Source organism: Ornithorhynchus anatinus, chromosome 6 (genome assembly GCF_004115215.2).
Source record: "Ornithorhynchus anatinus isolate Pmale09 chromosome 6, mOrnAna1.pri.v4, whole genome shotgun sequence".
Lineage (NCBI taxonomy): Eukaryota > Metazoa > Chordata > Mammalia > Monotremata > Ornithorhynchidae > Ornithorhynchus > Ornithorhynchus anatinus.
The window spans coordinates 36,586,980-36,731,158 of record NC_041733.1 but is presented as its reverse complement, the minus strand read 5'-3'; the positions used below and the strand labels follow the sequence as shown (position 1 = coordinate 36,731,158).

At 40.9% G+C, this 144,179-nt stretch overlaps 1 protein-coding gene across 3 annotated transcripts; it reads right to left on the bottom strand.

The window, feature by feature from the left end:
- Window positions 1-53,264: 53,264 nt before the first annotated feature.
- On the bottom strand, window positions 53,265-138,313 carry STAG2 (stromal antigen 2). 3 transcript variants are annotated; one of them, XM_029067251.2, is made up of 33 exons: window positions 138,149-138,312; window positions 135,366-135,444; window positions 124,894-125,058; window positions 121,488-121,584; window positions 114,449-114,525; window positions 109,264-109,468; window positions 103,838-103,989; window positions 102,019-102,092; window positions 101,557-101,680; window positions 100,258-100,356; window positions 100,074-100,153; window positions 98,711-98,818; window positions 96,217-96,328; window positions 94,139-94,256; window positions 93,723-93,826; window positions 93,195-93,287; window positions 92,957-93,046; window positions 92,267-92,470; window positions 89,223-89,293; window positions 88,237-88,324; window positions 88,074-88,154; window positions 80,954-81,046; window positions 79,053-79,227; window positions 77,318-77,457; window positions 76,526-76,627; window positions 75,830-75,978; window positions 74,981-75,109; window positions 71,999-72,204; window positions 67,987-68,176; window positions 67,790-67,903; window positions 63,108-63,234; window positions 57,974-58,051; window positions 53,265-55,428 (listed from the first exon to the last, which is right to left on the bottom strand). In XM_029067251.2, the coding sequence occupies exons 1-33, from the start codon at window positions 138,190-138,192 to the stop codon at window positions 55,405-55,407; spliced, it is 3,792 nt and encodes a 1,263-aa protein (XP_028923084.1). In that variant the 5' UTR covers window positions 138,193-138,312; the 3' UTR covers window positions 53,265-55,404. The 3 variants fall into 3 exon arrangements, with proteins under 3 accessions (XP_028923084.1, XP_028923085.1, XP_028923086.1); XM_029067252.2 differs by lacking the exon at window positions 67,790-67,903 and having other exon boundaries at window positions 138,149-138,313; XM_029067253.2 differs by lacking the exons at window positions 109,264-109,468; window positions 114,449-114,525; window positions 121,488-121,584; ... (1 more) ...; window positions 135,366-135,444; window positions 138,149-138,312 and adding an exon at window positions 104,095-104,115.
- Window positions 138,314-144,179: the final 5,866 nt, after the last annotated feature.

Below are 144,179 nucleotides of genomic sequence, written 5' to 3'. Positions count from 1 at the left end.
GATCCTTCTGGCTCCCAGGCTGGTATTCTGTTCACTAGACCATGCTGCTTCTAATGCTACTTCTGGCTATTGTTTTCAGGTAAAAGAGGGGTGGGCCTACCCTGACTCAAACAGGAAATCTCGGCCCATGGCTGGGACCTTTGGATCACTGTCAATCACAGTATTATGGCAAGACTAATTCCTATCAGCAACACAAATAGGTTCAAAAAAAACTTTGGACAGCTTTCATCTGGTAAGGAGGGAAAAAAATTCGTCCAAAATGTCAACTCATTCAATCATATTGAGTGCTTAAGGAGGGCAGAGGACTGTACTAAGTGCTTGGGAGAGTACAGTATAATAGACACATTCCCTGCCCACAACAAGTTTACAGCCTAAAGAAAACTCGGCAGTCCCTGCTACGTTCTACATTTTCGAAAAGCACTCAGAGATATTCTCCCCCCTGCGACCAATCACCCTTGGTATCTGGAAATAGAAGTACAAGTTACTTCATTAAAAGCACTCACCCATAAGTGGATACATTTACATATTAAGCGTGCAAAGGAGACACTGATCCTTCTATTTCATGCACAGGTGTGACCATTACTCAGATTCAGAATGCTCATTGAATACTCTAGGCACTATAGAGTACTCTAAATATCCTAGATTAGCTCGGGTGACAAGAATGGGTCTCCATTTACTATTCCCTGGTGCTATAGAGTCCTCAACTCCCTAATCCAGGTGCTCATGTAGCATTAACAAACTCCAAGTATGATATTTTTAATTTCTCCCACATTTTACACCGTGAATGACATACTATATTTTGAAAATATTGTGCTACCTTAAGTGGTTCTCTTTGTTTTCTTCATTCATTTCAAACCACCCCTGACCACCCGGTGCCAAAATGTCACTTTCTTAAGAGAAGCAGTGTGGTTCAGTGGAAAGAGCACGGGTTTTGGAGTCAGAGGTCATGGGTTCAAATCCTGGCTCTGACACTTGTCAGCTGTGTGACTGTGGCCAAGTCACTTAACTTCTCTGTGCCTCAGTTACCTCCTCTGTAAAATGGGGATGAAGACTGTGAGCCCCACATGGGACAACCTGATTCCCCTGTGTCTACCCCAGCACTTAGAACAGTGCTCTGCAAATAGTAAGTGCTTAACAAATAACATCATTATTATTATTTTGACCCCATCTGAGACTTACAGCTGATTTACTGTGTTAATATTAACCTCAAAGGATTCAACTTGTTCGTAACATTTTATTCAGCAGGTGTTCTGGGAGTGGCAGGGTGCGCTGCCAATCCCAACTTTTTTTTCCTCCACAAACCCTTTCTCGATGGAAGAAAAATCGAATGTTCAGTGTGAAATAGAGACTGGTTGACATTTACTGAGGATTCCATAGACCCTAAGTTCCTCCTGTAGACTGTAAACTTCTGTGGGCAGGAGGCGTGTCTATCATCACAGCTGTATTGTAACTTCCCAAGGCACAGTACGGTGCTCTGCAAACAGGAGGTGCTCAATAAATACTATTGAGGTGCTGGACGGTGCTCAGAACGAATGTGATCCTGCCTTATCCAGACTTCATCCTGCTGCCTGGATCATTTACTACAAAAACATTCGGTCTATGTCTCCCCACTCCTCAAGAATCTTCAGTGGTAGCCCATCCATCTCTGCATCAAACTCCTTACTATCAGTTCAAAAGCACCCAATTACTTGGGCCCCTCCTCCCTCACCGAACTACTCTCCTCCTACAATCCAGGCCTCACACTTGGCTCCGGTAATGCCAGCCTACTGACTGTACCTCAATCTCGTCTATCTCGGCTGCTGACCTTTCGCCCACTTCCTGCTTTTGGCCTGGAAACCCCCCTACACAACCTTCAGATCCGCCAATCACTCTCCCCAACTTCAAAGCCTTGTTGAAGGCTCTAAAATACACTCCACACATCAGGACCTTGGATTGTCCTAACCGACTGTATAAGAAAGCAACCATCAATATGTTTCAGAGCGTATTCCGAATCTTACACTGGAGAGGAGTGGGGGGAGGGGGAGGATATAATCACCCAACCAATGAATGGTATTCACTGAGCACTTTTCATTCATTCATTCAATAGTATTTATTGAGCGCTTACTATGTGCAGAGCACTGTACTAAGCGCTTGGGATGAACAAGTCGGCAACAGATAGAGACAGTCCCTGCCGTTTGACGGGCTTACAGTCTAATCGGGGGAGACGGACAGACAAGAACAATGGCACTAAACAGCGTCAAGGGGAAGAACATCTCGTAAAAACAATGGCAACTAAATAGAATCAAGGCGATGTACAATTCATTAACAAAATAAATAGGGTAATGAAAATATATACAGTTGAGCGGACGAGTACAGTGCTGTGGGGATGGGAAGGGAGAGGTGGAGGAGCAGAGGGAAAAGGGGAAAATGAGGCTTTAGCTGCGGAGAGGTAAAGGGGGGATGGCAGAGGGAGTAGAGGGGGAAGAGGAGCTCAGTCTGGGAAGGCCTCTTGGAGGAGGTGATTTTTAAGTAAGGTTTTGAAGAGGGAAAGAGAATCAGTTTGGCGGAGGTGAGGAGGGAGGGCGTTCCAGGACCGCGGGAGGACGTGACCCAGGGGTCGACGGCGGGATAGGCGAGACCGAGGGACGGCGAGGAGGTGGGCGGCAGAGGAGCGGAGCGTGCGGGGTGGGCGGTAGAAAGAGAGAAGGGAGGAGAGGTAGGAAGGGGCAAGGTGATGGAGAGCCTTGAAGCCTAGAGTGAGGAGTTTTTGTTTGGAGCGGAGGTCGATAGGCAACCACTGGAGTTGTTTAAGAAGGGGAGTGACATGCCCAGATCGTTTCTGCGGGAAGATGAGCCGGGCAGCGGAGTGAAGAATAGACCGGAGCGGGGCGAGAGAGGAGGAAGGGAGGTCAGAGAGAAGGCTGACACGGTAGTCTAGCCGGGATATAACGAGAGCCCGTAATAGTAAGGTAGCCGTTTGGGTGGAGAGGAAAGGGCGGATCTTGGCGATATTGTAGAGGTGAAACCGGCAGGTCTTGGTAACGGATAGGATGTGTGGGGTGAACGAGAGGGACGAGTCAAGGATGACACCGAGATTGCGGGCCTGCGGGACGGGAAGGATGGTCGTGCCATCCACGGTGATGGAGAAGTCTGGGAGTGGACCGGGCTTGGGAGGGAAGATGAGGAGTTCAGTCTCGCTCATGTTGAGTTTTAGGTGGCGGGCCGACATCCAGGTGGAGACGTCCCAGAGGCAGGAGGAGATGCGAGCCTGAAGGGAGGGGGAGAGGACAGGGGCGGAGATGTAGATCTGCGTGTCATCTGCGTAGAGATGGTAGTCAAAGCCGTGAGAGCGGATGAGTTCACCGAGGGAGTGAGTGTAAATGGAGAACAGAAGAGGGCCAAGAACTGACCCTTGAGGAACTCCAACAGTTAAAGGATGGGAGGGGGAGGAGGCTCCGGCGTAGGAGACCGAGAATGATCGGCCAGAGAGGTAAGAGGAGAACCAGGAGAGGACAGAGTCCGTGAAGCCAAGGTGAGATAAGGTATGGAGGAGGAGGGGATGGTCGACAGTGTCAAAGGCAGCAGAGAGGTCAAGGAGGATCAGAATGGAGTAGGAGCCATTGGATTTGGCAAGAAGGAGGTCATGGGTGACCTTAGAGAGAGCAGTCTCGGTAGAGTGGAGGGGACGGAAGCCAGATTGGAGGGGGTCTAGGAGAGAATGGGAGTTAAGGAATTCTAGGCATCGATTGTAGACGACTCGTTCTAAGATTTTGGAAAGGAAGGGTAGTAGGGAGATAGGACGATAACTGGAGGGGGAAGTGGGGTCAAGAGCGGGTTTTTTTAGGATGGGGGAGACATGGGCATGTTTGAAGGCAGAGGGGAAGGAGCCCTTGGAGACTGAGTGGTTAAAAATAGAAGTTAAGGAAGGGAGGAGGGCAGGGGCGATGGTTTTAAGAAGGTGAGAGGCAATGGGGTCCGAGGCGCAGGTGGAGGGGGTGGCACTTGCGAGGAGTGCAGATCACTGTACTAAACGCTTAGGAGAGTTCAATACAATATAGATATGAGCCCTGCCCACAAGGAGTTTACAATCTACAGGAGTAGACAGACATGAAAATAAGTGAGAGATAGGGGAAACAATAGACAGAATATTTACGCAAGTGCCACGAGGCTCAGGTAAGCCAGTGGAGAGGCCAAAGGCTGAAGGACAGACTATTTTAGGAAGTAATACAGAACCAAGGAAAGATTTGTGTGTGGTTACTGGATTCGATTTTACACTCTTCTGACCTTGTATTATTGTATCCTTGTTATTGGCTATACCCTTGTTAAATTCTGATTTGTTTACGATTTTACTAATTTCAACTACCTTTTTTTAAGAGAAGCAGCTTGGCCTAGTGGAAAGAGTACAGGCCTGGGAGTCAGAGGATCTGGGTTCTAATCCTGGTACGATGTACCTCCTGTGTGACTTTGGGCCTGTGACTTCATTTTGCCTCATATGCAAAATCGGAGATTCAGTATCTGTTCTACTTAAAATGTGAGGCCTATGTGGAATCTGGTTATCATGTATCTATCCAAGTGCTTAGTACAGTGCTTGGTGCATAGTAAGCACTTTACAAATACCCATTAATCATTAATTAGCATTACTGCTCTTAAGAGTCCAAAAAATGCATCTTTCCCTCCAGAATGGAAGCTTATTGGGCATGGAACCTGTTTACCAACTCTGTTGTATTGTACTCTCCCAAGTGCTTAGTACAGTGCTCTGCACACAATAATTGCTCAGTAAATACCAGTTATTGACTGACTGATCGACTTTCCAATGTAAAGGGAAATGTAGGTGTTGAATTCTGATCCCTCATACCCATATTGGGATCACACTATTTAGGGAGAGATTAGGATTCAGAAAAATTGTCCAAGTACTGATTTGACAACGCCAATAAAGCTGGGGTGGAGAGGGGGCGATAACTAAGTCACAAGAGGGTGGAAGTGTTTGAGTCATCTTGGGGCTCTAAATGGGGACCACTCCTGCAGGAATGAAGAAGGTGAGGGAATCAAGATTCCCATCAACTCCACTGGTTGGGATGAAGGGAAAGTGCCCAACTAAGCCAGGCAGTAGCAAATCTCGGCACAAGATCAATGGATCTTTTGTGGGTTTGGGTGCTCCTTTAGCCACACAACCCCTGGGATCGCAGTGGAAAGAGCATGGGCTTTGGAGTCAGGGCTCATGAGTTCGAATCCCAGCTCTGCCACTTGTCAGCTGTGTGACTGTGGGCAAGTCACTACACTTCTCTGTGCCTCAGTTCCCTCATCTGTAAAATGGGGATGAAGACTGTGAGCCCCACGTGAGACAACCTGCTTCCCCTGTCTTTACCCCAGCGCTTAGAACAGTGCTCTGCACATAGTAAGCGCTTAACAAATACCAACATTATTATTATTATTATGTCCAACCACATCTCATGGCCGAGGAAATAGGCAACTCTAGCCCTTAAATCCTCCAACGGGGCTGAGGGAGTACTGCCATAATGCTATCATGGGAGAATATGAGCTTGTTCATAGGCCAACAAGGGGGTGAGGTCAAGAGCACTTTACTTAGATTGCAACTAAGCTGACTGACTGTGAGCTCCATGTGGGAGGGGCCTGGGTCCAACCTGATTGCCTTGTGCTTACCCTAGCACTTAGAACAGTGCTTCACAGACTAATGCTTAACAAATATAATAAGAATGATAACAACAACAATAATTGGATGTAACTGCACTAGTGGAAGAGTACATGGATTTCTGGTCTTTTTTTTTTTTTAATGGTATTTATTAACCGCTTTCTACATGCCAGGCCCTGAATTAAGTGCGGGGGTAGACACAAGCTAATCAGGTTGGACACAGTCCATGTCTCACATGGGGCTCACACACTTAATCCCCATTTTTACAGATGAGGTAACTGAGGCACAGAGAACTTGTGACATACTCAAAGTCACTCAGCAGGCAAGTGGTGGAGTCAGGATTAGAACCCAGGTCCTTCTGACTCGCAGACCAGTCCTCCATTAGGCTTCACTGCTTCTTAATTCAAAGAGTGGGATTGGAGGGGGTGGGAAAGAGTTGGACAGTGGGGAGGGAAGGAGAGGGGATCTGAGGTTTTATTTGAAGTTCCTTTTTTTCAATATATATAAACCAACTGGGCCATCCTGGCTCCCATAAATATGCAAAATAAATTGTTCATTTAAAAATCCCATTGTTGAAATGTGCTCAATAGGGGCTGATCACCTGTGTCATCTCCCTTCTTTGCATAAGAAACCACATTTCCAAGATAAGAATCTTCTCATTTAGCAGGCATGAGCTCATTCCTTTTCCTGTGTACTTCAGTTTGGTTTCTTTCAATCAACACCCTACACAATGACAATCTAATCCTCTTGAAACTTTAGCCCCTTTTCCCAGATAACGAGAAGTAGTAGGCCTTCTCAAAACTCCTACATGTGTTGTGATCATTTCCCATCAACTGGCATTGAAAGAAAGACAAAGAAAGGAGGAGAAATGTCCGCATCCTTCCCATCTTCTACAAGCATCAAACTGAACGTGCTTAAAGAAATCCCGAGTGTCCTTTGGGAGAAGAGTGCATTTTCCAGAGGCCATGAGCTGAAACCCACTTGGAAAGTTTTGAGTGAGCGCGTCATCCAGAGAGAGACGCGCAAACTGCCAACCACACCGCTTCAGTCACTGCAGAAATTCACATATGGGACAAAAAGTCTTTCAGCAAGCTGCATCCTGTCTTTGACTTCAGTTAGGATCTGCCCTTACCATTCACCACAAAACTGTAGCAGACAGAACCTATGAACAACAAAGCCAACGAAAAGGCAGCCGAGCAATGTTTCATAAAAAACATTGCTAGTTGACACTTTAATTCAAGAATAGAAAATGTCATTAATTTGTGGAAAAAAAATAAAGAATGGTCACTGTCCATGAAAGGTTGCAGTCAAACATATGGTGGGAAAGCAGTTAGTTTGCCTTGGGGTGGGTACAAACTCTTAATTTGGATTAAGAGGAGGAAACATGCAAATTTAACAATGGAGGTGGAGACAAGAACACAATCTAATTTTCAATCTACAGTTAACTTGGTTACAGTTTCCTTTTGCTTCCCCTCTTCACCATATCTAATCATTAGGGAAACAGTGAGGCCTTGTACAAAGGGCCCAGGCTTCAGAGTTAGGGCAATTGGATACTAATCCTGGCTTCTCCACTTGCCTCTTGAGTGCAAGCCACTTAACTCCTCGGGGCCTCAGTTTCCTCATCTGTAAAATGGGGATTCAATACCTGTTGGCCCTGCCCCTGAGATTCTGAGCTCCATGGTGGACAGGAACTGCATCTGAACTGAATACCCTGTATCTACACAGTGTTTAGTACTTTGCTTGGCATACAATACTTAAATACCACAATTATTAATCACACTTATTGAGTGGAGATCACTTTAGTAAACTCTTGGGGGAGTACAATAATAATAATTATGGTATTTGTTAAGCACTTACTATGTGCCAAGCACTGTTCTAAGCAAACTAATGAGGTTGTCCCACGTGGGCTCACAGTCTCAATCCCCATTTTACCGATGTGGTAACTGAGGCACAGAGAAATTAAGTACAGTGGAATTGGCAGACATGTTCCCTTAAAATTATCATCAATCAGTGGTATTTATCAATTGCTTACTATGTGCACAGCACTGTACTGAGTGTTTGGAAGAGTACCACGCAGCAGAGTTGGCAGTCACATTCCCGGCCCATAACAATAGCATATCTACTGCAAACCCAAATGTGCTATTCAGATTCTGGACAGCAACAAAGAGGTTGCAATCCTGCCTTCAAGGAGTTTACAATCTCCAAAAAAGTGATAATAAAAATAATGAGGCTCACATATGCAAAGGGCAGGTTGCCTCTGCTACCAAAAGGAAGTGATTTAATATGACAACTACTCCGGTAATGTGAATGGGGTCACTGAAAATGTTTCCTAGTTCTGCAAGAAATGAAATCACATCACCTACTACTGTCCCATTACTTTCGCCGAGAAATTTGTGTGCTTGAATAAAGAGCACACAGCCAGATTTTGTCCAACTCTGTGAGTGTGTTTTAGAAGACCAATGTTTCATAAATAATTCCTTCCATACTACCACGTTAATCCAAGCACTTGTCCTATCACGCTTTGATTACTCTATTAGCCTCCTTGCTGAGCTCCCTGACTCCTGTCTCTCTCCACTCCAGTCCATACTTCACTCCGCTTCCTGAAAAATGTTCAGGCCACCTTTCCCCACTCATCAGCAGTTAGAACAGTGCTTGGCTTAGTAAGCACTTAAATACCACCTTCATCATCATCAAGAACCTCCAGTTTTGCCCAACCTTCTCCACAATGAACAGAAACTCCTTACGATCAGCTTTAGGGAAGTCAGTTACCTTGCACCCTCCTCCCTCACCTCACTACTCTCCTTCTACAACTCAGCCCGCACACTCCGCTCCTCTAACTCCAAGCTTCTCAATTTCCCTCAGTCTCAACAATCTCACCGCCAACCTCTTCCCCACATCCTGCCTCTGGCCTGGAATGCCCCCCCTCCTCATATCCAACAATGACTCTCCCCTCCTTCAATGCCTTACTGAAAGCACAACTCCAAGAGGCCTTTCCTGACTAAGCCTTCCTTTCCTTTTCTCCCTCTCCCATCTGTGTCACCTTAATTTGTTCCTTTTAATCATCCTCCCTCCCACTCTCAAGCATATACATCCATAGCTGTAATTTTATTTATATTAATGCGCATCTCCCCCTCTACACTGTAAGCTCATTGTGGGAAGGGAATGTGTCTGTTATACTGTTACATTGTACTCTCCCAAGTGCTTAGTACAGTGCTCTACAGTGATCTTAGTAAATGCTCAGTAAATACGATTGACAGACACAGGTAAGGAAATGGAGGGTGGGCTGGTAACTGGTGAAGATTTTTGCAGATAGAAAGCCTGTCTGGGCCTGAATAATTCTCCCTTCCCTTTTGCAAAGCTGGTTTCCAAATTTCTGGAGAGCAGGGACTGTGTCTAATATAAAACATCCCAGTGATCACAAGGTTGTCCTGCTCCCAATTAATTTCCAAAAGACATGTCTTAAAGTGTGATTATTTTCAATATGAGATACAAAGGTACAGATGAATCTTCTGTTTCTCTGATGGCATTTTGGGTAAGTTAATACCCTATCTTGTAGGCCCACAGTCTTCAGAGAACTAAAAGAGAGCCATGAATATGGCTAGCTGTTCTTAGTTCAAAAAAATTAGAGTTTTTTACTTTCATTTGGCTATAACTTCACCTGCTATATTTCAGCAAATTTTCACAGTAATGGGGCAAAACTTGGAAACAATGAGCCCAAACCATAGATTATTCAGAGCCGAGCCTCTGGTTTGTTTCGGGGTTGTGTTTTTAATTACATTTGTTAAGCCATTACTAGGGTTCAGATACCTAAGTTCTGAGATAGATACAACCTGATCAGGTGGGACACAGTTCATGTTCCACACAGGGCTCAGTTTTTATCCCCACTTCACAGATGAGGTAACCGAGGCCCAAAGAAGTGAAGTGACTTGTTCTACGTCACACAGCAGACAAGTGGATTAGAACCCGGGTCCTTCTGATTCTCAGATCCACCCCTTAACCACTAAGCCATGCCTCTTCTCAGGCAGTCAGAACATTTGTTACTGCATTCAACTTGTAAGCAAATTGAATTCATTCCCAAATATAATAATCAACATTGTGCACATAACACAATTGCTGGTAAGCAGGAATTTAGCTGGATCAAAGACATTTGTATATAATGACACTTGTTAAGCACTTACTGTGTGCTAGGCACCATTCTAAGCACTGGGGTAGATACAAGTTAATCAGTTGGACACAGTCCCTTGTCCCACATGGACCTCACAAATCTTAATCCCCTTTTAACAGTTGAGGTAACTGAGGGAAGAGAAATGAAGTGTTTTGCCCAAGGTCACACAGCGGGCAAGCAGTAGAGCTAGACTGTATGCAGAAGACTAAACTCAGGACTTAGAACAGTGCTTAGCACATAGTAATCGCTTAACACATGCCATCATTATTAAACTAAGCATTTGCAGGAGGACAATACAACAGAGTTGATAGACACATTCCCTGCCCACAGGTAGATGTGGAACTTTAACATCACTGCAACTCGGACAACCAATACATAAAATGACTGACCATTGCACTGCAGTAATAGTCTGCTATTCATTAAATTGATTTTCTGCAAACACCATGTACATTAAATACATATTTAATTAAATATTTAAATAAATAAAGCTTCAGATAAAAGGATGCTTTTAGGGGGTTCCAAATTGTATTTGGCTTAACACCTTCCCCTTAAAAAGCTTTTATCATCATGAGTTGATCGATGAGGTCAGAGCAAAATTTGTTTTGGGGAAGCACACAGGGCACCTCAAACTGACATTTTCCCTCCCTTCCCTGGCCTGCTCTCTGGTGGAAGGGCTAGTGAGCAACCAGTGATCCTAAGACAGACAAGGCAGGAGGGAGGAGGAGAAGAGCAAGATCATCATCCGATGCTAACTCTTCGCCACCCTCGGGTATTTATTATTTTATGCATTTATTTCTTTACATTAATGTCTGTTTCCTCCTCTAGACCATAAGCTCGTTGTGGGCAGGGAATGTCTGCTTATTGTTCTATTGTTCTCTCTCAACTGCTTAGTGCAGTGCTTTACACACAGTAAGCACTCAGTAAATACAATTGAATGAATGAATGCAACAGTGGACTTTAGTCTATCCTGGCAAAATGTCTTCATTTCTGACAGAAGAGCCTCACTCTGCCCTGGAGAAATAGCAGCCAAGTCCCATTCTGCCCTTGATCTAGTACAAGCAAGCTTTCTTCGCCAACCCTCAAGGCCCGCTTTAGGCCAGAGCAGCAGCAAGTTCAGGGTGGTAGCCGGGTTGAGTGCCACTGGATTGGTGGTCCTCAGGCTTGCCCACCCCTGGGGAGATTGAGCCTGAGCTGTGAAATAGCCTCAAGTCTGGCCGCAGTTAGGAGGCTTAAGAAGAAGCTCTTGACCATGGGCTTTAAGACACTTCATCAGCCCTTCCCCTCCTTCCTAAACTCAGTCTGGCACTGCTACTTAGCCCACACACTGCTCTCCCCCTCCAGCCTATTCACTGCACCTTCAGCTCGCCCGTCTCCCTGACAACCCCTCCACCATGTCTTCCTTTTGGCCTGGACCTCCCTCCCTTTCCTAGTCTACACACCACCAAGCTCTCTGCCTTCAGAGCACTATTTCAATCACATCTCCTCCAAGAAGCCCTCCCTGATTGAGCCCTCCTCTGGGCCCGTGCTCTTTCCATCAGGCCACGCTGGTTACTGAAGACCTACAGGGGACAGAGCACTGTATTACATGCTTGGGAGAGTACATCTGAATTGGTGGATGTGATCCTTGGCTTTGAAGAGCTTTGAGAGGTAGCCATTGGATGGTAGCTACATTAGAGAAGTGGAAGGTCTCTCAAACCCACACCCAAGTAGGAGGATTGAGAACAAGTTATTCTCTTCAGATCCCTGCGGGCTACAGTGCAGCCATCTCATTTCACAACCACACTTAGTAGTCAAGGGTTCGAATCCCAGCTCTGCCACTTGTCAGCTGTGTGACTGTGGGCAAGTCACTTCACTTCTCTATCCCCATTTTACAGATGAGGTAATTGAGGCACAAAGACTGTGAGTCTCACGTGGACAACCTGATTACCCTCTATCTACCCCAGCGCTTAGAACAGTGCTGTGCACATAGTAAGCGCTTAACAAATACCAAGATTATTATGTTATTATTACTATTAGTGTTTCACCTATTCCCTGGTGTCCCTGAGCAAACAATAGCATTTACTGAGCACTTACCGTGCACAGAGCACTGTATTACATGCTTTGGAAAGTACCTCACGACTGGATCTGGCCCCTAATCCTGACTCAGCCACTTGTCTGCTGTGTGACCTTTGGAAGGTCACTGAAATTCTCTGTGCCTCAGTTACCTCATATATAAAATGGGCTTTAAGACTGAGAGCCCCATGTGGGACAGAGATTGAGTTGTACCTGATTATCTAGTGTCTACCCCAGCACTTGTAAAATACCTGGCACATAGTAAGCAATTAAATACCATAAAAAAACCCAAAAGGATTAAAAAACGGAGTTGAGAGACATTCCCTGCCCACAAGGAGCTTACATTCTAGATGAGGAGACTGGCAATATAAATACCTTGCAGATATTTACGTAAGTGCTGCGGGGCTGTGGGTGAAAACACGGCACAAAACCAAGTATGAGGGTGACCCAGAAGGGAGTGGGAGAAGAGGAAATGAGTACTTAGAGAAGGCCTCTTGGAGGAGACGTGCTTTTAATAAGGGTTTGAAGGTGGGGAGAGTGATCTATCGGAATGAAGGGCAAAGGAGTCCCAGGCCAGAAGAAGGATGAGGACCAGGGAGTCGGTGGGGAAATAGATGAGAATAGAGGTACAGTAGGTAGGGTGAATCATAGGAACATGAAATAATAATTCTGGTATTTGTTAAGTGAATTAAGTTAAGTTGAGTACCTCAGGTTGGATGCACAGTCTCAATCCCCCTTTTACAGATGCAGTAACTGAGGCCCAGAGAAGGTAAGTGACTTGCCCAAGGTCACACAGCAGGGGCCAGAAAGCCAGGTTGAAACGCCTGCAGAGCCCTAGCAGGGAGGCCTGAGGAATTTGACCCAAAAGATGGAAGAGTCAAAGGAAAACACAAGAAAGACAACTTTCACCTTGTTCTTCTAATATTATTAAATCAGCCTCCTTGCTGACTTCCCTACCTCCTGTCCCTCCCCAATCTAGTCCATACTTCACTCTGGGGACCAGATCATTTTTCTACAAAAACACTCAGTCTGTCTCCCCACTGCTCAATAACTTCCAGTGGTTGCCCATCCACCTTTGCATCAAACAGAAACTCCTTACCATTGTCTTTAAAGCACTCAATCACCTTGTCCCCTCCTACCTCATCCAGCTACTCTCCTACTACAACCCAGTCCGCACACTTTGCTCCTCTAAAGCCAACCCATACCTAATGCCCATGCCACACTTTGCTCCTATAATGCCAATCAGTGTACCTCGAACTTGTCTATCTTGTCACCCAACCTCTCTCCTACGAACTGCCTCTGGCCTGGAATGCCTTCCTCCTCATGTCCTGAAGACAACAATTCCCCCCACCTTCAAAGTCTCATTAAAGGCACATCTCCTCCAAGAAGTCTTTTCTAAGTTCTTATTTCCTCTTCTCCCACTGCCTTCTTGTCATTGTAAGTGGCTCCTTTTCTTCACCAAACCCCCAGGTACTTATGTGCATATCTGTAGTTTGTTTATATTAATGACCTTCTCCCCCTCTAGTTTCTAAATTCACTGTGGGCAGGGAATGTGTCTGTTATAGTGTTACAACATACTCTCCCAAGCGCTTGGTACAGTGCTTTGCACCAAGTAATCGCTCAATAAATACGACTCACTGGTACTTTCTCAGTGCTGCGGCAAACCATCCAAGCTATGGAGGGAGAAGTTAAGCACAAGTATATTCCTGCAGGCTTTTTCTCCCCAACTTTGAAGTCGCTCCCTTCAGATCACAAAGGTGCTTAGAGATTCCCTCTCTGAGGACCCAAGAGGAAGATCTGAAGCTTAACTGGCGATTCAAATGGCCCCTCCGTGGGATGAACAAGTTACTGCACCTCCCCCTAAGCCCTAAACTTATCACCAGGGCCTGGCTTGGGCACTCAGGAAATTCTGCCTCATTAAGGCCTCTTAGAGCGTCTCCAAAATACATCAACATCATGTGAAAACTTCCTGGCCCCTATGGGCAAAGTGACCGACTCCAGGAATGAGACTTCTATCCCAAATTAAAAAAATCAAAATTCAGAACAAAAAAGATAAATTGTTCAAGTTTTGCTTGGGTCGGCAAGGAGCTGGAGTGAAGGGGGAAAATCCCTTGAGCTCAGAGCCCTTTTCTAGGTCTTTGGTCTGGAGCAACACTTTCCACTATATACACACACACTCTCCTCCCGCTGATAGACGGCTGCTCCCATGCAGACACCTGCCAGAGAAGCAGCTGTCACTTTTAATTCCCTTAAAAGCCATTTCCCAATTAGAAAAGGAAATGAAACCATTTATTGGTATCTGTGGAGCGGTTGTACGGAAAACACATTTATAGGCCCACATTTGGCCTATAAACAGAGGCAGGCTGTTCTCCCTCCCAAAAATATACATTCTAATAATCATCTTCCTTTGAAGAAATACCATTCGCAAACAATGCTAGCACTATCTATATGGCCCTCATTTCCTGCCCATCCCCATCGCTAGATTTTATGATCATTAATAAGGGTAAATATCCTTATCCACAATATTCAGAATCCTGACGGTCCCCAGGCATCCCATTGGCAATCGAAATCATCTACACCCAAGCTACGATAGTCCCACAGAAATCTCCTCTTCTCATTTTTTTCTCCTCCACTCCTCTTTCCAGGGAAGGATAGCTGAGTTGGGAATGGCAAGAGAGAGCTCTGTGGCCCTGAGGTCTGACTCAAGGTCTAGGAAAGCAAATGGAAGAGAAGAAAGCCAACATCTTTCTGCCGCGCTCCCCATCATTACCCCGTACCCAGGACCCGATGCCATGAGGGCCAGGCAGAGAACCAAGGGCGAGGAAAAAGTGACAGTCCTGGAATGGAAAAGTTGGCATCTCTGCTCAGTTCCTGTTATCCACTGTGGCCATTATTCAAGATTTCTGCTTTTCCTCCTCTTCTCTTATCCTCAGTGGCAGACACACGTATACACGAAAGCAACGTGGATTTCAAGTAGCAAACTGAACTCTTGCCACCCTCACAGAACTGCCACCCCAGAAACTAGAGTTTTGTTTTTGTTTGTTTTAAATGTTATTTGTTAAAAGCTTACTATGTGCCAGGCACTGTCCTAAGCACTGGGGCAGATGCAAGGTATTCAGTTTGGACATGATCCATGTCCCATAAGGAGCTCACAGTTTTCATCCCCATTTAAAAAAAAAAACAGATGAGGGAACTGAGGCCCAGAGAAGTAAAGTAACTTGCCCAAGGTCACTCATCAGAGAAGTGGCAGAGCCCAGCCTAGAACCCAGGTAGAAGACAGGCACCTTGAACTTCAGATTGTAAGCTCATTGTGGACAGGGAGTTTATCTGTTTATTCTTGCATCGTGTTCTCCCAAGTGCTTAGTACAGTGCTCTGCACACAATAAACACACAAATACAATTGAATCAATGACAGCCTATAGGTGATGCTGGTGGAGCCGAATGTGGCACCCGTGTTGAGTCCAGTCTCGGGACCGTAGAGAAGGTTGGACAACACTACAGCTTTGTAGACCTTTAGTTGGGTCTGGAGCCTGATATTGGCTTGGACGGGCCCACACCTCTAAATTGCAAGCCAAATAGCATTAGTAAACATGATCCCTGCCCTCAAGGAGAAGCAGAGTGGCCTACTGGAGAGAGCACAGGCCAGGGAATCAGAAGGACCTGGTTTCTAATCCAGGCTCTGCTGCTTGACCGCTGCATGGCCTTGGACAAGTTACTCAGCTTCTGCATGCCTCAGTGACCTCATCTGTAAAATGAGGATGAAGACTGTGAGCCCCACCTAGGACATGGATTATTCCAACCTGATTAGTATTATTATTAAGGTCTGTCGAGTCATTTCTGATTCATAACTCCATGGATATAATTTCTCCAAAACATCCTGTCCTCTGCCATAATCCACAACCTTTCTAATGGTTCTTCCATTATCACTGTTATGGTCTCTATCCATCTAACTGTCATTCTGCCTCTTCCATGTTTTCCCTGGACTTTTCCTAGCATTAGTGTCTTCTCCAGATAATTAGTCCTCCTGATTTTGTGTCCAAGATATACTAATCTGAGTTATTTGATCTTCCAAAGACCACTTTGGTTTAATTTGTTCCAAAATCAATTTGTTTGTTTTTCAGGCAGTCCATGGTATTTGCAAAAGCCTTCTCCAACACCACATTTCAAAAGAATCAGTTTTCTTTCTATCCTGTTTTTTTTCCACTGACCAGCTTTTTGATCCATACCCTGTCACTGGAAACACCATAGAGTTGACTATTTGTATATTTGTGGCAATTGTTTAGCTTGATTAGCTTGCATCTAACCCAGCGCTAGTACAGTGCCTGGCACATAGTAAGTTTTTAATACATACTATTAAAAAAAAAGATTCTACAACTTGATGGGGCAGAGACAGGGCTGCCAAAGCTAAACTACTGGAGGGTGGAGCCATAGTTGTACCAGACTGGGATGGACCAGTTGAAAATTTGATTGTCCCATATGAAACCTGCTGACTGGTCACCCAGAAAAAGGCCATTATGTCAAGGAAAGTGTCTCCCCTCAGTGCCGGGCACCAACTGCCACTCTGGATGACTCCTGGATCAATAAGGATGTACACAATATCATGGCCAAAATCACTAAGTGTTCAGTATCAATCCCAGCATCACTCTGCTCTTTTGTATTCTCCCAAGCACTTAGTACAGTGCACTGCACGCAGTAAGTGCTCAATAAATATGATTATTTGAAGTGGTGGAGCCAGGTTTAGACCTCAGGTCCTCTGAGTCCCAGACCCATGCTCCCTCCACTAGGCCAGGCTGCTTCTCCTGGGATCTTGGGAAAAGAAACTCAATTCAAGTCATTTATGGCTCATTGTTTCAAATCAAACCCCTCCAGGACTCAAAGCATTTCAGCCACACACCTGAAAATGCTCTACAATCCCAGAAAGTTACATGCTGGCACCGCATGGGGCCTCCAGGGTAGCTTACTTGCTGATCCCCGGCTTACAGAACACTGCTGCAGAAGCAAGGCACCAAACTTCTGAGAGGGCAGGCTGGAGAAGAATGGAAGCAAAAACAAAAGCTGGCAAATACAGGCTAAACTTCTTCAGCCTGGCTCCGCTCCAAACGCCACATCACTTGCAGGGAACACCAAAGCAGTGCCAACTAAGCCCCAAGCATACCAATCCCAAAAGGAGCCAAGAAATGGGATGGAGATGATGACAGCTCTGCAGTTAACCCATCAGTGGTATTTTTTCAGGACTTACTATGTGCAGAGCACTGAACTAAGCTCTTGGGAGAGTACAAGAAAATTAGCAGGCACATTCTCTGCCCATAACATACTTAAGTCTAGAAGGGGAGACAAACATTACTATGAATAAATAATTTATGGTATACATTTCACAAATACGTACCTAAGTATTGCGGGGTCAGGGCAAATATCAAATGTCCAAAGGTCACAGGTCCAATCGCACAGACAAAGCAGAAGGGAGAGTGAGATGGGGAAAAGAGGGCTTAATCAGGGAAGGCTGTTAAGGATTCATCCCCAACTCACTCTTACCTGTGCTATTTATTGATGGAAGGAGTTCCTCTCTCCCAGCCTCCCCCCAACTGAAGCTTCAGATTCACTGGAGAATCTGAGCAATAACAAAATGGAGAGAGAGAGAGAGAGAGAGAACCAGTGCCCAGTATTTGTAACACAACTATGTGAAATTCTTCTGACATTTTTTTAAAAATTGTATTTGTTAAGCATTTACTGTGTGCCAGGCACTGTTCTAAACACTGGGGTAGATACAAGTTAATTGGGTTGGACACAGTCCCTGTTCCACATGGGGCTCACAGTCAGTCCCCATTTTACAAATGAGGTAACTGAGGTACAGAGAAGTGAAGTGACTTCCCCAAGGTCACATGGCAGACAAGTGGCAGAGCCAGCATTAGAACTCAGGTCCTTCAGAGCCCCATACTCTATCCACTAGACGGTGCTGTTTCTCACCTGCTGCGGCACAGCACTGTCCTAAGCACTAGGGAGAGCGCAATACAACTGAGTTGGAAGATACGTTCCCTGCCCACAACAAGCTTACCATCTACAGTTGAGAAGCAGCGTGGCTTAGTGGAAAAAGCACAGGCTTAGAAGTCAGAGGTCATGAGTTCTAATCCCACCTCTGCCACTTGTCAGCTATGTGACTTTGGGCAAGTCAGTTAACTTCTCTGTGCCTCAGTTACCTCATCTGGAAAATGGGAGTGAAGACTGTGAGCTCCGCATGAGCTGATTACATTGTATCTATCCCAGTGCTTAGAACAGTGCTTGGCACTTTATTAAGCACTTAACAAATACCTTTATTATTATTATTATTATAGGATGTAGGATGGAGCACCAGCCTCAGGCACCTTACAGCAGCCAACTCACAGCTTCTCTAAGGATACTCATAAGAAATGTTCAAGAGCAGCCAAGGGCCTGCATTCCCGGTCAAATGGCTAAGAGCCTCTGGTCACCCGTTTGGCCCCTAAATAGTGCAAGTCCGACAGCCATTTCAAGGTTGGTGCTCCTGCACACCTCAGCTATGCCCTCCCTGGACCAGGGAAACATTCTCTTCCCCACTGGTTTCCAACAACCTCATGTTTCATCTCCAGATGGGAAAATCCACTCTCCTAAAAGCCAACCCGTGGCCTGGCGGCAGGAATTCAGACTAGGGAGTTAGAGATAAGGTTCTAATTCTGGCTCTGCCATCTTCCTGCTGTGTGACCTTGGGCAAGTTACACAACTTCTCCGCGCCTCAGTCCCTCATCTGCCCAAGTGGGGATTCCATATCCCTTCTCCCTCCTTCTTAAACGGCAAGTCCTGTGTGGCTGATTATCTTGGATCTATCTCAATGCTTAGTATAGCGTTTGGCACTTAAATGCCACAATTATTATTATTAAACAACTCTCTGTACCCCAATCTATCCTGCTGCCAAGCCCTTGCTTGAGACTCCTTCCCCCCTCATATCCAACAGACTACCACCTTCAGAGCCTTATTAAAATCCCATCTCATCAATTCCCCAGTTGTTGTTGAATTGCACTTTCCAAGTGTTTAGTACAGTGCTCTGCACACAGTAAGCGCTAAATAAGATTGAATCATTGAAACTCCTCCAAGAGGTCTTACCCAACTCAACCCTCATTTCCCCTTCCTCTCTGCATCGCCTCCGCACTTTGTTCTTAACTCCAAAGCACTTTGATACTCAGCCCAACCCCATAGCATTGATGTACATATCCACAATCTATTATTTCCCCTATCTATAACTTATTTTACCATCTGTTTTCCCCTGCAGGGATCACATCTCTCCACTTTCCCAAGTGCTTAGGACAGTGCTCCTAAAGGAGCTCAGTAAATACCATTGATTGATTGTCAAATTCATCAGTTACAGCCTGAATCATGCTATTTAACCATCCATGTAGGCCAACCCATCTCAGGATGGCACTTGGAGAGTTTCCAGTACTCTACCAGTCTCGGCTACAGAAGAGAGAGTCAGAGACATATCCATTCCATTCCTAGCTTGGGCAGTAGCTAGCGAGTGGAAGGCAATCCGCTACAGGTCAAAACTCACCTCTGCTGGGAAGCAGCAGCAGCAGCATGGCAGAGGTCGAGGGTGGAGACTCAAGTTTACCAGGCTGAAGAAAGCAATGGTTAACAATTTGCGTATTTTTACCCAGAAAACTCTCTGGATACACTACCACAACGATGGCAGATGGCGAGTGGAGTGTTCTGGGAGAGATGTGTCCACAGAGTCCCTTTGGGTCGGAGGCAACTCAACAGCATAAGACAAGACAAGATGTAGGGTAGGCTGGTAACTTGGGGAAGAGTGTGGGCTGAGAAAAAAAGCCCAAGAATGTGGGAGAGTTCGGTTATGACTCTTAACTTCTGTCAGGGCTACGTCTTTTACCTTCTGTAGGATTTTCCCAAGCATTTCTCTCTGCCTCAGTTACCTCATCTGTAAAATGGGGATTGAGACTGTGAGCCCCACATGGGACAGGGACTTTTATCATTATTATTATGCCACACAGCACTTTGCACACAACACACAGCATTCAGTAAATGCAGTGGATTATGGTTTGGGAGGGTAATTAACTGCAAAGCTGAAAGTTATTATTACTAATATTTGTAAAGCGCTTACCATATGGAAGAGACCGTGTAAAGCATTGAAATAAGGACATGAAAAAATCAAAAGTAGAGCAGCATGTGGGAGAGTTTGGGGAGCAGTGATCTAAGGCCATTTCAGCTCTCCTACCCCCCCGCCTCGCCTGCCTCTCCCTTTATCTGGGTATTTCTATAACACACAATATATAAATTAGTCCACACGCTCTCTCGGTAAGCCATAAAGGGTGTGTGGTTAGTCAAATTCGGGAAACAGAAGAATAAAAGCTGCAGTAAAATCCTAACTGTGACATTAATTGTGGAGAATAAGATATTCACCCTCAAGGACAAGACAACACAGTAATCTATGGACCCAGATGTGTAGCTCAACTTTTTTCTGGGAAAGGTGGCTCGTGGAATTTTCCAACAGAACCCTGTCTTTGACATGTTTACACATTAAAATGAATAACAAGTGCCTAGGAAGGAACGTTATTCCCCCTGCAACTTTATTCTTACCATAATCCAGTATTAGCATATGGCATTGTCTCCACCCAAGAGGACACCCATAGTCTCAATAAAACAACGGACCACAAGGGCTCCTCCCCGCCTCCAATTTACTCAATCTTTTCCAGCTCAAAAAGAGATGAGAATAGTAGTGTCTGTTGACGTTCATTCTTCCCGTGGCTTGCATTAGGCAGAAATGCTTTCTGCCCTGCTCCCCATTAAAGTTTGAGAGCAGAGACCACATTACCTGCTCCTGTTGGACTCCCTGAGGAGCTCAGGACAGCGCCTGGGACTCAGTAAATAGCGCTGATTGCTACAGCTGATATGCGGGTGGGGGCACAGACAACACTTGCCTCAGGCAGGCACTTCTTGCCAAGCGTCGGGGACTTAAGGGGCATACAGTTATCAGTGCCCACTCACCTACCCAGACTGGGTGCTTCCTATTACCACCTCTGTCCCTTAAGTTTGAAGTTATTGCAGGGAGAGGTTCAGGAAGAAATGTACACGCAGGCAAATGGGGTGGGAGCCAAGTACAACTTTCCCATCTGCCATCGTGGCTGCCTCCACGACCTGGCAACCATCTGGGCATCAAAATCCATCTCCCCGGCCAATTATAATTGCTCCCATTCGGCCTACAATGGACCAAAGGAAAAACAGGAAGCCCTTGGGATTTTCTGAGCCTCACAGTCCCAGCCCCAGGTACCGGTAAGGGGTAAGTGAGTTGCGAAGAAAGGCGTCTCTGGGGCAATCAGTGGAATTTACTGAATGCTTACTGTGCTCAGAGCCCTGTACTAATCTCTTGGAAAAAGTGTAATATGATAGAGGTGGTAGACATGACTCTTGTCCACGAGGAGTTTACAATCTCGAGGGGCAGAGAAATCTGAAAAGAAGTTTCAGATAGGGGAAATGGCAGGGCATAACGATATTTTCCAAGTGCTAGGGGCTGAAGGTAGATTGAATATCAACTGCTTAAAGGATCCAAGTGTGTAGGTGACCCAAAAGGGAATGAAAGGGAAATGAGTCATGGCACTGGCCTAGTGGATAGAGCACGGACCTGGGAGTCAGAGGACATGGGTTCAAATTTCAGCACTGCCAAATGCTTGCTTAGTGACCTTGGATAAGTCACTTAACTTCCCTGGGCCTCAGCTCTCCTGCTGTTCCCCCTAGACTGTGAAGCCCAGACGGAAGAGGTTCTGTGTCCAAGCTAATTCACATATCTATCTCAGTGCTTAGAACAGTGTTTGACACATAGTAAGCACCTAACCAATATTATTAAAAAAAATCATTAGGCATTTAACCAATATCATTAAAAAAAATCATCATTAAGCTTAGTTGGGGAAAGCTTCTTGGGGAAGATATGATTTTAGGATGGCTTTAAAAGTGGAGAGAGCAGTGATTAAAACAATGGCTGCTTTTCCACACTTCCCAGCCAATCATATCTTTGAGCACACATTTTGTGCAGAGCATTGTCCTAAGCACTTGGGAAAGTACTGTACAACAGAGTTGGTAGACATGCCTACAGTGAGTTTACAGCCATGTTAGAGGTTCTAATGGGAGTTTGCTTCCTCAAGGCGTTTAGGTCCTGCTGACAATCATCAAATTGCCAAGTGCCTTACATACCGGACCATGAACTCCATGCGGGAAAGGGAGCCAGAGCTTAGTACAGTGCTTACAATATAGTAAGCATGTAATGAATATGACCATTATAATATTAAGTTGGCAATCTGGGGGTTGGAATTTATCTCCCCAGGCAACATAATAGCTCTCACTCAGGCTCAGCATCCTTTCCCCTTCTCAGTTGCAACCATGGTGCTCAAGTTGACATTTGCCATCCGCCCGCTGCTGTAAAAACACTTCAGAACTCCGGGGAAAAGGAAAGATGGAATTTGGTATGCCTAATATTTTGGGAGAGTTTGGCAACAAGGTGAATCTTCTCCTGGGGTGGAAAACAACAAAAACAATAATATTTGCTATGCACTTACTATGTGCCATGCACTGTACTAAAATAACCTGGTCAGTCACTGTCTCTATTCCACATAGGGCTTATAGTCCAGGAAGGAGGGCACATAGATATGGCATAGTGGATAGAGCACAGGCCTGGGGGTCAGAAGGTCATGGGTTCAAATCCCAGCTCCACCACTTGTCTGTTGTGTGACCCTAGGCAAGTCACTTCACTGGGCCTCAGTTTCTTCATCTGTAAAATGGGTATTGAAACTTGAGCCCCACATGGGACAGGGACTGTGTCCAAACCAATTTGCTTGTATCTACCTCAACACTTAATACAGTGCCTGGCACATAGTAAGCACTTAAATACCATTATTATTAGTATTATTATTATTAAAAGGATGAGGGAACTAAGGCACAGTCAAGTTTCACAACAATAATAATAATGATAATAATGGTACTTGTTAAGTACTTACTTTGTACCAAGTACTGCTCTTAGTGATGGGGATATTTACAAGTTAATCAGATTGGACACAGTCTCTGTCCCATATGGGGCTCACAGTCTAAGTAGGAAAGAGAATAAGTATAGAATCCTCATTGCACAGCAGAGATAACAGGCACAGGACCAGTCCAAGGTCACACAGCGGACAAATCAAAGAGCCAGAATTAGAACCCGGGTCCTCTGACTCCCAGATCTATGCTTTTTCCACTGCCTCACTACTTCCAACATGGAAGATTTGGCTCAACCTTCTTACTCCTGGAGGCTGATTTAGTTATGAGAGGGTGGTCTGAAGGACCAGAGAAAGGAAGTAGAAATTAAAGAAATCAGGTCATATGCAAAAAATTTAAATAAAAAACATGAAAGACAACCTTACCACACTGATATTGCTGATGCTTACTGACCTCAGATGAATCGCTACTTGGGGCAAGCACAGGAAGGAAGACTGGGAAGGGGTAAACTAAGTTCACAGGGAGAGAAGGACATTTGAAGCCTAGGCTATGGGATTCACAATTTGTTCCACATTCAAACCGACCTGAAAGTCTTTTTGTCAGCAGTGTTCGAGATTCCTTTTTTCTTCTCTTCTAGAGGACTTGAAGAGCATCTTGATAGGCATCCCAGATTCAGCAGTTATAAGAAACCAAACCCAGAGTCTGAGTGGCCTTAAAGCAGTTCCAGCCTCAAATCAAGCAAACATTAATCCCCCCCAAGTCTGTCAATTATAGCCCAGCCTCTGCATCCAAATGCTTGGGCAGTGTGGGTTTGGGAATTTCTACACATGTAGCTTTCAACTGATCAACAATGGTATTTACTGAGCAGTTACTGTGAGCAGAAGACTGCAATAAGTGCTTGGTAGAGTACAATACAGAGTTGGTAGATACGTTCCCTGCTCACAACAAGCTTACAGTCTAGAAGGGGAGACAGACATTAATATAAATGTGATATGACAAATTCCCCAAGGCAGGCGTATGTCAAATCTAAGTGTTTTACCAGTTTGGCTGGTGGAAAGAGCACAGGCTTTCGTGTTAGAGAACTTGAGTTCTAATTCTTCGAGAACTTGGGTTCTAATTCTAGCTCTAATATTTGTCTGCTGTGTGACTTTAGAAAAGTCACTTCAATTATCTTTGCCTCAAAGAGATGTAAAAAATCTGTACAGCGGGATGAAATCCTACACTTTCCTATTTAGACTGTGAGCCACATGTGGGACATTGACTGTGTTCTGTCTATCTTGTATCTACCCCAGCACTTAGTAAAGTGATGGGAGCCCAAGAAGCAGTGTGGCCTAGTGGGTAGATCATGGGCCTGAGAGTCAGAAGGACCTGGGTTCTAATCCCAGATCCACCATGTGTCTGCTGTGTGACCTTGAGCAAGTCATTTAACTTCTCTAGGCCTCAGTTCCCTCATCTGTAAAATGGGGATTCAGAGTGTGAACCCCATGTGGGGTAGGAACTGTGTCCAACCCAATTCACTTGCATCAACCCCAAGCTTGGCACATAGTGAGTGCTTAAGTAGCATAATTATTATCCATGCATAGTAAGCACTACTCGTAAACTATTTTTTAAGAAACTACACTAGACTCTAAGATCTTAGTGGGTAGGAAAGGGCTTTGCCAACTCTGTTGTCTTGTACTCTCCTGAGCACTTATTGACCATAATAAGTGCTTTATAAATATCACTGATTAACCAACAGCCTGTTTCCCTAATCTTCCCCAACAAAAAGTTATGCTTCTTCAACTTCAAGTCATAAACCATAACCTTCCCGATGAGTGTCAGCCCTCTCTGCTCTGCACTTGGCACTCATCCCCCTTTCCTTCCTGACAATTTACCCTTCCCCATCTGGATGACAGAAGCCTAGAGCCAGAGAAGCAGCGTGGCTCAGTGAAAAGATCCTGGGCTTGGGAGTCAGAGGTCATGAGTTCTAATCCTAGCTCTGACGCGTGTCAGCTTTGTGACCTTGGGCAAGTCACTTAACTTCTCTGGGCCTCAGTTCCCTCATCTGTAAAATGGGGATAAAGACTGTGAGCCTCACGTGGGACACCCTGATTACCCTGTATCTACCCCAGCGCTTAGAACAGTGCTCTGCACATAGTAAGCGCTTAATACCAACTTTTTTTTCCTTTTTTTTTTTTTAGAGCACCCCAGAAAGTCAGCTCAGTTTGGCCTCAGGGCACCCTCTCGTCCTGGCTTCCAACTGGCTGGCCATTGTGTCTCCAGCTCTATCCCACTTCCTTCTCTGGGGGGCAAGTAGTTTGGCACCAACCCCTCCTTCATTCACGGCTCACTGCTATGTCCACCCTCCAAAACCTTCCCCAGCCCACCCGTTGAAGATGCCAAAATACATTGTATCTTCTTACATTTTGCAAATTGGAACATTAGAGTAAAAGTTAGAACCACAATTCTGCCACATCGAGGTCCAACCAAAAGTTGAGGAGCCTTTGAAAGAGCTTCTTTACTAAAGCGCATGTATCTTCACCTAACCTGACACATTTCATCTTGTCATAATTTACAAGAATTGCCTTTTGCCTCAAGACTCTGTCCTTTATCTGCATTAGGAAAGTTTTTCAAATGATAGAGACATTTTTAAGATGCTACTTTGAAACATCCTTGGCTCCAATAATTTTGTTATATACCAAAGAGTGAGAGATTGCTAGACATTGTCTTAGTGGCAATAGTATCAAAGGCTTATGGTGTGCAGAGCAGTGAACTAGAAACAGGTAAAAAATAACTACTACTACTAATAATAATATTTGTTAAGCACTTACTATGTGCCAGGGACTGCACTAAGCACTGGAGTGGATACAAGTAAATCAGGTTGGACACAGTCCCTATCCTGCATTGGGGCTCACAGTCTTAATCCCCATTTCACCAATAAAGGAAACAGGCACAGAGAAGTTAAGTGACTTGCCCAAGGCCACAAAAGCAGACAAGAGGCAGAGCCAAGATTAGAACCCTTGACGTTCTGACTCCCAGGCCCCTGTTTCTCCACTACGCAGTGCAATGACAATAGGACATGATCTGGCCCTCCAGTGGCTCACATCTAAGCAAGACTCTTAATTTCCCTGGACCTCAGTTTACTTCATCTGTGAAACAGGGATTAAATCCTCCTCCCTCTGCTACACTATTAGAGATATGGATTGTGCCCAACCTGATTATCTTCAATTTACCCCAGGTCTTAGAACAGAGCTTGACACATGGTAAACATTTAAGCACTTAGAGAAACAGCATGGCTTAGTGGAAAAAGCAAGGGTTTGGGAGTTAGAGGACCTGGGTTCTGATCCCAGCTCTGCCACGTGCCTGCTGTGTGACCTTAGCCAAGCTATTTGGCTTCTCTGTGCCTCAGTTACCTCACCTGGTAAAATGGGGATTAAGACTGTGAGCCGCACACAAGATAACCTGATTACCTTCTATCTACCCCAGGGTTTAGAACAGTCCTTAGCACATACTAAGTGCTTAACAAATACCATCATTACTATTATCAGCATTTAATAAATACCATTAAAAAAAGATTAAGGTAGATGTAGTATGAAAGGTCAAATGATATCCCCTCTCCTATTGCCTCTTGATTTACCAGACCTTCCACTACCCACAGATTATTAAAGGGCTCCCCCACCCAAAAGACTAGCAAATCCCTAAACCCGCCCACTCCAGACCCCAAGAGAAGCCTGCTCTTCTAGGCTGTAAACTCCTGTGGGCAGGGAACATGCCTACTAAATCTGCTTTATCGTAGTCTTCCGAGAGCTTAGTCCAGTGCTCTGCACATAGTAAGCACTCAATAAATATCATTAATTGATTAACCCCCCCCCCCCACAAAAAAACCACCACCACCCCTGACTGTTAAAACCATACCACATGGATCAGGATGAAGCAAATAGTAAGAGAAGAATTACAGTGAAAATGAATTATAGTAGTTTCAGCCAATCAAGACCAACTTTCTTCATTATTCAATAATGATTCTCTCCCCACCCCCCCAAAAAAAACAAGCAATGCATCCATTAGTTAAGGTACTATCCTGGGACTTTAAAACCAACCAAATCACAGGTTAAGAATGATAATGTTAACAGTTGTGGCTCCATCATCCAAAATGATTGCATCTCTGGTAGGTCTTGGGTATAATAGAAAAAACATCATTGCAATAAAACATTTCCAGAGCTTTGCCTGTTTTATAAACAAACATGTTGGCAAGATCTATTTAGCAGCAGGAAGCTTTTATGAAACAGCAGCCTTGTTCTCCATTAACATTCCTGTTTAATCGTTATTGCAGCTCTTGTTTCCTTTAAAAACTGCTAGGTGGCAATGGGGGATTTTTGTTTGTTTGGATTTTGCAAAATAAAACTTTTTCTTTCAGGATTTAAAACTGAAACAAGTACATTAGGTTGGGGATGGTACTGCTTTTGTTTGCTTTGTTTTAACAAAAAAAAAAACTTAGTAAATTAGAGTGCAGATCATAATGGGAAGCGGTATGACAGTGGATAGAGAATGGACTTGGGAGACTGAGGTCATGGGTTCTACTTCCAGCTCTGCCACTTGTCAGCTGTGTGACTTTGAGCAAATCATTTAACTTCTCTGTGCCTCAGTTTCTTCCTCTGTAAAATGCGATTAAGACTGGGAGCCCCACGTGGGACTACCTGACCACCTTGTATCTACCCCAGTACTTAGAACAGTGCTTGACACATAGTTTAAGTGCTTAATACTATTATTATCAATAAATTCATTCAATAGTATTTATTGAGCGCTTACTATGTGCAGAGCACTGTACTACACACTTGGAATGTACAAATCGGCAACAGATAGAGACGGTCCCTGCACACACTGACGGGCGTAAATTGTTGCAGGCATGGGGGAGAGGGAGAAGAGGGTGAGAACAAGAGAAAGTGTACAAGCTTGGAAGAACAGACCCCCTTCAGGCTTGGAAAAAAAAAAAATCACACTACTGGCAGGGTAAGATTTTATCGGGGTGCTCGAGTGGGGCTGGCAAATCCCTGTCTGACAATCTCTTCCTCATCAGTCTATCAGAGAGAATGCCTTTAGCCGCACTGTTGCAGTTGTAACCCACTTAACAGGGACTGTTTTCATCTCTGTCTTGGAGAGCTTCTGTTAAAGCAACCCCATTTCTAATTGCTGGACAGCAGGCTGATCTGTTTTCTTCTGGAGTCTCCCATCTATCCTCTGCAATTCCCCCATCATATCTCAATTCTCAGCACTGCAGGTAACTGAAGAATATCTGTTTTGGTGACTTCCCACCCAGCAAACTTCTGCTGTGATAGACAGTCCTCCTATGCTGAGGATCCAATGATGCTTGAGGACCTCATCCCTTAATTACTGCATGTAGGTAGCACTGAGAGTGTGGCCTAGTGCAAAGAGCCCAAGCCTGAGAGTCAGAGGACCTGGGTGCTAATCTCAGCTCCATCCTTGGCTGTGACACCCTGGACAAGTCACTTCACTTCTCTGTCCCCCAGTTCCCTCATCTGCAAAATGAGGATTCAGTACTTAGTCTGGGCTCTGTACTTAAAATGAGAGTTCCATCTGGAACCTGCTTATCTTCTATCAGCTGTGTGACTTGGGGCAAGTCACTTAACTTCTCTGTGCCTTAGTTCCCTCATCTGTTAAATGGGGATTAACTGTGAGCCCCACATGGGACAACCTGATTACCTTGTGTCTACCCCAGTGCTTACAACAGTGCCTGGCACAAAGTAAGCACTTGACTAATACCATCATCATTATCATTATTACCTACCTCAGCCCCTAGCACAGTGTTTGGTACACAGTAAATGCTTAATCAAATTTATTGAGCACTTACCGTGTGCCGAGCAGTGTAGCAGCATGACTCAGTGGAAAGAGCCTGGGCTTTGGAGTCCGAGGTCATGGGTTCGACTCCCAGCTCTGCCACTTGTCAGCTATGTGACTGTGGGCAAGTCACAACTTCTCTGTGCCTCAGTTACCTCATCTGTAAAATGGGGATTAACTGTGAGCCTCACGTGGGACAACCTGATTACCCTCTATCTACCCCAGCGCTTAGAACAGTGCTCTGCACATAGTAAGCGCTTAACAAATCCCAACATTATCATTATTATTATTAGTAAGTGCTAGGGAGAGTACAATATAAGTTGCATTGCTGTTCTTATTAACATATACTACTACTATTACTTTTCTACTTTCTTCTCTCACTTGACCCAGCCACCCTCTGCATTCCTCTCAAGCCAACCTCCTCAGTGGGTCTCCCGCCTCTGACCTCTTGCTCACATTCTCAAATTCCTTACCACTTCAAAGGTTACATAGCACTGCCCATTTTCAAAGCCCTTCTGAAATCACCTCTCTTTCAGAAGGGCTTCCCCAATTCACCTCTAATCTCCCCAGTTTATTACACCTGCCGGTTCAGTGCTTCCATCCCACCTAAGGACTCAAGTTCAACACACCTCCTGATCCCCACCACCAAGAAGCTCCTCCTCTAGACCATAAGCCCATTGTGGGCAGGGAATGTGTGTTTATTATATTGAACTCTTCCAAATATTTAGTACAGTGCTCTGCACACAGTAAGCACCCAATAAATACAATTGAATAAGTGAATATGCACATCTTCTATACTCCATAAGTAAGTTCCGTAAGACCATCACTATAGCTTCATTGTCTGTGGTTGCTATAGATGAAAAAAAAATGAGTACTGTTTTCTTAGGCTGGGGAATGATTTTTAGTCTATCTGCAATACTGGACTTAGTTCCTCAAAGGTGCCTAATTAACCTTTGGGCCCTGAAGAATCTGACTTGTATTCTTGAATCATTCCAGGTAGTCATTTAGCGATTAAGAGGGATGCCTTCTTGAGGGCATGAAGATAGGAATTCAGGGTGAGGCCCCAGAACATCTATGATTCATGAGCTAATTTTAAGAACACAGCCTCTTCTCTGCCTTCACCCCCCTCTAAAAGGAAAATATGTTTTAAATTTCCTTTGCTACAGTACATCAATCAATGTTCACCAAAAAAACCCTCCCCACATCTAGTTATGCTTCTTGTTTCCTGTTCCCTTTTGAATGAAGTGTTTCCTGGGTCAGACTTTCCCAAGCCAGTGTGCCTGCAGTTTAACTACACTCTGGGACCACAGTGTGAAAAAATCTAGAACCCTGTAATGATTTGGATTTGAATGAAATAACCTCCATCCATTAGATGTCACAGAGTACCTTTTCAAATAGAAGAGAATCAAGGTAATAATTAAGCCTTTCATTAATAAGCCTGAAAAACTGCAAAAAGCAATATGAGATCCTTCCACTTGCTAATCCCCCAGTGCCCTGACTGAATATCCACTCCAGGAAAGAAACCCCTGTCATCCAAATCAAACTCTGACCTATGGCAAAACCTAAGCGTTTTGGAGGAATGAGAAATGATTAAGAGGAAGAGCTGCCTTTACTTCACCTGCATCAGACCAGGGCCAAGAAGTATCCACTTTGATACTCACCCTCATCCCATGTTACTTATATAAATACCTTCTATACCTTCAAAATACCCTCAATACCTTATTTCCCCTACCAGTAATCTTTCATGCCTGTCTCCCATTGTATACTTTATATTCCTTGAGGACAGGGATCATGCCTACCAATCGATTGTATTTTATTGAACATTTACTATGTGAAGAACGTACTAAGTGCTTGGGGGAGTACAGTTTAACGATATAACAGAGTTGGTAAACACATTGCCTGCTCAGAACAAGCTTAGAGTATGGGGGTCGGGGGGACACACAGACATTGATACCAGCGCAAGGTACAGTGTCCAGTACTTAGTACAGTGCTTGACACATGGAAGCACTTAAATCCTAAATTATTATAAATTATGGGCATGTACAAAAGTGCTGTGGGTCTGAGGGAGGGGTGAATAAAGGGAGCAAATCAGGATGGTGCAGAAGGGAGAGGGAGAAGAATGTGTCTACAAACTCTGTCGTACTGTTCTTTCCTAAGTGTTTAGTACAATGCTTTGCACATAGCACTCAAATGTCACTGATTGATTGTTTTGGGCCCCTAATGGACATTCACTCCAAGATTCACAGTCCCAGGAGGCTCAGTGAAGGACATCGAAGCTTCCTTTGAAGTCAGTATGATGCACTTAGCCCCTTTCCAAGAGATTCAGCTACTGATCCCATCTGAAGCTACTTGGGAGCAGCCCTCAAGTGGAACACTGGAGGTGCCTGGTAGCCCCTCAAGCAGCTACAGTCTAAACTCCAATTCTTTGTTCCCTCCCAAGAGGAAGTGGAGCTCTTGGCAAAAGTCTGAGACATTCCCTATGACCCCTCCTACCTTCTCCCTCTCTATTCACTCATTCTATTTATTAAGTGCTTACTGTGTGCAGAGCACTGTACTAAGAGCTGGAAAATACCATTCAGAAATAGAGACAATCCCTGACCACAACAGACTTACATTCTAGAAGGGGAGAGACAGACATCGAAACAAGTAAACAAGCATCAGTATAAATAGAATTGTAGTAGTAGCTATATATACACACTTCAAAACAAAGAGGCATTAATATAAATAGAATTTTAGATAGGTACATATATACACAAAAGTGCTGTGGGGCAGGGATTAGGGGTAGAGCAAAGGGAGTGAGTGGGAGAGATAAGGAGCAGAGGGGGAGCTAAGGAAAAGGGAGGCTTGGTCCGGCAAGGCCTCCTGAAGGAGGTGAGCCTTCAGGAGGGCTTTTTGGGGTGGGGGGGAGGGGTTGGGGGAGGGTGGGAAGAAGGATTGTTTGGCAGATATGAGGAAGGAGGGCATTCCAGGACAGAGGTAGGACATGGGCCAGGGGTAGACAGCGGGACAGGCTGAGAACAAGGCACAGTGAGGAGGTTACTCTAGACTTTTAGCTCACTGTGGATAAGGAACGTGTCTACCAACTCTGCTATACTGTGCTCTCCCACGCGCTTAGTGCAGTGCTCTTCAGCCCATAGTAAGCACTCAAATTCCACTGATTGGGTGACCATTCATGCGGTTTTATACTGGGCCATCTGATTAGCAGCTGGCCTGTCCCCCATTCCAGGACCAATATCAATCAGTGGTATTTATTGAACACTTATCCTGTATAATCATTGTAGTAAGCTGTTGGGAGAGTACAAATCAGGAAAATAGACTATTCCTGCCCTCGAGAGGCTTACCATCTTGCAGGAGACCTTACCAGACACTTTTAAATCAGGTGCAATTACTTATGAGCCCATTGTCCTCCTCCCATGGCCCCCCATTACCTACTTCCATGGATGATGATGCAGAACCACAGAAGGAAGATTCTGCAGGTCTACTGCCACTGACATGAATTCACCCACTCTGCCCAAGAGGCTACAGGGAAGCTCAAAAGAGACCCGAGGCCTTTCCCAGCCTGGGGAACCATTCTAAAATAATCCTGCTCAAGGTCTCATTGTAAATGCAATAGGAGCTGTTTCACAGAATGGCAGGTGAAGCAAACATAAGAAGCAGCATGGCCTATTGGAAAGAATATGGGTCTGGGAGGCAGATTCTGGTCCGGGCTTTGCCATTTGTCACCTGTGTGACCTTGGACAAGTCACTTCACTTCTCTGAGCCTCAGTTCCTTTATCTGGAATATGGGGATTGAGACCATGAGCCCCACGTGGGACAGGGACAGTATAATAATGATGATGGTATTTGTTAAGTGCCAATCACTGTTGTAAGTGCTGGGATAGATACAAGGTAATCAGGTTGTCCCATGTGGGGCTCACAGTCAATCCCTATTTTACAGATGAGGTAACAGGCACAGAGAAGCTAAGTGACTTGCCCCAAGTCACACAGCTGACAAGTGGCAGAGCCAGGATTAGAACCTACTATCTCTGACTTCCAAGCCCGTGCTCTATCCACTAAACCACACGGCTTCTCTCTCTGTATCCAACCCAATTTCCTGGTATTAACCCCTAAACTTAGTACAGTGCTTGGCATATAGTAAGCACTAAATACCTTAATTATTACTACCATTATTCATTTTTCCATGTCTCAGTTCCCTCATCTGCAAAACAGGGATACCTGTTCTCCTTCCTACTTAGACTGTGATCCTCATGTAGGACCTGATTTTCTTGTATCCCAGAGCTTAGTACAGTGCTTGGAACATAGCACTTAAATACCACAATTATTTTTTAAATTATCGTAACCACTATCTCATCACCATCCAAGTAGGTAAAATAGACCCTCTTACCTCTTACTACGAGGGGGAGGAGGACAAGGACACTTGGTAGGGATAGGATATATTTGTAAGGGAGAATATCCGTTGCCCATAGCCCACTTCCTAATCCCTATAGTTGCCTCCAATTCAATCAGAGATATTGATTAAGCCCTTCTCTGTTCAGAACACCATCCTAAGCATCTGGGAGAGTACAACATGACAGAATTGGCAGAGCCGATCGCTGCTCTCAAGAAGTTTACAAGTCCCCAGGGAGGTTGTGATGTGAAGAGAAAGCAGTGGGCAGGAACGGGAAGGGAGCCAACGCAAGTAAGGGAGATGGCATGTGCCAAAAACACAGGGGTGAAAGTCCCTCTACCTAAACTAGGTTCTTCCTCTAATCTGATCAATCCTCTAAATTCTAACCCCACTCTACCTCCCTGTCCTCCTCCATCCCACCCCCTTGTCCCCAACCCCACTCCACCCCACGCACCACAAAAAAACTCACAGTCTTAACATTAAAACACTGCTCAGTATGCCGCCTGACCTCTCCTTGGCTTTTACCTCTGAAGGATCATCCTTCAGGGAACAAGAGCTTCTCTGGCCAGAACAGGATCCAAGAGAGTTAATCATGAGGAACTGGTATAAACACTAAAGAAACTGGGTTGTTAAATGCTCATTTGAGTTACTGAGGAAGGCAAGGGCATCTTTAATGGATCTATTTAAAAATACGATAACAGTATTTGTTAATAATAATAATAATTGTGGCACTTAAATGCTTACTATATGCCAACCACTGCTCTAAGTGCTGGGTCATTAGAACACAATCAGATCAGACAGTTCCTGACCCGCATGGGGCTCACCATCTTAGAGGGAGAGAGAACAGGTGTATAATTCCCTCATAGTACAGATGAAGTAACTGAGGCCCAGAAACGTTAGGTGACTCATCCAAGGTCACTTAGCAGGCAAGTGGCAGTGTCAGAATTATAACCCAGATCCTCCAACTCCCAAGCCACTTTCCATTAGGCTCTACTGCTTCTCTGCACGGTAGAGTCTCATGTGTCTCAGATGACTTAGGTGTGAGCCTGCCTCCTGGCTAGGACCTTCCATTCCATGAGAAAAAGCTGGATATATTTATCATGAAGAAAATGAGCAGAACTTCCCAAGTGACACAAGGAGGGGTCAAACTGTACTAATGGATCTCTTCTGATGTTCCATTTCTCTGCTAAACCATCAATTAAGTTTTCCTCCTGTAGAGAATGCCCGCCCACACACTCCCTTTCCTCAAAACCATTCATACACAAAAAAAATTCTGAAAAGCACTTTAGAGAATCATTTCAAAAAATCAAATCTCTCATCAGCAACAATCATATCAATTTTTGGCAGCAAACAGTCCTTCATAAACATGGGTATATTTTGCATGAAATTTTAGGGAAAAAAATTTAAGTTTTTAAAGTAATTTCTAGTTATGCTAAAAACATATCCCCATCTTTGTTTTTAAGCATCTAAATATCTATTCTTGGGAATCCATCATTTGTAATTTTTTCCTCAAACAATTCTAGCAAGTAATATTTAAAATTTACTGTCAAATTACTCTTGAAGACCCTTATGTCCAATCTTTCATTTTGATGTTTCATTTAAAAGATGTTTCTTTTAACTAGCAGCACGTTTTCCACAGTCCATTTGTACACTGGACCCCCGCCCCCGTGTGCAAAATGGATGTCACCATCTTGGTCAGGCTTCGGGTACTCTGTTGGCTGGAAGTCAGAAGGACCTGGGTTCTAATCCCAGCTCCACTACTAATCTGCTATGTGGGCTTGGGCATATGTCACCACTTCTCTGTGCCTCAGTTACCTCTTCTGAAAAATGGGGATTGAGACCATGAGCCCCACGTGGGACAAGGACTACATCCAACCTGATTTGCTTGTATCCACCCCAGCGCTTAGTACAGTGCCTGGAACAAAGTAAGTGATTAAGAAATACCCAGTTGCTATCATTATTTGAATACTTGGCATATGTGAACAGCTGCAACTGGACTTGCTGAGATAGGGGTGGAGGTAATGGAATCAGACCTTGTGACCAGAGCTGGGGGAGATAGAGGTGAATTTGTTATGAGCAGGGAACGTGTCTTAATTCTGTACCATTGTACTCTCCCAAGCACTTAGTACAGAGCACTGTACATAATAAGCACTCAATATGATTGATTGTTAATGACCACCTTCTATCCCAGAACAACTCCTGGGGATTTCTCTCCCTTTCCCTGGTCTCTGGTCCTTGCCTTGGTCAGTAACAGAGCCTCTACCCAAATGGCTGAATTGTACAGAGGCTTCAAGTAAGGCCCCAAGGAAAGCAGTAAGGTAGTCAGTCTATCTTATTTGAGAGCTTTCAGTATGCAGAGCACTGTTCTAAGCACTTGGGAGAGTACAATAATGGGCACATACCCTGCCCAGTGAACTTCTGTTAGTGGACATAACAAAAGAGGACGAGATTAAATGGATGAGAAACAGCCTGGCCCAGAATTCAGAAGGATCTGGACTCTAAACCCAGCTGCACCACTTCTCTGCTGTGTGAGCCAAGGCAAGTCACTTCAGTTTTCTGGGCCTTAGTTCCTCATCTGTACAATGGGCAGTGAGCCTCTGAGCACCATGAGGGACAGTGACTATGTCCAACCTGATTAGCTTGTATCTACCCCAGCACTTTGTACAGTGTCTAGCGCATATTAAGTGCTTAATAGCAAAAATAGAAAAAAGATACTGTGAGGGGCCAAGAAATGGACTGATTTTAATGCTTCCTTACCTCCTATGCCTGTAGCTTTTACCAATGAATTAATGGTATTTACTGAGAGCTTACTATGTGCAGAACACTAAATGCTTATCCTCTAGAAGTCCAAAGTACTTAAAAACATGCCCATTTTGAAGTCTAGTTCAGGCTCATAACATCCATATTGGGTGCGGCTCTTGTCCTTATTTTCCAGATGTGTCCCCAAAAGCCCAGCCCCGTTAAGGGGTTTGCCCAAGAACACACAGCAGCGGCAAAACTCTAAGTTCAGAAACTGGCTATGCTGATTCCCCATCAAGAGATTTAGCCATTAAACCCTGCAAAGAGAAACAGAGCCAAGACACCGTTAAGGCCCCGAGATAAAAGGACTCCAGCTCCTTGAAATAAAAGGTACAGTATCAATCCAAGGCAGGCCTTCGGCTTTTTGTTTGGTGTGCAAGCAAATTCCTTTTGGGCCTAGACAGTAGAGGAGGCCTCTAATCTTTGGGGTTAATTTCATTTTGTTTCTCTTTTTCACTTCAGGTCTCCTGGCATTTCTTTATCTCCAGGGTGGACCTCTTTCCACAGAGACCCAGCTTTTGTTCTGCAGAATGGTTTGGTTTAGCCTAGATTTTGTTGCTGTCAAAACAGCCAACTGCAGTGAGTAGTGCAGTGTGCCAGACGTGGGGATTCTTTTTTTCCCCGGTTCAAGCCCAAAGAACATTTGCACAGCCTGCAGCACCGTCCCCAGGTGTCTAATGGTTCTGACCTGTGACCAGTTGAGCTGGCACTCTCTGGTGTCACAGGGCAGCCTTCCAAGAGTCCCCCCTGGGGCTCTTCCTTGCAACTGGCAGATGTGAACAGCTGCTGCTGGGGCCACTAGGACGGGAGGAATGGACTCGGGCCATGTGATCTGGCCTCGGGGAGAGTGAGAGGTAAGTAATAGTGCCTGGAGATTTCCTTCCCTCTTTACACTGGACTGTGGTCCACGCTTGGGTGAACTAAAGAGACTTTGCCCACCTGAACTGGTGATTAGACCCGTCCCCTTCGTTCTGTGATCTCAGCTTAATTCTTTTCATCCAGGTGGCTGCCGATAACTAATTCATTAACCATCCCCATCTGCAACCCCAAATGGCTTTATGCCACCAAAATAATCGCCCCCTCTCGCCCGTCGGAATATTAAAACAGCTTCCTCTCTCAGTTCTTCAAGCGGTGCTACACTGCCCCCTTGGGTGACAAATCTCCTCGGATTTCGAAGGGAGAAGTTCCACATAAGCAGTGTGTTCATTGCGGAGGGACGCGGTAGATCACACTGAGTGACACACACAACCAGGGAGGGAACGCTGGCGGATGTTTTGTCTCTCAAATGCACCAGGGTAAAAAAAAAAAAAAATGAAGAAAAGAAAACCACTTTTTTTTATTTGCACCGTTATCACACTTCTGCTTGAAGAAGAATATGTGATGAAATCATAACAGTGCATTGTTGTCCAGGCTTGTTTCATACAGGAAGAGTGATTGGAATACACGGGTTATCTTTAAGCCGTGCCGCAAATGGGAAACTCAGATATGGGGTGACATTTCCAACAGGAAGTCTTGGGGGAAAGTGATTGACGGGAAAAGCCATGTAGTGGGAAGAGGAAAAGAAAAACCTTATTTCTAATGATAGCCTCATGGGGGTAAAGGTTGGAGATAAAGCCTGGGCTGGAAGTAGAATATTTTGTACCTGCAAGGTCATGTGGCCTTGGTAGGCTGAATCAAATAGATCCCCTAATTCTTTAGCTTCTCAGGTTGGGGACGGGGGGTGGTGCAGGCAATACTCTGATGATAATAACAATAATAATAATTGTGGTGCTTGTTAAGCATGCATTATGTGCCAGGCATTTACTACTAAGCGTTGTGGTGAATAAAAGATAATTAAGATGGACACAGTCCCTGTCCCATATATGAGTCTCAGAGTCTGAGGGAAAGAGAACAGTTGATTTTACAGATAAGGAAACCAAAGCACAGAGAAGCTAAGTGACTTATCCACGGTCCCACTGCAGGCAAATGGCAGAGCAGGAATTAGAACGCAGGACCTCTAACCCCCAGGCCCAGGTTCTCTCTCCAAAAGGTCACGCTGCTGTCTGGGTCCATGGGTTCAGTGGTTCTCAAAAGTCCATTCCCCCAGGAAAGAGCCTAGGCCTGAGAGTCAGAGGTCCTGAGTTATTTTCCCAGCTCTGCCAGATACCTGCTGTGTGACCCTAGGCAAGTCACAACTTTTCAGTGCCTCAGTTATCTCATCTGTAATGAGGATTAAGATTGTGAGTTTCCTGTGCCACAGGGACTGTGTCCAATCTGATTACCTTCTATCACCCCAGCGCTTAGAACAGTGCTTGGCATAATCTAAGTGCTTAATAAGTATTGTTATTATTATTGTTAAATAGCTGATGCTTCACAGGAGTTCTCAAAGGGATGGAAAGCTTTGGAAACTGTTCACATGAAGAGAATGTGTGGCCCTGAGACTTGTGAACTTGACAGAAAATATAAATTCCTGCAGGACTCCAGATAACTTTCCAGGATTCACCCATGCAAACTATACTGGATTACCAGTCCGATTACAGGACAATTGGTAGTAAAATAACCAAGCCATTCAGTCCCAAGGCCAGGAAGAACCCAATCATAGACACATACACACACACACACAGCACCATGGCCCTGGCTCCCCACTAAAGACTCTAAAGTCTGTGTGCTTTCCCTCTGTGGCCATTAAGGTAAAGCAAGGATGGAAATTCTGTGGTCACAGATAAAAAGGACCTACTCCAGAGTCTTCCAGAATTCCCAAGGAAATTAAATATCCCAATGGTCTGAGATCCCCAGTTACATCCTCTGCTAAAATGAATTTATCACTGAATGAGGCTTCGCTTCTAAGGCAAAGGCGCCATCTTCTGGCCGGGTGGAGTCCTTCCCTCCAGTTGTTGTGTTTTATTTATTTTTTTATGGTATTTGTGTGTGCCAGGCACCTTTAAGCTCTGAGATAGATACAAGCTCATCAGGTTGGAAACAGTCCATGTCCCACATGGGGCCCACAGTCTTAATCCCCCTTTGTCAGGAGGTAACTGAGGCCCCAGAGAAGTGAAGTGACTTCCCTAAGATCACACAGTAGACAAGTTAATAATAATAATAATAATGTTGGTATTTGTTAAGCGCTTACTATGTGCCGAGCACTGTTCTAAGCGCTGGGGTAGACATAGGGGAATCAGGTTGTCCCACGTGGGGCTCACAGTCTTAATCCCCATTTTACAGATGAGGGAACTGAGGCACAGAGAAGTTAAGTGACTTGCCCACAGTCACAGAGTCAGAACCAGAACCCAGGTATTTGTTCTAAACAGTAGGCCACACTGCTTCTTGTTTTCTTAACTAGATGCCTAGACAGAGCAGCCCCATAGCAAAATGAAAATTCATGGCATCCCAAAGTCCTAACAGAGGGAGATACTGTTTCTACTGGTCCAAAACTGAGACTCCCAGTGAGAATTCCAGAAACAGACAAGCCAGCTATTTGGTCAGGACTACTTCTGAGATGTACATGAAATGCTAACAGTTACAGCAGGCTTCACATTTGAGAGTTTTCAAAGTGGCCCTGCAATGAGAGGACACTTTGTAATCGATTAATTTTAAGTGGTAGGTGACAGTAGTATGAACTTCATCAGTATTTGGGAGCTGTTAGTTAGATGGTCCTTCACAAAGTCCACAATATTCACCTTCAAAAACCTTTAGAAAAGCAGTGGGGCCTAGTGGATAGAGCAATGGCCTGGGAATCAGAAGGACCTGGGTTCTAATCCAGCCTCCACTCATCTGCTGTGCCCTTGGGCAAGTCACTTCACTGGCCCTCAGTTACCTCATCTGTAAAAAAAAAAAATGGGGATTAAGACTGTGAGCCCCATTTGGGACATGGACTTTGTCCAACCTGATTATCTTCTATCTACCCCAGTGCTTAGAACAGTGCGTGGCACATAGTTAGTCCTTAACAAATACCATTTAAAACAAAAACAACAACAACAACAAAACCCAACAAACCTGAAAAAGCCAGAAGAGGCCCAAAGCTGCTATCCTTCTTCCCACAATTTACATGCAAAGGAGGCCAAATCATGTGATCAATGAGCACCATTTGGTGAGATTGCCGCGATAGGGTAAGAAAAGCCAGGTGGATGTGGTTTAACTCATTTCTAGGCTGTTTTTTTTTTTTAAAAAAAAAACAGCTTAGAATTTAAACCTCTGAAAACATGTTGAAGAGAGAAAAGATCAGTTGAGCTAGGACACTCAGAAACTGTGGTTTTTAACTGTAACTTATATGAAAAGCAACACATTGGTTTCCTGGAACTCTCACAGTAGGTTACAAAAGGCAATTCCATGAGTAATGGACTAAAACTAAAGCAAAAACTGACCCTATGGTGCTGGACCAAGTCCACGACCCATCAACAACAACTTTCTCTTCTCCTATTCCCTTCTATGTCACCCTTGCATTTGGATTTTCACCCTTTCTTCACCCTACCCTCTGCCCCACAACACTTACATATGTACCTGTAATTTATTATGTCTGTCTCCCCCTCTAGACTGTAAGCTCATTGTGGTCATGAATTTGTCCACCAACTCTGTTGCATTGTACTCCCCCAAGTGCTTAGTACAGTGCTCTGCACAAAGTGCTCAATAAATACAATTGATTTATGTAGTTTAGTTGTCCATCATATTCCACTAGCCTGTAAGCTCCCACAGGGCAGGGAACATGTTCATTCATTCAATCATGTAATAAGGTTGGTATTTGTTAAGCGCTTACTATGTGCAGACCACTGTTCTAAGCGCTGGGGTAGACACAGGGGAATCAGGCTGTCCCACGTGGGGCTCACAGTCTTAATCCCCATTTTACAGATGAGGTAACTGAGGCACAGAGAAGTAAAGTGACTTGCCCACAGTCACACAGCTAAGTGGCAGAGCTGGGATTCGAACTCATGACCTCTGACTCCAAAGCCCGTGCTCTTTCCACTGATCCATGCTGCTTCTCCAATAATAATAATGTTGGTATTTGTTAAGCGCTTACTATGTGCAGAGCACCATTCTAAGGGCTGGGGTAGGCACAGGGTAATCAGGTTGTCCCACGTGAGGCTCACAGTCATAATTCCCATTTTACAGATGAGGGAACTGGGGCACAGAGAAGTTAAGTGACTTGCCCACAGTCACACAGCTGCCAAGTGGCAGAGTTGGGATTCAAACCCATGACCTCTGACTCCCAAGCCTGTACTCTTTCCACTGAGCTACGCTGCTTCGCTGCTAAGTCATATTTATTGAGCGCTTACTTTGTGATGATGATGATGGCATTTAAGTGCTTACTATGTGCCAAGCACTGTTTTAAGCACTGGGATAGATACAAGGTAATTGGATTGTCCCACATGGGGCTCGCATTCTTAATCCCCATTTTATAGATGAGGGAACTGAAGCACGGGAAAGTTAAAGTGACTTGCCCAAAGTCACACAGCTGATACACAGCAGAGCTGGGATTAGACCCCACACCCAACTCCCAAGCCCCGACCCCTTCCACTAAGCCATGCTGCCTCACTGTACTAAGTGCTTGGGGGAGTGCAACATGACAGACAAATTCTCTGCCACGATGAGCTTGCAGTCTATAGGGTGAGACAGACATTAATATAAATTATAAATATGTACATTTCTATCAAACTCTACTGTATTGGACTCTCCCAAGCACTTACAATGCTCTCCATACAGCAAGTGTTCAATAAATGACATTGAGCCACCACCGGGCAGAAAAGACCCCCCTCAACCAACAAATTGGGCTGACGTGGTGTTCTTGTGCCCCACAATTCATCTTTTCAGTTGTATTTATTGAGCGTTTACTGTGTGCAAAGCATTATAGTAAGCACTTGAGAGAGTACAGTCACATTCCCTGCCCACAATGAGCTCACAGTCCATCCTGGCACTTGTTCAGAGAGCACACACTCAAGAACGAACAAAAATAAAGAACACTAGAGAAAGTTGCCTATTCCCAAGTATAAAAAGCATTTTATGTTTAAAACACTTAAATACTGTAATTTGTTAGCCCCTGGCCCCCCCCAATAATTTTTTTCCCCCAAAAGGAGTCAGGGTCTCCATTCTTTCTCTTAGAAGACCTAACCCAACACCTTCTCAACACCAGCTTTTCCCAGGCATGTTTGCCAAGTGTACTGATTGCATTTTTCTTGTTTCATTTTAAAAGATCTTACTTTCAAAACATCTTGATATTCATAATGCAAACTGTGTTTAAGAACGTACTATGTGCCAAACACTGTACTAATCACTGGGGTAGATACAAGATAATTAGATCCCTCATGGGGTTCACAGGCTAAACAGAAGGAGAACAGGTCCAGAATTCCTATTTTGCAAGTGAGGGAACTGAGGCCCAGAGAAGTGAGGTGACTTGCCCAAGGTCACACAAGCAGACAAGTGGCAAAGCCGGGATTAGAACCCAGGTCCTCTAACTTCAAGACCTATGCTTTTTCCATTAGGCTATGCTGCTGATCATCAAAAACTTTCCAGAACACTTATTTCAACCCTGTACTTCTCAGGATCATTTTTTTAAGTCATGAAAAGTATTCTCCTGGTCATCCATCTTCTTACAAACTTATCATCCTACAGACTGCTCACTCGCTTCCAAGAGTCATTAAATTAACAGTGTAAATGCTGTCATTATCTGGTGTAATATAAATGGAAATTATTTCCCCCCCCCAAAAAATGCGAACATATTGTGCACAAGCTAATATTCTACAGCTAACCTTACTTCAACCTTCCTGTAACTTCCAAATGGGAACATTCAAATTGACAACAACCACAACTTCATCTCCCACGCCGCTCTCTCTAGAAGAGGCTGTACCTTCTTCCACCCTCCCTGCCTAATGGGAAAAGGAGGAAAAGTTGTCCTACTTCTGCTGTAAAACACCCCCACCTTCTCTTCCCTCCTAATAATGATTGTGTTATTTGTTAGCACCTACGTGCCAATCACTGAACTAAGCACTTATGAGTGAGATACAAAATCGGTGGATCAGAGAGTCTCTGTCCCATGTGGGGCTCACAAGCTAAGGGGGAGGGAGAATGGATATTTCATCCCCATTTTACAGATGAGGAAACTGAACTTACCCAAAGTTGCCCAACAAAAACACTGATTCACAGGCCAGTGTTCTTCCCCTTAGGCCATTCCACTTCTTTCAATCCCTAATGATCTATCTTCACCATCCTCTGCAACTACTAGTGGCTGTTACCTACTGCCGGCCTTCCTCCTCTCACCTCTGCCAACTTTTTTGCCTTCCTACCCTCACTCCATTCTATTCCATTCCTAGGAGATTTGAATCACAGTGTTGATGCTGTTCTCTTACCTCCTGGCACCACCCACTTCCTCTTCCTGCTGAATTCTGGCAACCACCTGCTTCAAATCATGAAGTAACGTGGCTTAGTTGATAGAGTACGAGCCTAGGAGTCAGAAGCACCTGGGTTCTAATCCCAGCTCTGCCACTCATTTGCTGTGTGACCTTGGGTAAAGTCCTTTCACTTCTCTGTGCCTCAGTTATCCCATCTGTAAAATAGAATTAAGACTGTGGCCCCCATGTAGGAGCCCCATGTGGGACAGGGATAATATTCAACCGGATTTGCTTTTATCCACCCCAGAACTTAGTACAGTGTCCGACACAGGGTATGTGCCTAACAAATACCACAGGTATGTAGGACATGGACTGTGTCCAACTCGATTAGCTTGTCATTTAGTACTTACTTGGTATTTCTTAAATACCATAAAAAAACCCACTTCAGCCACACACCTGTGCAGACACACACAAGATCACATCACCGCACCATCTACAACCTACAGTCTTTCAACCCGCCCCCTCAACCACATCCCCTCCTCGGCAAACTCGGTCTTCACCCTCTTCCATGACCTCTGTACCTTGGACCCAGTTCCCATACCCCAGGTTACCATGTTTCTCCCCAATCATATTTATTGAGCACTTACTGGGGGCACAGCCCTGTACTAAGCACTTGGGGAAGAGAACAGAGTTGATAGACACAATCCCTGCCCATAAGGAGATTTTAATCTACAGGGGGATTTACAGTCTACCAGTCTCCTTGGCTCCATAGCCCAACTTCCTTGAGGAAAAGGTGCAGGCCTTCACTCTCTTTTCGGTTCCTCTGTTGCTGGCCTTCATGGCCCTGGCCACAGCAGGAGGAAATCCAAGCACAGGCCTAGATTAAAAGTTCACTCAGCTCTCTCTTCCACATTTCTATTCTTCCTTCATCAAATCCCAGGACAACAACTCCCTTCAACTCTTTCAAACTTTAAAACTTCCTCCTCAAGTCCCCAGGGCCCCCTACCTTTTCCTAAATCCTGATGACTTTGTCAACTACTCTGAAGACAAAAATGAAACCATATGTTGAAAACTTCTCAAGTCTTCATCTTTTCCTCACCATTTTACTAGCTCTTCTCTCTCCTATTTCTCTAGAATTTCCCATTTACTCCCTAAATGCACCTGCTTGAACTCCACAACACTTGCCCTCCCCCCTTATTTTCTACAGGGTCCATTCCCTAGCATACTCCTGAAACCTCAGCAATTCCAAGCTGCTTTCACTGATGAGTTCCCAGCATCCCATCCTATAAACTCATTTACCGTCTTGATAACATGTATACTTCATGATAACCATTAGAACTTAGAAATTTGCTCATTGTACATTTACTTTCACTACTCTTTTGGTAAATAGATGTCTGTCTCCCCCATTAGAGTTAAGCAGGGAACATGACATATGCTTTGTATTCCTTAAGTGTTTACCAAAGAACATGATATCCAGTGGGTGTACAGTGTAACTGTTTTCGCTGCTAATGATTTTAAAGGATAAGCCATTTCTTGTGACACTGCTGACTGTACTCCAGTGCCTCATCACTGGCCAGGTTCTTAGTTAAGAGAACTCAAATCAGTGGCCTTATAGTTGGCAATTTCCCCATCTGTAATTTCATTCAGTAGTACTTAGAGAAGCAGCATGGCTCAGTGGCAAGAGCCCAGGCTTGGGAGTCAGAGGTCATGGGTTCGAATCCCTCCTCTGCCACTTGTCAGCTGTGTGACTTTGGGCAACTCACTTCACTTCTCTGGGCCTCAGTTCCCTCATCTGTAAAATGGGGATGAAGACTGTGAGCCTCACGTGGGACAACCTGATTACCCTGTATCTATCCCAGTGCTTAGAAGCGCTTAACAAATACTAACATTATTTATTATTACTATGAGAAGCAGCGTGGCTCAGTGTAAAGAGCCGGGCTTGGGAGTCTGAGGTCATGGGTTCAAATCCCAGCTCTGCCACTTGTCAGCTGTGAGACTGTGGGCAAGGTACTTTAGTTCTCTGTGCCTCAGTGACCTCATCTGTAAAATGGGGATGAAGACTGTGAGCCTCAAGTGGGACAACCTGATTACCCTGTATCTACCCCAGTGCTTATAACAGTGCTCAGCACATAGTAAGTGCATAACAAATACCAACAAATACCAACATTAATTAAATCATTAGTACTTATAGAGTGCTTAGTGTGTGCAGAGCACTGTACTAAGCACTTGGCAAAGTACAGTACAACAATAAACTGACATTCCCTGCCCACAATGAGTTTGTTTTCATGTCTATCTCCCCTTGTAATAATAATATTCATAATAATAACAACAATGGTATTTGTTAAGCACTTACTATGTGCCAGGCACTAAGTGCTGAGGTAGTTACAACATAATCAGGTTGGACACAGTCCCTATCCCACATGGGGCTCACAGTCTTAATTCTCATTTTACAGATGAGGTAACTCAGGCCCAGACAAATGAAGTGATTGCACTCTGCAATGGGGCAAGAGATCAAAGTTCATACTGCTGCCTGTTTTTCAGTATTACTAAGGAGGGTGATTCCAATCTCCTTAGATCATCTGAATAATTCATTCTTTTAATAGTATTTATTAAGAGCTTACTGTATGCAAAGAACCAAACTAATGCTGGGGGAAAAAAAATACATCAATAAGAATTAGACATAATACCTGGCCCCTAAGGAGCTAAAAATCTATGAATAATGGGGCAGGAGGGGAGAAAATATTGGCAATAGATAAGTAAAGATGAAACAAAGACAAAAACAAAGGAAAAGGAAAATGATCTTGGGTCTTAGAAGGGTAAATGGACACCAAGTTGATCAAGTGAAATAGAGTCCACCTGTTTCTTATTTATGAACCCGTCTTGCAGGTGAATGCAAGGATATCAGATTGTTAGACTTTGGTCCTTTCAAAATGACACCACAGTTCAGACTGTAAGCTCGTTATGGGCATGGACTGTGTCTGCTAATTCTGTTGTATTGTACTCTCCCAAGGAATTAGCATAGTGCTCTGCACTTAGTGAGCATTCAATAAAATATGAGTGATTCAGCAGCACAGCATTGTAACGGATTCACAAGGCCTTCTGTGAAAGCAAAAGAATTAATGCTCAATTAAGAATAAATTCCTGCTTATTGCAGGGCCCAGTCAAATTAAACATGATGTAATATGTTCCAGGTGGGCAGGAATCCCATCTACTCACTCTATTGTACTGACCTTTCCCAAGCATTTAGTACAGTGCCCTGCCAATAGTAAGTCCTCAATACCACTAATTATGCAAGAATTCAGATTTCATATTGTACTCCTCATAAAGCTCCATGCCCACTACAGGTGCTCAGTAAACCTATTAATTGCTCTTTACTCAGTAAGTGCTCAATAATTACTAAGGATCGGTTATGAGATGCAATTCTTTTCCTATTAACCAGATCTATCTTTTTTTGACCTACTCTAAGCTTGTTCAAGTCTTGTTCAATGCCATTCATGCTTTTGTACTTGGCTTACCTTTTGGTTCAAGTAAAATCATTTTATATCTTTACTTATACAAAGAGAGAATCACTTGATCTTGTGTTCTGAACACACCCAAGTTCACCATAGGCAGGGAATCTGTCTACGGATTCCGTTATATTCTACCCTCCCAAGCACTCAGTGCCAATAGTCTGCATACACTAAGCACTCCATTCAATCATATTTATTAATAATAATGTTGGTATTTGTTAAGCGCTTACTATGTGCAGAGCACTGTTCTAAGTGCTGGGGTAGATACAGGGTAATCAGGTTGTCCCACGTGAGGCTCACAGTTAATCCCCATTTTACAGATGAGGTAACTGAGGCACAGAGAAGTTAAGTGACTTGCCCACAGTCACACATCTGACAAGTGGCAGAGCCAGGATTCAAACCCATGACCTCTGACTCCCAGGCCTGGGCTCTTTCCACTGAGCCACGCTGATTTATTGAGCACTTACTATGTGCAGAGCACTGTACTAAGCGCTTATACAATTGATATTGAAACCATACAACTCAGGCAAGAGTTGGGATCCAGAAAACCGTCTCAGGGAGAGTTACTCTGGCTCGGTGTAGAGCAGGACCTGATAGGTCATGATTAAGTCATGGGTCATTGGTGGCCATTTACCAGAGTAATCAGGGACACTCTAACTGGGAAAAGAGGAGGTTCGGGACCTCAGGATTACCATCAACTCCAAATGTTTAGGCAGAGGGAAATTACTGAAATGTTACAACCCTTGGCATGACCCAGGAGGACCAGACTCCTTGACTACAGGCACCACTACCAAAAATCATCTTGTATAAATCTTTGAGTCACCAGCAACAGATAAATGCACAGAAACAAGTATGCACTGGGCTTCTGACCCAGAATTTTAACTGACTGCAAGAGCCAGGAACCAGGCAAAACATTGTTAAGCCATCAATGTGGGCATCTTTCATGAATGTATAGGAGCATTTATGGTTTCAAGCAGAAGGAAGATGACAAAAGGGATACAAGTAGGAGAGGAATAAGCATAATATTCACTAGGGAATTTTCTTCAAAGACTTATGTACAGTGGTCAGTATTCAGTTTACCACACTGCAGAGCAACAACAAAACCCAAAATTTCCTAAAAACCCAAACAAGTAAATCTAGCAAATGTGTGAACAGTCTCATATGCCATTAAAAAGCATAAATGGAAAAATAACGGGGACACAGAGTCAGTTAACGAGGCAGTAATATGATAGTCACAAACTAGGTCAGCAGCAATGGGACACTATGATAGATTAACATGAGCAATGATGTCAGGGGCAGATAGCAATTAGGTTAGATAATGTGTGGAAAGAGAAGATGGGCCAGCTCCAGATAAAAATATGGAAGGTACTAGAATTTAATTATGAACCTTAAATTACATTAATAAAATCCTGGTGAAGATGCTTTAGACAAAAATCAACAAATTTATTGTCTAACCCTGTTACCTGCACTTTCACCAGACTATAAGTTGGGCTAACATACTCTATGAGAAAAATTATACATCTAATTTCACCATATTACCAATAAATCAGAAGTAACTTCATAAAACATCTCTTTAATATTGCTTAACTAAATTATCTATTTGCATTACTTGACTATCTTCCTAAACACCTCTTGCCCATCAAGTATCAGCACGATTTTCTCACATCTACCATTCAAGTAATAGCCTTGAATAATGAGCCTTCTCTTTCCTAGACATACTTATTTGTAATGATTTCTAAGCTTTTCTATCCTTACTTCTATCACTTAAGAGATTTAAATAAATTCCTCGACACTACTGAGTCCTGGAGAAAGTGATAGTGCAGATAGGGAAATGAAGCAAGATCCCAGAAAAAGGAATTTTCATTCCAAGTTATGGCAACAGTTTTTCAAATTAATTATTTTTCTATTTTTCTTCATGCACAAAAGAAATTCTGATGCTCTTAATTCACAACACTGCAGAAAAACATATGCAACTCAAATTTACAAATTGGAGAAAACCAAAAGCTAGGGCAGAGTGTGTGTACATGTATAAAGTATATCCACAATAATGCTTCTGATGTAAAGCTGGTTTATATAAATGTGGGTGTGGATATATTAGAATAATGCTTCTGATGTAAAGCTGGTTTATATAAATGTGGGTCTAGCTGCTTTGAATATGAATGTCCTAGACATCTATAATGATCAATTACTCACATGCAAAACTCCTGTTAAGTATTTCATTTTCCAGGTTACCTTAATACAATTCAGGATGAAAAAAACACAGAAGAGTCAGTTTTGGAACATGTATCCACCCAACCCCCAGAGACTCCAGTTGTTAACAGAAGGACATAAACTAGGCTAAACCCAAGCATTTCAGTTGTCAAATATATGCCTTATATTTAAATACCCAAGCCACAAAGTTATTCTGAATTCATATACTACACTTTCCACTTCACCCTTTTGTCTGCAGCCTTCAAATTATTAACTTTATATTGTTAGCTTTTCTGAAATATAAAAAACTAAATACAAGATTCCTACCTATAATCAAGCTCCATGCCCTCAGAATCACCTGGGACTTTTCTTTATACATGCATCGATTTCCCCTTCCATTGAAAAGTTAAACAAGGGTTTGATATTCTGTCAGTAGATACTCTAACAATCAACTAATTAACTGTAAATATGGGTCAATACATTTCCCCAACAGACCTCAATTCAGTTTGCCACTACTCCCTTTCTAGAGATAAAAGTTAACATGAAATTTGCAAATCACAAATGAATGTGGGGAGCAAATTTGGCAACACTTAAAGCTGCAGCTAAATCCTCACAAGTTTGAGAAATTTCAGAGCAAAAACCTGAACAGACCAGTTCCTGAGAATGACTCCTCTTCCTCCTCGATCCTCTTAGAAATGGCTTATCTCCCTTGGGAGCAAGATAGTTAAAACTTACATACAGGTGAACCTTATTAGAGAGAAGGCCAGGAAGAGACAGGTGGGATAAATTAAACACAAACACCCAGCCAGAAGTCACGAGTTGGTGGGTGGAAAATCAGAAAGTATGTGTCCTTGGAAATCAAATGTATTTTAATTTCAAAGGAGCTACAAATATGGCTCAAGAGATTCACTCGAATCCCCTTTGTTAGCAAGCCAAAAGCTCTTCCTTTGTAACTCTTGAGGGTGCCTTCTAGTTAATATATTTTTCATGACTTTACATAATTTCAACGTATCTGGGGGAAAGGGAAGTTAATCAACATGTCTGATACTCCTAGCCTAAACTAGATGAGTGCCAAATAAACGTGAGCAACCGTTATGTAAACTGGCATGATTCGAAAGGGCCAAGATCATAAGGTAATTTGGCTGCATCTAAAACAATAAACTCTGTGCAGGTCTGGATTTTAATTACTTGAAAACATGAAAATGCAAATTTGTCATTGCCCCTTGATACATCATCAGAATGACACTATGGAAAGTGAGGAATAATGTTCATATACTTGACCTAAAACTTGAAAAGGACCATCTATGTGGAAAAAAACCACCTATTTACTATGTAAACATGGGTTCTCAATGACTATCTCTCAGGTTTACATTTCACAACAAATAATGAGATCAATAGTGGAGGAATTGGGGGCTGGGGGGAGGCAGGCATTGGAAACACTAGTTAATAAATGCAAAACAGTTAATTAACCTGTATGCTATTGCATGTAGATGTCCCAAGAATTAGAGAAATCTCTGAAAAGTTTGTAAATGTATTTACTTTAAATCCAAATTAAAAGTTTTTCTTTTGTGTGGGCAATACGAAGGTATTTATATGTATACGTATTTCATACTGCCATTTTTTCTTTGTATGGATTCATTAAAATATAGTATGTATTTTTACCTCATATTGGGTAGTAAATGTCTAAGGTAAAGACTTTGTAAATACTCCCCCCAACCCCCCTGCCACCAGACACCAAATAATCAACTTTGAACTTATGGCTAACAAATTTAAAGCTTGGTCATTACAAAAGAATAATGAAAAATGTAAACAAGTAAAATTTAATTAAGAATGGGTAAATTAGTGCCAATTTATCAGTTAATGTCTGTTTTTCAGGTCATGAAATGATGGGCTCCATGTTGAGATTTTTGCTATGTGTTTTTTGCAGGGAGACCTCATAACTATTCAATTAGGGTTCTATGTTTGTGCAGAGCTAATCTAAATGGCATGTGGAGGCAATTTTACAGAATTCAAATTGCTTGTTCATTGCTGTTTGGCCTTAATACCAATTATTTTTGTCACAAATCATAACATTAGGGATTTTATATGTTAGGTTAAACTGGTTCTGACAGGGAATTCTCTTCCATGAGTGCGTCTTGCAAATGCCACCTGTTTGATCACTGTTGCTTGGGCTATTCCTGGTGGCTCATTTTTCCCCCCTCGATTTTCCACCAGCAGGCCACATTCTGTATATATCTTTATCACCCTATTTATTTTGTTTAATGAGATGTACATCACCCTGATTCTATTTGCCATTGTTTTTATGAGATGTTCTTCCCCTTGACTCTATTTATTGTCATTGTTCTTGTCTGCCTGTCTCCCCCAATTAGTCTGTAAGCCCTTCAAACGACAGGGACTGTATCTGTTGCCGACTTGTACATTCCAAGCGCTTAGTACAGTGCTCTGCACATAGTAAGCGCTCAATAAATACTATTGAATGAATGAATGAACATTCTGGAGATTGCTCTGAGCACAGGCCTGGGAGGCTGGGGACCTGAGTTCTAATCCCAGCTCAGCCACTTGTTTGCTGTGTGGACCTTGGGCAAGTCACTTGACTTCTCTGTGCTTCAGTTACCTAATCTGCATAGTGAAGGTTCAATACTTATTCTTCCCAGACTGTGAATCCCACCTGGGACCTGTTTATCCTGTATCTATCCTCAGCACTTAGTATAGTGCTTGGCACACAGTAAGCACTTAAATAACACTATTCTTATTTTATTATTAGTAGTAGTCTCATTATCTCACACCCAAGGCACACCTGTAAGGAATAGAGCCGAGGGTGCAAAAACAGAAAAAGCTATCAAATAGAATGATGGGCAAATATCAGATTTCTCAAGGAGAGCTAGGTCTTGTTAGCTACAGTGCCACAAATATTGATTAATTCTATAGACCACAGGAAAGAGTATGGGTCTGGGAGTTGGGGCACCTGGGCCCTAGTCCCAAATTTTCCACTAGCCTGCTCTGTGACCTCAGGCATTTCACAGAACTTCTCTGTGCCTCAATTCCCTCATCTGTACAATGGGAATAAGATGCCTTCTCTCCATCCCTCTGGAATTGTGAGTCCCATGTAGGATAGATGCTGCTTCATCCGATTATAGTGTATCAACCCCAGCACTTGCGTGGTGTTTGATAGTGTTTAATGTCATAATGGTGATATTCTGCCTGCAGGGCATCATCTGTTATCCGATATTAGAAACACCTCTCACAGATTCAAGTGAAAAACAGAATTTTCTTAGGGATAATTCCTTTCAAAAATTTTACCTAGCAGGCTGCACAGGGACCCACAGAAAATTTTGCTATATAGAGAATGTTATAGAGAGGTTTCATGGTATTTTGACTCTCTAGATATGAAACTGACAAAGAAAGATCAACTGTTAAGCTATTCACTCCCCATCTTGGGACACGCACTTAATGATATTCTCCAGTAGCTAATGCCCCTTCAAAAGAACGCTTCGCTTCTGGGAAGGGGTCATTTTTGGCAGGGTAGTGCCTGAAGTGTTTGATATACATAAATATAAATCAATAGTAGTCATTTCTATTACTAATAACCATTACTAACAGAAATAATACATTATCTTACTAATGCAACCAAATGGCCAATCATTTCCTTTATTAATGTATAATCCATAACCGCTTAATTTCCTACCTCATAAAAATATACAAAACTTTTGCAAAAAAATTAACTGAGACTAGTGAGCACCAAGTGGCTTAAGGCACCCTAAGATAACTAGCCTTTGGGTAGCCTGGGCAGTTTCTCAGAAGGAAATGCCAAGCCAAGGGCAACCAGGCTTCCAGTCCCTCAACTATCACCTGCCCTGTTCACAGCATCTGTTCTCCCGATGGAAGCTTAGTGAGCACATCCAGAAGGTACCCTAAAATAATTCTGACAGAGCAAGATGGAAATGCTGTAAAAACCATGTGAGAAACTTTTTTTAATTGAGGGATGTGTTGTGGAGGGTGCTCTACCCCCCCCCCCCCTACACACACACACACACTCTCCCGCCACCCCCCTTCTGAAAGTTCACCCTGAACCAGAGGGGTGTGTTGTGGCAGCAACGAAGTAGTTTTGTGATCAATAACTAGACTGTGGGCCACTGACAACAAAAAAGGTTTCCTGTCATGTGCAGGTTGCGTACTACCGATTTCATTTTCAGCATCCCTCCAAATTGGAATATGAAAGCCCGAAAAATCGCTAGTGGATTCATGAGACATAAGGTGTTAGTCAGTGTCAGTCATTTATGTTGTAGATTCTTGGAAGCTGATTACTGAATATTTTAAAGGGCACAAGAACCTCAAACATGACATATATTAGGAGCTATTCTTTGGAAAGACACTTACACTTTTATCCCAAGTTAGAAAGCAGTTAAAACAATCATGATTGCATAGCTTTTCTATTTTAAATTATTAACCCAATTAGTGCTTTATTCACATTAAAAAACTTGTACAATTTATTACAAATATAAAACAGTGCAGTTTTCCATACATTATCCCAACTCTGAGACAAACACTTAAAAGACATGGTAAAAGATTTAATTTCTATAAACATAACATTTGCATCAGGATCAACCTCATCTTAGCTGCCCCCCCCTTCTGATTCCAAAAGATCAAACATACAACATACTGTAGGTTTATTTTTATTCAAAAAGTTACTGTCTCAAGACATAAATACAAATCAGAAAACAGTACAATTAGGACAATAGAATGTGGAGGACAACAGGTTAAGGTAAATATATAAAACATTTTTAGCTGGTTGAAAACAAAGCTGTAAGAACTGCTTTCACAAAGAAATACTCCTTCAAGAGTGAGAAAAATCAACTTAAGTTTAAAATCATATATACAGTCCTCTCAGCAGTTCTATTAAATGCAGTGGTGTGAAAAAAAAAATATAGGCAGTACTTTCAGACATGAAGAATATTTGCTTATGGAAAATGAGTTAGGCAGATCGGGATTTATGTTATCGTTACCCCACGACTTAGTAAAATAATTATATTTTATCATGATCCTTTAGATTATCTAAGGTTTTTGGCTACCACAGCCCAATGTTTAATTTCTGAATCTAAACACAGGAAGCCTGTTTGTATTCGCCCACTTGGGGATGTCCTTGTATTGCGAGCATATTAAGGCATGGAATGATTAAAATAATATACCTCAAGAACTGAGAGACAACTGGCAAAAAAATATACATACGTAATATAAGTTAATATTTCCTTTAAAATGATGTCTAGCTGCCTAAGCCTTGCAAAATGAGTTGATGTCAAAATGGCAGATGGCCACTTTCTGTTTTAGACTGATTTGTGAAAGGACACAAAATGGAGTTTAAAGCTTAGCTTTCAAAGAATATTATGGGTTGTTTATGGACTTCTATTATCCCATCTAATTTACATACAGAGGAAATGTACTGTAACCTGTTAGAAGTATCTTTAACCTGAAGACTGCTTGCAAAGACAGATAGATAAAACAATATAAAATACAAATTTAAAAATCATTTTAAAGCATGAACATTCATGCTTTTCTATTTTTAAACATTGTTAAACTTTCAATATATTTCTGAAACCTCATAATTTTAAGTTGGAATTTAAAAGTAAGAAAAAACTAAACAAACTGCGCAATTATAAAATCAGCACCAATTTATATATATATATAATTTTATTTAAAATTTAGATCCCTATTCCCACACTCTAATAAGCTGTATAATTTTTGTTTAGAATTTTTCTGCAAACATACTACAATAAGCTTCTTTTATTTGGAGACAAAATACAGTGGCACTACTGGAAGGAATTTCACAACATTACATTTTTTCTTAAAGGACAAGCAAACTTTCAGGGTTGATAATGGGCAAGCATGTTTGAGATTTGTTACCTTCTGGGAGTTCAGTGTGTTTCTGGTTATTTCTGAGAAGGCATAGAGAAGTTTTTTTTGGATTTTAAAAATATCTTAAAATACATTTTAGATGAAAAAATTGTAAAAGTTCTGCTCGTAAGTTTACGTTTCTCCATGATTTCGGTATTAAAACAAAGATCCTTTTGATTGCAGTTTTAAGCATTTACGATTTAAAACGCCCAAACTCTTCTGTTCTACAACTCCAAGGTGGGAAAAATCAATCCATCTTGTCATTTCAGTTCATGGATGTAAACAGAAATCCAGCAGAGGTCATGATTATTTAGTACACCCAGTATATGTGGTGGAGAACAACTCCAATCTGTACCAGGTATCTCTCAGATTACTGTTAGATTCGAAAAGGAGGGAATACTTCTCATGATTCGGAAATAAGCTGATAGCACATAAATAAAATATTTTCTTTCCAACAAAAACTGTAGCTTATCCTCAATTTGTTTACTTGTCCTTTACTTTTCTTTATTTCAGGCAAACAAAACTGCCCCTCAACGCACTTGATCTTGGTAAGCATGTCATATTCTCCTTAGAGAAAAATCTGTACAGAATTTCACTGTATCTACCACAACTTATTGAAAAATCTCTTCTTCCATTTAGAAAATGACTTCACCACAGATTTAATCGCCGAACTGGTATTAAAACATGGACACCCCAAGAACCTAAAGAAAGGAAAAGAAAGAAACCAATTAAGAGAGTAGAGTGGTTGATGAAAAATATATCTGTTCGATCCATTTTAAACAGAAGGGAAAACCAGGAGAGAATATCTTTCTGAACGACACCCTTTTAGAGAAATAACATACCAACTGATGGTCAACAATTCTCCTGAAATGCAGATATTGTGTTGCACAAGAGCCTTACATTAGGAACAAGCTCCTTGACCGATGTCACATGCATGACAGTTTAACGATGTGCACTATGGGCAGAGAGCTAATTCCAATCAGTAAAACAATCACTGGCATTGACTGAGAGTTTACAGTGTGCAGAGCACTGAACTGAGCAATCGGGAGGGTAGGATACAAAAGAATCAGTAACAGATATGATCCCCTGCCCTCGAGGAGTTTATAACCTAGAGTTTTATGCAAACTACGTAATGAAACTAGCCGGTAAGACAGAACTGACTGACTTGAGTCCCCCACCTCTCAACACAAATTGCGGATAAAATTAAAATGATTTCAAGGCCATGTGATGTTAATTACCTTTCATACATAACTGAGAGGACAGCTGAAAACAGGCTGCCAAACAAAAGACGTACACTCTTGACAGAATTCCTAATTATGAGTACCAACTGATTTGTGGAATTACACTCTTAATGTGGTTACAATCCAAATGTATATAAAAATATGCATAGACCAAATGCCCAAGAGCAACTCAGACAGACCTAAAAAGGGGGATCACCACTGTAAAACTGCAATTTTCAATTTGTAACATTAAAGTAAGATCATCTTTTTAGGGCTTTTCCATCTTTCCCATAATAATAGGGAAATCACAAACAATACCCAAAGTTTGGTGGGAAATTTTGAAAAACTGCCCAAGAATTCTAACTTTAGGATGCAATTAGGCTGGGGTTTTAAGTTATTACCACATCACCTCTTATAAGAAAAAAAGTTAAATAGCTTAGGGAGCCCAAAGGAAATGTAGAGTCTACTTTCAAAAGTCAACAACCAATATCCTAAAATGTCAGAACAAAACCGACAAGAGCAGCATTTCCTCCTTTGTCTTCACTTCTTAAACCAAGTCCATTTCAACGTGTCAGTGGACAGCTACTAGTACCTAATACAATAATTGATAATCAAAGAATGAGTTTCAGTTGAAACTAGCTATATCCAATTTTTCGGTCCAATTTAAGAAGGAATGGCGAAACAGGAGAACTCTGGCTCTTAATGAGTACCACAGCTAGGAGAAATAGAAATGCTTGACAAATTTTAGGCATTAAATATCTTGACAAAATATGTGCTAAATTTGGCAAATGAATCGCTATTTGAAAACAAGCTTAATTTTAACCTTGTTTAATTCAAGCACATTTACAACTAATTTGGTCTCATGAATTTATTTTAGCCCTGACTACATTTTAAAGGATGCAGGCCAACTAACATGATCCTGCTGCCATCAAGTGGTAGATCTAATAAATTGCACATAGAAGTGAATTTTACAAGTGCCTGTTTGAAGTACTACCACTTAATAATAAAAACTGCCTCGATGGGCTACGCCACAAAAGTAAAAAATTTTAAAAAAAAAGACTAGGACTGACTGACTTTATGAACCTAAACTGATCACAGACTGTTTTAATTTTCTAAGAAAAACAGTGACCTGTTTTATATACTCCCTATAAAACTAAGTAACCCAAAATTGTAAAGCCTGTGTGAGACTAGTGTAAATCCCACACTAGCCTCCAAAATTACTCATCCAGAGAATGCAGGAAAATAAGACCCCAGATTTTTAATGATGCCTAAGTACTTATTACGTGCCAGGAACAGTACTATGTGCTTGATTTATTGCTAAATTCCTGAAAAACATTTTTATTGACTGTTTGAATATCCCTAAACCCTGAAACGGGTGACCTAAAAATAATTTTTTAGAATTATAATTAAGGAACCCACCAACAAAATTTGAAGAACTAGTGCTTCACAAATAAAAAAAAATGCATATATTATCTTATGATGTACCCAAGTACCCCATTAATGTGGAGGGTTTAAATTTTGCAAAGCCCATGTTGAGGAAAAACCTCAGTGAAGTGTTCACACCCTGCTCCGCCCTGCCCAAGTGTATAGAACCGTTTCCTAACTTTGCCGTTGATTCCTAAGCAAAAAGCAGAGTGAACATAACCGTTCTGATGGAACTGCACATAGGACGTGTGCAGAATCGATAAAACTCAAAGGGGGTAGAAAAGTATTAAATAACTTTTAATTTGGGGGCCTGGAGCTCCAGAGCTGAGTTTCAACAGTCATTACCAAGACATAATGGTTGTTTTCAAGGATTGAGAATAACACGGAAAAGGAGAAAATGGAAAAACCTAAAAGGCCATCTTTCTCATTTTCCAAATTAAACTTCCCCAACCTGCAATCATGGGTTAAAACAAATTAGATATGAAACATAACTTCAGGAGAGCTTTTTTTAATCTAACTTCACACATCTTTTTAGAAGTTAGATTTAAGCTTTACAATAGTTTTGGTTTTTGCAATTCAGATGTACTTAAATGAAACCTACGGATTCATCCATAATTGAAGCAGGATCAAAGAAATCAGGCTTCAGTTCTGTCCTCTCTCTTCTGTTCTTTGACGGTGGCTAAGAAAACAAAGCATTTAAGTTAACTTTCATAAACTCTCACAAAGAGTGTGACTGAAAATTGTAAATTCTTATTTATGAATTCCAAAGGACTTTAAAAATCTAAATTTCTTTCAAGAAAACAAGAGACATTCCCACAAAAACTTATCATTTCACGTGTCCAATTTTGATGAAGTAATTTCCAAAAGTAAGGGGCAATAAATCAAATAAATATCTGCACACTGCTAAATTGACTGATACCCTATTTTAGAACGTCACCAACGATCATTCATTTGCTCTAACTTCGCATTGCAACAATCTGATTTGAAAACCCAAGGACTCAATTCAATTTTTGAAATAGTGTTTCTAAATCGAGATTCTCATTCTCCTTCAAGGAACTACTTTGAAAAGCAGTTTCCTCAAAAACTGCATTCACTGGTACGGACTGTGTGGAGAGTGGCCTAGTGGAAAGAGGACAGGCCTGGGAGTCATAAGGCCTGGGTTCTAATCCCAGTGCAGCTACTTAGCTGTTGCGTGACCTTTAGTAAGCCACTTAACTTCTCCGTGCTTCAGTTTCTTCATCTGAAATAGGAGGATGAAATACCTGTTCTCTCTCCTACCTAGCCTGTGAGCCCCGTGTTAGACAGGAACCTGGCACATATTTAGAGTTTAACAGATACCCATAATAATCATTATTATTACTGAGGAGAGGCTTACAGTTCAATAGGGAGAGAAGTGGACAAAAACTGTCCACGATATGACAAGTAAATGAATAAGAGCATAATTGCCGATTAGCAAATTAATAATTGAATAATAGGATAAAGATGGGAAAGGCTGAAGGATAAACTGGATGGAATGGCATGACAAGGAAGGAAAGAAGGAAAATGAAGGGGAGATGAGAAAAAAGCAGAGGGGGGAAATGAAGAGGAGGGAAGGTAGAGAAAGAAAAAGAAAGGAATAAGAGAAAAAGGAAAGAAAAGGAAATACCGGTGAAGGAAAGTGAGGGAAGACTGAAATGATAAAAGCAGCGAAACACAAAAAAAGATAAAAACAAGAACTACGGTACATAATGGGAAAAGTGTCAAAAGAGCAATGTGGCTTAGTGGAAAGAGCCCAGGACTGGAAGTCAGAGGACCTGGCTTCTAATTCCAGCTCTGCAACTTTGGGCAAGCCACTTTATTTCACACCAGCAGGTCAGAGTCCAAAAGCAGCAACAACCTTTGAAACATTCAAGTACACGTAACTAGATTCCTCTATGTTGCTATTGCTGCTATTTCCGCACCTCACCCAAACCCAGTCACCACTTTGGCAGAAACCACCTACTACTGTTGGAAGGGAACGGCAGTGGTAGTGTAATCTGGACAAGTACCGACAATGCAAAACTGCAGCTTTCCCTGGGTGAAGAACTGACAATCATAACAGACACAGTGCAGACCTGAGCAGGGTGACTCTCGCTGTGGGCAGGCAACGTGTCTGTTTATTGTTACACTGTACTCGCCCAAGCACTTAGTACAGTGCTCTGCAAACAGTAAAGCCCTCAATAAATACAACTGAATGACGTCATGCAGGGACAGCACCTAACAGGTTCCTGGAATCCTGGGCCAGCCGAAAGGAGGCGGGAAAGGCCAAGTGTACACCCTCCTGGTTTTCATGATAACGGACTCGCTACAGTAATCTCAATCTTCATATCCCCTAGGTGGTTCTATTATCGGCTTCTATTACTTATTTTAAAAGAGTGAAACTTTGGGTGAATTCCACGGAAAACATGCTATAGTTAAAAAAAAAAAGGTGCTTTTTCAAAAATGGTATTTGTTACATGCTTGCCATGTGCCAGGCACTGTACTGAGGGCTGGGGTAGACTGAGGGCTGGGGTAGACATGAGCAAATCACGGGCTCATAGTCTTAATCCCCATTTTCAAGGTGAATTAACAGGCACAGAGAAATTAAGTGACTTGCCCAAATTCACACAGCAGGCACGGGGTGGAGCCAAGATTAGAACCCAGGTCCTTCTGATTACCAGGCCCATGTACTATCCACTAGTCCATTCTGCTTCCCATCTTTTACCAGGATTTGTGTGATTCCTAAATTTTCTCTTGAGGAGATTTCTGACCTGAATTGCGTGCACTGAAAAACCTCTCCAAATTATGCCAGGGAAGTATCCTGCACAATATATTTGTAGAATCAATTAATCAGCAGCAGCAGATTTCATGCCTCCCGGGAGCAGAGGACTGTGATAAGGGCTTGAGACAGTATAAAAGAATTACTGGGCATGATCACTTCTCTCATGGAATTTAAAATCTAGTAGGGGAGATGCACACTATAGGGAAGCAACTTGGCCTAGTGGATATAGCACAGGCCTAGAAGTCAGAAGACTTGGGTTCCAATCCAGCTCTGTCACTGGTCTGTGTGCCCTTGGGCAAGTCACTTCACTTCTCTGTGCCTCAGTTACCTCATCTATAAAATGAGGAATTAAGACTGTGAGCCCTATGTGGGACAGGGACAGTGTCCAACCTGATTAACCTGTATCTTCCCCAGCGCTCAGTACAGTGCCTGGCACATAGGAAGTGCTTAACAAATACCAAAACAAAGAAACAAAAACAAAAGCACAAAAAGAAATTACAGGTAGGAGAAAGTGATAAAGAGTATGAAGCATAAATGCTCTGGGGGAGTGTGAGTATCCAAGTATTCAAGGGCTTGAGGTTGAAATGCTGAAGTGGCACTTGCAGGGGGATACAGAGTTGGGGAGATGAGAGGTTGATTGGGGAAGACCTCCTGGAGGAGATGTAATACCAGAAGGACTTTGAAAATGAGGGGAACAGTGAAGGGGAAGGGAAAGTGTGAGGAAAAGACTGGTGGAGAGAGAGATAAGAAGGAGGCACAATGAGGAAGTTGGTTTGAGAGTTGTTTCTCTTACCACAGCTGGGGTGTGGTAAGAGAAGAGAGAGGATAAAGCAGGGATGAGAGCACAGTAGTTTCAGTTTTATGCCAAGAGGGAAAACTGGAGGTTTCTGCGAATCTATCACTGGTATTTAGTGAGCACTTACTATGTTCAGAGCACTGTACTAAATGCTTGGGAATGTACAATTCAACAGAAATTAGTGGTTACGTTTCCTGCCCACAACGAGCTAGGGAGATGTAAAACAGAATGTTTTAGAAAAATGATCCAAGCAGCAGACTGCAGTAATTAGATAAGGTTATGATCAGTCCCTGGGCCAGGCTTGTGGCAGTGTGGTTGGAAAGGAAGGGGTGGATTCTGAAACGTGCAGGTGGAAGATCCGGCAGCATTTGGCAACAGACTGAATAGGGGGATTGAAAGAAACAGAGGAGTTTGACCGATAATGACAAGGCGAGGAGCAGTGTGGCTTAGTGGAAAGAACCCAGGCCTACAAGTCAGACGACCTGGGCTCTAATCCCAGCTCTGAAACTTTGGCCAAATCACTTAACTTCTCTGTAACTCAGTTCCCTCATCGGCAAAATGAGGGTTCAATATCCATGCTCCCTCCTATTTAGACTGTGAGCCCCATATGGGACCTGATTATCTTTTAACTTCCCCAGTGCTTAGGACAATGCTTGCTCCATACTTTTTACCAAATGCCACAGTTATTATAATGCCATGGGTAGGGGCTTAAGGGCCTGGGAGGATGGTAGCATTGTCAATCCTTGAAGGGAAAATTTAGTGGAGGAGAGGATTTGGGGAGACTTGAGAAGCAGTGTAGTCTAGTGGTTAGAGCACGGGTCTGGGTGTCAGAAGGACCTGAGTTCTAATCCCAGCTCTGCCACTTGTATACTGGGTGACCATGGACAAGTCGCTTCACTTCTCTGTGCCTGAGCTACTTCATCTGCAAAATCGGGATTAAGACTGTGAGTCTCATGTGGGATCTGGACTCTGTCTGACCTGATCAACTTGTATTTACCCCAGCGCTTAGCACAGTGCCTGGCACACAATAAATGCTTAACAAATGCCATTAAAGAAAAAAATAAACAAAAGATGAGGAATTCTGTTTTGGACATCCATGAAGAGATATCTTGGGGGCAAAAGGATATGCAAGAGAACAGGAGGCAAGAGGTCGGGACGAATGAAAGAGATCTGTGAGTCATCGAAGAGGTGGTAGTTGAACCAACAGGAGTAGCAATAGTATTTATCAAGCCCTTACTATGTGCACAGTACTGTGTCAAGCACTTGGAAAGAATACACAGGCTCCCTGTCCCTCAGTAGGGGCTCACAGATGACCCATCCCAAAGGTGGTGAGTGTAGATAGACTGAGGAAAGGGGCCCAGGACTGAACTTTGAAGACCACTCCAGTTAGGATATGGGAGGCAGAGGAAGAGTCAGTGTAAAAAAACTGGAAGGTTCAGGTCATAGGGACAGGAGAACCAGAGAGTGCCTTGTGAGTAAAAACAAGGTGGAATCGTGTTTGTAGGAAAAGGGAGTGGTCCACAGCCTTGCAGGCAGCCAAGAGCTATAGGGGGGATTAGGACAGAGAAGCCACTAGAATTGGCAAGGAGTGTCATTGATGGAGTTGCACAGAGTGATGTTAGTGGAAGAAAGCGGGGATAAATCAAGGGTCAAAAGGAGAGTTGGGAGGAGGAGAAGCAAAGGCAACAGGCATATAAAGCCTATTCAAAGAGTGTGAACAGGAATGACAGGCAAGGGACAGAGCGAAAGTTGATGGGCTCCAAGGAAGGCTTTTGTAGGCTGGGGGAAACAAAGTGTTTGAAGGCAGAAGGTAAGGAACCACCAAAGTATAAGCCATTGAAGACAATGAGGGAGGGAAAGGAGTAGGCACAAAACTTTTTATAAGGTGAAGAGGGACCAGGTAAGAAGGGTAAGAAGGAGGACTAGATTTTTTTTTTGAAAGCTAGAGGGGTTCTCCTTTTGAGAGACTCCTGGGAAGGAGGAAAGAGGAGAAGGGATTCCGTTCCGTATCAATCGCCACTAAGAGAAGAAATAAAACTGCAATTCTAAGGTTGCTGCTGTGTCACCACTTGTAATTTGACTCAAAACTACCTGATTTCCTCAGCTGTTAGGGGAAAGAAATGTTAGCTTTAATTTTAAAGAGAGTACTGAATTTCTTACTAAATCTATGTCCATGGTGTCAAAATCCATCCCTTCGTTAAGGTCTTCAATCCGCCCTTCGGAGGACATCATCACATCTTCCACAATCGGCTCCTCATCATCTTCCATTAGGCTTGTACCACGCCGACTGATGAAAGAAAAAAGTGAACAACAGCGAGATATGAGTCATATCATGTTAAAGGTTTAAGAAGTACCTACAAAAATATCTCGATACCAATTTCTCCTGGAAACAGAGCCAAGGGAGAATGAGGAATTTCAATTCTGGGATTCAAAAATCCAATTATCCCACAACCAAACGAGCACCTTTGGTTCATCTGGTTTGACCGCAGGAAACAACTTCAGGTTTATTCAAGATCATTTTAATACCTCAGATTCAAGTGTCACTAGATATTGTGGCTGGCTTTTTCAACAATACCATGAATAGATCGGGGGACTCAGTAATAACTAAATGCACTCTCTGGCTCAAGTGAATCAGAAAACTGAAGAGCATGGATAAACAAAAAAATCCTTTTCATAGAAAAGACCAGTGGCTTATCTTGTTTTGTTCTGTTGTCTGTCTCCCCCTTCTAGACTGTGAGCCCGTTGTGGGGTAGGGATTGTCTCTATTTGTTGCCGAATTGTACTGTCCAAGCGCTTAGTACAGTGCTCTGCACAAAGTAAGCGCTCAATAAATACAACTGAAAAAATGAATGAATGCATGAATGAATGAATGAATGAATGATGGGCTTGGGAGAGACGAAGAATCCACTGATTGGATGGCCTGCCCAAACTCAGAGGTTTCTGGCCTTCACTGTACAGCTCCAATTGAAGTCGGGGAGGACTTCCAGTGCACAAGTGCACTGAATAAGCAGAGTGGTTTCTGGTCTTCAATTAAACAAAGGTAAACAGCTTTAACATTTCAGGTTCATCGCTGCCCCTGCTGCTCTGGTGGCATATCAGATGTGAAAACCCCCTAGCCATTGTTCTGACGGTAAAAGCAAAGGCCAGAAACCTCTGGTCTGTGCACCTCAACCTCCCACAGAAAAAGGAAGGACATAGGCTTTCAGCCAGATGGATGACAGGCTGCAGGTTAGTCGAGAATACCCTGTACTTCCTTCGCATTAATGAAAATTAGAATGAAAAAGTGGATTCAGCGAGCTAATAAAACATATTTTCTATTCACTCAAGTACACAACCCTCCCTCTCCCCTTCATAAAAATCATTGGCACAAAAAGAAGAACTTCAAAAGATTCCCTGGTAGGAGAGGCAAAAAAGTTTTTAAAACCACATAAACAAGTAATAGCAATGACATTTTCTGAGCATGTGAGTGCAATACACTGTACTAATCACTTGGGAAATAAAACAGAAGCACAAGACAGTTTCCCTGTCCAGAAGGACTTTACATGTTTCTATGACTGAGATTCTATGTGCGGAGCTGAAATAAGATTGGTTACTTTACTAATCAAAAACCACATTCGATTAGCTACCCTGCCATGCCTTGTGTGCAGTTTTTGGCTCAAATGCGTAATATTTTCTCTCAATGCTTCTCTGGCTCTTGTTTGCAACTTTTCCAGCCATTAGCCTTGACTTTTTGACTCGTCACAGATGAGAATGTGAACGTATAGTCCACAGTAATACAGAACCTCATTGCATGACTTGCAAAGAAAACAGGATAGAAGAATTATGGAATCTTCTTCCCACAATATGGGTCTGTTCTGTATAACACAATCCACAAATTGGTGCAAGTAGAATCAGGGTAGGAAGAAATTGTGCGTACACTATAAGTCAAGATGTAATACTGCAACTTTATAGTATTTACTACAATAAAATGACAATGAATGGCAAACAGAGAAGCAGAGGGTAGAGCATGGGCCTCGGGGTCAGAACGTCCTAACTTCTAATCCTGGCTTGGCCACTTGTCTGCTGTGACACCTTGGGCAAGGCACTAACTTCTCTGTGCCTCAGTTACCTCATCTGTAAAGTGGCTATTAAGACTGTGAATCCCACGTGGGATATGGACTGTGCCCAAACTGATTAGCTTGTATTCACCCCAGCACTTAGTATACTGCCTGGCACATAGTAAGTACTTAACAAATGCTAGATGGAAAAAATGAAAACAAAACAAAACAACAAAAAAATTACTGTAATTCATTATGCAGGAGGTGGGCAAAGTACAGGAATTGATCAAAACTTGTCCATTAGAGTGGTGTCTTTCAAGCATCTAACTCCTAACCTTTGAATTCCTTTGAATCATATGAATTTGCCCAAGGTAAAAATCAACTGATTGGATCTACTGAGCACTTACTATGGGCAGAGCATAATACTAAGCGCTTGGGAGAGTATGATAAGACAGAATTAGCAGACTTCATCAATCAGAAGTATTTATCGATTACTCTGTGCACTGCGCTCCTCACTTGGGAAAGTAAAAAGGAACAGAAATGATCCTGACTGTCAAGAGCTTACAAACTAAGGGGGAAAAAGACACGAAAATAAATTACAGGTAGGAGGAAGGAATAGGGTTGAACAATATGTGCATAAGCACAAAAGGGGAGGCCTTAGTATACAAGTGTGATGTGGGTGTGTTCAAGTAACAGTTGAAGGGGGAATAGGTGGTAGAGTTGAGAGGTTTATCAGAGGACTACTGAAGAGGATGGGATGAGCAACGGTCTGCCAGATGCCAAAGGGAGGGAATTCCAGGCATAATGGGGAAGGTGTGAACAAGCTCAGCAGCCAGAAACAGAAACAGTGAAGCACAGTAAACAGGTTGGCATGAAAGGAATGAAGTGAGATCCAAGATGAGAGATGAATGAGGATGAGGAATAGTAGAGGGGAGAGAGCTGACAGCATGAGTTAAAGCCAAAATGGTCAAGAGTTTGTACTTGAAGTAGAGTGGAATGGGCAGCCATTGGAGGGTTTTGAGGAGTAGGGAAACATGGAGCACAATGTTATAAGAAAATGATCTAGGAAACAGTGTGAAGTAAAGGCCAGAGAGGCTTGACACTGGATGCACGGAAGTCTATGATAAAAACTAGCGCAGCAGTTGAGTTGGAGTATGACAAGTGCTTCAGCCAGTTTGCTGCCAGGTGGCAGTTTGTATGGAGAGGAAGGGAAAACTCTGGAAATGCTGTGGAGAATGAACAGACAATACTTGATGAAAGACTGAAAAGAAGGGTTGTGGGGGGGAGGTGTCAGGGATAATGCCAATATTATGGGTTTGAGACCCAAGGAGGATGTGGTGTTGTCAACTAGAATTAGAAAATTAGGTGAGAGAGAGGATTTTGGAGGGAAGATGAGTTTGGTTTTGCATGTCTAGAGCTTGAGGATATCCTGGTGGCAAGGTGAGATGTGAGACTGCAGAGGAGGAGAGGACAGGGCTGGTACAGTAGATATGGGGGTCATCTGCATCGACATGGTAATCATAAATAACCCAAGAGAGTGAAGGGAGAATGAAAAGACCCAAGAGGGCCCAGAGATGGGCCTTAAAAGAACAACCACATAATAAGGGAGGAGGAGGGAGAAGTGAGCCAGTGCAAAAGATAAGAGACAAAGAGGAGAACCAGGAAGGAGTGGTATGAGAAAAGGTGTCTTGAGCCACACTCCTACTTATTCTACTACATGACAACTACTGTGTTTGGCAGAATTGATGCTATTTGATATTTAATAAACTTTGCCTATGAGCATTGTCCTGGAATTGCTATTTTCTGTGAAAATCCCCATTTCATCATGACGAAAGGCTAGGTTCTGGAAGTAAGACCCAAAAGGCTCTTTAAAAGTTATCAAATAATCATAATGATAATTACCTCCCTTCTCCTGGAAATAAATGAAAAGCCCAAAACAAAACAGAACAACAACAAAAAAAGGCAAATGTAAAGGATGTTAAATTGGATTCATGTTCTCCCTTAATTGTGTTTATTAGTTCCTCTACCCACGAGTGAGAGGTTTCACTGTTTTGAAAGCCCAACGGTTCTCAGGGATACAGAGGTACAAAGAGCTTATTATTGCCTACCAGATAATACAGCATTAGACTTAGGGTGGAAGATAGCTACTTTGATATTACTTTAGAGACTGCTGGAAAATATTGGAAAATGATTATAAGGTCCAAACAGACAACCATACTGAAAAGAACTGAGAAAGTATTTAAGACCACATATGTGTCCTTCATAGATCAGCAGCATGGCCTAGTAGACAGAGCATAGGCTGGGACTCAGAAGGACCTGGGTTTTAATTCCAGCTCCACCATTTGTCTGCTGTATGACCTTGGGCAAGTCACTTCACTTCCCTGTGCTTCAGTTCCCCATTTTACAAATGGGGATTAAGACTCTGAGCTCCATGCAGGACAGGGACTGTGTCCAACCTGATTAGCTTGTATCTACCCCAGCACTTAGAACAGTGCTTGACACACACTAAGTGCTTGACAAATACCATCATCATTATGATCATTCTGCTAACATTTGCAGGGCTCTACAAACAACATCAGTTCATATCAGGAAATAAGCTCCTTCAGTGCAGGGTCTGGGTCATTTCCTTCTGTGGTCCTCTCTGTGCATAGTAGGTGCTCAACTGATACCATTGATTGAGAGCTATCAAATAGAAAGTGTACCCAAAGTATTTTTACCTCTTTGGCTCCATCAATTCTATCGCTGCACGGCTGAATAAACAAATCCTACATTCGTAACTTGTGAAGACAAAGCAATCTCACTTACATGGCATGTTGAAGATTAGTTCGCAGTTTAACGTAGCTCATTGCTGCTCTCTCCTGCTGTTGCCTGGCTGCTTCTTCTTGCTGCCTTTGAGCTAGCATCCATGTTACCTGTGTGCTTCAAAGACCAATTTATTCTTGACTTTGAACTTTTCGGGTGTAGATATCAAAAACGTTTATCAGTGCATCATGGGTACTTACTTGTAATCAAGTGGGGTTTGGTGGTGTTCCGGCTGAATTGGATAGACACCCATGAAACTCTCTTCAGGTCGTAATCTTTTGGGCTCTCTCATAATCGTGGAAGTGAGTTGCGGTGTCTGCATCATAACAGGTGTGTGCATTGTTTGTTCTCTGTTCAACCACATACTATCACTACTACTGCTTTCTTCAGCTGCAAGGAAAAGATAAATAATCACCACATTAATCACGTAATGATAGTCAAAACAGGGGTGCAACTGAACTTAATAGGGATTTGTTCTATAAATAAAAGCTTAAACTATTAAAAAATGTTTAACCTCTGTCACCAAATGAACCCACCAGACTTATCAACTTAAAATCTGTTATAGGTAATGTATTGGTTAAGCACTTGTGTGCCAAGGACTGTAATCCATCATTCAAATTTACTGATTGCTTATTGAGTGCTAAGCATTTACTATGTATTAAGCGCTTGGGAGACTACAAAACAACAGTGTTGGTAGACATATTTCCTGACAACCGATATTTTCTGTGGGGGAAATCTAAATGGTTGGCTGCAGTAATCTTAAAAGTAGACGTATAACACTTAAGAGCACATCAATACCACTCACCCCACTCTGTGGTAAAACAGTAATGACAGAGTGTACTGAATGCACCTGGACAAAACAATAATAATAATAATAATAATGATATTTATTAAGAGCTTACTTTGTGCCAGGTGCTGTACTAAGTGCTGGAGTGGATACAAGCAAATCGGGTTGGACGTGTTCCCTATCTCATGTGGGGCTCACAGGCTCAATCCTCATTTTACAGATAAGGAAACAGGCACAGGGAAGTGAAGTGACTTGCCCAGGGTCACACACCAGACACGTAGCGGAGCCGGGATTAGAACCCATAACCTTCTGACTCCCAGGCCCATGCTCTATCCACTACACCATGTGCTCAATGTGTTATACTAAGGTCTCGGGACCTATGCACCAGAAAAATGTCACGCTCTCTACCCACCAGGGGCAATTTCCCAAGGATCACCAGAGAAACTAAAAATGCAATGCTCCCTACTGAAAGGGGTTCCACTTTTCGGTAAACTAGGATTTCTAGCAAGAGCACACCAACCATTTTGCAAGCTTTCCTACCCTGCAAGCATTTTATAAACAGTAATTCTCATATCATTGTTTTGAAATGCTAGGCATGTTTCATTTATTGAAATTCAACTTCCTATTAAACATCAAGCACTATTTTTTCATCTCTATGCCTTAACTAAAGTCAGTGACACACTTTTGCTGTCACAAGCTGTTATGATAGATGACAATTATTAGTATTCCAATCTAAAAGAAAAGGGAAAGGTGGAAATTCCTATGCCAATGGACCCTAAAAGGTACTGAGAATGTGTGTCCATATATTGACAGTATAAATTCTGCCTCCGTTATATCCCATATGTGGACCTCAACTGGAAAAAATAATGCTCATCTTGGATGTTGGCCTTTAGAGTGAGAAAACTCACTTCTATATACCCTAAGTGGCACTGGGGTGAAAAAGAACTGTATTCCAGTTCCAGGCCATGCTCCTGAAGAATGATGACAGCATATGAGGCCTTAAGTTCCCTTAGAAATTCTTCACTTTCAGATGGATAGGAACTCATCAGAACATCAAAGATCAACGTGCATTTCTGTTTCTTAAAATTCATTCATCTTTGTCCCATTTCTACTTTCCTTTAAGGTTACTGACCTTCCTCTGGATGGACATTTGCCATATCCCAACAGAGTGGTTGAAAAATACTTTTACTGAGGTGGACAAAAGCCACCAAACTGTCTTTCAAGTTCTTTCTTGCTATCTGTCAATGGTATTTATTGAGTGCTTACAGACCGCTTGAGAAAGTATAACAGACCTGGTAAGCAAGAATCCTGCCCACAAGCACCCCACAATCTAGTGACCCAGACCATTAGTAAGTGTGATCTGGGTCTAAAATTTGGCCCTCATTTCCATTACCATGAATGAGCTGGGATCAGGGTACTCTTGCTCTCTCATACCCTTCATCTAGTTGGTTATTAGTTGTTTACCACCCAAGGACTAAGCTGTCAGCAGTTGTTTGAGAACCAAAAACAAGCCAACGTTTTTCAGAGATCATTGGAGTCTAAGCATACAAATACTTATAAAATAATTCAAGAGAAGCAATGTGGCTTAGTGAATAGAGAACCGGCCTGGGATTCAGAAGGACCTGGGGTTCTAATCTTGGCTCCACCACTTGTCTGCTGTGTGACTTTGGGAAAATCACCTAACTTCTCTGTGTCTCAGTTACCTCATCTGAAGATTAAGACTGTGAGTCCATGTGAGACACGGACTGTGTCCAACCTAATTAGTTTATACCTTCTCCTGCTCTTAGTACAGAGCTTGGCACATAGACAGCACATAAAGTCATTAAAAAAAATGTGGAACTTAACTAATGCAACAAAGATGTGGAAGAAGACAGGTGATGACCAAGGTTAACAGGAATAGCTGAATGGGGGTTTCTGCCCTGGGGAGGAATTCTTACAGAAAGCAAACTGATGAGACACTCAATGGATAGAGTGGAGCTTTAGGGCACCCAAGGCATCTGTAAGGATCGAACAGTAAAATGAATGTCCCTTTTTTCCTTTCTTCCTAAGACTTAGAATTAGCTGCTATAGGAAGGCAAATAGAGCATTAACCTCAATTTATCAAAACTAGAGAGTGCAATTTGCTCAAGACCTTTGATAATTAAATGTTGCTTCTAAACTCCATCTTTAGTTACTGGGAGCTGAGTATGTCCAAGCAAACCTAACCAAAAAAAAGGCTAAAATGCAGTGAATGAATAGTTTCCAGTAACTAATCGTGGCTCTGCTAAACATCTTCTACATCATCTTTGGCTTCTTGATTTCATTTTGAGCAACTCTACATTAAAACTTGTCTTAAGCCGTCAAGTTGTGTCTGACTCATAGCAACACCAAGGACCCACCCCTCCCAGAACACCCTGCTCTCCATCTGCATTCGTTCTGGTAAAGGATCCATAGGGTATTCTTGATAAAAATATGGAAGCAGTTTAACACTGCCGCCTTCCGCACAGTAAACTCAAGTTTCCTCTCTCGACTTTCTCCCATGCCGCTGCTGCCCAGCATGGGTTAGTTTTGACTTGTAGCGGATTGCCTTCCACTTGCCAGCCACTGCCCAAGCTACGAATGGAATGGGTAGACTTCTGCTTTACTCAATAGTATTTATTGAGTGCTTACTATGTGCAGATCACTGTACTAAGCGCTTGGGATGAACAAGTCGGCAACAGATAGAGACAGTCCCTGCCGTTTGACGGGCTTACAGTCTAATTGGGGGAGACGGACAGACAAGAACAATCCCGTAGCTGAGACTGGTCTAGTACTGGAAACTCTCCAGGTGCGATGCTGAGAGGAGAAGATTAAAACCTCCCTTGATTTATTTCAAAGGGTACTTGAGTGTAAATAGAACCTGTATAAATCACCCTAAGTTACAGAACTTGAAAATTTAATTACAACAAATACTAACATACCTAACGCAACGAACTTAACATAGGCTAGGTTTATCAGGAAAGTTTTCAAACTAATCTGTACTGTTGGACTCAAAAAGTAGTCATTTCCCTCTTCCCCTCCTTAATGTTTGCAGGCGCATGTTATCTGGAACCAGTTTGGACATGTCGATATTGCCGACCAAGATGGCATGCCCCTTTTATAAATATAATTTTGCCATTATAGACACAAAGATGTGCATAAATTGGATAAGGCAACAAAGAATTCATTCACACCATGAGCTCCATTAGGGATGAGGTCTGTGTCCAACCTGATTACCGTATATCTACCCCCAGCACTTAGAACAGTGCTTGACACATAGTAAGTGCTTGTGGGCAGAGAACATGTCTACAAACTTGGCTTCATTATACTCTACCAAGTGCTCAGTGCAGTGTTCTGCACACAATAAGCACTCAATAAATACAACTGATTGATTAGCAAAAACCATAATAGCAATAGAACACACATACCCTCAGGAATTTTCCGTTTTCCTGTTGCTGGCTTTGTTTTTTTATTCCTTACAGTAGATCCACGACTGCTAATGCCACTTATGACTGACATTGTGTCATCATCGCCTCCAGCTAATAAAGAATTCCTGTAAGACATCAAGGGAAGCCACACATCTTCTCTTCGGAGAGACATCTGAAATGTCATGAATTTTTCCAGGTAAACGTACCTGAAGGAGAAAAAATATTGTTATAATATGCACAGTGTAGACTCTTTTCCAAAAATAAAAAGCTTCAAAGTGTCAAGGTATAGGATTCCGTATGTACACTTTATGGTTTAACAAAAAGCCACAAGTGCTGAACCACCTTCTCTTTAGCACTACTTAAATAGTAACTGCAAGGAGAATACATCATTAAAATCATTCAGTTACTCAATAAGGATCACACTTGGCTTGTCCTTCAGATGCCCCAAGTTTATATATAACAGTATGCACTGAAAAAGGCATGTATTAACACACCTAGCATATGAATACACACAGTCATTATCAAAGGGGGATTCCACAGGTCCTAATGTAGCTAAAATTAAGGTATAGCTCCACTAGGTCATATTGGCCAATTAAGAGCACTGTGTGTAAATTCATTCACACACAAACACAGTATAGAGTTTTGCAGCTGGCAAGAGAGGGAGACTTCATATCTGCATTTGTACCACACAGAGCTCGCTACTTGTTGACTTGCTTTGTTCAAATTTTCATCTACATTTTAGCCACCGGCTTCATGTTGGTAATCAAAGCAAATCAACTAAATATAAGAATTTTCAACATACCAAGCACCTATGTACAATGAATTCACAAAAAATTGGTATATAAGCATTGTGAGGAACCAATGTGGCCTAGTGGAATGACCACAGGCCTGGGATTCAGAGGACCTGGGGTCTAATAATGGCTCTGCCACTTGCCTGCTATATGATGTAGAGCAAGTCAGTTCACTTCTCTGGGTCTGTTTCCACCTCTGTCAAAGAAGTATTCAATACCTGTTCTTCCTTAGACTGTGATCCCCATGTGGGAAAGGGATTGTGTCTGACCTGATGATGCCAAATCTACACCAGCACTTAATACAGTGCTTGGCACACAGTACAGGCTTAACAAACCGCACTTATTATTACTGTTGTTATTATTAGCAGGCAACTTATATGTTCTGAAATAAGTACTCCTAGCTGCTAAAATTAGCAAAAATAAGATTTCATTTTGGTTATGTAGTAAAAACAAATTTCCATAATACTTTGCTGGAGAGATTATTTGACCAACCCCCCCACCTCGCCCACCCACACAAAAAAAAAACCCTCTCCCAAAAAATGAGAGGGAGAAGTAACCTCTTGTTTTGAGAATGGGTCTGTTTGCTCTGGGGGTTAGCAATTGGAAGTGTATGGTGGCTCCCTTTGTTTGATGCTCTTAACATGCTGCTTTCTAAGTGGTCATATCTATTTGGACCAAACTGGAGAAGGGTACAAAACCTAAAGACACATCAGAAGAACCAGCCAGCAGATTCTGAGTCCACGGACCAAGTCAAGCCATACTATGGCCGAGCCCAACCCAAACATTCCCTCTGCTGAATCTTGAACACATGTGGGAGAAAAGTAGCAAAGAAGATGAGGTGCTACCAAGGATCTTAGCAAAAGTATGTCATCTCAAGGCTGCATGGATGGTTCCAGGGAGGGGTGTTTATTCTTTTCAATCCCTAGAAAACTACATATTGTCATACTATGTGTACAACAACAATGTTGCATTAAAATACACTGACTGAGAACTGTTCTGAAAAGTTCTGAAAAAGTTCATGCTTCTCCTCAAGTGCTTAACTATCTACCCTACCCCTCCCACCCTCTGCTCCTCCTCCTTCCCCTCCCCTCAGCACTGTGCTCATTTGTATATATTATTTATTACCCTATTTACTTGTTAATGAGATGTTTATCTCCTTGATTCTATTTATCTTGATGATGTTGGTCTTGTTTTGTTCTGTTTTGTTTTGCTTTCCTGTCTGTCTCCCCGGTTTAGACTGTGAGCCCATCATTGGGCAGGGATTATCTATCTGTTGCCGAAATATACATTCCAAGCACTTAGTACAGTGCTCTGCACTTAGTAATCACTCAATGAATACGAATGAATGAATGAATGAATGAATTTAGGCACAGGAGGAAACAGATGACTTCCAAGTCCTTCTGAAATATATCGCTTCCAGGATACCTTCAGCAGTTAATTTATCATCTCTCCACCTATACCCCCCAACTCTCACATCAGCATTTTTGCACCACCGAGCACTAAGTACCCACAACCCCTCATAGTACTTCTGTAAATCCAATATACACTAATAGTTCCTCCTACTATTAATAATGATGTTGGTATTTGTTAAGCGTTTACTATGTGCAGAGCACTGTTCTAAGCGCTGGGGTAGATACAGGGTCATCAGGTTGTCCCACATGAGGCTCACAGTCTTCATCCCCATTTTACAGATGAGGTAACTGAGGCACAGAGAAGTGAAGTGACTTGCCCACAGTCACACAGCTGACAGGTGGCAGAGGCAGGATTCAAACCCATGATCTCTGACTCCCAAGCCCGTGCTCTTTCCACTGAGCCACACTGCTTCACAATCATACTATTGTATGATCCTCAAAGGCAGAAACAATGCCTATTAATTCTACTGTACTCTTTCAAGTGAATATTCCAGTCCTCGGCATAGAGTTGGTGCTCAGTGAATACAGAGGATCAATTGATTGTGCTCCTCAGTTAATATTCTAAAAGATAACTATTCAAGCACATTTTAAGCTCTGAATCCCTGGAATTCCTATTCCTTCAGTTACTGGAGTCATTTATGTTGTAAAAAACAATACTGATATTTGGATTAGCAGTACAAAAATTAAAAAAAAATGGTATAACTTCTATTTGGGGATTTCATATTTATATTACAAGTATGTAGATTTTCAAGTTGGAATCGTATCTAACAAATACTTACACTGTTCTTTTATCTTGTCGGAGTAGTTTGGAAGAGAATTCACTCAGAATATCAAGAAATGCCAAGTTTAGAGGCGGGTGGCTCTCACCTTGAGGATTAGGTTCTTTAAATGCAAATTCTATTCCATCCCTAAGGAAAAAAAAATCAATATACTTCAGTTTAAGGGATAATTACAGTGGAATGTAAGTGAATTAAATTTTGGGTAGTCTCCCACTACAAATACTTTAATGCTATTGTCCTCTTCAGTGTACCTTCTGTCATTTTCTCTCTTTACTGCTTCACTCTTCTAACCCATAGGCTTCCACTAGGTTTTTGTCAAATAGGATACGGTTCAGCTGTTGACAGTTAACTAACAGAGCAACTGCTCATTCACCTTAAGTGTGATTTAACACCCAACTTTCTAAAGTCCTCCAAATTTCTTGGGGACTGAACTACCACAAAGAAAACAAACTTTCCACAGAATTTTCAAGATGGAAAAAGAGTCTTGTGGTAATTCTGTCACAGAAATGGACAAGTACTTTTTTGGGAAAACTTTTGTGTAGAACAGTATCAAGCATTAGGTTTGGTCTCCTCAACTTGTATTGAAGAATTTTACATTACTCGATCAATGGTACTTATTGCATGTTTACTATGTACAGAGTAATATGCTGAGTGCTCAGGAGAGTGCAATACAAAAGAAGTCATAAACACATTCCCCTGCCCACACAAGCTCACCGTCTGCATTACCTGATCAATTAATTGTACTCCCTTCAAAAGAAGTCACCCTCCCCTCATCTTTCAGAAACAATTCACAGCCATCAAGGGAAAAAGTAGCAAATGCTATTTGCAAATGAAATATTTGGTAATTACTTGTGTAACATGGCAATGGCTTCTCTTGTTTTCAACTGATCAAGTCCAAATGTTAAAGCAAAGCGCCGAGCAAGTTCTTTTATACCACTGAATGTTGGTGACGACCTGTCAAAATTATACCCATTTTCCTGTATCATCTCATTGAACAACTGTTGGAATTAAAAAGAAATGTATCATGTCGTTATCAATACTTACAAACGCATTACTTGCACTGTCAAAATACATATTTTAGAAACGATGTAAAATAAACCTATTAGGTTATTTTTATTGTTGTATACAAAGACTCACTTCACATTTACAGGGAGCATCTCTGAACAACAACAAATTAAAGCTGAAATAATCATTTTCTTTAAATGAGAAAATCCAGAGACAGAATGGTTCATTTATCTCTTCATCTGATGTCAAGGGGCCTGAAGTAAAATCTAGTGATTTCTGCCCTCAATCCAGAATGCACATTAAAGTAAAATTAATGCCTTTAATTTTTAATGCTACTTTTTTCAGCTCGAGAATTTGTAATGGAAACTTTCTGAATCATACTTATGTAGAGGTCTTTAAAAATGCCACTAAAAAGGACCTATTCATAGCTATTTACTTGGAACTGCTATGCATACTGCTCTGGCTTATATTTTCAGTTTGTCATAGCCCTTAAATACTTAGACAAATTTTCTAAAACAGCAACATAGTCAATAACCTTACCTGTTGTAAACTGAGAATAAGCGTCTTTGCACACTGGATTTTATCTATCTGCCTTGTTTTGCTCATTGTTTCCTTGATAATATCGCCATAGTCATTGTAATACTAGAAAAAATATAAATGCATGTTTTTTAAATTATACCTACTAAAAGAGGTACATTTACTCAGGACCCAGTCAACATTTCCCATTCCAAGGAAGTAAGGAACACTAAGGAAACCATTTCTAGGAAATAAACTGCGAGGGAGTGTGTTTTCTCATGCGCAGTACAGACAAATGAACAAGCCTAGTATTTTCATGAGCCATTTAATCTGAGTTACTATTCCTTAAAAGCACAAAAGGATAGGGCAGCAGCAATTCACTCACTCCTTTTCCACTGGAGAACTACTCAATTATAATTAACAAATGGAAATCAACAAGCTTAGACAAGAGCTCTTCATATACAGAAAGAATGCTCTGAACATTAGACAATAGTTGATTTCTCTACTTTCTGTACTGCAAGTAGACTAAGCAGAATCAAATCACAGGGGCAAAATAAATGGTGAATCTGATAAATTGGGATTTCTCATTAGAAAAAATATAGTTCAGGTCTATTCTAAATGGTTTTGTATTACTTATGAAAATAGGAATAGAGCATCCAACTAGTCACACCATATACAGAAATGGGAAAGAAAATCTGATAGTCATTAGTCACACTAAAAATAAATGAACACGATTGCACGATTTCCCTCATATTTAATATAAACTTAATATCTTGAAAAACCACAAAAATGGGTTCACACAATTTTTGAATTTACCTTCATGTATTGCTTGAAAATGTCTGCAGCAGTGTTCATTTCTACCACAGTGTAAACAATTAGTTTACAAAAAGCGGCGAGTAAATTTCTTCTCTTATGCAATGCTTCAATCTTACTGGCCTCATCATCCTGCTGTCCATCTGGAAAAAAGTTCCAAATATTAAGGTAACTAGGTTCACTTCACTTTCTTACTCAGGTCACCCAACCTATTGATTCAACACTCCAAAAACTGAGAAAAATTTCTAGTGCAAAATAGAAAAACAAAATAAAAAAAAATGGAGTCAAGTCCTTTTTCTTTCTAGGAATACATTCAAAAGCTGCTTCAAGACCTGCTGCTTTCAGAAAAGCTCAGGAAGTGGTCACTAACACTCAAAAACACTAAAATACCAAAAGTTGCATTATAGTCCCCCAAAAGACTCCAAAATAAATGCAAAGGAAGTTCCGTGGTTTGGTCATTCTGAAAGGGCTGAGCCTCTCAGCACCATCTGTTCATTCATTCAATAGTATTTATTGAGCGCTCACTATGTGCAGAGCACTGTACTAAGCACTTGGAATGTACAAATCAGTAACAGAGACAGTCCATGTCCTTTGACGGGCTTACAGTCTAATTGGGGGAGACGGACAGACAAGAACAATAGCAATAAACAGAATCAAGATAAATAAATAGAATCTGTTCCCCCTCCTTGGGACCCAGGAAGGCTAGGGACATGTGAGGGGAAACAGAAGCAGATTTAAAAAAAAAAACCTATACATTCTGCCAAAGTGAACAAAAGAGCATGCTATAGGATCAAGCTTGGTAATGATAATGCATAATTGTGGTGTTTGTTAAGTGCTTACTACATTCCAAACACTGTGCTAAGTGACAAAGTAATCAGGTCAGACACAATCCCTGCCTGGACATGGAACTCAGACTAAGCAAAAGGAGTACTGAATCTCCATGGGGAGACTGAGGCACAGAGAAGTTAAGTGACTTGCCCAAAGTCACCTACGTTGGAAGAGCTAGAGTGATTGAGTGTGTCCCCGTCCCTGTGGAGACTCCAGGAAATGAATTTTTTTTTTTTTAATTTGAGTTTGTGGTGTCTATGACCCTCTGTCTTCTGCATGATTTTTCATGCATCCCTTTCACGGTATCTACCTCAACTTGTCACTTTGCACTCATGCATTGGGGGTAGTTGGTTACCTGTTTATACATTTCTGCTTGTGTTAATGTATTTTTACATTTGTTAGTCCTCTCAAACTTACTATACGGCAAATGACTTTGCAACCGGTGAAATTTCCTACAAAACTAAGTGCTTTCTAGAGTGGGCTTCAATAAATAGGGTTACCTCAGTGGATGAGTTTCAAGTACACACAAAGAAAAATACCACAATGCTACCCATGTTTTGCCATCTCTAGTTCAACTGAGGCATCTTTATATGAGCCCAGGCTAAATAGGGAAACTTCGTACAAAGAAATCTCCAGGTTTTCCTACAAAATGTTAAATTGCTTGACCACTGTTTATATAACCTTTGTATATTTGATTCTTGTTTTTCCATTTCTAATATTGGTGGAAAAGTAAAATATTTTGCTCTATAGAAACTATTTAATCACTGGATCTCTGAAGAGTGCCACAAATATATAAAAAGTACAGCAAGTCCAAATTAAAGTTTGGGGATCAATTTACATTTTCATTACTATTTAAGAGCTAAAACTTGGAAGGAACTCAAATCAATCCTTACAAAATGCATTCCCTTACCTGCACTATTGCTGTCATCATCCTGGTCGATGAAGACATGATCCAGAATGAAGCTGAGCAGTTCTGACTGCAATGAAGAATCGGGAGTGTATACTAGTGGCTCCAACATATCACGCCCTCCTGACATAATCTGGTGGCTGAATATCATCAACACATCACAAAGAATAGTGAAGGCCTGTATGAAAATGTTAAGAAAACAAATTTTAAGAAAAATAAATGATTTCTAAAACCACCTCCTCCAACGAAAAGTTTTATTTGTAATGAGACAAACAAAAAATGGCTTTCTGTATCTTAAACTACCTTTAAAAGAATTTATGATGAAAATCAAGTTTTGACTAACATTATTGATTCCCTGCACACTTTCCCCTGTAATAGAAATTCACTGAAAGAGAATGTAAAGGGTTTTTTTTAAAAAAAAAAATTGTAAATAAGTGAATGAAAAGAAAACTGCTGGTTTTGGCTGGTAACAGAATAACCCATAAAGCTTCTGATCTGCATTCATAAAAGTCCAGAAAGGGGGAACTGGGAAAAGGAACTCAGAGCAGAGGAGGGACATGAACAAGGAGGACAACCAACATAAAGCTGTAGAAAGAGAAGGGGGAAGATGTTGGAAACCAAAAACCTCAGTGCACAGTTTCAAAGTTTGCAGGCTCGATTGGTTACTCTTCAGACCCCTGAATAACATTTCCCAAGAATAGCCAAAGGCTATAGAGAGTGCTCATGTACACCATTTAGCACATAATAACTCCAAGTAACTTGAGGAAATCTAAACTGAGCCTCTAGATGTGGTGGAGTCATTCATTCATTCAATTGTATTTATTGAGCACTTGCTGTACTAAGCACCTGAGAAAGTATAGCACAACAATAAAATGACACATTCCCTGCCCACAAGGATCTTACAGTCTAGAGGGGGGAGACAGACATCAATACAAATAAATACTTTTCAGATATGTGCATAAATGCTGTGGGGCTGATAGGAGGCTACAAATCTGATGCATGGCCAGAAAAAGGCCATGGACTGCAAAGCATTTAGGCAGACTGAAGTCACTGGATTTGATCTTGCTTTGGGGCCGGGTTACAAATACATGCAAGACAAGTGTTTAATATAGTTCTCTGCATGCAATCAGCGCTCCATAAATACCACCGATTCACTATGTAAAACGACTGTTACATGCACAACAGTGTCCATCAACTCCAAACCTCACCAAAACAAGGCAAGGGGAAGAAGAGGGATAAAGGAGGCTGAAGAAGGCTGCCGAGAGTGCAGTGGGTTCAAACCTAGCCTATGGCCGGTACATATAGGGATATTGAGTGGAGATTATTTTGGATCTGCAGGTATCTGTGAGACTTGAAGGGCAGGAGTTTGGGTTTTTTTTCGAAAGGCAAGAGAATACTATTTAAATATCTCAATCAATGGTGTTCACTGAGCTTGCTGTGTGCAGAGCATTGTACTTGGGATTTACACAGAACTTGGGATCTACACAGTGGTCTTCTCAATAAACATAACTGATGGATTAACTAAAACTGCACTGTTGATTCAGACATAGCATTATAGACTTAAGACAACTTCCAATCTAAACTGGCTGGCATTACACATAATTCTTACAGAAGGAGAAGTTTTCCTTCATTGTGTCAGGCTGGTAATTAGCCATGGCCTAAAAAAAAGAAGTAAATTAACCTTGAAATAAGAAAGTATCTAGTTTTCTCACATTACAAAAGGACGGAAATGATTTGACTGAAAAGGAAACAGCGCTATTTCTTGTCAAAGTTATCCCTTTGACAACAAAACCAAGTTTTGTATAAAGTTGCAAATAACTTTAATAATGTGTTACATTTTCATGTAATGAAATCACTTTAAAAAGTTTTACTTATAACAAAAAGGAGAAAATTAAATCACTAACCTGTTCTTTAACAGCAGTATTCACGTTGGTCAAGTAATGCTGACAAATTTGACAAAACACCCTCATTTGTTTCTTTAAACGTAGCAAGTCCTCCTTTAAAAAATAATAGAAGTTGACTAACTAGGAAAATATCTAAAATAATTACGATTCAAAACAAAAGCAACATTTCTCACTTCCTTCACACATAAACATCAACACCCTACAAGTGTGTTTTAGACTTAATTAAAAAGAAAAACCACATTTATCACTGTCACTTTGTTCTATTTAAATTTACTGATCATAATTCTATATTTCTAGAATTTGTCTTTAGAAGTTCTGTCACATCTTTATTAAATTCACATAACCTCCCAACCACCATCCTCCCTGTAATCTGAGAGAAAGAAAAAAGAAAAAAAGATGCATTTTTTAATGAACAAATCTCATCAAAACTGCAGTCTAAAAAATATAAAAGATTTACCTGGCTCATGCCCAAAGGACTGTCAAGTCCATTGGGAAGCAAAGGACTAATGTCTGTGGCAGTCTTTTCAGATTGCCAGTTGTTCACGGCAAACAAAAATGTACCCCGGATGAGAGAAGCAGCATGGCACAGTGGAAAGAGCACGGGCTTTGGAGTCAGAGGTCATGATTTCAAATCCCAGCTCTGCCACTTGTCAGCTATGTGACTGTGGGCAAGTCACTTAACTTCTCTGTGCCTCAGTTACCTCATCTGTAAAATGGGGATTAAGACTGTGAGCCCTACGTGGGACAACCTGATTCCCCTGTGTCTACCCCAGCACTTAGAACAATGCTATGATGGGCAGATTTTTTTTAAATCCAGTCTATAACATACTGTAGTAGCTTTTAGAATAAATACACAGTTTTGGTATTTTACCTTTTATTAAATCATCAGGTCCTAAAATATGCCCTTGGGTCTCAATAAAGCATACAAGTGCCAATGTTACCATGAAACTACTAAGATTGATCTTATCCTAATTTGTTCCCATATTAACTCCTCAGCAAATTTCTGATGGAAAACGATTCAGTCGGGTTTAACTATACTAATTCTTTGAAAGCAGATGTTCTGCTCAAACTTTAAACTATAAAATACATCCAACTGACATTAGGTTACAAACAATGTCATGTCAGTACCTACCTGATACGTTTGGCAGCAAAGTAGTTAACATGGCAAAATCAGTTTAATTTTTGAAGCAAGTTTTACAACACACTCTCTAAAAGCTTCATTTCCCACTTCCAACTAACATGACAATAATTGATTTTAAAGAGTTGCCTGCTTAAGTCTGCTGATGGAGGGCTTTACTCACTATTACTATCCTAATCTTTGTTTTTCAAAGTGACATCACATGCACTAAACTGTTAAAAGTTTACAGAATTTTTTTTTACAAGAAAATAAACCAGGGTCAAATTTCAATATGACAATCTTCAAAAATGACTGCATCTCTGGCTGTTTTGGAAAAATATGTGATCTTTTTGAATAAGGGTAGTTGGCTCATGCAGTTTTATGTAGAAAGATTTATGAATGGATAAGCACACGGTATTCACATTCACCACTGTATCCCTGAAAATAATGCATGTTGCCATTTGAACTCTTCCAAATAAGTTTCCCTTCCCATTTACCACCATCTTCAATGTCTCTACAAGCCACATTATCTTTGATTCCTTGCTCTCCTGAAACTCTCACATTTAACATGTCATTAAATCCTGTCAATTTTTCCTCTCCAACATTGCCCATATCCACCCCTTCATTCCCCTCAAGACCGTAATCTCACTGGGGGCAGGGAACGTCTTTACCAACTTTCGTGTTGTACTCTCCCAAGTGCGTACTACAGTGCTCGGCACATAGTAAGCACACAATAAATACCACTGATTAATTGATGTCTGTCTTCCTCATTACAGTGTAGAAACCTTGTGGACAGGGAAAATGTCTTGCGCATCCTTTTTACTTAGTAGCCAAGGGGCATTCAACAAATACCATTCTCAATCCCTATGGCCACATCCCTGTTCCAAACACTCATCATATTCCCAGTACACAAATGTAAGGGTTTCTCTTCTATCAATATTTTTTCAGCCTGAATCGCTTTTCTACAACTTCCATTAGCACGTCTCTCCACTCTTCAAAAACTTTCAACATTAGCCAAAACTCCATCCAAAAGGGAGAAACTCCTGACCAATGTTTTTAATGTACTTCCTCAGCCCTCTCCCCACCTTACTTTATCCTATCATCTTCCACTTGCACTCTAAGCATGATTGTTACATTGGATTAAATGGTTACAAATCTAATTTGGTATCTTAATTAGAAGGGCTTACAAATACAAACATGAACTTCCATCACGTCAAATAGAGCAGAGGCAGAAACAAGTGGGGCAGAGACCATTTAACAAAAGGTCCTTGGATAATTAAAAATGATAATAAATTAACATTTGTTTCAAGTCAGTGATTTCTTTTCTGGTGTTGCGGGTCTCTCTCTCCCTTTTAAAAAAAATTATGGTTAGGAATGCCAGACACACTAAGAATAGCAACCACACAACTTCACTTTGGGACTTCCAAATATATATGTTCCTTGTTCCATATACTAGGACTCCCAACTCTAGCAGGGGAAAGAAATGCTTTGGGTGTCAGAGGACTGAGGATCTAATCCTGGCCCCGGGTCACCTTAGGCAAGGTGCTTAATACTCCAGGACTCAAATTCCTCTTCTGCTAAATGGGCATAAAATACCTGTTCTCTCTTCCCTCGTAGACCGAGAGCCCCAAGTGGGACAGGCCTTGTGACGGAACTGGTTATCTTGAATCTACCTACCCAACACCTTAATGTGCATTTGACATGTATTAACCACTTAATAAGTACCACCATTCTATGTATAATCAATTGTGCAAGTGATTACATACTCCGATTATCTATCAGTTTTTTCACTTCTAGAATCTGCCCCTTCCTCTTCATCTAAACTGCTACCACACTGACCCAAGCACTTATCACATGCCACCTCTGCTACTACATCAGCCTTCTCACTGACTTCTCCACCTCCTATCTTTCCCCTTTCCAGTCCATACTTCACACTGCTGCCCGAATCACTTTTCTAAAAAATGAAAATAAAAAGTTCAGTCCACAGTTCCCCGTTCCTTCTCAAGATCCTCCAGTGGTTGTGCGTTCGCTTCCTCATAAAACCTAAACTCCTTATCATCATCAGCTTTAAAGCTCACCCCCACCTACCATACCTCGCTGACCTCCTCCTACAACCCTATCTGTACATTCCATTTCTCTAAAGCCAAACTACCTTCAGTGCCTCCACCTCATCTCTCTCACCCCTGACACCATGCCCATGTGCTCGCATGGGCCTGGAACTCCCATTTCTGACAGCCCACCACTCCCCAGTCTTTCAAAATCACCCTAAAAATTACACCTTCTCCAAAAGGCTCTCCCTGACTGTGCCCTCATTTTCCCTTCCCTCTGCATCAGCTACGCACTTGGTTGTTTAGCCTGTAAGCACTTTGACTCACCCTAGCCCCTATCACTGATAAATGGGGATTCAATACTTGAATCCCTCCCCTCTGTGAGCCCCAAGTGGAACCGGAACTGTGTCTGACCTGATGATCTTACATCTATTTACCCCAGCGCTTATGCATATACCCTTATAATTTGCTATTTCTCAATCTTAATGTCTGTCTCAACCCGTAGGGTGTAAACTCCTTGTGGGCAAGGTTCGAGTCTGCCATCTCTGTGGTACTGTACCATCCCAGGCACTAAATACGGTGCTCTGCTCACAATAAACACTCAGTAAATACCACTGATTGATTGATGTCTGTCTCCCTCAGGGTGTATACTCCTTATGGGGAGGGAACATATCTTGTGCTTCTTCACTTAGTAACACAAATACCATTATTATCATTCTGCTTTCAGGAGGCAAGATGGGGAAAATGTTCTCCAAACATTCTGGGGCTGCCACTTTATAACCAGCTTACTTGACTGACTAGTGTTAAGAAAATTATCTACAATACATAAACGTATATTATGTAAGATGCATATGATAGATAGGACTGGCTGTGCCTACACAAGGGCAGGGGGTTTGGGGAAGAGTCATTTCCAGTAGAATCACTCAGTAGGGTTATTTTAGAGAACCAGCACGGCCTAGCAGCATGACTTTATTCATTCAATAGTATTTATTGAGCGCTTACTATGTGCAGAGCACTGTACTAAGCACTTGGAATGTACAATTTGGCAAACCCTGCCCACTGCCCATTGACAGACACAGTCTAATCGACGGGCTTACAGTCTAATCGTTTAGGAGTCAGGAGACCTGGCTTCTAGTCCCAGCTCTGTCACTTCGCTGCTGTGTGACCTTGGGCAAATCTCTGTATCTCAGGTTTCTCATCTGAAAAATGGGGATCAGGACTTTGATCCCTCCACCTTAAATTGTGAGCCCCGTTTGGAACAGAGACTGTGTCTGACCTGACAATCAGCATCTATTTACTCCAGCGCTTTAACATAGTACTTGGCACATGTAAATGCTTAACAAATACCATTATTTGTATTATTGTCTCCGTTATCTGAACTAACAAGAGTAAGGTTAAATTAGATAATACAAAAATACTGGATTTGGGTCTTAAAAATAAACAAACTCAAGCGTATTTGGTTATCTAAATTTCTCCTTTGCCTGCAGCTAAATTAGCCTCACATAGGATTAAGTTGTTGGTTCAGTTAAACAGTATTTTGAACAATATAAGGTTATTCAAGCCAGCCTCAGACTGGAAATGAGACATTTGGATAATCATGTTCTAACGATAATTTGGATCATGTTCAAAGGTTTCCAATAACATAATGCAATCTAGAATCTTTTTTCCTAAAAATTCAAAGCACTAGTACTACCATCATTTTATTTTTCCTAAATATATTCTTGTAAGAGGTACAATGGGTTGGAGGTTGATACTAACTTAATTTTGTATTTGGAGAAATTGAGACAGAGAGGTTAACCACATGCCCATAGTTACTCGCACATGCCCATCGTTACTCGGTGAGTTAGTAGTGAAACCCAGGTTTCCCAAATCCCAGCTGGATTATACGTTCTATCAGCGAGCAGTAATCTAGGGTGTGTCCACATTTAGTTATATGTCATGCACTCCTGAAAATACCCTGAATGTCAACTGTGAGTCAAGTCATTTTTTGGCCCATAAAAATATTATAACCAACCAAAGCACCCTCCTATCCAACATCTCCAGCCAGACTATTACCACACAGGTTCAAACTCTTGTTATATCACAGCAATCTCATTTTAATCTTGTGGTAAAATTTATAGATATTATCTAGTTGGTTTTCCTGTCTCCGCACTTTCCATCTCCAATCTATATTACCCACTGCTGCACGGATCATCTTCTGGAAGAGTTGCTCATCTCACAATTTCCCTCTCCTCTATTCCCACCAAAGATTTCCCATTTCTGTTCATCAAGTACAAACTTCTCATAGTCAGCTTTAAGGCTCTCCTCCAACTCCCCAAATTTTGCACAGAAGCCATCAACCACTACTCCCCAAGCTCTATCTCTTCATTGCTCCCACGGTAACCTACTTGTAACTCCCCATCCACTCTCCCATCTCCATCCCACCACTCATGTTGCTCCACTTGGCTACATAGTCAACCTCTCCTAACCCAAAAGACTACAAGTTTTGTATGGTCAAGCCATCCTAAAATACCATTTCCTCAACTCCCAACACCCTGAGTCGCACTAACCACCTGCAATCTGTAGCACTTATATTTATATATTTATGTATGCTCCCATTGGGCACTTACAAATATATGTGTAACCACTGCAGATTTGATTATTTATTCTGTTAAACCTGTTTGTAATTATTATTATGCCAGTCTCCCCAATTGGCGTGCAATCGCCTTGCTGGCAGGAAATATGGCCTGTGCTTCTGTTGCAGACTCCCAGTCAGGCCTCGTGCCTTTGGAATACTTTGAAATTAAAATGATTAGAAAGGATTATGTACATGGTATAAAGTTTACCATGAGATTACTAGAGAAGTAGCACGTCCTAGCTGACAAAGCAGGGTCCTGGAAATCAGAAGGACATGGGTTCTAATCCTGCCTTTGCCACTTGTCTGCTATGTGACTTTGGGCAAGTCACTTCACTTCTCTGGGCCTCGGTTACCTCATCTGTAAAATGGGTATTAAGACTGTGAGCTCCATTTCAGACAAGGACTGTGATCAACCTGGATAGCTTGTATCTACCTCAGCACTTAGTATAATGCCTGGTACAGAGTATGCACTTAACAAATGCCATTAAATAATAATAATAATAAAGACTTAAACTGTGTTCAATCTGATTAGTAAATGCTTAACAAATGCCATAAAAAATGTTTAAAAACAAATATTGATATTCTAATATGGGGTAGTCCCATTTAAATACTACAATTTTTTAACTATTAAAGGCCCGGATGGCAGCTATGTTGCCCCAGCTCTTCCATTCTACTTTGTATATATCTTATCAAGGGTGCTGAAGAAAGCAGTAGTGGGATCCAGGGAATGATGAGGTAATGACCCTCAACTGCATACCCAAAGCCACCTTGGAGAAGGAAGTTGGCAGCTCTGTGGACCTTATGTCAAAAGGGGTAGCAGCATGGAGGTAATGCCTAATTTGGTGCTGCTGACTTTAAGGACCTGCCTTAGGGACTTTACCTGAGCCCAAGGGGCAGGCATGGGTATGGAAGCCTCCCTTCCCAAATCCAGGGAAGCTGATCTGTTAGACCTCACAACATTGTCCTCAGAACTTCATGCTATTCCGATATATTCCTTACGACCGCTCATAACTGCAGTGCAGAAAAATGGAGCCCATCTTTTCATCCACAAACAAGCATTACGGTTACATACAATACAATGAATCACAAAATCATGTTTTTTGAAAAGATGAAATAGTTTCTGTTTTTAAATTAAATCACATTAAGGCATTTTATTCTCTTGGACCTGAATCACTTATGTACTAAAAATGGGAAAGTCCTCCTTGGAAAATTGTGCCAGGTTTAATTGCAGTGAATGGTGGTAAAACAATGAATAGCAATCAGATTTCAAAAGACTTACTTTTAAGTGGTTAACATGATATACCTATGCTTGTCTAACACTACCGGCGCACAACATACCTTTGTGGAACTGCTTTCGGTAATTTTTGCTAGCTGCCAAAGGATTACATAGTGGGTACACTGCAGTGCATGAATGACAATCTGTAATTTAAAAAAAAAGCGATTGCGATTAAAGGACAGGACTATTCATTCATTCTGTAACACACAAATTTCAGATACACACCTGCTCAGGCATGTCTCCATTTTCAATACCGGTTTTCAACAATTTGTAATTGCAACCAAACAAATCCCATCTTGAAAGATCATGGGCACTAAAAAGAAACAGAAAGCTTAATTAATTTAGAATTTAATAGATTAGGTGTAGGGGTCTGAACGTTAAAGTGAATATTGTCATATTTTGATAACTCTAAGCTTTTAGCAATGACACCAAAATTACACAAAGATACAATTTCCCACAAAGACACATCAGAATAAATTGTTTAATGACATTTTTCCCACATCAAATAACTCAAAATTTAACTCACTCAAAATTTAAAATGACATCTCCTCCAAGATGCCTCCCCCAAGTCCTCCTTTCCACCACACCCCATGCCCTAAACCCTTCCCTCTGGCACATATGTGCTCAGATCAATGCCCCTTAAGCAACTGATATTCATCCCATCCTTAGCCACTCAGCACTTACATACATATCCGTACTTACCAGTAAGCCCCTGTCTGTAATTAATTGTCTGTCTCCCCAGCTACACTGTAAACTCCCTGTGGGAAGGGATTATGTTTCTAAACTCTATTATATATTGCACTTCTCCCAAACAATTAGTCAAGTGCCCTGCACCCAGTAAGTGCTCAATAAATACAACCGCCTGATTTATTATTGCTTAATGCTCTGCACACAGTAAGCACTCAATAAATCTGACTGAATGAAAGAATCAATGTAATATATTTCTTTTCTCTCCAAATCCCAAGTGAGAAAGAGCATGAGCCTGGCAGGTTGGAGACCTGGGTTCTAATCTTGGCTCTGTCACTTGTATAACTATGGGAGAGTCACTTTATAAATCTATGCCTCAGTTCCCTCACCTTTAAAATGGGGATTCGATACCTGTTCTCCCTCCTCCTTAATCTGCAAGCCCCACGTGGGAAAGTGACTGACCAAAAAAAAAAAAAAGTGAACTACCCTTTTAATATAAAACTTGACCTGAAGATTTAACTTACTTGTGAAAAGCAGTGATCCTTTTTAATGTTGACAAAACCTGATAAGCATCATCTTCATCAGGTTCTTCACCCTATTAATAATGTTATAACAGAGTATTGGGTATTAACAACACATTACATTACAAAGAGAACCAGTTCTGTAAAAGCAATGACCATCTTAATATACAAAAACTCCTGATACTTTTGATGACTTTCAGTACTACATCATGAAAACAAATATCAGAAGTTCCAAATCCCAACTACAATAAAACCCCACATGACATCTAGCTATGTTTGGGGACAAAAATGACATTATGGAACTATGTTTTCTGAAACATTTAAGTCAACAGAAACATTAAATTTAGGTTGTCAGGTCCTGTTTTCCCCTTGGATGCCTATTCTTACACCTTACAATATGAAAGGTGGTGTTTTCCTAAAATTCTCTCATATAATTTTGGTGGAGGTAGATTGTCTCCTACCAAAGTGCTGCAGGGGTCTCATGTAAAAAAGTGCTATATACCCATCTTCAGAGTCGTAACAGGAGAAGCATGTCAACTTTCTATTTTGAGCCCAGGGACAAGATCGGGACAGAATATGGAATTAATGGACACGGCAAATAGAATGAGAGCGACCAGGGTATTGGGACACTCAATTTCTAGCCCCAGCTTTGCCAATGGCCTAGACTTTGTGACTCGGTTTCCTCATCCCTCAAATGGGGGGGGGAACAGGACACATGACACCCTACCTTTTTCTTAGAATGTGAGTCCTACATGATCCAGAGCCTGTCTTGAATATTCTATTACCCCAACAGTTGGTCCATTGCTTGGGACCTAGCTGGTGATTAATATCATTACTGCCAGTATTTATCAGGGAAAAAAAGCGGGCCAGGTGCGGAAAGAGGAGAAGGAAGAAGAGGACAAGAAGGGGAAGCTGTCTGGTGCTGCGGCCAACATTCTTTAAGCCCCAGGGAGCAGCTCAGTTTCCGCAGCCTTCTCCAACCTGGAGTCATTGGTATTAGCCAAGTGACAGTGGCTTGGATCCTGGCCCGGGATGGGCTAGCACAGCCAGAACAGTTAGTTGTTGGATGTGCTGCAACAGCAGCAGGGGGTGGGTGACAATGGTGAGAATGACTGCTCTATGGAGCTTAAGTGGTATCGGTAATGGTCTTGGACATTTTATAGTCATGTTTCTCTAGAACCCCTTTAAGCACCCCAGCAGCTTGATAAGCACAATGCCATCCCCACAAGGGCTGTGGCATGCTGCCAAAAGGGCAGCAAGAGGGAGAGCCAACATTTCCACATGGCCCCAGCCCCTTCCTGACTCCAAGGGGTCTAGGGTACAACCTACAACTACTTGCCCTACCCAGGAAGCGGTAAATGACACCTAACCTAGGAGAGGAATACTCTATCAGCCTCCTTGCTGACCTCCCTGCCTCCTGCCTCTCTCTACTCCAATCTGTACTACAATTTTCTACACATATGTTCAGTCCAGTTGTCCCCACTCCTCATTCATTCATTCAATAGTATTTATTGAGCACTTACTATGTGCAGAGCACTGTACTAAGCACTTGGAATGTACAATTCGGCAACAGATAGAGACAATCCCTGCCCTTTGACGGGCTTAGTCTAATCGGGGACTCCATCCACCTCCACATCAAACAAAAACTTACTATCAGCTTCAGAGCACTCAATCACCTTGCGCCCCTCACCTTACCTCACTGCTCGCCTACTACAATCCAGCCCACATATTTCTCTCCTCTAATACCAAAATACCTCCATCTCATCTATCTTACTGCTGACCTCTTGCCCACATCCTGCCTTTGGCATGAAACACCCTCCCTCTTCATATCTGACATTACTCTCCCCCACCTTCAAAGACTTACTGAAGGCACATCTCCCCCAAGGGGCCTTTCCTGACTAAGCGCTCATTTCCTCTTTTCTCACTCCCTTGTGCTTCACCCTTGCACTCAGATTCACTCCCTTTATTCACCCCTTATGCAGCCCCACAGTACTTAAGTACATATCCACAATTTATTTATATTGTCTGCCTCCCTTCTAGACTGTACAGCTCTTTGTGGGCAGGGAACGTGTCTACCAACTCTGTTATACTGTACTCTTCCAAGTGCTTATTTCAGTGCTCAGCACAAAGTAAGCGCACAATGAACATGATTATTTGGAATCTGCACCAGGATACTGACCCAGGATACTGGGTACTCAAAATCTGGGGGTTAGGACACAGCCCTTAAAGACAAAGCAAAAGAATCAAGACCAGTGGCTTTCGGTGAAGTGGTAAGATTCCAGTTTATTCTAATCTACTTTCTGTAATGTCCCTTTTCCTTATTTTCTAATTCATTTACAGAACAGTTATGCCCAGCATAAAAAATAGAAGGAATTTTGATTTGACTAATTTGAAATATGAAAACATTTTGGGGGGGGTCCAAGACACTTTCAAATTCTAAATTGTAACAAGAATTCTTAGAGAGTCTTCAAATTACTCCAAGATCAAAATATCTAAATGGGAGGGGAACTGTAATAATTTACAGGCTACATTGTTTTTCTTTTATTAATTAAAAACTGGCCCCACAGTGACCCCAAAATTTTCAAGTAACAATTTAGTAATAATCTAAATCTCCCTCAGATAAGAATTTTACAGATTCCCAGGAGTATTAGCCTCAGAAAACTAAAATAAAACACCATGCATTGTCCCAAAATAAAATGTAACATTCATTTAAAAAGGGATTCTATCAGATGTAAAAAAATGAGTGGAAATCACAGCAGCTTTTGAATAATAAAGAGTACGAGATTTTTAATGTCAAAAACATGCAAGTGAAAATATGATGGGCTTCTGTGCCTGAATTGAGTAATGGGAGAAGTTATTATGAATTATTCTTTAGTTTCTCCAATACTAGTTCTAGAGGACCAGTTTTCATTGGCTGCCATATGGACACTATATACAGTCTTATGAATTGTTTCCACAATCCATGATCTCTTCAAGGGATAAGTTTAACAAACCAAACCAATTAAGGTAAAAAAACAAAAAACAAACAAATTACCAGTATTACATACCTCTTGAAGAAAATCTTCAAGAAGTCTGTTAAACTTGTCTGCTAATTCATCTATCAATTGACTTCTTGCAATATCAACTCTGTTGAATATTGTGAATTCTTCATTACAGAGTGCATGATAGGTTTTAGAACATGCTTCCAAAACATCTGTATCTGTGTGCTTCTCTACAATATCTCGTATCTGTCGCAATAAGGCATCTAAATGCTGTAAAAAGTAACGAAACAGCATGGCATTAACTAGAATACATATTAAAACAACAACAACAACAACAACAAAAAAGAGGTTTCAAAAGATACCAAAAGACAAAACAGTAGGCAGTTGTGGAATAAGTGAATGCACCGTCAAACTAAAAGAGGCTACCTAGCTTAAGGAGACACATAAAAATGGATTATGTAGTAGATCTGATATTTCCACAGCACAAAAATAGAAGTGATGGTCACTTTCTCTTTACATTCACATCTCTTTTAAACATACTTTAAATAAGCCTGTATTTCCAACTTTCAAACATGGGAAACCATTTCTGCAATTTGATACTGTAATATTATTTAATGCTTGATATTAAAGCTTCAGAGCACATATTTGGAGGATATACTAGAGAAGTTTCAAATTTCAGTCCCTTAAGGATCAAATATCCCATCTTTGAAACTAGGAACCGGTTACTATTAGCTATTATATGCAAGTCGACTGTACCTTTTCTAACCGCCCAGTTGTATAGATTTCCAAATCAAAGTATTGTGGCAGCTGTAATAAGTTAGTCACTTTTTCTGCATCTATGGAATACTTAAAAAAAAAAAAGTAAAGTTAAATTAGTACTAAATAAGCTTACCCAAAAGTTATGTGTAGTCATAGTTCTAGTAATATATTTGACATAAGAATATAGAAAACCACTATCTAGCCTAACATTTTGACACACAAATTAAAAACTTACTTTCGCTAATAACTGTGGAAGAGCAACTGCAAAAAGTTCAGTAATTTTAGTTCTGTCATCCAATTGTGTTTTCTTTTCCTTTGCTGTCAGCACCTGCAATATTTTGACAATAAATACAAGCTAAAACAAGCCACTGTTTTTATTTAGCTCTTACCAGATGGGCATTCTCTTATTTTTACACAAAATACCTTATTTATTTTTTAATAAGGATAAACTAGCACCATGAAATCAATAGTAAAGATGGAAAATGAGCTACTTTAAAAAGCAAATTACTCAAAATGATATTATACAAAAACAGTGTTCTGCTTAAGGAACACTGGAGGAGGCTGAAGTAGAGGAAGCCTTCAATTTTTCCCTCCAAATTTAAAATGTACCCACAATTAAATTGTCAGTTTAAAATTTCATATTTTACCATCAGAATTTGTCAAATAAGGAGATGAAAAAACAAAGCTTTATTATGATTGAAACACACACACACACACACACATTCTCTCTCGAAAATTTAAATAAAAAATGTAGTCATCATACCCTTTTCCCTGTCCCTCTTCCCACGGGAGGATGGCACTCTGCTGCTTGTCGAATAGTGCAAAGCATTATTTCAATCAAAGCACTCTCCTGCCTATCCGTTAATGCTGGAAGAGAATAAAAACTTGAGTCATGTACCATGCCTCTTCTAGAAATCACAGCACTATACTTCAATCAAAAAAATATTTGAGTGCTTACTGTACTAAGTGCTTGGGAGAGTACAATAGTGATAGTAGATATGATACCTGCCCTTAAAGGTTTTACAATCTGTTGGAGGAGGCGTCAGGGGGTAAGAGATAGAAACTAAGACAGATTACAGGAAGGGGGAAACAATACAGAAATGTACAGAAGTGTAATGGAGTGGGTGTGAGTCAGCGCTTAGGTTCTGATATAAAACGTCAAATTTTAAATGTGCTTACGTTCCTCTCCGCTGAGTGGTTCTTCCAACAGCAAACTATTCATACATTCCCAGTCCTTCAAAAGCTCTGTAGCACAGTCCCACATGCTATCCACAAGGTAAGCTGCATGTTCATGCAACTGAAAAGAATAATGTTAATTTGTTTCCACCAGTAGAGGCAACGGCTCAAAAACATCAGGGGTGAACACATTAGTATCTTTATGAAAATATACGGGTAGCTTTGACATTAATTTTCCTGGAAAACTACATCACATATGTGCATGATTTACTCATTATAAATTGATTTTTAGAAACAATTAATATTATTAGCATAGTCATTAAAGAGTCATAGATATGAAGAGAAAAATGTCCAGAGGAAGCAAGTTCTGCAACAGCTGCTAGCTTCTAGCCCATTTTATATGCAGCTTGACTTTGCGCCTAATCATACTGCCTCAGGACTCATGTAAACATTAATTTTATAAAACGCCAATAAAGGACAGTCATCCAATCACTAAAGGAAATCAGAACTAAACCCTCAAAAATAGCTTTTAAAATGCACAGGTTAAAAAAAAACTTCTAGTTTACAAGCTTATCAAACATTTTCCTTAACTACAGAAGCCCCTTACAAATGTTACTGCTAAGTGCTGACTTAGGATCCATTCAGTCCAACTGTCTGCCTTGAAGATGCTTGGAGAAACTGCATAATGGTTGTCCTCCCTGACAATAGCCCGATACCACTGGGTGCCATTACTAGTTGAAGCAACTGCTTTCAAGAAATTATTTTGCTGGCATGTTTTCTAAACTCCTTGGCTTCTCTGCAAAATGAATTAGAGAATTTTCATTTTCTGTTGAACAAAAGCAGATGGCTGCAAAAACTCACACACCCTTGAAGGATAACATGGCATGATTTGCAAAGGGGTCAGGGAGTTAATCATCAAATCATCAACACATCCAGTCATTTGTTCAGTTAATTAAAACGGGAAAATACTTAGACTCTCTTAGGGCTGGGGAATACAGGAACAATTTCTGTGACAGAGGGGAGATGACCGGAGGACCCAAACTAGGCGCATCTTGATCTTCAGGACCAATTCTTCACAAGACTCAGAAGCCCAGCCCAACTATTAATTCTCACTATCTGTAATAGGATGCTACCTGAAGAGACACCGTTTTTCAGGATGCATTTCTTGCTCCCATAATATGGGCAAATTTTCCTAACTGAACTAATGATTCCAGAAACTGAGACATTCACTTGGGTGGCACCCTCAATTGAAGTTCACTAGCCAAAGAGCACCAAGATACAAGAGGCCTGCAAAGCGAGGAACTACCTGTTAAACGCTCCAAAATCTTCATTTTAATATTGTGAACTTTGGTATTATAGCCGGGTTTTAAGGGAGCCCTAAAGTCAGCCCCTCCTCTATTTGAAACCTCCAATCAATCAGTGGTATGTATTGAGCACTTACTGTGTACAGAGCACTGTACAAAGCGCTTGGGTAAGTACGAGCCAACAGAATTTGCAGACACATTCCCTGCCCAAAACAAGTTTATAGTCTAGAGGGCGAGATAGACATTAATATGAATAAGTAATTATTCCATAGGGCCTGGCCTTACTTCTGCTGTGTTTGCGTGTCCCATAAGTGGGGAATAGGCCCAGAAGTGAAGCCTTTGCAGGTCCAAATTTAGCTGGCACCATTCATTCCACTGTCCAACTCAATTTAGTATTCAGGCAACTCTCAGATTTAGCACTCAACTTGGCACTCCGGCAACTTCCCTGGCCCTCTCCCAGTATTATTCTGTTTGCAGACAATCTTTAGGTGGGCCTAGGTCAGGCTACAAGATACACTGCTGGTTAAAAATACTACTTCTTGTAATAAAAATGAGTAGATAATGCCTTATACTAACCGAGCAAGTTAAATGCCCAATTCTACAAAAATTATTTATGTTGGGGTTATGGTGCACCCATGCCATGCATTTCCCACAATTACAACTGACAATTGGGAATCTACTATTTGTGACAACAGTAACAATAAATCTTAGAATCTGATGCTGAAATAAGTGAATCTGCTATGTGGTAAAAAGAAGAACAAGAAATTGTCCACTTACCTCACTTTCCAAGAAGAAAAATACCAATGTCTTGACAAGGTTGGCATTTGGACTTTGTCTTCCCCGTCTTTTGAGTATTCCATCATCTTCGGGATCTCTTCGACTGAAGAGCCTATGACATAAGCACAACATTTTAAAATTAAATTTATGAAGAAATCATTTTTCCTGAAAAGATCTTTTCCAGTTGCCAAAAATTTCAAATTATGGATACCCAACAAATCCCAAACCGTTTTAAGGATGGGGGGAAAAAAATCATTTGTATACTACAAAGAAGCATTCACAACATTGGTCTGAATATGCTCTGGTAATAATATTTCCAATTATGGATACCCAGCAAAACCCAAACCGTTTTAAGGATGGGGGGAAAAAATCATCTGTATACTATAAAGAAGCATTCACAACATTGGTCTGAATATGCTCTAGTAATAATATATCAATGACCCTGGCATTTCTCAAGCATTTAATCTGTGCCTCGCACTGTTCTAAGGGCTGGGGTAGATAGGATATAAGCAGATAGGACACAGTCCTGGCCCATTTGGGACTCACAGTCTAAGGAAGGAGAATAGATTTCTTAGCCTCTTTTTTCAGAGGAGCATGGAGGCACAGAAAGTTACTTTGCTCTAAAGCTTCAGATCATGTTTTTCAAGGAATACTATAGAACCGTTCTGAATCCCAAACATTACCAAAGGTACAGGGATTTAGTTTCAAATCTAGTTGGCGCTGGTAACATTTCTGAATTGTATTTATATTTTACTTCAATCAAGCAACTGGGTATCAATTGCTGTCATCAGTAAGTGCTCAATAAATACCATTAATTGGTTGACTGGTTGATCGAGAAGGGGGCAGAAGACAAAATCCAGGTATATAGATCGCTGCCTGAAGTTCTAGTCACCATATTTTAGGAAGGATCTAGTACAGTAATAAAGATCCTGGTTGGGGTGATTAAAATTATCATGGGGGCACAGAGGTTTCTATTTTGAGGATGGCCTAAAAAGATCAAGATTACAAGCATAAAAACACCATTACCGGCATACCCAGAATTACAAACTAGCCCCTTACTCTTTCCTCCTGTTAAAGGACTGTTAAGTTTTCCTCCTCAAAATAATAATTGTGGCATTTGTTAAGCTCTTAGAGGTAGCTGCGGGGAATTCCCAGAGTGAATGGACAAATGTTAGCAAGTCATCAGTGGCTGTCCAGAATGAATGGTCCAACACTAAGAGGTCGTTAGCTGCTAATGGGTCTTTTATGAAAGACAAGCAGCAAGGCCCAATGTATGGAGCAGGGGCCTGGGAGTCGGAAGAATGTAGGTTCTAGTTCCGACCCTGTCACTTACCTGCTGTGTAATCTTCATCTTGGGCAAATCACTTCTCTGGGGCCTTAATTACTTCATTTGTAAAATGGGGTTTAAGGCTGTGAGCCCCACAAGACACAGGGATTATCATTCATTCAGTCGTATTTATTAAGCGCTTACTGTGTGGAGAACACTCTACTATACACTTGGAAAGTACAATTCAACAACAAAGAGAGACAGTCCCTGCCCATAATGGGCTCACAGTCTAGAAGGGGGGAGACAGGCATCAAAACAAGGTACTATCTATGTTCAAACTGATTAGCTTGTATCTACTCCAGCACTTAGTACAGTACCTGGCGCATTAGTAAGCTCTCAACAATACCATTTTAAAATAAAAAGTTTTGGTCCGAATTATAGCAATAGCACAAAGATGCTGGCTTTGTGACTACCTTACGATCTTAATCAAGTTTATCAGGCTAATGATTTAGAAGACATAGGATTCATTCATTCACTTGTATTTATTGAGCACTTACTGTGTGCAGAACACTGTACTAAGCGCTTGGAAGGTACAATTCAGCAATAGAGAAAGACAATCCATGCCCACACTGGGCTGACAGTCTAGAAGGGGGATGCTATAATGGGTATTTTCACTACACATTTTGGTTGGAAAGCTGCCTGAGGAATTAGCCAATGTGAGGTGCTTGGTGAGGTTGTGCTTTTAATAGAAGACACAGCTTGCGTGAAACAAGTGACTGCTATGACACTAATCTTTCTTAGTGTAGGATTTTGCAAGAAATCCATCCTCTATAGAAGAACTAAGTATATGGATTCAATGTTATACTGCTTAGTCCTTCATAACGTTGTTCTATTTGAATAGCTGTTCAAACTTATTTTTGGGAACTTCCAGGGTTTACAACATTTATACATAATTGTTTGAAGTTCTTAAAGCTAACAGGGGTGATCAATTAATTGCATTAAAGTGAGCACTTCCTGGGTGCAAAGCACTACACTAAACGTTAAGGAGAGTACAATATAAGAGTTGTTAGACACATTCCCTGCCCACGTCTCAAATAAATTTTCCTTCACTGTATTTTAAGCTTTCTTAGTTATTAATGTAAGAAGAAATATACCTTTTACAGTAATGTTGGTAAAGAAAACCCTGTAGAAATGAATATAAATTCCAAGAAATGCAAATTCACCTACTTTTTATAAAGAAATTCTCCTGCTGCTACTGCTACTGGCCGGTGAGCTGAATAAACAAGATGGTAGACATTTTCACAGTCTTCAGCAGTCAGAACTTCTTCACTACTCCTAAAAAGCAAAGGTGCAAAAAAGCAATACAAATAATTTAATTTTTTTTAAATAGCCTTAACCTGTTTTACTTGTTCCAGGAAAAAGCAAAAAATTATTTAAAGGCTAATTCTACCAGAATCGCAAACACTTGCGATTGAAATGAAAGGTGAAATGAAGGTTCAGAATCAAAAATGGAAAGTCCCTAGAGAGCAGCTGCGGGGAAACTGAATCGCAAAGGCTGCCTTTTCATATAATGGAAGTTAAGGCAACAAAACAAGGAAAATATGAAGTAATGGAGTCTCTTATGGAGGATAATAGCAAGAAACTTAAAAAATTGGGAAAAGTTAGTGGGACTCCACTCTGGGAAGGAATGTGGAGTAACACAATAATCAGAGCTACCCATACTAAAGTTAATAATATTATAACTGAGAACATTCCAGAGGTGAAACAGCTTGGGTAGTACTGACAGGAAGAAAACAGTTCTGAAATTATTTAAAATACAAATTACAGATCTACTGTAGCTGAAATTATTGCACAGCGCAGATATACTGGCTTTCAAACTATCACTAATTCTAAAAACTCAGTTGTGTTAGTAATGCCTCATGTTTCAGGTAAAATTCCCTTGTCCTCTTGGAATGAGGATTCTTTTTTGGTTTGCCAGAGGTAATCGATCGTAGCCTGATTAAAACAGGTAGGTGTATCCTAAAACCCTTATAATTTTCAAAATGATTAAAGGCTGTTGGGATCTAAAGTGGTCCTCCAGATTAAATTCTCTAGAAATGTTTTGGCTCACTTCCAGAGAGTTTCCCTGAAAGAAAACTACTCCATGTACTAGAGGTTGTTTTGTTCTGAAAGAATTACTCCTATTCGATGGCCCAAATTTGAGGACTTTGAAAAAATATCAATACTCTAAAATAGCATATTAAAATTATCTTTTTAAACAAGCTGAATTACCTTTTGGGGTTAGCCTATTATGACCTAGGACTACTAACCTGCCACCGCTATTTCCTGATGCACGATTTTAAGTCGTCCACCAATTTTTCATCTAAAAGCATTCTGGTACTTTCATGATTTGTTCTACATGAAGAAATGTGTTCCCAATAAGTTACATTCCCAAAATATTTGACAAATGATCACTGTTTTCAAATGTGCTTGAGTGGGAAAAATGGCTGAAATAGTAACTACTTAGGTTGATGAATAGCTTTAAGTCAAATAATTTAGAGTTGCATATTATCATTAAGTCTTTGCCCATATTTATGAAGCAGATACTTACTGTAAAACAAGAGTGAGTAATTTTATTGCTTGTACGGCAACATCGTATTCTTTGTCAAGAGTCATGGACACAATTCTATCCTAAGAACAGAAAATAAACCATTAAAAATCCAAACAGGAGGGACAATCGTGGAAAAGCATTATGCTTAAAATAATTTTCTTGACAAAAATCAAGCCAGACTAACCTTAAATCGACTGGTGAAGAGTTCTAGTTTGGAATTAAGCTCTTTGTTATAGTAAAGTCCCTGTAGAGCAGTAAGACACTTTAGTCTTACTTCCCCTTGCTGAAATAAAATTTAAAAAAAGATTATATTTCTCACTTTTATCTTCAAAGTGCACTATATTTTTACTCGGAAATCTGAATTACCCAGCAAAATATTTAGAGCTTTATTTACATAATCATTTACAGCACTACTCTTACTCTTTTACCTGCTACATTTGGTACATTATGTCCAACTGTTTTCCCCCATTAGACTGAAAGCTCCAAGGGCAAGGAACATTTACTTCTTTTATTGAATGCTCCCAAGAGCCTAGTTCTGTACTCTACACACAGTAGGCACTCAATAAATACTGATGATTATTTTCTTCCGTGTTGTAAACCTATCTTAGCTTCAAATCAGCACTGATGAGGGTTAATTTTTTTTTTAAATGTACCTATTTCAGTAAAGGTTCTAGGCCAAATTCCCATTCTGGGATACATACACTCAGCTTAGTACAAAACCAATTATGTAATGAGTAAGAAACATTTTCCCTGGCTCCTTTCCCTGCAATCCACCTTTCCTTCCTAATCAGAGAGGGGCAGTGTGAAGGTAAGAGGAAAACATTAGCAGTATTTTGCAAGAGAAAAAGAGGGAAACAAAGGAGGGGCAAAAGAGAGGAGTAAGGGGAGGGAGAGGAGGGGGAACAAATAGAGAGAAAAGGAAAGGTTTTTTCGAGCCAATATTAATTCAGTGCTCCTGTGCCCAACTGAATTACCCCCCTGAACCTCTGAAGCTCTCCTTCAACCTTCTGCCGTTCCTCGGTTGGAGTGGCAGATTAAAAGTGATTGGCCAGAGTTTCTGAGACATTACCAACAACTATGCTACATTAACACAGGTAAGAGAAGACACTGACTAAGGAAGAAAATGAACTCATCAACATTTTTTTGGCAAGAATTCTACAGCTATGTAGAAAACAATACAATTAGTGTGCAGGAATGAGACAAATAACAATGAGTCTTTTAGATGTCCTTGAAATCTTGAAAAGCACCCTCATATTGGATGGAGTTGTGTACCTTAGGTGACCAACTCCTAATGAGGATTTCCTTTATTCTTCTTTCTCTAGGTCTCTACTAAAAATCCATTTTTCTAAACAAACTCTCCAGATCATATCTGGTAAGCTAAACAATGGCTAAAAGGCAGTTAAATAAGGAATCATTTAATAAAATACATCAGACAATGCTTTAGCAGCATTTCAAACTCAGATGACTTCGACATCATTCTTACCTTGTCATGCATAGTCCAACCAACATATTTTAAGTAGCTGTCATTAAGAAAGGCATCACTGTACATTTTCATCCATATTCCAATCTCCTCAATGCAGATAGCTCGGATTTCAGCTATTGCATCACTAAAGGGCAAATTCAAAGGATACTGATATATGATCAAAATATCTTTCATAAAAATAAAATCTTTAAAAGGATTTACGTTATTTCACATGCATTACTTTAGATTTCCTCTCTATTTTCTTGTGTGAAATGGAGGATGTAAAAGCTATCCACACTTTCCAAATGTAGAAAGTAAGGTAAAGAGCTAAGCAGCTTGCCCATAGTCACAAAACAAATTTCTGGGGAAGACAGTACTAGAGACCTGATGTCTCAACACCATAAACTAGAAATCTGCTCACTGAACTAAGACAGCAAAACCTAATCTATGCATAATTACTTATGGCAAAGTGGCTTGGCTTACCGATATCTATGTACAAAAACCCCTTTAAATATTGCATTCATCATGTTTTCTATTTCATCTTGATTTTCTTGAAGCTGAAAATTTAAAAGAATACAGCATTATGTGGAGAAATAGAGTGATACTTCACTTCTGGAGGCAAATGTCTATTTGCAACTAGAACATAAAAATCAATAGCTAAATTTTATCAGAACTAAGTATTTCTACTTTGTAAGGTTTTACAGATAAGCACACCAAATGTTCTGAAAATTCCAAACAGTTTTGGCCTTTTGGTGGAATTGTAACTTCTGAGGCAAGGCAGCTTAATAAATAGGCAAGTAACTCTGAATAACCCAGAATGTCTGACCAGGCTGTTAAATATTTAGATGGTGGTTGATGAAAATTACTTCAATGTTTCTGAAGGGAGTTGTTTGCTCTGTAGTATTATATACTGATATTAATATTAAAAAAGTATTACAATGTTTCATTATGTTCTTCTTCATAATGTATATCAGGGGAATAAGAAAATGAATAGCAACTCTTCTCTATACCAAGCACAAAATTAACCATATTGAGTGGAGGAAGAAAAATTTTGTGAGCTGGCATATTTTCTAAAAACTATTTGCAAAGCAAATTTACTTTGTGTTATATGAATGCATGTTAAACAGAGTTAATATCACCTAATGAATTAGACTTCCTAAGTCAAATTTTCAGATTGGAAAATGAATAAGCAATGGAAAGTTCAACTTTTTTATAGTATTTGTTAAGCGTATACTATGTGCCAGGTACTCTACTAAGCATGGTGCTGTGGATGGACAGCCAAACCCAATCTGTGCAAAATTACATACGGCCAAGTGGTGCGGATACAAGGTAATTGGACTGGACACAGCCCCTGTCCCACATAGAGCTCACGGTCTTAATCCCATTTCACAAATGAGGTAACTGAGGCACAAAGATGATCAGTAATCTGCCCAAGATCACACAGCAGACAAATAGGGGAGCCAGGATTAGAACCCAAGTCCTCTGACTCCCACTAAGCCACATTCTTATTGAACTTGTGGAGGATATTTGAATTCAAATGAATTTGAATTATCAAATATTTTCTCTCTCAAAAACTCATTTACCTACCCTCTTTTCTTAATTTAATTTAGGATGCAAGACACAAAGATACACTTATGGGTATCCTCAGAAAAAAGGCTAAAGAGCAACAGTTCCTCTAAAGAACAAGAAAAAAAGTAAAGAAACCAAAAGGCATTTTCCATATCCAAACATTACCCTGCTATTGCCAGGAAGTACTATCTTATTTTGGATGTGCCTAGCCAAAATAACAGTTAGTTTACTAATCGACAAATGATGATGGATTTTATTACTGTTTTGCAATTCATAAGGTATTTCAAATAGAGGGCAGACCATCAAAAATTTTTGTATGCCACTGCCAAACTCAATATGTTGAAACATGCTCTTAACACTTTTATGCCCTCATGAGTTAGAGACATAATTCAGCTTTAAAATACAGGAAGAAAAAATGTCCAATATCCATTTATATTAGATAAAAGATGCAAAGAAGCATTATTTTTCTTCCTGCATCACCAACTGTCCAAATTGACCAATGTGTTAAAATTACCTAAAAAATTATTTTCTATACAACTAATTCGGCACCACATTACTTTTTTTCCCCTCTCATGATTAGCAGTCAATTGTATTTATTGAGCATTTACTATGTGCAGAGCACGGTACTAAGCACTTGGAATAGTACAATATAACAAATACATTTCCTGCCCAAAACGAGCGTACAGTCTAGAGGGAGCGGAGAGATAGACTAACAATTTACTATTGCTCTTACCTCTTTCCTTTTCTGCAGAAGGAGTTCCAACCTGTCATTAGCTCTCTTCCCGATCATTTTATTCCTCTCTGCTTCATACTGCCGCTGAGTATTATCCATGTTAATGCTAAGATTTAATGCCACATTCACCAAAGCTGTCATCAACTTCATAGCTTCCAAAAATAAATACGGATATAATTAATTAAATTGTTACAAGCTGCAACTGTTAATAAAGAAGTACCTGTTGAATCTAACAGCTCAAAGGAAAATTTCAATACCTTTTTTTGGATGCAAAAAAAAATATTGAGGTTCATTTTTTGGAAAACTTTTGGCTAAATTAAAGTCTAAAGTTTAGATGTCATACTAAGTTTGACAAAGCATAAAAGAATCAGAGAACTGGCAGGTTTATCAGGTGCTGGAATTCCTTTCCAAATTTACCTATCTCCACTGTTCCCTACTAAGTATTCTGAATAGAAGGGAATAGTGTATAATTAAAAAGAAAAGTAGGGTGAGGAAGCAATAAGACCAAACGAAGGATTGAAGAGTCAGTATTCCATTCACGGCATTTAGCTAATGGAAAAATCTTGAATGACAGCTTTCTTTATGGACCAGATTGCTTCTATTAGATCACATGCTCTTCTTCTTGAATGTCATGCGTATGCAGTTCTGACCTTTGCGGTGTTTGCTCATCTAATTTTCCTGAGACTGCATGTCCACCACAACACAGCAAAACAGGACTATCTCTGAACAACTTGCTACTGACAGAGGCAGATCAGTTGCTGGTCCTTTCACTCCTCTCAGGGAACCTATGAATTTTGGCCACACTAAGGTATTTTTAAAGGCTCGTCACTCCAACAGTGGCTATTCGGGATCCTCTCCTCATTTTAAGAAGCCACCTATAAAAGCAGAAGGGAAGATTTAACTCTCAGATGTCACAAAGATGTATGGGGTGAAATCAAGATCATGGAAAACAGCCAGATTTCCTGATTCTCACATGCTTACTGATGGAAATAACCATTTGCAATGAACCAAGCTACCATAGGCAAAATATGCTGCATGAAATCTTCCCAATTTTTGAAAGCAAAGCTGCTTTCTAGGAAGGTATGAGGAAAATTACACCAACTTAGGTTACTGATTTTTCCTATTAAATTAGTACCTCTAAGGCGAGGTAGATGGTCAATAGTTTTGTGTTTTACTACCAGAAAAGCATTTAAAAATTCAAGTTGCAATCCCTCAATTTGTTTTTTTTTCAGAAAAGTTACTCCAAAGAGGAGCAAGCATCTTGAAATGCGGAGTGATTTCACAGCTACCAGAGTTCTCAATTTATGAAATGGAGGGTAATTATTTTTTTTAAAGGTCTTTAGTTCCAGAACCGACTTTTTTTAAATTTTATCCTACTCTTAATCAAATCTGTAGGTAAATGCTTAATAATGCTACGAACAACAGTTGATGAAAGCAAAAGATTTTGCAAGAGAAAAAAAGCAGTATGCTACAATTGATGGGTATGGCTTTGAAAATCTAACTGGCTTCACTGAAACTATGTATGAATGCAAATATTTCAACCTCAGCTCTCATTAAAGAGTAGCAGAATATCTTTAGACTTTGAAGTGTTCTATTTCATTGACCTTATCTATTTAACTAGAACAGATGTACTGGGATGGTAGGAGTGGAAAATTACTCTACCTGACAGCTTTACCCCCTTGGAAAGTCAAGAAGTGAAGATCAGGGGGATTCCAAATTTAAATATTAAGAAGTGCATTGTTCAAAACTTCATTTACTAGTAAGAAAGCTCTTAAAATCCTTTTCAAATAAAAAGACAAAAATTAAACTTAAGTTAGCATGTTCATTTTTTTTCTGCCAAATTTAAAATGTGTAGCGATACATACAATAATGGAATATCTTAGAAAACATTAAAATCACCACTGGCAAAAATGTTGACTGATTTTTAAAATGAGCCAATAGTAACTTTCAAGGGTCCATTTCCCTTCTGTATGTTTGCTATCAGTTCTGTCTATTGGTATTACATGATTTTTCTTTCAAGCAATCAGTGCTACCTTTGCAGCAGGCTTCATTAAGAATGACTTAATATAATAAAAATAGCAGTAAGTTTTAAGTGCTTACTAGGTGTGCCAAGCAATGTACTAAGTGCTGGGGTAGACACGAAATGCACAGTGCATGTCCCACATGGACCTCAAAGTCTTGGTGGAGGGGTGGGAGAGATAACAGGTATTTCTCCCCCATTTTACCCAGGAGGAGCCTGAGGTACAGCAAATTTAAGTGGTGTGCCTAAGGTTACCCAGCAGACAAGTGGCACAGCCAGGATTAAAACCCAGGTCCTCTGATTTCCAGGGCTGTGTTCTCCCCACTAGGCCACCCTATTTAAAATGAAAGGAGAAATGTAAAGAATACCACAAAAGTGTTTTTTCATTAAAGCATTTAAAAAGGACTCGAGTGACTTGAACCTCAAAGGTACTATACTCAATGGATACACTTCCTCCCACAACAGGGCCAACGAGCAGAGCCAGGCAGGCCCAAACTCAAGTCTACCACAAGGGCGTCTTGCGCAGCTGCTATTAAGATTGGGACTCACTAAGATAAAGTGAGCCCTTTTTCTCACTTGAAGTCTAGAATGGCAAGGAATAAAATGGATGTTGTGTCAGAATCACCAGGTGGACTTGGCAAGATAATCTGTAAAGCTGCTCCCTTGCTAGCATACAGGAGCCAAGGCAGATGGTGCCTTGGGATCAAAAGCTTAAACCACACCGATCTGGCACTACACCTCCAAAATATTTCTCAATGTGGTTTCCCCTACACGTTACAACAGAATCAACGAGAAAGGTGGAATTTCCTCAGCACTAGTAGTTCTTGTGGCATAGTAAAGAGACACTACTGAGTGCCTACCGGCTGCCGTACACTGTACTACTAAGCATTTGGAAAGTGGAAAAACAACTAAGAGTCGAGCCCCTTTCCAACAAAGGCCTTATGCTCTAATGGACGGGAATCCTCTTCTTCCTTGCTAAATCAACTTCCTTGCTGAACTTCCCCATCTCTTTTGGTAACATGACCACGCTTACTGTCTCAGAACAACACAACCTAGATACAGTCCTTAACACCTATCTTTTACTGCTCATATTCAGATTGTCAATAAATTCTGCCAGTTATTTCACCGCAATAATTACAGGATCCAGCCAACACCCACCAGCCTGTTACCAGTTCTTTTCCTGATTAGACTACTATATCATTTCCCTGCCTCCATCCCTCTCATATCTATACTACATTCCACAGTAAGATCATCTCCGTAAATTAATTTTCTGCTCCCACCCATCCCCTCCTAAAAGAAATTTACGATGGTTACTCATTTCATCTGCCATTCAACAGTCTTGACTATTACACTACAAGACTCTTCTTTAACTCCCTCTCTCTAAACTGTAACCTCCTCTAGACTGCAAAGGTGCTGTGGTCGAGGAATGTATCTACCAACTCAGTTGTATGGTACCCTCCTGTGAGCTTAGTTCAGTGCTCTGCACACAGTAAGTGCTCAATAAATATTATCAATCGATCATCTATCTGTCCTCTTAACCTGCAGCTACCCAGCCTGCACTCAATGCTCCAACGGAATAAGCTGATGTGACACACGCTCATCTCTCTAGGCCGCGGCCTCATGTACCATCCCCACCTGGGACTTCAATCAATCTATCGGATCCCAGCTCAAGTCATCTACAAAGTCCTCCTGTAATCCCACTTTATCCAAGACAGTTTTCAGGATTAAGTTTCTTACCAAGTCATATTCCCTAACTGTGACTGCACTACCTATGCCCTCTCACCCTCTACGCCCTGTCCGTAACATTTTTGCACCTAATGCTTTAAATGTTTGTTTATTCACTTTTTCATCTTTTAGACTGGGTTGCAGTATGGTCAGTCTTTGATGAAAGCTGTGTGTTGATCATAACCAAAGGTCCTGTTGAAGGCTGGCATGAGAACCGGCAGAAGAGGAAAAGTATATTTTTGAAGAAACTAAAGGGCTGACTCATTACCTTTTTGCACTACAATAAGGTATGAGTTTGAATGGAGCCATGCTATGAGTTTTCTACATTTGAGATCTCTCTCTCATAATTCTTAATTTATGGTTTTATATCACTATTTCAATTTCTGGGATTCTTTTCAAATGTAGCTCCACTGAAAATCCTATATTTTAACAGATGTGTATCAGAGTTTGTGCTTCAAAGTTCCCAGACAGTTTCCTTTCAGATTCAGGCCAGATTGCACATCTCTTTTATTCCCAGTGACTGCACTGGTGGATCTTCTCGTTCTAGGTATTTTAGCAAAGTGGTTCCCATCTATCCCCACTTCCCATTTTCATCTCCCCCGGCCCACCCACCTTCATAAATACTTTGAAACTTTCCCATGAAATTGTAAACCCCATGAGGGCAGGGATTGAATCTTTTCCCTCTGCTATATTCTCTCAAGCATTTCGTACAGTGCTCTGCACTCAGTAGGCACTCAATAACTACTACTACTAGCTGATTCTCTCATTATAGACATTTTCACTACACACTTTGAGTAGAGTACTGCAGGGGAATTGGGAAATGTTCACTCAACACAGCATGCACAGAAAAAACATAATGCAGTGTTGGAAGAAACTATTTGCACAGATTCACACTGTCAGTTTTCCTTAACTGTGTGAGTTTTCCTTAATTTGAGGTTCTTGGCTCTTCAAGAACACAAAACCTGTGTTTCACATATTATATGGTTATTTTACAGTTGAACTGAATGTCTCCTAAAAGCCAGAAAATAGCAGCTGTGTTCTCAGAATCAGTTTGAAAAGAGACTTTACTTATCAATAATTCTTTTCATCAGCAATCTCACAGCTCGGCTTGATTTAGTTACATAAGATGAGAATATGTAGATTCTGTTAGATCCCAGTAGGAGGCAAAAACATCCCAGCCCAAAAAGCCACAGAATACTGCCCCACAGCCACAAACCAATGTAGCCCTCTCCCATTTTTTGAGGGCTGAGAAGGAGGGCACCCAGTCTCGGATGCTTAGCCACTGCACTTGGAGAGAAAAAACTGGTTCTTAAATCCAGCCTGAAATCAGGGCTTTCTGTTATAATGGTTTAAACTGTATATAGAAAGGGTAATTACCTGTAGGACTTCATAGTCCTGGAATGATAGTATTTGTGAAGGCAGAGAAATGCTTCTTTAGAAAGAAAAATGTTGATCCATATTCAAAAGAAAGTATACTCCCCAATACACTATTATTGCACATAAGAGAATAGTATACATGCTATTTGAAGATAGACCAAAGGACACTATTTATCTTTTTCTCTATGTAATTAGAATCTGTTGGTAGATTTTTTTTTTATAAGAATTTTTCATCTTTCAACAAATGAACCTTAACTTTTCCAACAACAAAACCTGAAAATAGATGAAATTTCTACATGCTGACCTGCTAATGTACTAGTATGTCGAAAAGCTCGGACTTGGGAGTCAGACAATCCAGTAAGCAGTGAAATGACTGTGTCCATCATGTACTCGTCATATATGATACTATATTGACACTGCCGGACTAATACTCCAATGAATTCACAAAAACTGGATTTGAATTTCTTCCACTGAGGTCCAGCCATGGTGAGTGGATAATCTCCACTATCCTGAAATAAAGTACGAAAAGGTCAATTCCATTGCATGCACAATACGTCAAAGGAAATACACAATTTCTGCTAAAATACAAAACATATTATGCAACAATGACATGGACTGCATTGAATGAGACCTAACAAAAAATTAAAAAAAAACTACATGAATAAGTAAATGCTTTTTGTTTGAAAAAGCAGTACCTCATCTACTTTCTCCAATTTAGATTGTATAGATTGGTGACTAGGTCTAACAGTGCTATATTGCCTATATAAACTTTTGGATTTTCCCAACAGATACTTGAAGATTTAAAATAAAATGAATTCCTATATATCGACTGAGTATACCACGTAAGAATAATTTAAGCCAATCCACAATGAATTTTAGGATTCATCTAAGCTAATACAACGTCTACAAACGCCTAGGGGGTGGGAATGGGGGGGGGATTATACCTATGTTTTGGAAGCCTGGCACTTGAAGGCTGGCTAAAGTTCTGGAATCAATAGTTTTAACAAGTAAGAGAACAGCCCTCACCCTCTATATTTGACTATACTCGAAAAATGCCTTTCAGTGTGATAGTCATTTTAAACACACGGCTGTATGTAGTAGATTGAAAAATTAACTCGTCTTTGACAATGTTCATATATGCAGGTTTTAAGGAAAGTGGCTACTGAAAAGAAGCCCTGATCTAATCATTTCTCCTTATTTTAGACATTTGTTGATCTTTGTGATTACAATTTGATATTTTCTGAGGGGATGTCATTAATTTCTTAAATATTTGTCAATCATCATAATATGCCCCAACAAAACAGGAAAAACTGCACAAAAACTTTTGAATAAAAAGCCTGTGACCCACCCTTTGCAAATTGCTTCATCTTTGTCCTACCTGTACATAAATGATCTGAAATTAATACAGCACCAAGAATGTTTCATTTGGAAATCGACGTACAAGCTTGGACTTCCAAAGAGTTTTTAAAAAATGAGAAAATTTTCCTCCTCAAATCCAACTAAAGACAATTATGTTCCATGACAATAACATTTCTTCTTGTTTGGTAAGCAAATTTCCATAATAATTATTTTAGTGACTTCTCTGTATCATTTCACTGTAATGGTAATTAGTAATATCAACCTCAGTTTAATATTTAATAATAATAATATTGGTATTTGTTAAGCACTTTCTATGTGCAGAGCACTGTTCTAAGTGCTGGGGGAGATACAGGGTGATCAGGTCGTCCCACATGAGGCTCACAGTTAACCCCTATTTTACAGATGAGGTAACAGGCACAGGGAAGTTAAGTGACTTGCCCACAGTCATACAGCTGACAAGTGGCAGAGCCGGGAGTCGAACTCATGACCTCTGACTCCGAAGCCCAGGCTCTTTACACTGAGCTCTTGAATCAAATTTTAATATTATTTTCACAGGCACTTAAGTACTATACATGAATATAATAAACTGGACTACTCACTGCTATTTGATGGCCAGTTATCCCATTAGTAAACTGCATCCCTCTTTCTAACTTAATTTTGCCCACTCCATAACCGACTACTCTGTTCAGGTTGGGAAGAAAAACAAAATAAAACAATCTTAAACCATTCACTTCTACTACTTGTTAATGATTTTGGTAAGCAATTCTAAGGAGGAGGTTGAAATCACTTTCTCCTTGAAGTGAATGTGTGTTTGGCTTCCATTTAACTCTCTGAAGTGCTTATTATAATGTTCTCTGAATGCAGTAGATCCACAAAAGGTTCCAGTGATTTTATTTAAAGAAAAAAATTAAAAAGTAGATTTTAATTTTAACTTCAGGATCAGCAAGGCTCTACTGGGCAGGAAGTAAGTGATCCTGTATATTCATAGAAGATTAGCTGATCACAGTTGACTAGATTAAATGTACTTTTGTGTTGGAAAGGTGGAAAGCCAAATTACAATTAAGGGGAAAGGATTTTTTTTAAAAAGGATTCAAATTTGTCGAGTTCAACACCATTTTTCTCCGGATATTTTGAAAAAAAATTAGATGTTACTAGAGCTTTGAAAACTGAATGGAAGAATATGGTCCTGAGGATTGAACAACAGTAACTACCGCAAACATTTTAGAGGAGGGAGAAAAAAAGATGGCCCTGATAATCACTTTAACACCAGACCTGAGAAGATATTGGAACAAAGCAATCTGCAACCTCTTACAAATGGCAACAAAATCCTAAAATCCAACAAAAAATGGCATGGTAAAGATCAAACTGGGCCAGGCTAATTCCATTATTTTCTATGCTAAGAACAAGAGTCCAGGAAACCAAGAAAAGGGGGTAGATTTTATCTGTCAAGATTTGAGAATGACTTGTGATTCCATCCACCATGACAGCTTTATCCACATAAATCCCTCTAGACTGTATGCTCGTTAGGGTAGGGAATGTGTCTCTTATATTGTTGTGTTGTACTCTCCCAAGCATTTAATACGGTGCTCTGCCTCCAGTAAGAGCTCAATTAATAGGACTGATTGATTGATTGATAAATGCTCTCCTATACTGCTGTCAAATGGTATTACAGCTGGCATAAGGTGGTGCCCAAAAGGTACTTCTCAATCACCAGGCTTCGGCCTGGAGAAGGTATCTCCACTACTTGCGCTACTCAACACTTCAATCAACATCCTGCATTGCTAATATTTTTAGAAAGGAATCTGTTCCGTGGTGACTAAAAATACAAACACACACCACAAATACGTGATTGGGAAAGACAGGCTAGACAAGAATATATAAAAATAAGTTCTCTCAGGAGCATAGTCAACCACAAGTTGAATAAATTATTAAGTTAATGTATACATTCAAAAAGTAACGTGATATTCAAAACCCAAGAAATACATAAGTTCTTCAAGGGCAAGGAATGTATCTGCTAATTCTGCTATACTCTCCTAAGCGCTTCATACAGTGCTCTGCACATAGTAAGTGCTCAATAAATATTATTGATCGATTTGTTCTGGTCACTGTTATGGCCAGGCCACTCTGAAGAGGATGGAGAAACTGGAGAGGATCCAAAGAAAAATGATAAAATGGCTAAAGGATGGAAAATGGATCCTTAGAGGAATATTTAAAGGAAATAGCTTGGAAAAGTGACAAGTAAGGGATGATTCAACAATCTTTGAATTCATGGAAATTTTTCAACAAAGATTACTTCTCTAAATCTGCAGAAAATCAAACCAAAAGAAACACGTTTCCATTAAAACAAGAGATATTTTGGTTAGATTCAGTGATTTCTTGACTTAAAAGATAAAAGCCACAGCAACAGGCTTCTGAGAGCTGAATTTCATTACAATATGCTGAATCCTATAGTAGAAGTAGTGATAAAAACTGAAAACAAATGATCTACTAGGACTGTTCTTTTAACACAGCTCTATTCTTTTGATAAGGATCCATGAGGCCTTCTATTTAAGTATTTTATCTTAGAAAACATCTTTCTTGGTTGTCACACTTCATACAAGTAAATGATTGCTGCAAACCAGGGCAATAATTTCCCTCTCATCTCACCACTTTTTTAAAGTACATAACAAAAAACCCAGGATTAAATACTAAGAACATATTACAGACCAAACACAGCCTTCTTAATCCAATGGGTCCCCTATAAAGGTGACTGCGTGTTTTCCAACGGCCAGACGGCAACCTCACGAAACATGCATATTCTCACTTTGGTAAAGAATTCCTTAGTTCTGAAAAATCATTTTTAGTAACCCAGGGTTTAATTCAAGTCACCACCGGGAAGCCTCTGTAGCAGCCCAGTGAAGGATATTCCAAGCATCCCTCAATTCAAGTCACATGACAAATAGGAAAAAGTAGGCATTGGATCCCAAATTATACTTCAAATTTAGGTGTGATCAGCTTCCTGATGATAAATACAGTATTGTTGAACTTTATAAGCTCCAAAATAGACTGGGAGGATTGTTGGGTACCATTTGAAAAGGCAGTAATTCATATAAATGCTATGAGTAAAGCTTCCAGAGAGCAAAATGCTTTCAATAGCAAAATGGATTGCATATGAAGACGGCTCTATGGACAACATCAAGAACAATTACTCTTCATAATAATAATAATGTTGGTATTTAAGCGCTTACTATGTGCAGAGCACTGTTCTAAGCCCTGGGGTAGATACAGGGTAATCAGGTTGACCCACTTGAGGCTCACATTCTTCATCCCCATTTTACAGATGAGGTAAGTGAGGCCCAGAGAAGTGAAATGACTTGCCCACAGTCACACAGCTGACAAGTGGCAGAGCCGGAATTAGACCACTGCCTGGAAGAAGAGATGGGAAGAGGCTTATCCAGTTCCATTTTTTTTCACTTGTATTTCTTTAGTAATACTTGAGAATTGAAAAAATTTCAAAAGTAGATGAAACATTTTTAAACTTTTCCACTACATCTAAAATGAATGAATCTTACTTTCAGTATTCATTTAAAAACATTAATATAATTTTATTTATCAACTACCAGCATTGGTATTTTTGGTTGAGTTTGGTATTCTTGAAAACACTGTTTCAGCTGCGACCTAACCTAAAAGTTCTCCTTTAACATGGACCTAAAGTTTCCAATTTGCCCTCAGTAAATATTAAAGTTTGAAGCTGACACAAATAAATACATGGCAGTTTATCTAAAACATAAGAAAAAGCTGTCAATTAAAAATGTTTTTGTAGTAAATCAACTACCAAGGAATAGCTTTCATTTAAATTTATTGGCAGTTAAGATAGCTTTAATTTTCACCTCACTTTTTATTTTATATCTTGGCAAATTATGCTTTGAGTCTGGTATAAGAACTAAGGGATTTCAACCCTCTCAAAAAGGGAAAAATTGTTCTGACAACTTTACCTCCCCACCCCCGCTGCAACCTCCCCAACCACAAGATCTCATTCTGGTTTGAGAATGTTGACCTTGGACAATGTACCTACTGGTCACACTGCACTCTATAATTTGATAACTAAAACCACAAACATCAAATCTGAGAACATTTATGAAAAAAGTTACCTCATCAAATTCTTCAGTCATTTTTCGAATTATTTCAGAGTTCTGCATGTGCCGAAACATCTCCGCTGTGACAACCCCTACAATGGGCAAATGTTTCAAGTTAACAGAATGTATACTGTACACACAACACTTTGAATGGTAAGTGGTACTTAATAAATGAATCATTTTAAATTATAATGGCCAGGAGTAGAATTAATACTGAACCTAAAAATCATGCTGAACGCTTGCAAAAAAGCATCCCCTGCTTCCCTCAGCTAAACATCCTACTATCACTAACCCTAAAGTTAGTGATAACCCTTAAGCTAGTTAAGCTCCTTACTAAGTATTTTGGAGAACTCGGGGCTGAAAGCTGCAGTGGTTTGTGGCTGGGGACCATTAAGGTATTTGTAAGGCACTTACTACTGGCCAGGCATTGTACTAAGCACTGGGATAGATAAAAGCTACTGAAGTTGGATGCAGTCCACTGTCCCACATGGGGTTCACAGTCTTAAACCCCATTTTACAGATGACGTAACTGGGGCCCGGAAGTGAAGTGACTTGCCCAAGGTCACACAGGAGAAAAGTGGCAGGGCAAGGATTAGAAAGCAGGTCCTTCTGACTCCCAGGCCCATGTCCTATCTGCCAATAATAATAATAATAATAATAACTGTGGCATTTGTTAAGCCCCTACTATGTGCCAAGCACTAAACTAAGCACTGAGGTTAATTCCTGTCCCATGTGGGACTCAGTCACTAGGCCATGCTGCTTCGCCTGTCACTTTCAGTTACTATGAGCTCTTAAAAATTTGGGTATAGTCCGAGATAGCAACATGGCACTTGATAATGGATGAGTCTCTATCCCATGTGATGATGTAATAACCCAGTCACTACCTCAAAGAGTGGTCAGGAGAAGGTTAGCCATAAAGGAACTATTACAGAAGTGGGACCTGAGGCAGTGGAGGTGCAGGAAACAAAAAACACTGACGTGTTGAAGGGAAAAATGAGGGGAGGTTAGATTATTCAAAAAAGGGAATACTTTTAGGAACCAGAAGAAAAAATCAGTTGGTGGACGCTTAAGAGTTGGTATTTTATGTTGGTATTTATTAAGCGCTTACTATGTGCCGAGCACTGTTCTAAGCGCTGGGGTAGACACAGGGGAATCGGGTTGTCCCACGTGGGGCTCACAGTCTTAATCCCCATTTTACAGATGAGGGAACTGAGGCACAGAGAAGTTAAGTGACTTGCCCACAGTCACACAGCCGACAAGTGGCAGAGCTGGGATTCGAACTCATGAGCCCTGACTCCAAAGCCCGTGCTCTTTCCACTGAGCCACGCTGCTTAGTGAAGGTAGCTATAAAGGTATAAAACCATCTCTATGTTCTTTCAAGTGCCCTTTAATGCCACTGAAGAACAATAACAATGATAATAAAAATGATAATAATAATAATGTGTTTTGGTGTTACGTGTTTACTCAGCGCCAAGCACCATAGTAAACACTGGAAGTATTGAATCCCCATTGTGCAGATGAGGGAACTAAGGCACAGAGAAGTTAGGTGACTTGCCCATGGTCACACAGAAGACAGGTTACGAAACAGGGATTAGATTACAGATCCTCTGACTCCCAGGCCCATGCTCTTTTCACTAGGCAAGGCTGCTTCGCTAAAACTAATATTGGACCAAATTCTACACTGACCTCACTTAGAATTGTGTTTGTATGTTATTGAAAAGAGATGTAAATCTCTAGTTCATAAAAAAGGGGCAGAGTCTTATGATAAACGATAACTACTGGGATGATCGGAATTCTCCGGAGATGAAAAATAAGTTGAACGGGCAAGACATAATTATTGCTTCTACCATTCAAAATGAAAATCATTTTTTTCCGGTATTCATACCATTCTAAAAAACATGTCCTTGGAATGCCACGTTATTACTGTTAAAATACATAGTGTATTGGGAGATAACTTGAAATCTGAAAGTCGAAATTTTAAAAACATGGAATTGAAATTTTTTGAAAAATTTAATTTTCACCTATTTATTTGAAAATTTCAAATTTTAATTTGAAAATTAAACATAGCAAACAGTGAGCAAGCTTCTTCAAAAACATAATTAGAAATAAAGAAATAAACTGGGGGATATAAACCCTTCTAAATTCACCCAACCTCCCCTGGCAGCCTTGGTAACTGGACTAAAGATATTTTTTTCAACTTGAGTGTCCAGAGAGGCTCTTGAAAATTATTGCTGGTAGAAGAAAATGTGTTGGAAACTGCTGTAGAAGAGCCATTTTTTGGCTAGAGAGTGACTTTAGATTTTCTTCTTGGGGCTACACCTGCCCCTTCCCTAAACTCTATTTGCCCCTCACTGCACTGAGACCCTACTTTTAGGGAGTAAAGATAGCAAGCAGGACAGTAATTCCAAGATACCATTATTTACAGACAAAGGTCATTTTTCCATATTATAATTGAAACAATGTTCCATTTCCAGATAGATGCTTAGGAAACCAGCTATAATTCAACTTTTTGATTTAAAAAAATCTCCTGATAGATTACAGTAGAAGAAACCTTAGTACTTGGCTCATTTAGGGCCTTCTTACAATCCACGAATTAAAAAAAAAAACCAATCAGAACCCAAGAAACTATTATGCTTCTAGTAAGAACATGAAAAAATGCATTACCTTAGGGAGTAGGATAACTAATCCTCGGGTAAAGGAAATCTGATTTACAAACAACTATTTCGAACAATTTTCTAAATACAATTTCAAGAATTTGACATTGAAAAAAAAAACCAAGATAAATCTCTTCAAATTTTCTCTGGAAATGGTCCTGTAACTGGAGTAGGGGTGACCAATCTGCGACTTGTGAGCAGATGCCCATTTTCACTAGCTCTGTGCCTCAAGTAAAAAGCTAGTTGGACCTATGTTTGCAGGAATGGCCGCCCCAACATAAAAAGGATTTTGCTGTATTTGCAGCGGATGGCAGTATGTTGCTCTCCATCTTTCCGGGAGGTAATGGCCCCCCAAACCGAGAGGTAATGGCCCCCCAAACCGAGAGGTCCCTGCCGCTCACCCTGTTCCACTCTCCGTATGGGATTCCAATTTCTGACTGAGAAATCGGTTTTTTGATCAGTGGCTCTCAGTCTCTTGTTCTTTATGGCTCTAGTTCATGAGGCCTGGCTATCCCTCAATTAGAATAAAAAATTTCCCAATAAATTTTCATTGAAAAAAATGCTCAATTTAAATACATTTACTAGAAAAGGTCCATCTTTAATTAGTACCCTCCCAATACTCCCCAAATCATTTTATTCCAGAAAGATGGTAAACATATGGCTAGTATACATGTGTTTATTTTAATCTTTGTATCTTTTAATTCTGCATCTAATTAAGGATGTGTTGCAATGATGAAAAATTTAAATACAGATCAGTCTTGATAGACTTTGCTACTATTATGTTATCATTTTGGCAAAATACTGTAGTTATAAAAAGATTAAGACCAATAATGGAAGGTTCTCCTGTACTCTGAGGCTAAGATTTTCACAAAACTTCCTCAAAGTAGACCTAGTTAACAGTATTAAAAGAACAAGAATTCATTGATTTCACAGAAGCAATATGGTATATGGTTTTAGTTTTAAAAGGAAGGTACATTTACTTTAATGTACACTCCTGAAGTGGACCACTTCCTCTATCAAAAAGGACTGACTTTAAAGAATGCTTATTTTCCTGTTCTAATTACATTTCTGTTGGAGGGGTGAATTAAAATAGACTAGGCATCAAGAAATTTACATTTTAATTGTCTTTCATTTTTAACTACTGTTAAAACAAATCAAGTTCTCTTTTCCCTAGTCTTTTCACCAGTATTAATATTTGGTTTGTTTATAATCCATTTCCTTTCAATCTGGCTTTTCAAAGTCCATGGCTCATCTATCAGTATTGGAGAATATGTTAAGAAATTCTTTAAGAAAATCCTAATAATAATGATAACAACTATGGTGTGCAGATTGTATACCAAGCACTATTCTCAGCACTGGGGTATACACAACATACACAGATTAGGCACACAGCGTGACCCACACAGGACTCAGTCCTTAGGGAAATCATCTAACAGAAACACAAAATATTTTCAACAACTGTACTTTCAAAGATATTCAAATTTCTCTACTTCTAACGAGTTACAATGAACATTTTAACTACATCAGTTTAAAGAGGGATCAGGCGAGAGCAGGATGGTCTCTCAGAATTCTGAACTGACTTGGGAAACTCATGCAAATATTTTGTTGCTACATTTCAAAAAAATTAGAGGTTAAGGCTGGATAAACAGCTTGAAATTTATACCAGAAATGCAAACAGCTTTCTGCACAGAAAGCAGAATTCCGACCTCTTTGGCCACATGGACTGAGAAGCGTGACTTAGTGGAAAGAGCATGAGCCTGGGAGTAAGAGGACCTAATAATAATAATAATGTTGGTATTTGTTAAGCGCTTACTATGTGCAGAGCACTGTTCTAAGCGCTGGGGTAGACACGGGAATCAGGCTGTCCCACGTAGGGGTCACAGTCTTCATCCCCATTTTACAAATGAGGTAACTGAGGCACAGAGAAGTGAAGTGACTTGCCCACAGTCACACAGGTGACAAGTGGCAGAGCCAGGATTCGGCAAGGTGATTGAGTGCTTTAAAGGCCTGGGTTCTAATCCCAGCTCCGCTACTTGTCTGCAGTGTGACCTTGTGCAAGTCATTTCACTTCTCTGTGCCTCACTTCCCTCATCTGCAAAATGGGGATTCAATACCAATTCTCCCTCGACTTAGACTGTGAGCCCTATGTGTAACCTGATTACCTTGTATCTACCCTAGAGCTTAGTGCAGTGTCTGGCACATATGTTCTAAATAAATGCCACATCTATTACTATTATGATCTGCAATAGCATCTCCCAGCAGAAAGTTTTTTGGTTGGTTTTTTTTTTTTTACACTGAGGCCCACAAAAAATTTGGATGATTTGGTGTCCCCTTCTTGTCTTTTTCAATCTCTCCAATTCTCTTTCCTGGGTGCCTCCTGCTTCTCTGTTTTCTCACCTGCTTTTTTCCATTCTGTTCTGTCATCATTACTCCTTCCTTTTCTTTGTTCCCTCGACTCCACTTTCCTTTATTCTATGTGCTCCAATTACTGCCTTTTTCTTGGCTCTTGAAAACCTGGGAGACCTTCCTTAAATTGATGAAGGCAGGATCTGGAGGACAAGAGCTAATTCTAATCTGCCTATCAAAATCTCTTTTACCCAAGAAATGGCATATGTGAGTGACAGTGTGCGTGCGTGCGTGTGTGTGTGTGTGTGAGTGTGTCTGTGTGCATATACATATATTCAGGTTTGATCTTTGTTTCTAGGCAGCTGTAGGGGGAATTCAAGGACAAGAACCAGTATATTCAGTCTCCATCTACCTTGCAAAGGATCTAGCACTTGACTCAGTAAATGAGGACAGTGGGTGGGCTTTTCTTTACAAAAGTTCATGTTTGTTGTTCCAAATTGAAATAAGTTTATGATAGCAACAAAATTTGCCACAGCGACAGATCAAGGCTGCTTCTTGACATGTTGAATCACCGTTTTAGTAGCCTTGCCAACTAGACTGTTCAAAGGAGTGACAAGTCATATAATATTGATGGCATTTGTTAAGCACTTATTATGTGCCAAGCACTGTTCTAAGCGCTGGGGTAGATACAAGGTAATCAGTTTGACCCAGGTGGGGCTCCCCGTCTTAATCCCCTTTTTACAGATGAGGGAACTGAGGCACAGGGAAGTTAAGTGACGTGCCCAAAGTCACACAGCTGAAAGTGGCAGAGTGGAATTAGAACCCATGACCTATAATTCCCAAGCCCTCACTCTTTCCACTACGCCACATTGCTTCTCTACATGCAGTAATGTCTGGACAGTGGACTCTTGAATTTTGTGAAAAGACAAAAGTGGCAAAGGCTATTTGTAGATGAGCTATTTGCATGCACAATAGCAAACAACTCTCTCAGAAGCAAACAACTGCTCACTGAATATTTTGCCCAAGCAGCTAATGTTTTGAGACTGATAGTCTGTCTGAAAGACCAAAGTTATGCTCCAACTGAAAGTCATCACCACAGGGCCTTCTGCTTCAGTGGTATCCATCAATGAGTCAATGTGAAGAAACTAGCAGTTTCACAAGATTATATGCAGTGTTACGATGACAAGATTCAAACCTGTGATTTGGTCACTAGGAGTGTGCCTGACTTGGAAGATTCATTTGAATTCAGATAGATGAGAAGAGGCCAAAGTCAGCTGTTATTTTCAAGTGTTCGACACTTGCCTTTACCTGGGTGGGTAAGTATTTTCTAAACTGAAAGGTCTGGTTCTCCTCCCCCAACCCCCACAAAGCTCCACACAAATGTGCCGGTTCAACCTAAACTCCTACCTTGACTCCTCCAAACCTCTCATAATAAAACAGCTTCTTATTTCAAGCTGGGTATGGATAATAAAAGCTTGCTTGTATTTTTCTAAGATGGGCAACTCTTCTCTGAAGATTTTACAACAGAGTTCTGTTTTTGTTTTTTTAAGGGGAGTCAAACTGAACAAGAGGAATATCATCTTGCATAAAAATAGAGTTGGAAAATAAGCCAGATATTAAACAAAGGGCTTGATTAAAAGTGGCCCATTTTACTTTAGGTTCAATTTTCCTGTCAAGTAAACTTCACCAACATACTTGCCTCATTTCCGACATTCCCTCCCTCCGCCTAATCTTCTTCCCAGTTTTTTATAAAGCTAGGTCAATTATATATTACAAATTACATTATACACTCTACATTACATATTTATATTAACATCTGTCTCCCCCCTCTAGACTGTAAGCTTGTTGTGGGCAAGAAACATGTCTGCCAACTCTGTTGTGTTGTATTCTCCAAGCTCTGCATTCAGTAAGCACTCAATAAATACTGATGATGTCAAAGTACCTTAGCTTAATCCATAAACAATGACTTTCTTTTAACAGGATTTTAAAAAAGTAGTAGTTATAAAAAGAAGAGTAGTTATAAAATAACTCTGTTTTCAAAATGCTGATCTTACCTTTACAGCCTGAACACTGAATAAAAAAATTGATGAGATCAAGAAGCGCTATGTCTCGGTCATGCTTGTATGACTCTATCCAGTCATCCACTACAGACTGAAAGAAGAAAAGAGGGGGAAAAAAAACTTTGTTAATTTTTTCCCACATGCTAAGGAAGCAATTTTAAACCCTACAGAAAGACAGGAGAATAAAAATTGTATTGTTGCCAACTGCAGCAGGCATATGCTTGGCCCACACCTGGTCTGATAATAGGAGCACTGGGACAAAGTTCCTTTGGCCTCCCCATATATTTCTGGGAAACCCAGCCGCTCAAAACCAGAAATTTGAACCCTGTCAAGCCCTTGATTCCTTTACAGGTTCCAGGCCTTAAAGAACAGAAATCAAACTGAGAAGAATGGCTTTGAGTGCCTGGGACTCCAGAATGGCTTAGAGGAACTCCCTCCATCAGGGGAATTCTGCCAATGCCAATCCCTTAGGGAGACGCCTGCAGCTTTGAACAGGACCCATGAAGCACCTCTCAGATCCCAGTAGGCCAGAAGTCTGCAAGGTGCTCTGGACCTGATGAATACAGAAACTCCAAGACACCTATGAACTCTAGCTAATTGCTTAAGGACGGAAGGAACATAGATATGCTATGCAAATTTGACACTATTCATCAAACCACTTGAAAATATTATTTTTCTCTAAATACCTCCCCTCTTTAAATCCCTGCACTGGAGGAAATGGAAGTGTGTGCTTCAGTCACTGCTTCCTTCCCCTTTCTCCTCCCTGACACTTGCTTAAACTCACAGAACAGGGGAAGGCAACCTGTGGTTTAATTGTCGTGGAAGTTCTGCTAACGTATGTGTTTCCCCTGAATTTATCATGAGTAAAAATGATGATATCATTAGAAAACATTTCTTGACAAATAGTTCTGTTTACCATAGAACAGGAAGATGTTGCTGATAACATTCTATTAAATCTGATGTAGCCTTAATGAGTACCTAATATGAACTTCCCAATTTATTAATGAATTTTTTTCAACAACTAGAAAATTCACAAAATTTGTTACTGCCAAGACTGACGGAAAAAATAAAGGAGCAATATTTTGACTTAATTCAGTTGTCTCAGAAACTTGGTCATGCAAGCGTTATGACCTTGATCGTTTGATACACCAGCTGTTTGCTGTTTCACATTCAGTGAAAAAGCACGCATTTAGGTAAAATTATAACTTTTGCTCTTTTCCAAAATGGAGTCAATTCTATACTAACATGCATCTAGTTACACTTTTATTCATTTAACCTAGTAGGAACTACTGATAATTGCTAATCTCCAGTGGCTGTCTAATAGAATTCAATTTGAAACACTAATCAGAAATCCATTTAAACAAAAATTTAAACATCACTGTGGGCAGAGAATGGGTATATCAGCTCTGTTGTATTGTACTCTCCCAACCACTTAGGATAGTGCCTTGCACTCAGTAAGTGTTCAATGAATACCACTGATTGACTCAGTACCTAAAATAACTTACAGTGTGAAAAATACACACTGAAAAATACAGTGTGAGATTAAAGAGGAAAAATTATTGGAATAAGTAATGCATGGACTAAGTATTTTTGTAAATTTTAGCTAAGATGGACCACAGATGGTATTCTGCATGGACCAAAAATGTTCTGGTAAATGTGAAACAGGGTATAAATTTGGGGTGAGAAAGACACATCCTACAAGCCAAAATGGCTATGTAATCACCTGTGGAGGGAGAGTGTGGAGCGAGTCAGCAATTTTTACATGCTAATTCATTGTAGACAAAGGGGATAAAGGGCCTGTGGCCAATGGAGTGGAGGGCTGTTGATCACATGTGGAGTTGAATGGAGGTAGCTAGGGACTACCATGAGTAGAAGTACAGCTACTATTATTTTCTTTAATGGTATTTGTTAAGGGCTCACTGTGCCAGGTATTGTGCTAAGCACTGAGGTAGATACAAATTAATCAGTTTGGATGCTGTCCATGTCCCACATGGGACTCGGGTTTTAATCCCCATTTTACAGGTGAGGTAACTGAGGGAGGCCCAAAGAAGCAAAATGATTTGCCCTCAGTCACAAAGCAGACAAGTGGTTTAGCCTGGATTAGAAGCCAGGTTCTTCTGACTCCGAGGCCCATTCTCTATTCAGTAGGCCCGCTGTTTCTCATAATGAAAGCTCCTTTTTCCTCAGTGAACAAGCCTACATAAGCACAATGTGGCAGCAGCTAAACAGCCTGATGAGTGGTCAGCCTGGTCATCAGGTTATCTCTAGGTACTGCACAGAGCTACATACAAGGTCATTTTTACCCTTATTGCTTGGTTTACTTACATGCGTTGGATTTACAGGTTTAGAGGTATTAGGGAATGTTCTTCCCACAAGAGTTTGTCGGGGAACAATGCAATCTGCAATTTGGTGCAAGTAGATTTGGTGCAGGAAGTAAAAAGGTCAGGCATATGTGCATCCTGTCAGTCATGGCTTGACTAGGCTGCCCTTCCCAGGCTCTGCCTCAGACACATCTGCGTACACTGTACACCATACACTGTACAATACAATGTTTTATGTCTCTTTGTGACTTTATGACTGTGAAGAGCAGCGTGGCCTGGTTCTCATCCCAGCTCCACCACTTGACTACTAGGTGACCTTGCACAAGTCACTTAATGTCTCTAGGCTTCAGTTTCCTCACCTGTAAGATGGGAATTTGAACCCTGTCCTCCTTCCTATTTTGACTGTGATCTCCATCACACCCCCAGCATTTAGTACAATACTTGGCCCACTGTAGGTACTTAAATATAATGATAATAATAACAATAATAATTAAAATAATGAGTAGCCAGACTACAAAACACTGTTAGTAATGGACACAGAAACAATACAGAAATTTGTGTGGTCTACCCAAAAGGGGACTATCTTTAACCCACCTACTCCTAAGCCACACACTGAATCAATAATTACTATGACATGATTTTCCTGTAACGTTAGGCTCTTCAAAAATGCAGTTACCATGTTAAAGGAGCCATGACTGTTCTTAAGGCCAGGAATGTCAAGTACAATTCAGTGAAACTCTTCCTAAAAATAAAAATATACGCTATGGTCTTTTTCCTAGCTACACTGGCTTGTATATTTCACGTATCTGTGGCCTTTATATCTCTGCATCTTGCAGTCAAGTTCCACTTCAGTATACTTTCAGATCATAAAAATTACATCTGCACCTTGGTAATATGTTCTTGGCAAGCAGACTTCAAGTTGGTGAAAAATAATTCCTAATGCCACAACTTGAATTAAATTGAATTTCATTTTCTTGAATAAATTCTGGTATTCTAAATAATGCTCCAGATCCACTTTCCGCATTACTATAACAATGTCAAACATTATGGCGGTGACAGGTTAAAAGGTCAAACATTACCTGCATAGCACTCTTGCCCATTTTAACAACTTCAAACAGCATCATGTTTTCCACTCCATTCTGTTGGTGATGCCCATTCATTCGATTTGGACCAGAAGAGGGTTTCCCTCCTCCATTGCCACCTTTTCCTTTTTCTCCTGGACCTTTTTTCCCTTTTTTGCAGGTCTAAATTGAAATCAAAAGCATTGCATTAATTTGCATAGTTTCTTGAAACTTAAAGAGAATAAACTACTGAGTGAGTAAAGATGGAATTTACTAGGATCATAAAGGTCTTCAAGGCTTTGAAACAGCCACCTGAATTATGCACTTCAAAACAGACCCCACCATCCACCATTTTGGACTTAGAAAGGAAATGCAATATTGCAACAATTCAGCAAAGAAGTAAAAGCATAATTGGAATACCAACTGTAAGTTCCACTTAAAATAAAATTCTGGTGCTTGATTCACTCTAGAAATTTTCTCATCTTCACTTTTCTGCACCTTATACTCCCCCAAACACTTAGCACACAGTGCTCTGCACATAGAAAGCGCTCAATAAATACCATCGATTGACTGATTTTCTATTCCACCACATTTTCAAGAAAAAAAATGTTTTTTAATGAACTTTGTATTCTAAATGGGGTGAGATTTAAAACCCTAGCAACATATGACAGCTAGCTAATTGCAGTCGTAGCAGGAACTGTAATAGTATTCATTAAGCACTAACTTGGTGCTGTGCTCCCTCGGGAAATACAGACTAAAGAAGTGACGCATTCTCTGCCCACAGGGAGCTTACAATCAATTGGAGGAGACAGAGATATTTCAGGAGTGGTCAAAATAACTGTATGTATAAGCATATCGATAATGAGCATACTGAAAATAAGTTCCTAAGTGCCTCATTTGGCTGAATGGTTTACATGACCTGGGGTGCTGGGAAATTAATTAGTGAAAGCTTGTTGGAAAAAGGCTTTGACTATGGGGTCCGGCCATCTGTGAAACTTGGGTGATCAATATATCAATCAATCAAAAGTATTTACTGAGCGCTTTCTGTGTGCAGAGCTCTCTACTAAGTACTTGGGAGTTGGTAGGCATAATCCCTGCCCACGAGGAGCTTTCAGTCTAAGGGGGGAGACGGGCATTAGAGACAGACATTAGGGTTTAGGGATAGAAGAAATAGCATAAGAATATTTACATAAGTATTGTGGGGTTGAGGTGAATGCCAAAGTGCTACACAGCCAAGTTCACAGTCAAGGCAGAAGGGAGGGCAGATAGGGAAGGGAGGCAGTTTGAATCCCCAAGGCAACAGCATGAGCAAGGGGGCGGGGGTGGCAGAGTCAAAAGTGTGAAACAGCTAAGAGGGCAAGAGTGAGTTGGAAAATAGAGGGTAAATAGGTATGAATGGTGGTGTGAGCTGATTGAAACCCTGGAGCTGACTGTAATGATAATTAGAATAAAAATATTAATGTGGTACTTTTGTTAAGCTCACATGGGGCTCACATTATAGGTAGGAGAGAACACAGGAAGTAAATCCCCATTTGGCAGGTGTGGGAACTGAGGCCCAGACAAGTTAAGTGATTTGCCCAAGATTACGCAGTGGGTAGGTGGCAGAGCCAGGATTAGAACTCAGGTCTTCTAACTTCCAGTCCAGTGCTTTTTCCACTATGCCACGCTGCTTCTCTGAGAGATGGTAGCACACAAAGGAAGCCTGGAGGAGACATGTGAGCCAAGCACGCTTCAAACAGAAGATCCATGCAGCAGCATATAGTATAGATTGGAGGGAGAAGCTGAGGCAATAGCTTAGTTGTGATATGATCAGATTTGGTACTAGCATAGTAGCAGTTTGGGTGGAGAGGAAAGGGAAAAAGAATCACCAATTGGGTGGGGTGGGGGGTGTTGTCCCTGAGTGCACTAGACAATAACACCACTAAAGTACAAAGCGAAAACTTTATAAAGCATGCTCATGGGAAAGTAATTTGGACTCCAGATCCAAGACTATCACATCCTTCTTGGACTGACTTGCTTATCATCTCTCCTATCACCAATGCTAAAGTTACTCACCTTCCAATGTTTGCCCTCAATCACTCAATTCCACTTCCCTGTCCCTCTGCTGCTCCAAAGTACTGCCTACTCTCAGCCCTGGCTCACATGAACAGCCTCCACTCCTGCACTCAGGCAGCTGAATGCAGCTGGCGGAAATCACAGGGACCAGGCCCACATCTGACACTTCAAAATTCACTCTCCCCTGCTAGACTACAGCTCTGTTCTGCTCTTCGCCCAGACTGCTAAAATTTTAACTCGCTCCTGAAGGACTCAACGCCTCCCTTCCTCCCCCTCAGCACTTGTGCACCACCTAAGCAATTTCAATTACCACAACCCCCTGCAGCAATTTTGGCAACTGTGGTGCAACTTTTGGCTTCCACACTGGACTCCTTGAGGTCAGGGATTGTGTATTCTTAATCAATTGTACTTTCCTACGGTAAGCATCCAATAAATGTTTGATTTCACTAACTTCCTACCAGCCAATTCTGAGGGGCTCTTCTCCATTCTGATCCTCCTTGAAACGCTTTCAGACCTTGGTTTCATCTACAAGGTTCTCCTCTTAGCTCACTGCTCACTCCATTTCATTGACTTGGATCCTCCTGCACACTTGGATCTGGGAACTTGCCTACAACTTTGTTGTACTGTACTCTCCCAAAGGCTTAGTATAATGCTCTACACATAGTAAGCACTCAATAAATACCATTAACTGATTGACGTCCCGAACCATTTATCCCTAAAGGGTCTGTCCTGAGCCCCCTCCTCTTCTTGCTCTACACTTGCTCTTTCAGGGAGTTTGTTCATTCGCACTTCCAGTCTGATGACCTCTCTGGTTCCTCACATATTAACTAAAAAATCCTCTTCCCTCTCATCTGCTCTTTCAACCTTTATTTGTATTGCGGGAGTCTTGCTCCTTCAGTGATGGGAAAGAGGGAAAACCTAGGGGAAGAAGTCTCTAATACGAAGCCCTCTGGATGAAAAAGAAGACATATCTCCACTCTTTTCGGGATCAAAGAATACAGTAAAGCATGGCAATTGAGGTTCCAAAAGGAATGCGTAAAAAAGCATAAAATGCCTGGAGAAACAGTATGGCCTAATGTATAGAGCATGGGCCTGGGAGTCAAGAGGACCTGGGTTCTAATCCCGGTTCCGCCACTTGTCTGCTGTGTGATATTGAGCAAGTCACTTCACTTCTCTGTGCCTCAGTTACCTCATCTGGAAAATGGGGATTAAGACTGTGAGTCCCTTGTAGGACACAGACTGTTTCCAACCTGATTTGCTTGTATTACTCCAGTGCTTAGTAGGGTGCCTGGCCCATATATATTAAATACTTAACATATACCATTAGAAAAAGAAAAAAAATGCTTGGGTGTTCCCTAGGAGTAAACGTATCATTAGTTTTAACGGAAAAAAAATGTATAATAGTGCTGCTTCATGATGAGAAAAATGGGTTCCAGTGCTGCATCACCTATGTTCAGCCATATTCCCATAGAACTGGAGTTCACTTTGGTCTAGTGAGGGCAAAAGCCCAGATTTTCAATCTAGTCAAGTCTCTACTAATTGATCGCAGCTAGCTGGCACATACATGGTCCTTAATAAGGTGTCTTCACTCATAACAGTCCCCTATGGGACCTGATACCGTGTGGGGCAACTAAGTTCATAATGATTTTGAGGGCATACAAAATGGGACAAGCAATCTCACTGAAGAGAAGTCAGGTAATATTACCCAGCAGTTTCTCCTTTACCCTCAGCTAATATAATTGATTCAGACACATTTATAAATCACACGGGTACACCAGATCAAGGCTCAAACTTGATCCCACAGGAGATTTATGAACGATAAAATGAAAAAAAAATTATTGCTGTACTTCCCATAGAGTAGATGCCTAGAAAATCAGAAGTAAAACAATTTAAATCTTTTTTTTGCCATAAGAATAAAAAAACTTATTTGAAACTACTTTTAAATCAAATAGTCTGTTTGCTCTCTGAACCTGAAAGCTGTCTTCACAGCAGGAACATAGCCTATAAGCTTGCTCAAATGTGCGTGCACCCATAAAGAGATAAGGAAAAATCAAAACACAAAAGCTAATGTCCAAAATCCACAAAAGAAATATCAGTTACAGCCATTGGCTGACTACATATTTTATTTCTCAGGTTGCTTCAGGAAAACTCTTAATTGCACATGTGCTCTGGAGCTCCGTTTTTGCATGGGGCCGCTGCCCAAGGGAGTGAGTGGCAGGCCCCAAGGCAACTGGAGGTAATGGGGCCCAAGGTCCCCCAAATTTATCAAAGTTATCCCTCATGGAAGTGGAAACTTAGTCCTGCACATCAGTGCTGCAAGAAAATGGCGGAAAATGGACTCAATTCAAGGCACAGAAATCTAGGGCTTCCAAATCTCTGAGTTAACTACACAGGATACCAAAAATACTCAGAAAGAGGACTAGGAAAGGAACATATAGAGTGGGGACAAATCTGAAGATAGTAGCGAGAGGTGAGTCCTGGAAGACAGTGAAGAGACACAATGGAGATAACAGAAAGAAAAACTATGCAGACAAGTGTGAAGGATGCTGGGGGTGGGAGGAAATCTAATTCTCTGCTCACAACAAGCCAACGGTCTAGAGGGGGAGACACACAGTGACATAAAAGCCTCTTGGAGATGTGACTTCAATGAGGCTTTAAAGCGGTGGAGAGTAACTGACTGTTGGATATGAAGAGGGAGGAGAGAGAGTCACATGGAGTGAAGAAGAGGAAATAAAAATGGGGCAAAAGAAACAGGAAGAAAGAAAACTACAGCAAAAAATAAAAAAATAAAATAAGTTTGGGTGAGAGAAGAAATTGAGTGAAGGACATCATCATCATCATCATCAATGGTATGTATTGAGCCCTTATTGTGTGCAGAGCACTCTACTAAGCACTTGGGAGAGTACAATAAAACAGAGCTGGTAATCACGGTCCTTGCCCAAAATGAGCTTACAGTCTAGAGGACACAGGACAAAAGGAACAGTCTGGGGGCCAAGGGAAAGCAAGCAACAAGAAAAATGGAAGAGAGATGAAATGGGCCAAGCCTAGAAGAAAAGCGGCAAAGTAAGATCAGGAACCAAAGAAGGGATTAAGATAACAGGAATCCTTTCTCTAATTTGCTGCCAGGATGATCACACATCTCTCCAAATCCTCAAAGATGCTCAGTGGCTGCCCATCTCTCTCTGCCTTAAACAAAAATCCTTACCCCTGCCTTCAAGGCCCTTCTCCACCCACTGCTACTCCTCCACTCACCTTCTGACTAACCCTGCTTGACTTGCACACCTCCAGCCCTTTCCTTATGCTGTTCACCAAGGGCCTGGAATGCCTACCCCCTTTCACAAACTCGCCAGACCTCAGCCCTCCTAAAATCCCACTCCTTCACTCAGCAAGCCAGTTCCAGTTCATTACCTGAACACTCCAAACCAACAGCCAACCCTATCACTTGTGTCTGTGTCTGCTTCAATATTCTCATAGTTCATCCTGAAGCTCTAATTCATTCTTTATCTGATACTTGTTCTTGCAACTGATCCCAGTATTTGAAAAGCTGTCTCCCTTCCCAGGTTTTAAGTTCCTTGAAGGCAGGAAATGTGCCTGTTGCTTCTGTTCTTCTTTCCCAAGTGCTTACTGGGAATGGGTCACCCCATTACTATAAGCAATGTAAAGGCTCTAATCATGCCAGGGAGAAGTAGACTGATTTTCTATTAAAATTTGCTGTTTAATAGGGAATGGAAGATACAGCCACTGCTCTCTTCACTGTTGAGATCGTCAATAACATTTCCCTGAACAACTTTATTAAGTTTTGTTTACAAAAACGAGGGTGTGGGTGACATTTAACAGCTGTTCCTAGTAGCTCTAGTAGGTGCTAAAAAGTAAGCAGACTCAGCAATGTTCTGAGTCAAATCAGTTCTTAAATTTGAGGGTAATCTTGTAACTCCTCTTTCCAAATGGGGGGTGGGCTTCGGAGAACTGAATCCTCCTCAGGGCTATAAATAGAACTCAGGCATGCACAGTTCCTTGGCAGCCCTTAAATCTGGAAGGGTACTACTCCCCAGAGCACTATGCTATAGGAGAGGAAAAACTTCACTTGGATTCAGTTTTGCCCCCTGAGATAGACCCAGAGGGACACCCCCGCACCCACCAGGACTGTAAATACAATCCAGGTATTTTTTGAGGACAGGTATGCCATCATCATTATTGTTAATTTTCACAAGTATTGCTATTATCCCTCATTAGGATTAACAATGTCATTTCAAATTTAGTGTCAAAACTGTGATGCTTATTTGGGAGGAGAGGGAAATGTTGTACTTGGATAAATTTGGTATGCTGACAATAATTTGTCACTCTAAAATGAGTATATAAACAAACACTTACTCACTCTCTTAAATAATCTGGCATTTTCTAGTCGCTGCAACCTGCAGGAAACTTCTCAATTGACTTGTCCTTCTGGCTGTTTTAATTATTCTCGTTTCTACCAAAGAATCCACCTAATTGTCAAGAATACAGCTGAAACAATTTCACGTTCTAGAAATGATGGATAAATAGATAAAAATACGACTACGCACTATTAACTAACTCCTGGAAGCACCTGTGACAACCCTTGTTAGAAGTAGTTGAATTTATTTCCTCCTGCTTTTCCTACCCTTTTTCACTCATTCCTACAGATTTCACTTTCCATCTTTTCTATCCTCTTGTCCTTCGAACGCTCTGCTACTCGTGGCCCTGCTGACCTATCTTTTTTATCTTTCCTGCTCGTCTCTCCTGTTCTTGCATTGCCTTGTATAGCTGTCACCTTTCTGTGATTTGCCCCACTCTGCCTGTCCCTCTCCCTTTGTGTTCTTTCGGTTTGTCTTCTCGGCACCTCCCTCCCCGCATCTGCTCACAGTATGCATTCCTTCCGACCCTCTCTCTGCCCTCCCAATTTCACATGGCCATCTCTGCCTTGCCCTCCATTTCCCGGTAACAGGCATCTACCAGTAGTGGGTTGGGTGTCCAGGGCTGCAGCAGCAGTACTCAGTGGCGAGACACAGCAGGAAACAGGGGACAGGGGATAAAAGGTGACAGAGAGCAAGGGACTTAAAGATGGACCTAAATGAGCCTTGAACAAGCAAACAGCCTGACACTCTAATACATAGGTTGCCATTGACTATACGGAACCTGCCTGGCATTGGCCAGGAAAAGGCCACCAAACCACGTTTAGAGGTGCTAATGTAATAATAATGATGTACTATGTGCCAAGCACTGTTCTAAGCACTGATGTAGCACCATTGGCCCATGCACACGTACAGGGAAATGGCAGTCCCATCAGAATTGACATAGAGTTAAATAAATGTCATCTTCTGCCATGAGAGATTAGAAAAAAAATCAGAGCATTATGTAATGCTTCAACAAAGAAGAAGAACGATTTTGCCAGGTCAGCATTCTAATGCCTGAAAAAGACCATGTGATGGTTGTCTTTTTACAAGTCTAGCCAAATGGTTATGGATATGGATGGCATTCTCATCTGTACATTAATCTGACCCCATTCATGGGCTTGTTGATATTCTCTCTCTCCAATATTTCCTAAGGATATCAATTTCTTATTTACAATCCACTGTGTGGAAAAAAGTTCCTTATCAGAGGTAGTATATTTAAATCCATCAAGTCTCAATGGTGCCCCAGTGATTTTCTCTTCTGGGATCTGGTAAACTACAGTTCAATGTTTGCCCCATCTACACCATTCATGATTTTGTAGAAGTTAAGCATAACCCCTCTCATTCCTGTCCTTCAAAATATGAGTCTTCATCTTTTCAGGTTCTCCTGAAACTGCCTCTGGCTGCATCTTGGTTGCCCTTATAAAAATATATACTCCACATGAAATTAGAAAATACGGCAGCAGGAGGCAGAAAGGTACTAAGGAAAGCTATCAAACAAACTGAAATGAGCTAACAGGCAGGCAAAAGCAGACCCTACCAACCAAGAGCTTTTGTTTTACTGATAAATTAAAGCAACATTTGTGCTCTATAAATTCATGTCTTTTATGAAAATGAATGATTCTGTAGTATAAGCTCTGCTTAAATCATTTTCCTAGCGTCACTATTAAACTGAGGCTGCTTTAAATGAGGAAAAGAGTGTTAAAGTAAGGAGGCAAGAAGTTAAGTCTACAATCATTTTGGTCATTTTGGTCACCAGTAGTAACCACAAATTCAGCTCAGAGGACCAACTGTTCCCCCAGCTCCCTCATCACACAAGTCAGGATCGATGTAGTTTCCCCAGGCCATCGATCCACTCTTCAGGCTCCCGTCCCAAGTCTTGCTGAGAGTTTGGAGTGGGTACCAAGAGTGCTTTTGTTCATCAACTGACAGAGATCAGATAGGGCATGCTGAAGCTGAGGAAAACCTTTTAGGGAAAAGGTCAACACCCCTGCCCTTCCACCCAACTGGCTCTCCTTCTGTGAAAGCTTCAACTATCGGGACAGACAATGCCACTGCAAGGTAGTTTGTTGCGTGCCTCATTCTTTAGAGGAGAGGAGACTGGGCCTGAGGATTGCTAGTTCAGCTCAGATTCTTGGGGCACAATGCCGACCATTAATCTGGTAGTTCCAAACAGTTCAAAAGCCTGAACATCTTAAAAGAACCAGGAGTGGCACACTTCAACTCTTGCATCATTAACTCATGGAGGCAATATAAAGTTTGATTAGGGCTTGGCATAGCAAAACCCTTTTACTCCTAACTCAGAGGTCTATAGTTTCTTATCATTTGTTTGATCCTTAAATGATGCAACAGGAATCAGAATCCCCATGCTGCACTTTTGACTGAATGCCTGACAGAAAGGGATCAAAGGGGAGTCTTCTGCTGAAAAACAAATTGAACAACAGCATGTTACAGGCATTTCCATCTCCAAATAATAAAAGCAAAATTTAGGGTAGAATTCACTCCAAATTATTTGCAAATGGATTACCTGAATGAATTCAAGACTCTTCCATTCTTAATGTGATCTGGGTTATTTCACAGATCAGGTAGTTCCCAGAGATATTTCACCTATCCAAAAATTCTGGGGGTTCCTTCTTCTGAGCCAGAGAATTCTCATCTCTTCCACAATCAATTCTGCTCTGGTCATTTTCTTCTCTTACTTAGGTTATAAGTAGGCCCCAATGTCTTGTATCTACCTCAGCACTCAGTACAGTGCTTGGCACATACTATGGGCTTAATCAAGTCCCATAATTATTACTATCACTCTAACCACCAAGTCAGACCAGCTAACTCACCAGTAAAACTCCAAGTGAGCTGCTAATCAAATATTTTCCTTGGTCACACCAACCTTTGTCTCCCACCAAAGTGCGCTCTTCACCACCAGTCAACCAATCGAGCATTTACTGGGTGCAGAACACATTTGGGAGAGTAGAATACAATAGCGTTATGAAACACAGTCCTGGTCCACAAAGAAATTCTTTTTTTAAAAAAAACAAAAAACTCCAATTCCCATCTTTGTTGCTATGGGGAGAAAATCCCTCCCCCATCACTGTCTCACAAACACTGCTTCCCTGTCCTCCTCTACTCCAAATGTGCCCCCTCTTTTTAAAAAAAAAATCACTGTTCCCCCCATCTCTCTCTCTTTCTCTGATTCCTACCTTTCTCCCCTCACCTACATCCCTGTTCGAGTCTAGTCCTGTTCCTCACATAGAGTTTTCCTACTTGTCGGGCCTGTCTACACAGCCCTCCTCTCCTGCCCACTCAATGATGTAGGTCATAAGGGTGGTAGGGGAGAAGCTTATTTTGGGGGTTGGGGAGGTGGGGTTGGGAGGAGCGATTAGTGGAGGAAGTTTGGAGCAGTGATAGACAGGAAACCAGCACAGCAAGGGAGGGTTGCGGGGGAGAGGATGGGGACAGGATATAGTCAGGGAGGATTCAGGGTGAAGGATGACAGGCAGGGCTTACCTGAAGACTTCAACAGGGACAATTTTGCTGCCACAAGCAGTGACAGAGTACAAACTAGTTGGTATGAAACAAGTAACCGGGAGTCTTTTCTGAGAGGAGATTGGAACCAACACGCAAGCAGGTAAATTACTTTTCCAACGTCTGAGTGACGGGATGGCTACCCACTCTTTCAATTAGCTGCATTAATGTTACCTTTCGTTAGCATGAATAGGTAGCAGAGGTGATTGTGACAAGAATTCCAGGAGGTCAGAACTGACAATATTAAACAAAACTTTACATGTGGTTAAAACAGGGCAACATGTCGCAAGTGGATGACATGACTTCACTGGGGCTACCTGTGGAGGTTTCAACTAATTCAGGCTTATGTTTTCAAGTATGCAAGAGACTGTCTCTCCACAACACTCGTGCTGACAGATGCAGTCTCGCCATCGGCAGCATCTCCTGCAGGACAGCACTGAATTGCCCACCAGATTATTAGCCAACCATAAAACCCCAAATGAACTGCATATATGCTGTACATACTTTTCCTTTGCCTTGCTTTTGGCTTTTTCCTTCAATGTCCTCAAAGTCTGTATCAGAAGAAAAATGTGTCTCTGACTCCCTGTAACAGCAGGACAAGCAAATATTTAAAACCTTGATAAAAATGTATTTTAATTCCATGTCTTAGCCATGTAGTCTAAACACACCTCGCTTTAGCAGGATTTCTCATTAAGATACATATAAAGAAATGCCCTGCCGATATTACTTACCATAACACTTAAGTTCCCTGGAGGTGATAGGCCATGTCAGGTAATCACTATGGTATCTGCTCCCAGATGTCTAAAAGATATGCAGTCACAGGATTTGAAAGGAGGCTTGGTCTCAGACAAAGGAAGTGTGCCTCTGTCAGAGAATTCCACTCTCTTATCCCATTAGAAGTCATAGAAGAGGAGCCCCTTTCTGCTTTCAGATTACTCAAAGCAAGCCGATAGATGACAACAGTTACTTTTTCCAAGGAATTTCAAGATGAAGAAGAGTGCTTCCACGTCTGCAATGGGGACGGTGGTAAGCTCTCACCCCATCCAGTGAGCAACACTCCTTTTCTATTGTATCGGTTCCCTCTGCTCTCCCACATTTGCTAAAGAATAAGCAATAGCTACCCATGTACATTATATTTTTTGCCCCCCTTCCCAGCGATCTTCCCCTCAGCAAGTGGAGAGATACCAGATCAGGAGCTTCCAGTCTCAGGCTCAGTATATATAAAACAGCTCCTAATATTAGTTTTCCTAGCATATTAACAATCCCTGCCACTCCTTACAAACATGGGCCATGGGGTTTTTTATGGCCCAGTTTACAAGACTCAGCCATTACACCAATAGCACTTGTGCTTGAGAATTCCTTCCCAGATCACAGGGAGCTCCAACTATGGACAGGAAAATACTATCTCATTGGCTCCAGCTAGTGGGAAGACCAGAAATGATCTGGATGCAAAGGCTAAGATGAAAATTCCTACGATTTGATGGGGTCGCAATCCACTTTCGGAGAAGTAATCATACCATAGTCATTACCTAGCATGGCCATTTTTATGCACCTTGGGAAAAATAAGAAGTTTCACATGTGCGTAAAAATCAATTATTATATCTTAAACTACAAGAAAAGGTTATAAGCCCCATACAAAATAATGTTTCAAAGCCTATCAAGAAAAGTATCTAAGTCAAGGTGACTAGATAAGTGACTCTACTGAACAGCTAACCTGATTCTTTAACAAATGTTAGAAGCAACCCAATCAATTTTGGGAACCAGTACATTAATAAAGACATCCGATATAAACTGAAAAGCGAAAATGCCATTAAGTGATTCACTTCCTGGTCCACTTAATAACAAGTTGTAAATATTCCGAGGTGAGGTGGCAAGAGCTTTTTAACCATTAATTAAATTCCTCTCCGTCTACTCTCCATTTAAAAATAATGATACTGCACTCACACGCAGGGTTTTGTCATTTAACAGCCACTACCAAAAATAAATCCACATCAAACATGTACAAAACACTACTGGTTTTGATAGGGAAACTGAGTCTTGAGGCACTGTAATGACATGGTCGACATCACGAAACCAACAGGAGACGTGGAGATTCATTCAGATCTCCTCGACACCCAGCTCAGCGCATTTTTTTCCAAATCAGCCATGTGGCATTTAAAGATCATCTGTAAATCATGCTCCTTGGGATGAGTTATTGCTATACTATATCTATGCCCTCAGCCAGGACAAGGGAAGGATACCTCTTAAGTATGACCACAAATATTCAAACACAAATATTATGAATTGGTATGGAACCTCGCTACTGAGTTTCAAAGTTTCCACCATTAATCTCAGTCTTTACTCCATTCCTGTGGTAACAGGAGGGGGTATGGGTCAATTTAGCCATTCACAGAGGGAGGAATTTATGCACCCAGGAAGTGAATAATTACTTAAATGTTTTATATAATGACTGTGGCAAAGTAGGCTTAAAGCTCAGTCCTCCACTGGTAATTCTCAGTAGCGCTTTTCAATAAATGATTCTGTTTCCCAGTAACAGAGAAGGTTCCTTAAGGCTTGCAATGTAGCTTAATGCCACAGGCAGATTTCACACATGACTGATAAGCAGCTGCCTACTTTTAATTTTAACATGACTTTCAGACCACTCAAAATTAGACAGTCAAAAAAGGGAAAGCGCTTGAGCCAGATGAAGAGGCTTTCCTTTTGGGGGGTCCAATCCTTTTGAGGGGGTCCAAAGGTAGGGTCAAATGCTGTCTCAATGATTCTAAATATTAGTGCCTCCAAAATGAACTGAACTATGAGATTCAAATGCATTGGGTCAGGAGTTCTTTGGGTATATTAGAAAAAGTTAAACTCAATAGAGTATTAAATAATTTTTAGGAAACTTCTTGAGAAAATTATTTTAGCTTAGTTGGTGATTTTTTTTTTACAAGTGAGCATATACAATGTCCACTTATAGATGCTATTTACAGCAAAGTTTACTTTAATTACCTAATTTTATGATGGTTTTTTTGACAAATTATCAAAAAAATTGATTTTTAATCAACGTTTTAAGCCCTGTAGTGAAATATTTGATAAAACTAAGCTAAAAATTCTGGTGACATTACAGATGGTTCCAACATCTCTAGATTATACTAGTGTTTATTCTGAAATCAGCCTTGCTACAAATAAAGCTATTTTCTCTTTCCCCGGTGATTAAAAAAGCAGTACTTTAGATTACTGAAGCTAACAACGTTTTTAAGGAAAAGTGTATTTGTGATTAAAAATCACCACTATTACAAATTACTTACTGGAGGAGATTAAAATCAGTTGGTATTTCTGGAGCTGCTATCATTTCTTTATCATCTTCTGGAACACCACAGTATTAGAAATACTATGTTCATAAATTTACGTTTGCAAAGTGCAAGTATACTTCTTTCTTCTGTGATAGACAATTCCTAAAAAAAAAGCAGGCCATGTTTATTGCTGAAAGCTGAGAAAAGGGGAGATGCAAGATTATCATCTTCCAAAGCTAAGTGAGCCCTTGCTCTTTCAGTAGGTCTGTTTTTTTTTTAGCTCCTTTAAGATGTTGATTATTATTCCCACTTACAGAATACCCCAGTAATTAAATATTTTAATCCAAGAAAACTTTTTAAAGTGCTGCAATTGAAATTTTGAAAATCGAATTGAGACAGTCTTCATGCTCTTCACTGTGATTTTAAAGACTTAGCCTGGATAATAAAGAACATTTTTCTATTTTTTCCCAGAGATTACCGAGCACCCACACATTGTGCATTTACAAGTAAAGAGGGCTTCTCCTGATCACTACCATAGTAGGAAAATCATTTACATTCTGCCTAGAAAAGGGGACCACTGAAAGTCCTAGATCAAAACTTAGACGATACTATGAACAAATAACACTGAGAGAGACCAAGAGGCAGGATGAAGTAAGAACAGAATCACATGGGGAAGATAAGGAGTCATGAAATTATGAAAAAATAAAAATGGCATAGGCCCGAAGATCAAAAGCAAAGGTGAGGCCAGCACAAGAATCAAGTAAAAAGTCCCATGTGATCCCTTGCAATTCCAAATATATGCAGCACCCCCCCTTCATTTCTCAGTTGCCTTACCCTGAAAACCCCAGGTGAGACAGGGCCTGTGTCCGACCTGATTATCTTCTATCTATCTCAGAGCTTAGAAAGCATTTAACAAATACCCCAGTTATTATTTACAGTGGAAAATGGTCCTGTTGACAGCTCCAAACCAGAAATGATGGTGGCAAAGTATGCCATTCATTTAGCTATCCTTTTCTACTTCTTTACAAGTGTAAACTCCGCAGGGGCAGAGACTTTATCATATATTCTTCCTTTCAGAATAATTGGTACAAAGAAGTTCCTCAACTAACATTATTCCTGATAAAGATTACCTTAAATTGGCCATGTAAATGTATGAGAAGCAGCGTGGCTTAGTGGAATGAGCACGGGCTTGGGAGTCAGAGGTCGTGGGTTTAAATTCCGGCTCCACCACTTATCAGCTGTGAGAGTTTGGGCAAATCACTTAACTTCTCTGTGCCTCAGTTACCTCATCTGTAAAATGGGGATTAAGACTGTGAGTTCCACGTGGGGCAACCTGACTACCTTCTATCTATCCCAGTGGTTAAAACACTGCTTGGCACATAATAAGCGCTTGACAAATACCATTATTATTATTACAAAAAGCAGCATCGCTAGGATAAATATCCAACATTCTCATTTGATTATAGCAGCCTGAATCATCTACACCAGCCAATCTCAGAATTTTTAATAAATGCCATTTGAATGACAAACAGCCAAAGCTTTTTGTTCTTGTATGGCTCAACAGTCAAGATGTTGAGAAGCAGTGAACATCCAAAGTTCTGGAAACATGAGGAGCTATGCAGAAGCTAGAGGCATAAATCAACCAATAGAATTTCACGAGTCCTTACTGTGTGCACAGCAATGTACTAAGCCTTGAGAGAGTAAAATATAACCAAACTTTTAATAAAAGTTAATTCTACCACAATCTTGTTTTCATATAATACCTATCTTCTAATGATTGCTTCTAATGCACTCGACCAAAATTACTGCCTTATCAAATTGAAAGTGACAAAAGTGCATAGCATATGTTGCTCTAATCCACTATTCTTTAGATATTCTCCTCTATATTAAAATATCCGACCCTGGTTTAACATAGCCAAAGAATACAGAGGTTTTTCAGGCATTAAAAACATTCCCACAGTTCCAATATAACAAAAATGAAGTATTAGTACAGATTTTACTAAGAATTACAATATATACTGGATGCCGGTCATGTGAGGTCCAAGGTTTCCAAGCACCAAGTTTGCAAAGAAAATCACTCTTTGTAATGAGAACATGTAGGATGACCATGGGGGGCGGGGTGAGATTCAATGTATTGGGATAAGAGAAAAGCAACCAAGAGATTTCAGGAAAAGGGATGTGCATATTTTAACTTTGAAAAATTTTGGAAAATTGCCCTGTGCTTAGGGGATTTTTTAAGCTGAAAAGTCAATGATTTGCACCAAAAAAAAATTCAACATGGAATAAAATGTGCAATAAAAAACTTATGTATATGTGAAATTCACAAAAATCACAAAATCAGTCAGCAACTTCCTTATCAAAACCATAATTATATGTTATAAGTTATAAGTTACATTCTCTGAAAGCAATACACCTGGTTAGACCAAATGATTTCTCTCAAAGAACATTGTGTAAACTACTATAGGTCTACCCCAGGTTATAATTACCCCACAATGCAACCAGGCAGCAGTTTGAGGACTTAGTCCACAGTGCACCGAAGGGTTAACATTCGAGGCAAGAACTAAAAGTAAGTAAATCCCCATCGCTCCCACACCTTCCCCAGGGATATGACAATAAACTGTCAACAATGACTGGATCTTGGCCAAAGCTCTGACCTCAGTTTGCGTCAGACTTTCGAGGCACTGAAGATGCCCCCAAACTGTGGGGGCAACTTAATTTAGAAATGGATGAGATGCCGATGAACTGCGTGCATCTCCTACCAAGGAATCTTTACAGAGTGAACTCATCTACCTTTGATCCAAATGCAAGATGCTTAACAAAAGAACAGGTTTGGGTGTCTTCACCACCAATGAAAAAATGGTGCATCAATTTTCAACTAAGATGAATTTATATGACTGAAAGAGGTCCTAAATGGGGGGAGTAGTTCAAAGATGGGAAGTGTTCAGAAGAACTTAGCCTTCTACAAGGTTTTTGGTATCAACTCTATTGCACTCTCTTAAGCTCTTAATACAGTGCTCTGCACACAGCGAGAGCTCAATTAAAACTACAGATTGACTTTGTGAAGAATAAAGCTGATGAGAAAACCAACATGATAACTGAATATAAGAAACATAGTCCCATTCTACCATGAGGTACCCTGGTACCCAGTAATTAATGTGAGCAGACGGGCCATTCTAACTTTTAAATATGTAAATCCACTTTGTAGGAATGTGGAAGCTGGGGTTTTAAAAGGAAAAATAAAGGACAGTGTTGTAATAGAATCTCTATTTTTAATTATGGGAAGTGGGTTATCCAACTGAGCAAGCATTTACTCCATTCCATAGCAAGTGAATAGCTTTCGTAAACTATTGGTAGATAATAAACAATTACAGACATATCTATATTGATATTGCTTCTTCACACACCTATGCTGTTCCAAAAGCAAATTACAATTTTAATTCAGTAAAGCTATCTTCACAACATAGCTAAAATCTGCCCTTTCCTCTCCAGCCAAAATGCTACCATGCTGATCCATGCACTTATCCAATCCCACTCTGACTACTGCATCTGCCTCTTCGCTGATTTCCCGGCCTTCTGTCTCTCCCCATTCCAATCCACGTTTCACTCTGCTGACCGGATCATTTTTCTCAAAACAGTTCTGTCCATATCTCCACACTCCTCAAGGACCTCCAGGGGTTGCCCATCTACCTCTGCATCAAACAGAAACTCCTTAACACGGGCTTTAAAGCACTCAATCAGCTCACCCTCTCTTACCTCACCTCACTGATCTATTACAGCCCAGCTGGCACACTTCGCTCCTTTAGCATCAGTTTACTCACTGTGCCCTAATCTCGTTTATCTCACCACCAGCTCCCTGCCCAGGATCTCCCTCTGGCCTAGAACTCCCTCCCCTTTCATCTACAACAGGTCACCACTCTCCTCTCCTTCAAAGCATTACTAAGGTCACGTCTCCTTCAAGAGGCCTTCCCTGATAAAGCCCTCTTTTCCCCAGCCCCCTCTCCCTCCTGGGTTGTCTAAGCACTTGGATTTATGACCTTTGGGCATTTAATATTTGCCCTACCCTCAACCCCATAGCACATTTATACATATCTTTAAATTATATGTATTTTCAATTATTTATTTTTTTTAGTGTTTGTTCCCCCCTCTACATGGCAAATTTGTTGTGGGCTGGGAATGTGTCTGCCAACTCTGTTGTATTATACTCTCCCAAGTGCTTAGTATAGTGCTCTGTGCATGGTAAGCAGCAAACAAATACCACTGATGCTGCTGCTGCTGATCAAAGTGAATAGCTGGTCATAGTTCATACATAACCTACAATTTATGTTCTGTCAATTATAGTTAGTCGAATTTACTTTTTAATTGGCAAAATCTTAAACAAAAAATTCTAATATGTTTTAATCTAAAATAAAGTGCTTTGACCAAAGAGGAAAAAAAAAACCCTTCTGTATGATTTTTTTAAAACAAACCAGAGTCTGTTTCATATAAAATAATTATAGTGTTTAACATTCAAGTATTCAAAGCCACAGTGGAATTACATCATGAGTTTACTATTGAAATGCATTGAGTCATCATAAGGTGTTCATAAATAAACACTTTACTTTAAAAATAAAACATATGCTAAAGGATCACAAGGTGGAGCTCTCACCCAAAGCTAACTAAAGAAACACTGAAAGAGGTCACCCAGAGGTTGACCTAGTTTTTTCTTCAAAATAATCTTCAGGAGGGCCTTCTAAAATGAGGCATTTAACTTAATTTACAGATCACTTGTTAAAAATGAACTGTTTCCACAACTTGTAAGAAAATTTTAAAATCTGAATTACCACACAGTCACCAAGATTTTCTTCATTTGCTAAATTTCTTTCAAATACCGCTTCCTCACCTACTTGTTAAAGACTACAAAAATATCAATAAAGTCAAAGGATCCAAATACTGTGCTATCTTTCAAATATGGCATTTTCTCACACTTCACTACACTATCTACACTATCTACCGTACATTTTGATTAGCAGCATGTTCATCCAATATCAGAATTTTGATTTACAACATAGGAAAAAAATCAAGTGAAGAGGCCAAGAGCCACTGGTTAAAGTTTGTTTCACCATTATTTCTAAGATCATGACAACTCAAAGTTTTAACACATTTACAGCGGATGGAGAGAAGACTGAAGTAGTCGACCATTTTTCTCTCTTGGGGTCGATAATTAGTAATAATGGAACCAGTCGTCGAGAAAATGCTGAAGATTAATGATAGAAAGAATTGCTATGAAGAGCCTGGAAACAAATCATGAAATGTGCTGACGCAACAATTGGCACAGAAATACAAATTGTCAATTCTGTGGTGTTTCCAGTGACAATGTAAGCATCCAAAAGCTGGATAGTGGAAAAAACAACAAAGAATGAGCATCGATTTTTTGAAATGTGGTGGTGGAGAAGGCTTTAATGAATATCATGAAAGGCCCAAAAAAACAAACAAATGGGTTTTAGAACAAATTAAGCCAAAGTGGTCTTTGGAAGGCCAAGTGACTTGATTTAGATTAGTATATTTTGATGATGATGATGATGATGGTACTTGTTAAGCACTTACTATGTGCCAAGCACTGTTCTAAGCTCTGGGGGCACTGGGGTAGATACAAGATAATCAGGTTGTCCCACATGGGGCTCACAGTCTTAACCCTCATTTTACAGATGAGGTCACTGAGGCACAAAGAAGTTAAGGGGCTAGCCCATGGTCACACAGCAGACAAGTGGCGGAGCCAGGATTAGAACCCACGCCCTCTGACTCCCAAACCCCATGCTCTTTCCACTAAGCCACGCTGCTACTCTGCAGAAGTGTCTGATTTTGGACACATCATCAAGACTAATTCTCTGGAGAAGACACTAATGCTAGTAAGAGTCCACGGAAAATGTGGAAGAGGCAGATCAGCAGCTAGATGGACAGAAAACATAACGATAATAGAAGAACCGTAAGCATGGTTACAGATTATGGCAGAAGATAGGACTTTCTGGAGAAAATATATCCATAGAGTCGCTATGAATTGGAGATGACT

Excerpts from the sequence above, each read along its gene's own strand:
- STAG2 (XM_029067251.2), bottom strand. The coding sequence starts at position 138,192 with ATGATAGCAGCTCCAGAAATACCAACTGATTTTAATCTCCTCCA. Across the intron at positions 93,047-93,194 it reads TTCCACAGTTATTAGCGAAA|TATTCCATAGATGCAGAAAA; the intron begins GTAAGTTTTTAA and ends TTTTTTTTTAAG. Across the intron at positions 89,294-92,266 it reads TTGAAGATTTTCTTCAAGAG|GGTGAAGAACCTGATGAAGA; the intron begins GTATGTAATACT and ends CATTATTAATAG.